The sequence below is a fragment of the Cynocephalus volans genome, chromosome 2 (assembly GCF_027409185.1).
Source record: "Cynocephalus volans isolate mCynVol1 chromosome 2, mCynVol1.pri, whole genome shotgun sequence".
In the NCBI taxonomy this organism is placed as follows: domain Eukaryota; kingdom Metazoa; phylum Chordata; class Mammalia; order Dermoptera; family Cynocephalidae; genus Cynocephalus; species Cynocephalus volans.
This window is the reverse complement of record NC_084461.1, coordinates 223657014-223801192: the sequence shown is the minus strand read 5'-3', so window position 1 is coordinate 223801192 and position 144179 is coordinate 223657014. Positions and strand designations below refer to the sequence as shown.

At 44.1% G+C, this 144179-nt stretch overlaps 4 protein-coding genes and 1 long non-coding RNA gene across 12 annotated transcripts; 3 read left to right on the top strand and 2 right to left on the bottom strand.

The window, feature by feature from the left end:
- The first annotated feature begins 10068 nt into the window (after positions 1-10068).
- Positions 10069-11025, top strand: LOC134366763 (olfactory receptor 6E1-like). Its single transcript, XM_063083169.1, has one exon. It carries the CDS (start codon positions 10069-10071, stop codon positions 11023-11025), a length of 957 nt encoding a protein of 318 aa, XP_062939239.1.
- A 19362-nt stretch (positions 11026-30387) lies between these two features.
- On the bottom strand, positions 30388-82184 carry ZNF22 (zinc finger protein 22). 5 transcript variants are annotated; one of them, XM_063086526.1, is made up of 6 exons: positions 82120-82167; positions 81399-81748; positions 79204-79853; positions 76885-76975; positions 72281-72480; positions 30388-30423 (listed from the first exon to the last, which is right to left on the bottom strand). In XM_063086526.1, the coding sequence occupies exons 3-6, from the start codon at positions 79762-79764 to the stop codon at positions 30403-30405; spliced, it is 873 nt and encodes a 290-aa protein (XP_062942596.1). In that variant the 5' UTR covers positions 79765-79853; positions 81399-81748; positions 82120-82167; the 3' UTR covers positions 30388-30402. The 5 variants fall into 5 exon arrangements, with proteins under 5 accessions (XP_062942596.1, XP_062942593.1, XP_062942594.1 ...); XM_063086523.1 differs by lacking the exon at positions 30388-30423 and having other exon boundaries at positions 72095-72480; XM_063086524.1 differs by lacking the exon at positions 30388-30423 and having other exon boundaries at positions 72095-72480; positions 81579-81748.
- Positions 82185-88274: 6090 nt separating this feature from the next.
- RASSF4 (Ras association domain family member 4) lies at positions 88275-120656 on the bottom strand. 4 transcript variants are annotated; one of them, XM_063085463.1, is made up of 12 exons: positions 120536-120656; positions 113375-113535; positions 111521-111617; positions 110459-110534; positions 99659-99801; positions 98235-98326; positions 97339-97496; positions 93628-93729; positions 93289-93340; positions 91935-92056; positions 91010-91107; positions 88275-89739 (listed from the first exon to the last, which is right to left on the bottom strand). In XM_063085463.1, the coding sequence occupies exons 3-12, from the start codon at positions 111580-111582 to the stop codon at positions 89679-89681; spliced, it is 966 nt and encodes a 321-aa protein (XP_062941533.1). In that variant the 5' UTR covers positions 111583-111617; positions 113375-113535; positions 120536-120656; the 3' UTR covers positions 88275-89678. The 4 variants fall into 4 exon arrangements, with proteins under 4 accessions (XP_062941533.1, XP_062941532.1, XP_062941535.1 ...); XM_063085462.1 differs by lacking the exon at positions 113375-113535; XM_063085465.1 differs by lacking the exons at positions 113375-113535; positions 120536-120656 and adding an exon at positions 111966-112050.
- On the top strand, positions 103306-105026 carry DEPP1 (DEPP autophagy regulator 1). Its single transcript, XM_063085466.1, has 2 exons — positions 103306-103479; positions 104035-105026. Exon 2 carries the CDS (start codon positions 104061-104063, stop codon positions 104697-104699), a length of 639 nt encoding a protein of 212 aa, XP_062941536.1. The 5' UTR covers positions 103306-103479; positions 104035-104060; the 3' UTR covers positions 104700-105026.
- A 29-nt stretch (positions 120657-120685) lies between the features above and the next one.
- LOC134369223 (uncharacterized) lies at positions 120686-135276 on the top strand. Its single transcript, XR_010022599.1, has 2 exons — positions 120686-120747; positions 134447-135276. It is a non-coding gene; the product is annotated as an uncharacterized LOC134369223 (long non-coding RNA).
- The last annotated feature ends 8903 nt before the right edge of the window (positions 135277-144179 follow it).

Here is a 144179-nt window from a genome sequence, read left to right as displayed (position 1 = left end):
TAGAAATGGTGTGCGGATGGCCATCACCAACAGTTTCATCCAGTGAGAATCGAGAGGCATATATTGGACCCATTTTCGTCCCTTACTTAATTGGAAAATGTATTATATCTTCAATAACTACATAAAAATGCTTGCATCTGCAATTTCTCAGCAATGAAAAGTGCTTCATTAATTGCAATTGATGGTCTCAGCGCTTTTACGTGGTGAAGACTCTTGGGCCTCTCAGCTGTAGATGAACAAGTGACGCTCTTAAAATTGATGATATCTTTCTCTGTGTGTGTGTTTTTGTGTGTGTCGGGGTCGAGGTGGGTGGGTAGGTAGAATCAGGTTACTGTGCAAGTTAAGTCTTTTATTTTCTTTTACCCATGGAAAATAAATATGTGCTATCACAACCCAAAGTAAAATTAAATACGACCAATTGGTAATGGTATCTTTTTCTTACACTTGAACACGTGTCCCTTATGAGAAAAGCACACAATTTGAGTTGCTTTTTACTGCTATGGAAATAGAATTTGGTTGTCTGTATGACTGAGGCCCTCACTTAACCTCCTACCTATACAATCCCAACATATACATCCCTCTTTATTGATTAGCCTGTAATCAATTTGGACATTGGGTCTATCTACCTGCAGAAAGTAAAACAGAAAATAGAGGTAATCTCCTGGCACTATTAAGTTAAAGATGTAACATTGCAATGGGCAACTCAGCACTCAGACTCACTAGGCATTTAGACCATTGGCCATGCTTGGCATGAGATTCACCTAGAAGGATGTAACAGGAACCATGGCTTGTGTGAAGGACGGTGTCACCCATTCTCCTTTAGGAGTAGTCCTTGCAGCAGTTCACGTAGCCATCCCTGAGCTATTATCTTTGGCTCACCAGTGACACTTCAGGTGTAAGGAGAGATTAGTGCTTGTGGCATACACCTTGGCTTAAAAGCCCCATGTCCCACGAAGGTCAATATCTCATGTAAAATCTCAGTAAGAATTTTTCACTGGGTTTAATAGTGTCCCCTCAGAATTTACATCCACCCTGAAACTTCAGAATGTGACCTTATTTGGAAATAAAGTCATTACAGATGTAATTTATTAAGGTGAGGTCACACTGGAGTAGCCCTTCATCTAATGCAACTGGTGTCCTTATAAGGAGAGAAGAGACACAGACACACAGGGCAGCGGCCATGTGAGGAGAGAGGCCAGATTGCAGCACTGCATCTACATGCCTTGGAACCCAAGGACTGCCAGCAACCACCACAAGCTAGAAGCAAGGACGGACCTTCCCTGGTGACTTCAGAGGAAGAATGGCCCCACCAACACCTTGATTTCAGACTTTTAGCGTCCAGAACTGTGAGAGAGTAAAATCTGTTTTAAGCCACCTGGTTTGTGGTAATTTGTTTTGGAAGCCCCAGGAAACTAATACAGATGGCTTCTGGTGGAAGGGAAGTCCCAAATTATGGCTTCTTATCCAGTATTAATAGTTCTTCATACCCAGATGCAATCAATCTCCCAGGAGTCTCTTTTGCCTAAGCATTGCTGCCTAGTGACACAATTGACTTTTGACATTTATCAGGTTTCTAGAGGAACAGAGGTATAAAGTAAACAGGAAGTCAAATCCTCATGCAGGGAGAAAAGGATTTTGGGTTGGCTGGTTATCTCGGATGCTTAGAGCACAGCCTTGTAACACCAAGATCAAGGGTTTGGGTCTCCTGCTGCAGAAAGAGAGGAGAGGATTTTGTTAACCCTTTACCCACAGAGAGGGAAAAAAATCGCTAATTGAAATACAAATTGCTTATAACCTCTTTTACACTCAGTGGAGTAAAAGTCTCACAATTATCATGGTTTTTGGTAATTTTTTTTTTGTAATGCTGCTGCACACCTCCCCACTGTACTTGGGGTAAGTACAGCTTATTGACTGGGCTCCCCTGGGCTCCACCGGGTTGGGTGGGCACTGCTGTGGTTGAAAGTTAGCTTCGGGTCTGTTCCACATGCCTTCTCATGCTGGCGCCTGTGGCCAACTGGGGCATGTTCTTCTCACAACTGATGGATGTAGTGGGAGAGACAAGCCAGAACAAGAAAATCCATTTAAAGCCTCTGCTGTATCACGTCCACTAACATTCTTCTGGTCAAATCAAGTCATGTGACTAAGCCCCACATCAATGGGATGGGGAATCATACTCTGCTTACTCTAGCAAAAAGCACTGCAATGTTGCATGGCAAAGGGCAAGGCTATATAATTATTACAGGAAAAGTGAAGAATTGGGAGCAATATTCCCATCTGCCACAATAATCCTCTTTGGGTTGTGAAGGGTGAATGCTTTCTCCTATCTTCTCTGCCTTTGCTACAAATGAAATCATGAAGAATGAGTGGACAAAGAATTCTTTGTCTAAGAAAATAACAGGAATTTGGTGCTTACTGGTGGATGGAAGACAGAGTCTTGGGGGAGCAAGTGAGAAAAGGGCTATAAAAAAGAAAGATAGATAGATGAGAGAGAGAGAGAGAGACAGAGAGAGACAGAGAGAGAGAGAGAGAGAGAGAGAGGGAGAGAGAGGGAGAGAATAGTACATGGTGGAAGTGACATGGCATGAAATCCAAGTCTGGGTGGAAAAGGCAACATAGCTTCTGCCTGGTTCGCTCTCTTGGGATAATTGCTTTGGAGCCCTGAACTGCCGTGTAAGACATCTAGCTACTCTAAAGCTGCCATGATGAGTGATCACCTAGAGAAACTGCACAGAAGCAGAGAGAGAGATGCTGGTGGAGCCACTGTTCTTTTGAATCTTTTTAGCCCAGACACCAGACGTGTGAATGAGGAAGCCTTTGAATAAATCCAGCACCAGTCATTGTTTGACAGCAACTGTATGAGAAACCGCGAGTGAAAACCACCGAGCTGAGCCCAGTCACTTTCAGAACCATGAGAAATGAAAGTAATAAGGAATCATTTTTATTTTATGCCATTAAAGTTTCAGTTGATTTGTCAGAGGCCAAAGATGCTAGCATATATTTTAGGAGGGTGATTTTTGGGCTTTTAAGATTATGAGCTATGCGTAATGAATTTACTTTTATGTCAGTATTAAAGAAAGGGCAGGAGGAATATGCAGCAAAATATGTAACAAATACATTACATAATTATAATTGCCATTTTTAAAAATTAAAATATTATTTTGAGGTAAATTTTGCATTTGTACATTAATATGCAATTGTAAGAAATAACGCAGAGGGATTCCATATACCCTTTATCTAGTTTCTCCAAAACAGTAACATCTTGCAAAATCACAGTACGATATCACAAGGATATTCACATTGATACAGTCAGAACATAGATTTCCATCACAAGGATCCTTGATGTTGCCCTTTTACAGCTATGCACATTCTCTTTCACTCCTACCTCCTTCTTAAACCCCTGGCATCCACAAATCTATTCTCCATTTGTATGATTTCTCTCATTTGAAGAATGTGATATAAATAGAATCCAGCAGTATATAACCTTCTGGGAATTTTTGTCAATCGGCATAATTCTCTGGGACTCGTGTGTGTGTATCAATAGTCTGCTCTTTTCCTTGCTGAGTAGTGTTCCGTGGTGTGGATGTGCCACAGCTTGTTTTAATATTCACCCAGTGAAGGGCATCTGGGTAGTTTCCAGTTTGGGTTGTTATAAATAGAGCTGCTGTAAACATTTGTGTACAAGTTTTTGTGGGAACATAGGTTTTCCTTTCTCTGGGGCAAATGCCAGGGAGGACAATTTCAGTTAGTGCGGTAGTTGCATATTTGGTTTGTAGTCTTAATTCCATTTTCCTAATGGCTAGTGATGTTCAGTTGAACATCTTTTCATGTGCTTATTTGACATCTGTACATCAAGTTTCCCTTCAGTGAAATGATTCATGTTTTTTTGCCCATTTTCTAATTAGATTGTTTACTTTTTACTGTTTAGTTTTGAGAATTCTTAATATATTCTAAATACTAATCCTTTGTTGGATGTCTAATTTCCAAATATTTTCTCCCAGACTGTAGCTTTTCTTTCAATCTTATTCACAGCATCTTTCATAGAGCAAAATTTCTTAATTCTGATAAAGTCCAATTTGTTTTATTAGTTGTTCTTTTACATTTTGTGATGCCGGTATCAAGTGTAAGAACTATTTGCCTAGCCTTGAATCCTGAAGATTTTCTCCTATTTTTTTTCTGAAAGCTTACAGTTTTATACTGTACATTTAAGTTCATGAGTCATTTTGAATTAATTTTTGCACAAAGTGTGAGACTTAGGTAGAGGTTAATTTTTTGTTGTTGCTTTTTTTTTGCCTATGGAAGTCCAATTGTTCCACTACCATTTGTTGAAAAGGCTATCTTTTGTCCATTGAATTACTTCTGCACCTTTGTCAAAAATCAGTTGGGCATATTTGTGTGGGCCTGTTACTGGGTTCTCTATTCTGTTCCATTGATCTGTGTGTCTATCCACCTGCCAATTCCGCAGTCTTAATTTCTGTATCTATATAGGAAATCTTAAAATGAAATCCTCCCACCTAATTCTTTTTCAAAATTATTTTTTATATTATGGTTCCTATGCCTTTCCATATAAATTTTAGAATAAGCTTGTATATATATTCACAGAAAAATTTGGTGGGGTTTTGGTGAGAACTGAACCTGCATTATCAATTTGGGAAGAATTGACATCTTTATTATGTTAAGTCTTTAAATACATGAACATGGTATATCTCTCCATTTACAATATTTAGATCTTTGATTTCTTTCATTAGCATTTTATAGTTTTCAGCATACAAGTTCTGTGCATGTTTTGTTAGATTCACACTGAAGTATTTCATTTTTATTTAGTGATTGTAGATAGTATTTTTAGTTTCAATGTTCCTATGTTAATTGTTAGTATACAGATATGCAATTGATATATCAATATTGATCTTGTATCCTGCAGCCTTACTGAACTCACTTATTAGTTCTAGGATTGCTAATATGTATTTTTTTTTAATTCCTTGGGATTTTCTAAGTAGACAATCATGTCATCTGCATGTAGGGATGGTATCATTTTTTTTTCTTTGGATATGTATGTCTTTTATTTCCTTTTCATGTCTTATTGTACTAGCTGGACTTCTAATACTATGTTGAATAAGAATAGTAACTGAACGTCCTAGCCTTGTTCCTGGTCATCGAGGGAAAGCATTGAGTGTTTCACTATTAAGTATGATGTTAGCTGTGGGTTTTTTGTAGATGCTTCTTAGCAAGTTGAGGAAGTTCCCTTCTATTCCTATTTTTCTGAGAGTTTTAATCTGTGTTGAAAGCACTTTCACAAGTGCTTTTCTGCGTTCAGTGATGTGATCATGTGAATTTTCTTCTTTAGTCTCTTAATATTGTGGATTACATTGAATTTTGAATATTGAACCAGCCATACATCCCTGGAATAAGCCTAACTGTCATGGTGCATAATTCTTTGTATATGAATATCACTGAATTCTATTTGCTACTTTTTTGTTAAGGATTTTTGCATCTATATTCATGAGGGACATTGGCCTCTAGTATGTTTTCGTACTGTCTTCATCTGGTTTTGGTGCCAAGGTAACATTAGCTTCATAAGATGAATTGTTTTGTGGCACAGGATATGATTGGTCTGTATTCTATGTACTATGGTCTGTGTGATTGGTATATGTATGGTAGCCACTTCAAAAGAACGTGAATTCTGCTGTTTTCGGATGGGCTGTTCCATAATAGTTAGTTAGAGATTGTTGATGGGTGGTGGTGTTGAGTTAGTCTATATCCTTGCTGATTTTCTGTCTAGTTGTTCTATCAATCGTTGAGAGACAGACGGTGACATCTCCAGCTATAATGGTGAATTTGTCTTTTCCTCCTTTCAGTTCTATCAGTTTTTGTTTCACATCTTTTGTAGTTCTGTTTGGGGCACACATTTAGGATTGCTATATCTTCTTGGTGGATTGACTCTTTCATCACTATATAATGTCTCTATCTGCGGCTGGTAATTTTCTTTGTTTTGAAGCCTGCTTATCTAATATTCATATAGCCTCTCCTGCTTTCCTTTTATAAACATTTGCATGAAAAATCTTTTCCCATACTTTTTCTTTCAGACTGTTTATATTTTTATATTCAAGGTGGGTGCTTGTAGACATAGCTGTGTTATGTTTCTTAATCTGATTCACCAATTTTTTTTAATTGATGTATCTAGACAATTCACATTTATTGTAATTGTGTACTTTTTACGTCTTAGGGTCTAAGTGTGCCTTTTTGTTTTTTGTTTTCTACTTTTTCCTCTGTATTTCACTTACCTATTTTCTTTTCCCTGCCTTCATGTGGGTTACTTGAACTTTTTTTTTTTTTTTTTTAGAATTCTGTTTTCATTTATCTGTAGTGGTTTTGAGTATATCTCTTTGTACAGCATTTTTAGTGCTTACTCTAGTTACTATTTCCTTTCTGTTTAGAGAACTTCCCTTGGCCATTCATTTATGATGGGTTTGCTGGTAACAACTTAGTTTTCCTTCATCTGAGAATGTCTTTATAGCCTGTAGAGGATTGAATTATTTCCCTCCAAAATTCACTGAAGCTTGAGTTGTATCCCCTAAGTTTTATGTATTAGAAGCTTGGTCCCCACTGTGACTGTTAAAAGGGTGGGAAATCCTATTATGGTGATTGAAAGGTGGAGCCTTGAAGAAGTGATTAGATTGTAGGATTGTGCAGTAGTGAATGGATTAAAAATGGTGGTCAGGGGCGTGGTTCTGAGGGCTTTAAAAGAAGAGAGAGGGGAGTCATCTCTCTCAGTTTCACCGTTTGATACCCTGCTGTCACCGTTGCCACCACCAAGGCCTTCACCAGCTGTGTTCCCTGGACTTTGGATTCTCAGCCTCATAAACTGTAAGCAATAAATTTTGTTTTCTTTATAAATCACCCAGTTTCAAGTATTTGTTATAAGCAACAGAAATGGACTAATACACTTCTTCATTTCTGAATATTTTCATTGAATATAGAATCCCGGAGATAGAATTCTATAAATAGACAGTTCTTTTTTTTCAGCACTTAAAAAATATTGTGCCACTTTTTTCTGGCCTCCATGGTTTCTGAGGAGAAACCCACTGTCCTTTGAATTGTTTTTTCCCCATAAGGTAGTGTGTTATTTCTCTCTTGTTACTTTCATAATGTTTATTTTTAATTACCAGAAATTTGACTAAGTGTGTCTTGCTGTGGGTATTTGGGTTTATCCTGCTTGAGATTCATCCAGCTTCGTGATTCTATAGGTTATGTCTTTTGCCAGATCTGGGAACAGCCCTGCCCTGTTTCTCCTCTTTTATAGTCTCCAATCTCATGAATATTAGATCTTTTGTTACAGCTCTACAGGTCCATGAGGCTCTATTTACTTTTTCTCAGTCTATTTTCTTTCTATTACTAAGACTGGGTAGTTTCTCTTGTCCCGTCTTCCAGTTTATTAATTGCTTTTCTCATTCCCTCCATTTTGCGGTTGAGCCCATCCACTGAGTTTTTAAACTTTCAGTTATTGTATTTTTCAGTTCCAAAATTTTCATTTGGTTCTCCTTTATGTCTTCGACTTCTTGGCCAAAACCTTTTTTTTTTTTTTTTTTGCTGACACATTCTCTTTTTTTTTTTAATTGAAACATAATTGATTATACATATTTGTGGGTGCAGAGTTGACTATTGGTATTTGTGTACGATATGTGATGATCAAATCAGGATAACTAGCATATTCAACACTGCAAAACATAATCATTCTTTGTGTCCATTAACCAGTTTCTCCCCAACCCCCCTCGTCCCACCTCTAGTATTCTCAAAATCTGTATCAAGCATGTTTGCTGCTGTAAACTCCTCGTCATATAATTCTAATATCTCTGTCATCTCAATTTTGGTGTCTGTTGGTTGACTTTTTAAATTCAAATTGAGATCTTTCTAGTTCTTGGTATGACAAGTGATTTTCAACTGAAACCTGGGCATTTTGGGTGTTATGCTACGAGACTCCGGCTCTTATTTAAACCTTGTATTTTATGTTTCTTTGGCTCTGCTCAGGCAGAGGAAGGGGATGCTCCACCTCCTTACTTCCAGATGGGGGTCCAAGTTCCCTGCTTGACCTTTCAGCCCCTTAGTAACATAATGCAATTTGGAACTTAATAAACCCTGGGGGAACTGTATGGGTGCCACTTTGAAAGATTTTCGTGGAAGAGAACTCAGACATTTGGGAGTCCATATATCTGCGTACATAACGAAAGAGTAACTGTGATGTTTGTGTGAGAATTTGCTATTTCCAACAGTGTCCAATTAGTAGCCACCAGGGACCCTAGAGGGACAGTGGTCTCTAGATGGCTTTGCTCTATTTGTAATGACATCTGGTGTGTCTAGGGTCTGTCCACTGGTCCTGTTGGACCCTGATTGGTGTCAAGAGACAGTCCAATGCTAAACATATGATGGGGCCAATTTATATCACTTTCAGTTCTGCTCCCAATGGAGAGACGGGGGAGTGGCAAGCGTGGTGCCCCGGAGTGCATCTCAGAGAAGCACTTTCTGCGTACAAGGGAGCAGTTTGAGTGAGGAGGCTGTCATCTCCCACACTGCCCTGGAGTATTTTCCCGGCAAGTAGGGTCTCTTGTTGGTGCTAGACGGTGCAGGATGGGGGTTTGGGGGACCCGGGGCCAGCAAGGAGGGTATGAAAGCTTTTTGGAATTCCAAGTGAACTCACTCCCAAGTTCTAGCAAAACACTGTGAAAGTATGTGCTCTCCTTTCTTTTCCAGAATTTTATCCAGCTATGTCCAGCTGACATGGAGCTATCTATCAGTTTGGTTTATTCCAGTTTTGGAAAGCTCTGGCTTCTCTAAAGAAGGATGCTTAACAGACAAAGCACAAGTTAAACTTTTCTCTGGGACAAATTAGGGACATCTCAAATGTAAGTGTCTATTTTCTTACATTTCTAACTGCCTAGATCAGCATCTTGTTTTTTTTTTTTTTTTTGGAAGAGTGAAAGAGCAGGAGATAAAGCTCTGGTTTCTGAGAGCTGCGTGTGGGTGAGTATGTGGCCTTACTGGGACTGGGTCATCTTGCCATTCATTTGCTGTGTACTGAGGCAGAGTCTGTTCTGCCACAAAGCTTACCTCACCCACTAAAAAAGTGGGAATATTGGGCTTGGCTAAATCAGACAAGTAGTTCAGAGATCTGAGATGAACACTAGTTGACCAGAGTGACAAATGCTCACATAAGAGAAGCTTATGGATTTAAAGGGTGAAAGAGAATATTTATTCTACCTAGGTAGACAATAGGAGGCAGAACGAATCAGAAAATAATCACTGGAGTCAAGCCATGCAACCTTTCTATCTTCTGGGAGGCATTCCTTAAATATATAGACTGGACGATCAGAAGATAGAAATTCTCCCCCGTACTGACCACTTAGCATGGGATGAAGGGAAAATGCTCCTCTTTTACTGACCCATCTCAGGCTCTAGATCAAAATGGCTGGGCTGTCTCTAACAATCCAATTAGACTTGATCTGTGACTCTTCTAATCTAACTCACTTCAGAGGGCTGCAGTTGGGGCTACAGAGAATTTTCCTACTAATGATGTTAGTGGAAACAGACCTCAAGATGTGATGAAGGAATATTTTTTGTGGGATGACAGACTTCCATGACCATAAGTTTTTTTCAAAGTTACAATTTTCCTTTTGCAATATTCATCTTGTGGCTGCATGATATGTAATCTTACCAGGAGTATGTTGCATAATCATTTACATAACTAAAAGAAAGTTTTTGTTTTTTTCTGCCTGGCAATAGACTGTATAGGAAAATGACTGATAATATTAAGATTACATTATCCTTTATGAAGACTGGTAGCTACATGCACAGTTCTTATTTATTTAGGATATTAGGCTGCATGCAGTATAAAGATATTCATAGATTAAAATAACTTATTTTTACTTAACGTCAGGCAAAAACTACATATAAAATATAACGTTTTAAGATAATAAGTCCAATTGCCACACCTAGGGTATTCACATGTTTAATAAAAGAAAATTTTCTGTTCTTCAGTCATGACACTGCAAGATATCTCAGTGAGCGCTGGCTGAAGAAATGGAACAGGTGAGGACGGGGGATGTAAGGAACAGGTCAGCAGTCCAGGAGTTCATCTTGGAGGGGTTTCCTGCTGTCCGGCACCTGGGCAGTGTCTTTTTCCTGGTGCACCTGCTGGCGTACCTGGCCTCCATCATGGGTAACACGCTCATCATCACCGTTACCTGGGCTGACCGACGCCTGCAGATACCTATGTACTCTTTCCTCAGCAGTTTCTCCTTCTGTGAATGCTGTTTTATTACCACAGTTATTCCTAAATTGCTGACCATCTTTCTGTCAGGGAGGCAAACGATTTCCTTTGCTGCCTGCTTCACACAAGCCTTTGTCTTCCTTTTCCTGGGGGCAGCTGTTTTCTTCCTAATGGCTGTATTATCCCTGGATCGCTACCTGGCCATTTGCAAACCTCTGCATTATCCGACCATCATGAACCCCAGGATGTGTTTCCTCCTGGTCACTGCCTGCTTAGCTTTGGGATTCCTCCTCATGGTAGTTCCAGTCATAATGCTTTCCCAGTCATCCTTCTGTGGCCCCAATGTCATCCCTCATTTCTTCTGTGATTTTGGGCCCTTGACTAATCTCTCCTGCTCTGACACCACATCTGTTGAAAGGTTGTTCTTTGGCCTGGCTTTCTTTGTCCTCTTTACATCCCTCATAATAACCATCATTGCATACAGCAACATAGTAGTCACAGTCGTGCATCTCCCGTCAGCCAAGGAGCGACAGAAAGCTTTCTCCACCTGCTCGTCACACCTCATTGTCCTCTCTCTGATGTATGGCAGCTGCGTCTTCATATATGTGAAACCAAAGCAAACGAACGGGCTGAACTCTAACAGAGAGGCTGCCCTTGTGAACACAGTGGTGACCCCGCTGTTGAACCCTGTCATCTACACTCTGCGGAACAAGCAAGTCCACCAGGCTCTGAGGGATGCTCTGTCCAAGGTGAAACTTCAGAAATAGGATGACAGAGCTTTGGAGGGCAAGGGAGCTTCTTGGTCATCTAGTTCAATTTCCCACCGTGGTGGAAATCTCCTCTACAGAATCGCTGCATAAGAAAATAGCTTATGCTATTTTCACCTAGATGGGTAACTACCTTACTTTGTAATTCAGTATCTTTCACTATTTGAAAACTCAAATTAATTTTCTATATTGTGCTGAAAAATATCTTCCTTGATTTTCTACTCACTGGTCTTACATGAATTCAATTCACACAACATTTATGGAAAGCCTAATTTACCTAAATCAAAGAATACAAAATCTCTAAGCTTAGAATAAAAAAGTTGCCAATCAGATTTAATAATTGCTGTTCACAATGCATTATTTTGTTTGAATTTTCTGATACCTGAGAAAAGATAGAGAGAAACCTTTCTTTACCACTTTACCTATTCAAGGCAAGTTTTTAAATTTTAGAAACAAGTTGTTTCTGAGAATTGAATAAAGTCATAATACAATAGCCTTATGAAAATGAATCAGCAGTGAGCTTACTGAGTTCTCTTTTTGGGTCTGCTGGTTTGGGAGATGTAAATGGCTTAGTGTGAATCCAGGTGGTTAGGATGGACACTTTCACTTTACCATCTTCCAGCTGTATCAAACTTTAGTAATAAAATTGTATTGACCCTTTCCTGGAACACAAACAAAATGAAAACCTCTTTAATTTGTGCATTTTTTCCTGTAATGGATGTTGCTGAGACCTGAACCCAACAGGTAGCTGAAAGGTGTATGGTCCCATACCAAATTCTCTCCTCCTGTGTAAGAGATATTTTCTCCTCATATGATTTTAGGTGTAGGAGCTGCCACTGTCTTCTGGTTACACTAAGATTGACATTTTTCAGCAAGAACCTACAGAACTCATAACTAGAAAAGTTTCCAAGGAAAATAGTGCATTAATAAGAAAAAATGGACTAAAATTGAGTCAGTTATTGTGTTTACAGGTTCATTGAAGAAGAGGCTCCCATCCAAAGGCCACTGTACTAGAAGGAAGGGGGTTCTGTCTCCTCTGATTCCCCACGTACATGCTGTGCACTTGATTTTTAGTGTGTCTGATTTAAATTTTCCTTTTCTGCTTGATTTGAAAATTTATTATATTTTAGACATAATCTGATTAGAAAGGATTTTAGACTTCCAAAGTGTGTTGGGTGATTCAGATTTTTATGTCTTGATTATAAGCTGTTTGGGGGGTTATGGTCTGCCAAGGACAGCTGTGTATGTGTCTCTCCATTTTCCAAAAAAGAGGTTAGATAGATACTTTCTGAACCTAACCTAAAGGCAGGGAACTCCTGGGAGTGCTGAAAACATGCACCTACGTCTCTGGGTGTCAGAACTCTGAACCGCATTCTAGTAAACACATAATCTGGCTGGAAGAAGTGACCATAAGAACCCAAAGAGAAGAGTCAGCTATTCTAGCAACAGCCTTTTATGCCTAGGACTTAGCTCGCTGTGTGCATTTACTATGAAAAAAGAAGATCTCTCTATTCTCACAATAAGTCCATGGGAAACCTGCACCCAGGCATCTCTCCGGGTCATGAAAACCACACTAAATTACATACTCCTCTGCAAAGTGTCTGGAAAGGCTGAATAGAATTCTGAGCCTAATCCATAGCCAATATCCCAGTGAACAAAGCTTGGCTCCTAGAGAGTGACCTTTCCTTAATTTGTCTTGCGGGGGGGAGAAGAAAAAAAGGCGAGCTCATTTTTTAAAAATTAAACTTCTTACTTGGAGATAATCATAGACTCAGATGTGGTTTTAAGAAATAATAGAGAGAGATCACATGTCCCCTTTACCCAGTTCCCCTCAATGGCAAGATCTTGCAAAATGTAATACAACATCACAGCCAGGATATTGACATGGATAAGGCCAAGACGCAGAGCATGTCCATCCCCACAGGGTCCTTCCTGCTAATCTTTTATAAACACACCCACTTTCCTCCTGCTGCAACTGCTAGTCTGTTCTCCATTTCTATGGCTTTTCCATTTTAAGAAATATACATACACTAAGGTACTTCAAAAAGTTTGTGGAAGAATAGATTTCAAAGATAATGTGAATCTTTCCATGAACCTTTTGAAGTGCCCTCATATATAATTATACAGGATGTAGCCTTTGGGACTGACTTTTTTCATTTAGCATACTTCTTCAGAGATTCATCCAAGTTGTTGCATGTATCAATAGCTCATTCCTTTTTATTGCTGAGTATTGTTCCATGGTATGTATGCACCACATTTTGTTTAACAATTTACACACTGAGGGATGTATGGGCTGTTTCTAGTTTTTAGGTATTACAAATAAAGCTTCTCTAAACATTCGTGTACAGGTTTTTGTATGAACATAAGGTTTCATTCCTCTGGGATAAATGCTTAAGAATGCAATTTCTGGCTGCATGGTAGTTGCATGTTTAGTTTTGAAAGAAACTGAGGCTCTGTTTTCCAGAGTGGCTGTACCATTTTACATTCCCACCAGCAATGCATAAGGGACTCAGTTTCTTCACTTTCTCACTTACTGCAATTAGAAATTAGACATCCATTTTTTATTAAGAAATGTAACACTTTCTCTGAAATATCATTACTTAAACCTCCCAAACTATTTTTTTCTTTATTTGAAATTCTTATGAAAATAATTGTAGATTCACATGCAGTTGTAAGAAACAGAGAGATCTATATACACTTTGCCCATTTCCCACCAATGATAACATTTTGCAAAGCTATAGTTTAATATCACAATCAGGATATGGACATTAATACAATCCACCCATCTTTTTTCAGGTTTCCCCAGTTTTATTTGTACTCAAGTGTGTTTACTTTATAATTTTATCACATGTTTAGGTTCATGTACCACCACCACAGTCAAGATAATGGACAGTTCCAACACTGAAAAGATCTCGCCTGTCACCTTTTTATAGGTGCACCCCGTAACCCCCAACCCCAAGCAATTACTATTCTGTCCTTCATTTTAAAAGTGTTCTCATTTCAACACTGTTATATAAATGGAATAATTTTGAGATTGGCTTTTTAAAAGGGATTTTCACAGAGAAAAAGTTCTTATTTTGATCAGGTCCAATTTACCAATTTTTCCTTTTAAGGATCATACTTTTAAAATTCACATGTGAAAGGACACATGGGCTGATTCCAGTTTTTGGCTATTACAGACAAAACCGCTATGAATGTTTGTGTTCACGTGCAGGTTTTTGTGTGAACGCTGGTTTTCATTTATTTGAGATAAATGCCCAAGAGTGCAATTGCTGGGTTGTATGGTAGTTGCATGTTTAATTTTATAAGAAACTGCTACACAGTTTTTGAGAGTGCCTGTATCATTTTACATTCCCACCAGCAATTTATGGGTGATCAAGTTTCTCTGCATCTTTAAAGGTACCTTGTGTTACCACTATTTGGTCAGCCATTCTGGTAAGTGGAGAGTGATATCTCATTGTTGTTTCCATTTTCAGTTCCTTGGTGAACGTTTTTCATTTCCTTGTGTGCCATCCACGTATCCTTTTAGGCGGAATGTCTGTCCATGTGGTTTGCACATATGCCAGTTGAATTTTTTTTTTTTTTACTGTTGAGTTCTGAGAGTTCTCATATTTTAGATATCAGTCTTTTTCAGATATGTGGTTTGCAAAAACATTCTCCCAATCTGTAGCGTGTCTTTTTTATCCTCTTTACATAGATTTTCACAGAGAAAAAGTTTTTAATTTCTAGAGGTCCAATTTACCAATTTTTCCTTTTAAGGATCATACTTTTAATGTCAAGTCTAAGAACTCTTTGCCTAGCATGGATTCTGAAGATTTTCTCTTACCTATTTTTCTAAAAATGTTATAGTTTTATGCTTTATGTTTAACTCTGTGATCCATTTTGAGTTAATTTTTGCATAAGATGTCAGACTTAGGTTGAGGTTCCTTTCTTTCTTTCTTTCCTTCTTTTTGCTTGTGGATGTCCATTTGCTCTAGCATTTCATGAAAAAAGTATCCTTCTTCTATTCAATGCTTTTGCTCCTCTGTCAGAAACCAGTTCAGCATATTTGTGTAAGTCTATTTCTAGTTTTTCTATTCTGTTCCGTTGATCTGTGTGTTTATCCCTCTGCCAGTACGACACTGTCTTGATTACTGTAGCTACATAATATAAAGTAGAGTCATTACTCCTGCTTTATTCTTCCTTTTTTAAAGATTATTTTAGCTACCATAGGGCCTATGCTTTTCCATATAAATTCTAGAATAAGCTTGTCTGTCTACAAAATCATGCTGGGATTTTGTAGAAGCTGCATTAAACCTGTAGATCAATTTGGAGAGAACTGACATTGCTACTGTTGAAACTTCCAATTTATAAACACAGGTTGTTTCCCCACTTATTTAGGCATCTTTGATTTCTTTCATCAGAGTTCCATAGTTTCCTACGTATAGATCCTGTACATACTTTGTTAAGTTTATGCTAAAGTATCTGGAGTGCTAGTAAGTGGTAGTGTGTTTTAAATATAGGTTTCCATGTATTTATAGTTGGTATATAGAAATGTGGTATATCTACACAATGGAATACTACTCAGCTATAAAAACGAATGAAATACTGCCATTTGCAACAACATGGATGGACCTTGAGAGAATTATATTAAGTGAAACAAGTCAGGCACAGAAAGAGAAATACCACGTGTTCTCACTTATTGGTGGGAGCTAAAAATAAATAAATAAATTCACACACACACACACACACACACACAAACCGGGGGGTAGGGGGGAAGAAAACATAACAACTACAATTCCTTGAAGTTGGTACCACAAGCAAACAGAAAGGACATAGTTGGGTGGGAGGGGGGAGAGGGAGGAGGGAGGGAGGTTTCGGTAATGGGCCACAATAATCAACCACATTGTATATCGACAAAATAAAATTAAGAAAAAAAAAAGATATTCTAAAAATAAAATAAAATAAAATAAATAAATAAATAAATAAATAAATAAATAAATAAAAGAAATGTGATTGGTTTTGCATGTTGATCCTGTATTCTGTGGCCTTGGTAAAATCACTTATTAGTTCTAGGAGGTTTTGTTTTTTGCAGATTTCTTGGGATTTCTTTGTAGATATTTCTATCATCTACATATAGGGACAGTTTTATTTCTTCCTTTCCAATCTGGATGCATTTTATTTCTTTTTCTTGCCTTACTGCAGTGGCTAGAACTTCCAGAATGGTGAGAGCAGATGTCCGAATTGTGTTCCCTATTGTAGAGGGAAAGCATTATCCAATCTTTTACTGTTATTACCTGTAGGTTTTTTATCAAGTCAAGGTAGTTCCCCTTTTTTCCTAGCTTGCTGGGAGGTATTTTGTTTTCATTGTGAATGAGTGTGGAAGATCAACTCTCTGCTCAGTTTGCTGAAACCATGGGAAGGGGGTATGGCTGGCTTTTCTGTTCAGGTTTGGCTGGAGTAGGGTGGGTATTATCAAATATTCTTCTGTTGTTAGGCCACTTTTCTCCTATTTCTGGCGAGGGAATAGGATTTTTTAAAGCTTTTCTCTTTTTTGTCTGTACTTGCTGGCCATTCTGAGTTGGAGGCTCCTGTGGCATCCTGTCCAGGACATACAGGAGGAAATAAGTAAACACAGGGAACTGCTGCCGCATCACTCCTCAAGTCCCACGGTCTGTAGGCAGCCTGCCACCTTTTTTCCACCTTTAGGAGTCTTCCTATGGTTCTTTATTATGTCCAGAGCATCATAATTTAAAGAGAAAGGACCTGAGAGAAGTGGAATTATTCCATCTTGATGCAAGAGGAAGTCCTTGGTGAACTCTTTTGAAATCAAAGTTTTCTTGGAGTGAAAGACTTTTCTTTGATAAAGGCATTCTTTGTGTGGAAGCCCATGAAAATTGAGGTAAAGGACTGATTCATGGAATCAGTCCTTTACCTTCATATTATTACCACTTATATAATATGTACAAAAGTTGTAAATTTCTAGAAAAATATACTAGTCAAAAAAAAAAAAATTCAATGTCTTGGTTTGAGAAGCAGGCCCTGAAGCAGGGATTAGAAAACAAGTAGTTTATTTGAGAGCCGATTCCATGAGATATAGATAGGGTGGAGGGAGGGTTACATCGTGAAAAGAATTGTGCATTATCAAGCCAGTTATCATTTTGGGAAGCTGGAGCTCAGTCTCACTGGGGAATTTTGGGTGATAATGTACAACACTCTTCAGAGTTATTGAAACCAATAGCCAAAGAAGATGGGGCATGTATCCACTAATTCTCCACTCATCATTGATTGAGGATTGCTTCTGGGAGCATTTTATTCTCCAGCATTTCTGGCTTGACTTGTGCATGGATAAAGGTACTCCCACAGCCAGAAAACTATGCTCTGGCAGGGTTTGCAGGTGTTTGCAGTAAGTAACCTACAGGTTGCCTGTCAAGGTGAATGCAAAGGAAGTATGAGCAGAGCACCAGCAGTGCTTCCTTCAATCCACCCATTACACAATCAGGTCCACTGGCCCACCAGCTAAAGTCCACCCTGTCCTGGTACTTATTCTTCAGTGGGGTGGTTAGTCACATTTTCTTTAAATTAGAAAAGCTGACTTGCAGCAGTAAGTGAGTAAACTACAGTTCCTGGTGCTGCAACTGGTTCCAAGGCCAAAGAGATAGTCACTATCATCCAGCCTAGATGTTCTTTCACTGTTGGCCAGCATATCTGCTGGCTTAGTTAGCTTCCCTCTGGAATAACAGAGAACTTCATACCTGAGGGGTCTGAGCCCCTGGTTAGCACGCCCTTAACATATCATAGTCATGGCTGCTGTGATTTCATTTCCAAAGTTAATACTACGAAAGCACCAAGAGGCACCCTAGTGAATCTCGTTAGTTTCAGACACTGGGAAATTTTATCCTAAATCCTCCTAATGGGTCCTAGGTGTCTTTGAGGTTTGCTCATAATCTCTTTTGCATCAACAGATGATAAACACATCATAAGGCCACTTGAGTTCCATTTCTGATCACAACGTGTGAGAATCTATTCCCTTTTGGACAGGGGAATAACTTTGACACCAGTACACTAAATCTCTCCTAATGAAACTGTGCTGACTGGGTGTCAGTAGACCAAAGGGGTCTCCTGTCTGAGTTTGTCTTAAGAGGGATGCACAGCAGAAAGGTTTGTTGCTGACCAAGTGTTCACAGTTGTCCTCTAGTCACCCTTACTTGCGACTGCCTTGACTTGACAAAACAGAAGTCAGGCTTCTCTCCTCCCCACAAGACCCTAAAACTTTGACTTGCTCATTAGTCTGAGCAGGTACTAAGGTGCAGAACATTCTCTCTTATTACCTCATTCTGAGAACTGGCCAATCACAGGAGAAATATTTCTGTTGAGGCATCTGATTCTGTCACCTGCTTACCCCCACCTTGAGCTCTTCTCCCCAACATAGTTTCTGCTAGCCCTGCTTAGTCTTCCCTATAAAAAAAGGCCTTATTTGATTTGATTTTGAGATAGTCTTCCCTATAAAAAAAAGGCCTTATTTGATTTGATTTTGAGATGCTTGCAGATCCCACAGTTGGAGCATTCTCCCTACTGCAATAAATAAATTTTGAATAAATTCTGTCCTTACCTAAGTCTAGATTTGTTTTTAGTTTACACTGCACATGTGGGCTGGTGCAAGCCAGAGCAGTAGATATGTTCTGGAGTTCCAAGGAATAACTTTAATGCATCATTATGGCCAGTTTGAACCATGTTTTCTGTTTGAAATTTATTAACCAAGACTTTCATAAGACTAAAATCTTGGTTTCCCCAAGTTTTTGAAAGCTCCAACCCCAGGCCAATGTCCTTGATGAACACAGAGGCAAAAATCTTCGACAAAATATTAGCAAACAGAATACAATGACACATCAAAAAGATTATACATCATGATCAAACGGGATACATCCCAGGGATGCAAGTATGGTTCAACATACTCAAGTCAATAAATGTGATAAATCACATCAACAAAATCAAGGACAAAAAGTCATATGATTATCTCAGTAGATGTAGAAAAAGCATTTGATAAAATTTAACATCTCTTCATCATAAGGACTCTCAATAAATTAGGTAAAGAAGGAAAGTACCTCAACACAATAAAAGCCATATATAACAAACCCACTGCCAATATCATCCTGAAGGGAAAAGATGAAAGCTCCTCCTTTAGGAACAGGAATGATACAAGGATGCCCACTCTCACTACTCCTATTTCACATAGTACTGGAAGTATTGGCCAGAGCAATCAGTCAAGAGGAAGAAATAAAAGGCATCCAAATTGGAAAAGATGAAGTCAAATTGTCCCTGTTTGTCAATGACACGATCCTATATATAGAAAAATCTACAGACTCTACCGAAAAACTGTCAGAGCTGATAAGTGATTTAAATAAAGTTGCAGGTTACAAAATCAACATGCAAAAATCAGTAGCATTTTTATACTCCAACAATGAACTAGCAGAAAAAGAAATTAGGAAAGGAAGCCTATTTACACTAGTCACCAAAAACAAACAAACAAACAAACAAACAAACAAACAAACAAAAAACCTAGGAATCAATTTAACCAAGTTGGTGAAAGATCTCTACGAGAACTACAAATCACTGCTGAAGGACATTAAGGAGAACATAATATGATGGAAAGACATTTTATGCTCTTGGATTGGAAGAATTAACACTGTTAAAATGTCCATACTACCCAAAGCAATCTACACATTCAGTGCAATTCCCGTCAAAATACCAATGATGTTCTTAACAGAAATAGAAAAAAAAAAATCCTACCATTCATGTGGAACAACAAAAGACTATGAAGAGCTAAAGCAATTCTGAGCAAATAAAATAAAATAAAATAAAATAAAATAAAGCTGGAAGCATTATGCTACCTGACTTCAAATTATACCACAAAGCTATAGTAACCAAAACAGCATGATACTGGCATAAAAGCAGACACATGGACCAATGGAATAGAACAGAGAACCAAGAAGTCAATCCATGTACTTATAGCCAACTGATCTTCAACAAAGGCACCAGGAACATACATTGGGGAAAAGACTGCCTCTTCAATAAATGGTGCTGGGTAAACTGGACATCCATGTATAAAAGAATGAAACTAGACCTGCACCTCTCGCCATATACCAAAATCAACTCAAAATGGATTAAAGACTTAATTTAAACATAAGACATGAAACTATAAAAAGGCTAGAAGAAAACACAGGGGAAACAAATACTTCAGGATGTAGGACTTGGCAGAGATTTTATGAATAAGACCTCAAAGGCACAGGTAACAAAAGAAAAAATAAACAGCATTATATCAAACTAAAAGGCTTCTATACAGCAAGAGAAACAATCAACAGAATGAAAAGACAACCTAAAGAATGGGAGAAAATATTTGCAAACTATGCATCCATCAAGGGATTAATATCCAGAATATACAAGGAACTCATAAAACTTAACAGTGAGAAAACAAAGTAACCCAATTAAATAATGGGCAAAGGAATTAAATTGACATTTCTCAAAGAAAGACATAAAAATAGCAAACAGGATCATGAGAAAATGCTCCACATCGCTAATTATCCAGGGAATGCAAACTGAAACCACACTGAGATATCATCTCACCCCAATTAGAAAGACTATTATTAAAAAGACAGAGAATAACAAATGCTGGTGAGGATGCAGAGAAAGAGGGAGCCCTTCCGCACTGTTGGTGGGACTGTAAATTAGTGCAGCCTTTATGGAAAACAGTATGGAAGTTCCTCAAACAACTATAGATAGAACTACCATATGATCCAGCAATCCCACTACTGGGTATATACCCAAGGGAATGGAAATTGTCATGTTGAAGGGATACCTGCACTTGTATGTTTATTGCAACTCTGTTAAAAACAGCCAAGAGTTGGAACCAGGAGTCCATCGACAGATAACTGGATAAGGAAAATATGTTATATATACACAATGGAACACTACTCAGCCATAAAAAGAATGAAATTCTGCCATACAAAGCAACATGGATGAGCTTAGAGAAAATTATGTTAAGTGAAATAAGCCAGACATAGAAAAAGATATACTGCATGTCCTCACTCATAAATGGGAGATTGAAAGAAAGAAAGAAAGAAAGAAAGAAAGAAAGAAAGAAAGAAAGAAAGAAAGAAAGAAAGAAAGAAAGAAAGAAAGAAAGAAAACAATTACAATAACATGTTAAACTTTCAGAAAGAGAGCAGAACTACTGTTGCTACAGGTGGGATGGGGGAGGTAGGTTAGGGAGAAATTGGTTAATGGACACAAAGAATGATTACATTTTGCCGTGATAAATATGCTAATTATCCTGATTTGATCGTAACATATTGCACAAAAATACCAACAGTCAACTCTATACCCTAGAAATATGTACAATCAATTTTTTTCCAATAAAAACAATTAATGAAATAGAGAAAACAAGCACATAGGACATCATGAGGGACTTCTTTTGGTTGTGGGCTGACAGAATTTGTCGACCTTATGTTGAAATGAAAAAAAATGATTTTTAAATATTCTAGAATATGTAGCACATGGAGTAATAATAAATGTTTACTTAACAGGGAAGTTAAATTCAGGTAACAAAAATATCACATAAAACTGTAAAAGACAAAGGTATTTCGTATCTATTTAATAATCGCCTAAATTAGACATCATCATTAATAATAACAAAAATTCACAAAATATAAATAGAAAATCTCCCAGATTAAAATGATAGTTAGGAAAACTGGAAGCCTCAGTTTCTCTAAAAGTGGTGGATATTGATTAAGGTCTTCCTCTTTCTTCAGGAGTCGTTCTTTATAACAGAGTTTAGACACAAATGGAAAAGTGTATTTCAGGGGAGGGAGGAATAATAATTGCTAAGAATTAAATCCAGAGGACTTCACTTGAAGTTCACTCTCCTCAGTTCTTAGTCTGGAACCTGTTTTGGCTTCTAGGCTCTAATGGTTAATTTTGTGTGTCCACTTTGCTAGGATATGGTGCCCAGTTGTTTGGTCAAACACCAGTCTAGGATTGCTGTGAAGGTATTTTTTAGATAATTAATATTTAAATCAGTAGACTCTGGGTAAGGCAGTTACCCTCCATAACACAGTGGGCCTCATCCAATAATTTGAAGGTGTTAAGAGGAAGGACTGAGGTCTCCTGAAGAAGAAATTCTGCCTCCACACGGCAACATAGAAACCCTGACTGAATTTCCAGTCCATAGATTTTGGACTCAAGACTGCAATGTCAATTCTCCCCTGAATCTCCAGTCTGTTGACTTTCTCTACAGATTTTGGACACGCTAGCTTACACAATTGCATAAGTCAATTCCTTAAAATAAGTCTATTTACACACATTGTATTGGTTCTGTTTTTATAGAGAAAACTCAACATTTAAAACAGAAAACTGTTTTTCTGAAGAACCCTGACAAATATATAGGTCCAATGAGCAAAGGGCAAGAGGGGTGACAATATACTGGCATAGATAAGACAACTGTCCAGGAGCTCACTCCTCCAGGGGATCCTGCTGTCCAGCTCCTGGGGCAGTTCCTCTTCCTGGTGCACTTGCTCAAGTACCTGGCTTCTGCAGCTCATAATCATCATCACCTGTGCTGACTACCACATTTCACTAAGCTATAATGATAGCACCCATTTTTGTGTATAGTTTATGAGTTTTGACAAATATAAACACCCTATGTAACCCCATAACCCCATTCAAGATATGTTAACATTTTCATCACCAAGAAAAGTTCTTTGGTTCCCTGTTGTAGTCAAACTCCACCTCCATGCCCTGCCTCTGGATGTCAATGCTATGTTTTCTATCACTATAGATTACTTTTGCTTTTCCTAGAATTTCATATAGATAAAACAGAATATGCACTCATTTGTGTCTTATTTTCCCCACTCCACATAATGTTACTTGAAACTCTGTTTGGTACCTTACCCTTGCCTCATTTCTAATAAATGTTTGTCTGGCTGTAACAGGCATTAAATAAGTAGTACAAAACTGTAGCTTTAGTTAGTGATCGTATTTTACCTGGACTCCACTGTGCATATATTACCTTGAGAGTTAAGTGAAAGGAGAATTTGTCCTGGCCAAGGTAGTATTCCTGACTTCCATGGCCATCAAAGAATATTTTAAAATAAAATGGCAATTTAAACATAGCCTGTAACAAATTATGTGTAGAATATTTAGAGTAATTGCTTATATATGACAAAATATTTTGCAAGCATGTAAGACAATCATGAAAGAATACAAAATTTTACAAAGTTAGCCCAAACTTCCTTCCTTTCCCTACCCTGATTATTCATATGATATCATGGTCAGTAAAAGAGACAATTCTGGGAGAACCTCACCAACATTCTCTAATTGGAAAGAAATGTGTCTCACAGCAAATATTTATATTTGACCATTTAAAACATGTTGGAATTAAAATTACCGAATAATAAAAGGGTGTAAACATAAGGAAATCTCAAAATCTTATATGAGCATGTAGTATTCTAAAACAGTAAGTCTTTGATAGATTTAGAATATACCAATAGCAGAACTGAATAATATATAGGCAACGACTACTTAATATCAGTAATCCAGTTCTGAAAATCAAATATGGCTAGTGAAAACACAAATTGGTACCCTACTTCCCATTATTTTAAATGGAGAAAACTATAATCTGTATTAAATCAGCCTTTCCAATGCTCTAAAACACAGTAAATAATAATCATCATGTTAGAGTATAAAATACTTAAAACTTTGCTTCATGATTTCCCCCCAAAACTGATGAGATTGTTGGCAAATTCTTGCTTTATCTGCATTAACATGGCCTTCCTTCCTTCCTTTCTTTTTATTTCTTTTTCAGTGGTGCTGCCTGTAGCTCTCATGCTAATATGAAAAAAATGATTTTTAAATATCCCCTGCATCACTGGATAAACCCAGACTGTTACATGCTATCTGAAATGTGGGGACTGCTGAGACACTACATGCCCCCTGAGACACAAGATGTTTCCCAGGGACTCAGCTGGATTCCATGGCTGTGGTCAAGGCCATGGGCTTCTCTAAGGCTGTCTACAACCCAGCTATGGAAGAGTCACCTGTCCTTCCACAGCTGCCCTGATTCTGCCTGCCTAGGCATTGAACTATATTTTCTAAGCTACCCTCCAAGATCACCCCATAATTCAGGAGATTAGGCTGGCAGCCACCCTCAAAGAGTCCTTACCAGCAGCCTCAGCTGCAGGCTTTGGGATGCCCCTGAATAGGACAGGGTCTATCAGAGCTGCCTTCAGCTTCTGAGGTTCCTGCATTCCGGCAGTCTTTCAGTGGGGGCTGCCCTCAGTTCCTGAGGTCTCCATGCCCATAATTACTTCCAATATAAATGAGTTAAACTTCCCAATCAAAAGACATAGAGTGGCTGGATAGATTTTTTAAAAAACAAAAACAACAAAATTCAACTATATATTGTCTACAAGTGATTCACTTCAGATTCAAGAACACACACATAGGCTGACAGTGATGGAAGAAGATATTACATGCAAATGGTAACCAAAAGAGAGCAGGGTTGGCAATATTTATATGTCACAAGAGACAAGAAAGACATTATATAATGATAAAAAGGTTGATTCACCAGGAAGATGCAACAATTATAAATATATATGCACCCAATACCACAGCATCTAAATATATAAAGGAAACATTGACAGAACTAAAAGAGGAAACACACAGCAATGCAAGATGAGTAGGAGACTGCAGTTGCTCACTCTCAATAATGGATAGAACATCTAGACAGAAAATCAGTAAGAAACAGAGGATTTGAAAAATATTAAAGACCAAATGAACCTAACAGACATATACAAAACATTCCACTCAAGAGCAGCACAATGCACATTCTTCTCAAACACACATGGAACATTATCCAGGACAGATCATATGTTAGGTCACAAAACAAGCCTTAACGAATTAAAGAAAACTGAAACCATGTCAGGTATCTTTTCTGACTATAGTGGTATAAAATTAGAAATTAATAGCAAAGGGAAAATTTGAACAATTAACAAATATATGGAAATTAAACAACATACTCTTGACCAGCAGGTCAAAGAAGAAACCAAAAGGGAAATTAGAAAATCTGAGACAAATGAAAATAAACAAACAACATACCAAACGTAGAAGATGTAGCAACAGCAGTACTAAGAGAAAAGTTTTTAGCAATAAACACCTACATTAAAAAAGTCAAACAACCTAATGTTACATACCTCAAGAAACTAGAAAAAGAAGCACAAACTAAGCCTGTTATCAGAAGGAAAGAAATAATAAAGACTACAGCATAAATAAATGAACAATAGAATAGAAAAACAAAGGAAAAATCAACAAATCTTAGAGTTGGTTTTTGAAAAGATAAAATTAACAAAGCTTTAGCTAGATTAAAAAGAGAGAGAGAGAGAGAACACACAAATAAACAAAATCAGAAATGAACAAGGAGACATTACAACTGATGCCACAAAAATAAAAAGGATTTGGGCCGAGCCCGTGGCGCACTCGGTAGAGTGCTGCGCTGGGGGCGCGGCAACGCTCCCGCCGCGGGTTCGGATCCTATATAAGAACGACCAGTGCACTCACTGGCTGAGTGCCGGTCACGGAAAAACGACAAAAAAAAAAAAAAAATAAAAAGGATTATATGAGACTACTATGAATAATTATACATACAAATTCAGTAACTTTGAAGAAATGGATAAGTTACTAAAAATATACAACTTGCCAAGACTAAATCATGAAGATCTAAAAAGTATGAACAGATCTATAACCAGTAAAAATATTAAATCAATAATCAAAAGCCTGCATATGAAGAAAAGTCCAGGACTAGATGGATTTACTGGAATTCTACCAAATGTTTCATTTACAGAATTAACATCAATCCTTCTCGGCTCTTCCAAAAAAATCGAAGAAGAGGGGACACCTCAAAACTTATTTTATGAGGCTAACATTACCCTTATACCAAATCTGGACAAAGACACTGCAAGAAAAGAAAACTACAGGCCAGTATCCTTGACATACCTATAAAAATACTAAACAAACAAACAAAAACTAGCAAACAAATTGAACAGCACATTAAAAGTATCATACACAATGATCAAGTAGAATTCATCTGTGGGATGAAAAGATAGTTCAACATATGAAAATCAATGTGATACACCATATTAACAAAATGAAGGATAAACATCACATGATCATCTCAACAGATGCAGAAAAAGCATTTGACAAAATTCAATACCTTGCCGGGCTAACACTCTTAGAAAACTAAAATAGAAGAAAATTACCTCAACATAATAGAGGCCATATATAAAAATCACAAGCTAATAACACATTTAATGGTTAAAAACCAAAAGTTCAGAAAAACCTCTAAGATCAGAAATAAGGCAACAATGCCCACTCTTGCTACTTCTACTCAACACAGTACTGGAAGTCCTATCCAGAGCAATTACGCAATTAAAAAAAAGAGAAAGAAATGTAAGCCATCCAGACCATCTCTCTTTGCAGATGACATGATCTTATACACAGAAAGCCCTAAACACTCCAGAAAAAAATGGTGAGAACTAATAAATGAATTTAGTAAGGTTTCAGGATATAAAATCAATATACAAAAGTCAATTGCATTTCTATACATTAACCACAAACTCTTCATAAAGGGAATTAAGAAAACAATCCCGTTTATAATAGCATCGAAAATAATAAAATACACAGAAAAACCTTTAAGCAAGAGGTGAAAGGCTTGTACACTGAACACTATAAATCATTGATGAAAAAAATTGAAAAAGACACAAATGAATGGAAAGACATCCCATGTTCATGGGTTGAAAAACTTAATATTGTTGAAATGTCCATACTACCCAAAGTGATCTACAGGTTTAATGCAATCTCCATCAAAATACCAATGGCATTTTAGAAAAACCAACCCTAAAAATCATATAGAACCCAAGAGGACCACAAACAGTCCAAATAATCATGAGAAAAAAGAATAAAGCTGGAGGCATCTCAATTCCTCATTTCAAAATATATTACAAAGCTATAATAATTTAAACAGTATGGTGCTGGAATAAAAGACAAACATATTGACCAATGGAACAGACAGAGAACCCAGAAATGGACCCATGCATATATAGTCAACTGTTTTTTCATAAGGGTTCATAGAATAAACAAGTGGAAAGGATAGACTCTTCAACAAATGGTATTGGTATAACTGGACATCCACATGCAAAAGTATAAAACTGGATCCTTATCTTATACCATACACAAAAATCAACCAAAAATGGATTAAATACTTAAATGTAAGACCTGAAACTGTAGAATTCCTAGAAGAAAAAATAGGGAGAAAATGTCATGACATTGGTTTTGGCAATGATTTTTTGGATATGGGACACAAAGCACAGGCAACAAAACAAAAAACAGACAAAATTGTACTACATCAGAATAAGAAGCTTTTGCACAGCAAAGGAAACAATGAACAGAGTGAGATGGCAATCTATGAATATGGAGAAAATATTTTCAAACTATATATCTGATAATGAGTTGTTATAAAAAAAATTATAAGGAACTCCTACAATTCACTAGCAAAGCCCCCCAAATAATCTGACTTTGAAAATGGGCAAAGGACTTGAATAGATGTTTACCCAAAGAAGACATGCAAATGGCAACAAATACATAAAAATATGCTCAACATCACTAATCATCAGGGATATGGAAATCAAAACCATAACAAGGTATCACTTCACACCTGTTAGGATGGCCATTATCAAAAAAGCAAAAAATAAGTGTTGGTAAGGATGTGGAAAAATTGGAATCCCTGTACACTGTTGGTGGGAATGTAAAAATTGTGCAGATGTTATGGAAAACACTACGGAGATTCTCAAAAGATTAGAACTACCATGTGATCCAGCAATCCCACTTCTGAGTATTCATCCAAAAGAACTGAAATCAGAACATCAGAGATTGTTCACTGCTGCCTTACTCACAATAGCCAAGATGTGGATACAACCCAAATGTCCATCGATGGGTGAATAGATAAAGAAAATGTGGTATATGCATACAATGGAATATTATTCAGCCATAAAAAAGAAGGAAATACTGCTATATGTGGCAATGTGGATGAACCTTGAGGGTATTATGCTAAGTGAAATAAGCCAGTCACAGAAGGACAAATTCTGTACAATTCTACTTATATGAGGTATCTAAAATCATCAAATTCACAGATGCAGAAGGTTGAATGGTGGTTGTCAGGGTCTGGGGGAGGGGGAAATGAAGAGTTGCTGTTCAACAGGTATCAAGTCTCAGTTATGCAAGATGAATAATTTCTAGAGATACGTACAACATTGTGCTTATAGTTAATAATACTATGATGAACACTTAAAATTTGTTAAGTGGCTAGATCTCACATTTATGATTTTAACACAACAAAAAAGGAAAAAAAAAAAAAAAAAAAACCAAGGAGAAAATCTGAAATTTTTAGCGTTGGGCAAAGAGATCTTAGATACATGATATTTATCTACTGACTCCCATTCCTTATTGGTTGAGGGCTGCTCCTTGGGGCTGTGGGGTGTGGTGTTAATCCCCAGCGATCTCATACAGCTCCTGCCTTTGGGATGAGCAGGCTATATTAACATCTGAGAAACATCTTGGGTAGAAAAAGGGGGAGATTCACATGCTTGAGGTGGAAAGCTGTCAGCATATATGAGAAATGTCCATTACAACCGAGGGTGAACTCAAAACTGGGATAGGATTCTCTGAGAGTAAACAGCAGAATGCAAAGTGGTGAGGGATGCAGCTAGAGAGTCAGGCCTATCTCTGCTCACCTGTATGAGCGTACGTCAGAAAGTTCATGAAAAGATTCGTATCATGTCTTAATTCTATTTTTCCACAAACTTTTAGAAGTACCCTTGTATTTCCTTCAGTGACTCTACTGCTATAAGGGTAGTTTTTATGGCCAGAGCCATAGGGTCCACAAACTATGGAGGATGACTATCTGAAAATGTTGTGAGAACCTTCTGAGTGTTCTTGCATCATTTGGGGGCTGGGTAGGGACTGCTGAGATTACTCATTGGAGGGAAGACCTCACACACAAATTTTCCCCTCTGTGTTCTACTATTGTCTACATAAGCAAGAGTAGATTCATTATGCAACATCTTTTCCTTTGCTCCTGGGTTCTCTTGCTGTTGATGTCTCAATTTATATCTCTAGATGTGACCTCTTCTTCAAGTTCCAGATTTACTAATCTAACTATTCACTTAGGTCTTTAGTGGGTTGTCTCACAGATTTCTTGGATTTACAGTGTATAAAGTGGGTATCTCATTTTTCTCTACCTCTTACACTCTGAGCTGCCTTCCCAAATGACACCACACATTTCTATTTCTCAGGCCAGGAACCGAGAGAGTGCAGACTCATCCACTATTCCTTATCTCGCCTTCTTTTGTTTCATTTATAGCACTTATAATTTTAAAGTATTTCATTGATTTGGTTGTTTACTTGCTTTTTCTGTTTGTCTATCTCGTCCATTATAAACAAGGTCCCTGAAGACAGGGACAACATTTGTCTTCTTCATCAATATAGTGTCATAGTGCCAAGCAAATAGCAGAACAAATAAATATATATAGACTCACAAGTCTACCATGGGCCACACTTGTCAGTAGATTTACTTAGAATCACATAGGCAGGAAGCACAGATTTACAGCAGGGCAGAAATCAGTCATTTCTCATCATTGGGAGGAGTCCTTGAAGCTGTCTAGGAGTTATTATTATTATTCTTTTTGCCCACCCAAATGATAGTACAGTGGATTATAAGCCTTATACCCCACAGAATGGAGGAGAAAGACGTATCTCTGGTAACAACTCTGCAGGCATAACTTCCAGAATCCCTGCTAGGGTCAGCCTAGTTATTAGAGTCATTGCACTCAGGGAAGCCCAAAGCTATGGTTTCCCAAAAGGTCTAGATGCAATTTACCAATTGGGGATCATGTTACCATAAGCAATGTTGCCTAGTAACATAGCTGATTCACCACTGAATTAGTTAGTCATCTATTGCTACATGACAAATTACCATGAATTTAGCAGCTTAAAACAACATACATTTATTATCTCACAATGTCTGTTGCATCTTGGCATGGCTTAGATGGATCCTCTGCACGAGGGTCTTTCATAAGGCTCCCATCATGCTGTCGGCCAGGACTGAATCTCATCTGAGGCTTATATGAGAAAGAATTTGCTCCCAAGCTCATACGGCTGCTGACAGCATTCACTGCCTTGCAGGTTGTCAGACGGAGGCTTCAGCTCCTTGCTGGCTGGAGGCTGCCCTCAGTTTCTTGCCACATGGGCTTCTCCATATGGCAGCTTACTTCATCAAACCAGCAAGGGGGGAAGTCAATGTAGAGAGTCTTCTACCTAAATGGAAGTTACAATCTTATGTCATCATGGAAGTGACATACCATCACCTTTCCTATATTCTAGAAGCGAGTTATAGGTCCTGCCCACACTCTGTGGCAGGGGATTACCCATGGGTGTAAATACCAAGAGGTGGGGATAATTGAGGGCCACCTGAGATCCTGTGTGCTATACTACCTTTATAAGATTTCCAGAGGAACAGAGATGAAGAGATGACCCAAGGTATATCTGCCCTTAGAGAAGGAGAAAGGATTTTATTAACTCTTGACTCAAAATGTTTAAGGAAAAAGTGAGTAACATTCTGTCCTTTCTCCTTCCAATCTCCCCCCACTCCACCCCTAGATTAGTAGTAGCCAATGTTAGTTTGTAGCCTTCCTTAATTTCTCTATGCTTTTATAGTCATAAGTTAAATATTTTAAGTTAAATATATTTGAAAGGTATTTTCTCTCCTTTATAAAAATTAGATCATCAATCACATTATTTTTACTTGCTTTAATCTCTTAAAAATGTTTTATTTAATTTTTCACTTTGAAATAATTTCAGACTTACAAAAAAAGTTGAAAAATTAGTACAAAGAATTTCCATATACCCTTCACAGCTTCCCCACATATTAACATCTTATATAACCACAGAACAATGATCAAAACCAGAAAATTAAGAGGCACAATATTATTAATGGATACACAGATCTTATTCAATTTTTTGCAATTGTCCCACTAAAGTCATTTTTCTGGTCTAAGATTCAGTCCAGGAGCATACAAATAGGCATGTAGTTTCTCGCTTCCTAGGCTTTCTCCAATCTGGGACAGTTCTTCTTTCATGGCTTTAATACTCTTGAAGAGTATTGTCTGTTATTTTATAAAATGTCCCTCATTTAGGGTTTGTCTGAAATTTCTTCATAATTAAAATTAGGCTATAGAATTTTGTCAAAAATAACACAGAGATGATGTCGTGCCTTTTTCAGATGACATCACTATGTCTAATTACCTGTAGTGTTTATTTCGATCACTTGGTTAAAGTGGTATCTTAGAGTTCTCTGTAAAGTTGCTATTTTTCCCTTTGTAATTAACTCTCTTATGGGAAGATGCTTTGAGACTGTGTAAACATTGTCATCATAATTTAGTACCCAGTGATGATTCTTACCTGAAGCAATTATTATTGTGGAATTTTTCAAATGCTGATACTCTATTTCCATCATTCCACCTACACATATTAACTATAAAAAAGTGGTTTTGTTTCTTCCTCCATTTATTTATTTATCCAATTCTTTATTCGTATGAGTATGTACTCATGGGTATGGCAGGAACACACTGAGAGAGTACTGGAGATGTTTGGTGAGTGCAGAAACTTGCGATAGTCACATAGAGAATAGAGAAATTCTTGGCCAACACTGCCCCATACCCCTCTAGAGTGGTGGGGACTCAGGACAAGTTTCTGACAGCAGGAAGGTGAGCAACCTGTGACCCAAACCACAGGGGAGTCTATGCTGTCTCTGTGGCTGTGCACTCCATGCTGGGAACTGCTGTGTGCATCAGTGCTGCGTTGGCCTGGGGAGGGACACATGCTCTCATCACCCAGGTCTCAGACAGCTGGGGTGAGCTTGGGACTGGCATTGGCCCTTGGCTTTGGCCCTGCACCCTGGGAACAGACAGTTCAGTGCAGTGAGGGTGCCACCCTAAGAATGGAGAGGGTTGGTGCATGCTCCCTGCAGATCCATAATGCACCTTATTTAGTCCTGTGCCATAGTTGGTGATGCCACCTACGATGGTGGGACACACATACAATACTTATAGCCATGAAGAGGGAGAGGAGAACCCACATGCCTATCTGAGGGGTAGCCTCTGCAGCCAGATTCCTGGTGGCTGGGAACTCCTGGTGGCACATACAACGGAATTGACCTGGGGAGGGCCATATGCTAAACTGCCCTCCCCCACCAGGCCCTAGAATTCCACAGTGGTTCCAGTTTTGAGATCAGCCTCAACACCCAAGATCATATTGCTCTGGCCCTGCAAAGGCCTCACTCCCCTGTAGCTGCATCATTACACTGGGATGCCCACACCTGTGGCCATGTGGTGTCCTGCACCCTGGTCCCAGGTAGCCCAGTGTAGCAAGGGTGCAACCCCCAGGATAGATGGGGTTGACGTGCACTCTATCCAGTCAGAAAACTGCCTAACCGGGACATCTAGTCACTGCTGGCAGCCCCACCGTCATGGGTGAAGCACCCTTGTGTTTCACGCAGCCATGAGGAGGTAGTGGAAGACTCATATGCCTGTCTCAAGCACAGACAAATGCCTGCAGTACTAGTGAGCCCACCTAGGGCTCCTGTCTTATCAAGAGGCTTCAGAGGGATCTAGCATCTATCTTGGGGGCATAGCAGCCCACCCAAGCCTCAGAAACCCCATGAAGGACAGCCCACCCCATCTGTGGAGATCCAGAGTGTCCCAGTAATGCTCTTAGGGTCACAGGGGTCTGTTTACAACCACAGTAGCCTTGCCCAGAGTGGCCACTCCAGCTGAACAGCTATAGAGGGTCCCAGCACCCCTCTTGGAGGTGAAGGATCCCATGCACAATTGCTGACACCTTGCCCAGAGTATCCCACTTCAAAAGTTGTGCTGCAGACCATCTTAGTGGCCATTCTGAGAATACAGGGCCCCACCCACAACTCCAGTGCCCACATTCAGTGTCACCCACTTGAACAGTGAAGCTACAGAATACCTCAATGTCTCCTCTGGGGATACAGGGTTCTGCTCAGAGCTACAGGGACACTGTTGAGTCACCTGCTCTAGCTGAGAGGCTGCTGAGCACATGATTATCCCCCTCAAAGCCTACATCCTAACCTGACCCCCAGGATCCCTGCCCAGGGTTGTCCCTTTAAGCTGAAGACCTTTAGCTCACTCCAGAGTACCTATCAGGATCATGGGTCACTAGCTGGGGTGCCAGCAAGTCTACTCAGGGTCACTCACCTTAGCCAAGGAGTAACAGAGCATTCAAACACTTCTCCCAAGAAGCCGAGATCTCACCCATGCCCTTGATGATCCAACCTAGTGACACTTCAGAAAAGAACTATGGAGTGCCCCAGTGACTAGGCCACAGAAGCACTCACAGACAACTCAGACATTGAAGAATGTCTAAGAAGTAACTGCACAGAGACTACATTACTGCATCTGTCCAGAACCAAAAGTAAAACACCCTACCCAATGGTCAATATAAAACACATTGACAGAAGGGAGTCTCTCTCCTCAAAAGCCACTCCTAAGTATTAGAAGAAGCAACTGCTCAACCAGATGCCCAGACATCAATGTAGGGATGCTAGAAATATGAAAAAGAAAACAAGAAAGAAAATATGACACCCCAAAGGAATATAATAATTATCCGGTATCAGACCCCAAACAACAGGAAGCCTATGAAATGACTAAAAAGGAATTCTGAGCAACAATCTTAAGGAAGAGAAGCAAGAAAACTCAGACAACACAACAAAATGAAAAAATAAATAAATAAAAAACAATTCAGGATACGAAGGAAGAACTTAATAAAGAGATAACCACCTTAGAAAAGAATATATCAAAACTCATGGGACTGAAGGATTCATTCAATGAAATAAAAATACAACTGAGAGCTTAAGCAATAGGCTAGAGCAAGTAGAAGAAAGAATTTTTGACCTTGAAGACAGGCTTTTTGAAAAAATCCATGTGGTAAAAAAAAAAAAAAAAGAAAAAAAGAAAAGAAGAAAATAATTTTTTTTAAAAAACCAAAGAAAATCTACAAGAGCTGTCAGAACCTACAGCATGCAAACGTCCAAATCATGAGTGTTCTAGAAGGGGAGGAGAAAAGGAAAAGCATTGAAAACCTATTCGACAAAATAATAGCAGAAAACTTCCCAGATATTGGACTTCCAGATCCATGAGGCTCAAAGATCCCCAATAAGATTCAATCCGAAAAGATCCTCTCAAAGACACATTACAATGAAACTGCCAAAAGGTAAAGATAGAGAGAATCCTAAACACAGCAAGGGAAAAGTTTCAAGTCACCCAACAATGGAGCACCCAAATATATAAAGCAAACACTATTAGACCTGAAGAGAGAAATAGACCTCACTACAATAATAGTTGGGGACTTCATACCCCTCTCTCAACATTGGACAGATAATCTAGGCAACAAATCAACACAGAAAGACAGGATTTAAACTACACTTTAGACCAATCAGACTTGGCAGACATCAACAGAACATTTCATACAACAACTACAGAATATACATGGAACATTCTCCAGGACTGACCAGCTGTCAGGTCACAAATGAAGTCTTAACAAATTTGAAACACTGAAATCATTTCAATATCTTTTCAGACCACAATGGTTAAAACTAGAAATCAATAACAAGTAGAATTCTGGGAACTGTACAAACACATGGAAATTGAACATGCTCCTGACCTACCTATGGGTCCAAGAAGAAATTAGACAGGAAATCAAAAAATTTCTTGAAACTAATGAAAGTAAAGAAACATCACGCCAAAACCTGAGGGATATTGCAAAAGCAGTAATAAGACAGAATTTTATTGCAATACTTGCTTATATCAAAAGAATAGAAAGATTTCAAATAAACTACCTAACACTACACCTTAAAGAACTAAAAAACAACCATCAACCCCCCAAATTAGTAGACAGAAAGAAATAATTAAGATCAGAGCAGAACTAAACAAAATAGAGACCAAAATAAATAAATAAATAAATAAATAAATGCAAAAGACCAACAAAATGAAAAGTTGGTTTTTTGAGAAGATAAAAAAATAGACAAACTATTCGCTAGTCTAACTAAAAAAAGGAGATCCAAATAACAAAAATCAGAAATGAAAAAGGAGACATTACAACCAATAACACTAAAATACAAAGAATCATTTGAGATTATTATGACAAACTTTATGCCAAAAAATTTGAAGACTTGGAAGAAATGAATAAATTACTCGATATATACAACTACCAAGACTGAGCCAAGAAGAAAAAGAAAACTTGAACAGACCAATAATGAGCAATGTGGTTGAAGCAGTAATCAGCAGTCTCCCAACAAAGAAGAGCCCAGAACTGGATGGCTTCACTGCTGAATTCTACCAAACCTTTAAAGAAGAAATAACACCAATCCTTTGTGAAGTACTCCAGAAAATTGAAACAGAGGCCATTATCCCAAATTCATTAAATGAGGCCAGCATCACCCTTATAGCAAAACCAGACAGAAAACAACAAAAAATGAAAACTATAGGCCAATGTCCTTGATGAACATAAATGGAAAAATCCTCAACAAGATATCAGCAAACAGAATACAATAGCACATCAAAAAGATTATACATACACTATGATCAAGTGGGATTCATCCCAGGGATGCAAGCATGGTTTAACATTCTCAGGTCAATAAATACAATATACCACATCAACAAAATCAAGGACAAAAACCATATCATTATCTCAATAGACGCAGAAAAAGCATTTGACAAATCAATATCCCTCCATCATAAGGAGTCTCAACAAAGCAGGTATAGAAGGAAAGTACCTGAACACAATAAAAGCCATTTATGACAAACCTACCACCAGCATCATCCTGAATGGGGAAAAGATGAAAGGTTTTCCTATAAGAACACGAATGATACAAGGATGCCCACTCTCACCATTCCTATTTCACATAGTACTGGAAGTATTAGCCAGAGCAATCAGTCAAGAGAAAGGCATCCAATTTGGAAAAGATAAAGTCAAATTGTCCCTGTTTGTCGATGACATGATCCTATATATAGAAAAACCTAAAGACTCTACCAAAAAAAACTTCTTAGACCTGATTAATGACTTCAGTAAATTTACAGGTTACAAATTCAACATGTAAAAACCAATAGTGTTTTATACTATAACAACGAACTAGCAGAAAAAGAAATCAAGAAAGCAAGCCCATTTACAATAGCCACCAAAATAAATAAATAAATAAATAAATACATAAAATAAATAGGAATCAATTTAACCAAGGAGGCAAAAGATCTCTACAATGAGAACTACAAATCACTGCTGAAAGAAATTAAAGAGGATAAAAAAAGATGAAGAGACATTCCATGTTCATGGATTGGAAGAATTAAAATTGTGAAAACGTCCATAATATCTAAAGCGATCTAAACATTCAATGCAATTACCATTAAAATACCAATGACATCTTCACAGAAATAGAAAAAACAATCCTAACATTCATATGGAACAACAAAAGACCCCAAATAGCCAAAGCAATCCTGAGTGGAAAAAATAGAGCTGGAGGCATAAAATTACTGGACTTCAAATTGTACCACAAAGTTATAGTAACCAAAACAGCATGGTAGTGGCATAAAAGCAGACACATAGACCAATGGAACAGAATAGTATACCCAGAAATCAATCCCTGTATTTAGACTAAACTGATCTTTGACAAAGGCAACAAAAATATACAATGGGGAAAAGACACCCTCTTCAATAAATGGTGCTGGAAAAAACTGGAAATCCATGTGTAGAAGAATGAAACTAGACCCCTACCCCTCACTATATACTAAAATTGACTCAAAATGCATTAATGACTTATATTTAAGACCTGAAACTAAAAAACTCCCAGAAGAAAACAGGGGAAACACTTCAGGATGTAAGAATGGGTAAAGACTTTATGAATAAGACCTGAAAAGCACAAGCCAGAAAAGAAAAAATAAACAAATGGAATTATATCAAAATAAAAAGCTTCTGCATAGCAAAGGAAATAGTCAGCAGAGTGAAAAGACAATCTACAGAATGGGAGAAAATATTTGCAAAGTATACATCCAATAAGGAATTAATATCCTGAATATACAAGTAACTCAAATAACAGTAAAAAAAAAAAAACAACAACAAAAAAACCGAAATAATCCAATTAAAAAATGGGAAAAGGACCTGAATAGATATTTCTCAAAGGAAGACATACAAATAGTAAACAGGTACATGAAAAAACACTCAACACGGCTAATCATCAGAGAAATGCAAATCAAAACCACATTGAGATATCATCTCACCCAAGTTAGACTGGCTATTATCAAAAAGAGAATAATACTGGTGAGAATGTGAAGAAAGGGGACCCTCCTATACTGTTGGTAGGACTGTAAATTGGTGCAGCCATTTTGGTAAATGGTATGCAGTTTCCTCAAGCAACTACAGACAGAACTTCCATGTGATTCAGCAACCTCACTGCTGGGTATATACCCAAAGGAATAGAAGTCATCATGTCAAAGGGATGCCTGCACTCTCATGTTTATCATAGCTGTATTTACAATAGCAAAGAGATGGAACCGACCTAAATGTCCATCACTGGATGACTGGACAAAGAAAATGTGGTATATTTATGCAATGGAATACTACTCTGCCATAAAAAGAATGAAATTCTGCCATTCACAGCAACATGGATGAACTTAAGAGAAAATTACGTTAAGTGAAATAAGCGAGGCACAGAAAGAGAAATACTGCACGTCCTCACTCATAAACTGGAGCTAAAAAATAAACAAATAAATAAAAAAAGAAAGAAAGATGCAACAATCACAACAGCACACTGAACTTTCAAAAGTAGAAAACAGAACTGAGGTTACCAGAGCTATGAAAGTGGGTGGAAGAGGTGGGTAAGGGAGGAATTGGCAAAAGGCCAGGAAAATCGATTATATTATATAATGTTGAATATACTAATTATCCTGATTTGACCATCACATATTGCATGCAGGTATTCATATTCAACTCTATACCCCACAGATATGTCTAATCAACTATGTTTCATAAAAAATAAACAAAACAAAAAAAGACAAAAAATTACAAGTGCTGCTGAGAATGTGGAAAAAGGGAACTCTTTATATGCTGTGGAAACGTAAACTAGTCCTGTCACTATGGAAACAGCATGCAGGTTCCTCAAAAAACTAAAAATAGAACTTCCATATGATCCAGCAATTACATTAGGGGGTATTTATCCAAAGGAAAGAAAATTACTATGTCAAAGAGATATCCGAACTCCCATATTTACTGCAGCACTATTCACAACAGCCAAGATATGGAATCAACATAAGTGTCCATCAACAGAAGAATGTACACTTAATGGTATATGAACACAATGGAATACAATTCAGCTATAAAAAATGAAATTCTATCATTTGTGGTGACATGGATGAACCTGGAGGACATTATGTTAAATGAAATAGGCCAGGTACAGAAAGACAAATATTGCATGATTTCACTCATATGTGGAATCTAAAAAGTTGATCTCACTAAAGTAGAGAGTAGAATAGTAATTACCATAGGCTGTAAAGAGTGCAGGGGTGGGAGGGGATGGAAAGAGGTTGGTTAATGGTTAATGTGTTGCAGTTACACAGGAGGAATTAGTTCCATTGTTCCACAGTAGGGTGACATTGCACAGTAAGTGTGACTATAGTTAAAAGTAACATATTGCATATGTCAAAATAGCTAGGAGAGAAGTTCTGAATGCTCTCACCAAAAAGAAATGATAAACATTTAAGGTGATAGTTATGCTAATTACCTTAATTCCATCATTTCACAGTGTATATGTATATGTATATGTATATGTATACTAAAACAACACAATGTACTCCATTAAAAAACAAACACAATATAGAGAGTCAATTCTCAGAAGAGGAAATGTGCATGTCAAGCACACCCGTAATCAAGAAAATGCAAATTAAAATAATAATAGTGAAATAACATTTTATCCATAATATTGGCCAACACTTAAAAGAAGTACAACAATCTCGCAAGCAAAAGATACAGGAAAAAAGACTCAATTCCTCTGCTGTGGGTGTGAATTGCTACAACCTTTGTGGAACAGAACCTGGCAATATCGAGTGACATTGAGAACGTGCATACTCTTTGATTCAGCAGTCACAACTAGGGGCATATTTCCCACAGAGCTTAAAGCCCCAGTACCTAAGCATCTATGTGCAAAGATGTGTATCTCAGACTCAGCCTCTACACTAGGAAATTTTCAACTGTGGCGTGTACTTCTTGAGGCCCTTGTGGGTATTAAAGTTAATATATAGCTTTAACGCATTTTTCAAATTACTTATCAATATTAAAACACATGGAAGCAAAGAAAGACTGTGATTTCCAAAAGAGGATCCCAGCTTTCCTACCCTGACTCCTCACACACCATCCTCCGCACCTAGTTTTTCCCACAGTGCAGCACTCAGAGGAGTTAATGAGGGAAATAGCAGAGACAGATGTGACAGTGCAGGAGAGAAGCTTGTGCTTCCTCAGAACAGAGCCACCCCAGAGGGCCACCTCCTGGTACTCTGATTAACTAGTCTATTGATGTTCCTCTAGAGTACTAATTACTCTCAGAAAGTTTGCGGTGAGGGTGAAAAGAAGCCCTGGCCATGCCTGTCTCTGTGGGCTTTGTTATCTCAAGGAGGCTGGCTGGAGAGTGGGTGATTCTGGGGAGCTCAGAAGCTCTGGGATGTTTTCAGGGATCACTTTTAGCCACCCATGACTCTGGGAGCCTTTGTTAAATCTCTCCTGATCAGGCTCAGATGGGTTCAGGGGAATTGTGATAACCGAGAAAAGTCTATAGGTTGGAGTAATGTGTGCCATGAGAAATAGAGGCTGCAGATGACCTTTTGCTTGGGGAATCTTACACCTTCATGCTAGTGATGCCCCAAGTTAGAAAACAGGCTTTAATGGAAGCCTGCAGGGTTAGGATGCTCGCCTTGATTAATGAGAGATGTGTAGTGTTTATAAGGCTTCCTCTCCCCTGCCTTCACCTACCATTTATCCCTTTTACCCCATCTCCCATTCCCTTTACCACCACCTCTCTGGCTTCAGGGTGGCATTGCTCTTTTTAAAGAATAAAATGCAGAAGAAAAGCTATTAGGTTAATGGAATGAGTCAGCTGGAGTTAATTCTACAAGACCCTGTGTCTGAACAGAGGCAGGAATGTGCAGTCAGACATCAGGACACCACTCTACCATTTGCCTGTCATGTGCGTGTCAGAAGTGACTTCACCTCTGAAATCTCTCTCTTGTGTAAAATGGCTCAAAACCACAGAGGAGCTAAGCATATATTAGTTCCCCTTACTTCTAAAATAAAGGCTGTGGTATCGAAAGTTTGTGGGATGGGCTTTATCACCTGGCTAAACAAAATCATCCTAATTTAATAGAACAGAAAAATAGGCTCCAAACAAAGTTTAGAATATTTAAAAAATGAATATGTGGAAAATATAGCTTCACAAATAAGTGCTGATATATGAAGAACAAACTATTTGCAAAAATAGATACTCACCTCATAATATACCATAAAATAAATTCTAGTTGAAATAGAGTTAAATATGAACAATGAAACCATGGAAAAGAATACCAAATATTTAACTCATCTCTTATGGCAAAAATTAAGCACAAAAGTGAAAAGGAAGGAGGAGGAGAATGAGAAGGAAGCAAAAGAGAGGAAAAAAGAACAAGAGAAGAGGAGAAGAGGAAGGAAGGAGAGGGAAAGGAGAAATAAGTAGAGATCAGATTTAACTACATAAAAATTTAAATTTCTGTATGCTGAAAAATATCTGGAATACATGAGGGAAAGAATCAATTTCTTAATATATAAAAAAGCTCATCCAAGTCAATAAGTAAAACATAAGCACTCTACTAAAAGAAATACCGTCAAAAGACAGGAATAGAAAATAACAAAAGAAGAATTTCAAGTGCTAATAAATGTGTGAAAAATCCAACTCACTATAAATCATTTAAGAGAGCAAGACCTAGATGTTTCCTGTAAAACGGCAAAGGCCAAGATGTTCATTCATGTTCAGTGTTGGTGACAGTGTGCACAAATGGGCCCTATCATGGACTGCTATGGGGCACACAAGCAACCCTGTGTAGAGGACCTGCCATTGAAGAAACAGAGAAGAACATGTGCTTCTCAGAGGAAGAGGAAAGGAAGGTATTGGGACATACCTGCTCAGTTTTACCCTCAAAATTCACCATAACATAGGTTGTCCTCCAACTCACTTCTTCCTGGGAGAGCAGTGACTGAGGCTGGAGGAAGGCAAAATGTGTTACAGCTAGAGGAGCTCTTTCTGCATGGAAAGAAGCCTCAGGGGTTGGGAAAAAGACCCTTGTTCCAACAGCAAGCACATTTCATTGTCTCCTCTCCACCCCGCCAATTGTTTAACTACTCATGTTACTTTTCTATTGCTGAGTAACACGTTGTCTCAAGTTTACCAGATTAAAACAACACACATTTAGTATCTAAGTTTCTGTGGGTCAGGAGTCTGGGCACGGCTCAGCTGGGTCCTCTGCAAGGCTGCAAATCAAGGTGTCTGTCAGGGCTAGGTTCTCATCTGGAGGCTCAACTGGTGATAGATCCACTTCCAAGCTCACTCAAGTTGTCGGCAGAATTCATTGAGTTTCCTTGTTGCTTAAGACTGAGAACCTCAGCTTCTTGCTGGCTACTGGCTGGAGTCCACCCTAAACTCCTAGAGGCTGCCTGCAGTTCCTTGACATGTGACCTTCTCCATAGGCCCTCTCATAACATGGCAGCTTGCTTCTTCAAAGCCAGCATGGGAGAAAGAGAGTGAAACACTGGCGAGATGGAGTCATGTGTAATGCGATGTAATCATGGGAGTGACATCCCATCATTTTTGCCATATTCTACTGATCAGAAGCAAGTCAGAGGTCTTGCCCACTCAAGGACAGATCACACAAGGGTCTGACTAGCAGGAGGTGAGGGGCATGGAAGCCATCTTAGAGTTTGTCCACGACACTATGCATAGCAGGGACAGCACGGCCACCGATGAAGAGATGCTCACTTTCCTCACTTCTCCTGTCCCCTCATATTTTATAATCCATCATTTACAACACTCTAATTCCAAGTATCAAATGTCTACATTAATCAGAACTACTGGTTCTAAAATGATATACACCCAAACCAAAACTAGTTTATAAGGAAGATAAATTTATTAACTCACAAATATAAGAAATGAAAGAATATTCCAACTATAAGAATGGTAAAACTGACCTCAAGAAAAACTAAAACTAGGACTTCAATTGCTATCAGAGCATTTTCTCCATTTCTCACAATTGCATCTCTTTGTGTGTTAGCTTCATTGTCTCTTATGGTGGTAAAATTTCTCAAAGCAGTGTTAAACATGGCTACTGACAGCCCTCAAGTTTTATATTTCACTGCTGCTGCAACAGGGAAGATATGAAACCATTTTCAATTTCAATGTTAAAAATACCACATGAGGGACTTTCACTTCTGTGCATCAGCTTTAACTACATAAAAATTTAAACTTTTGTATGCTGAAAAATATCTGAAATTTATTGGAATAGCTTATGGTAGAAAAAATAAAAAAAATCTTGATGAGCTCAACATGAAAAACAATATAAGTACATTGGGGAAAAGATGGCCTCTTCAATAAATGGTGCTGGGAAAACTGGATATCTATTTGTAGAAGAATGAAACTTGATCCATACCTTTTACCATATACCAAAATCAACTCAAAATGGACTAGAGACCTAAATATAAGGCCTGAAACTTTACAACTTCTGGAGGAAAACGTAGGGGAAATGCTCCAGGATTTAGGACTGGGCAATGACTTCATGAATAACACCCCCAAAGCACATGCAACAAAAGAAAAAATAAACAAATGGGATTATATCAAACTAAAAAGTTTCTGCACAGCAAAGGAAACAATCAATACAGTGAGAAGATATCCTACAGAATGGGAGAAAATATTTGCAAAAAATGCATTTGACAAGGGAAAATCCAGAATATACAAAGAGCTCAGACAACATTACAGCAAAAAGCCAAATAATCCAATTAAAAAATGAGCAAAGGAACTGAACAGACATTTCTCAAAAGAAGACATATAGATGGCCAACGGGTATATGAAAAAATGCTCAACATCACTAATCATCAGGGAAATGCAAATCAAAACCACTCTGAGATATCACCTCACCCCAGACTGGACACAAAGAATGATTGTGTATTGTAATGATGAATAAGCTAACTATACTGATCTAACCACCACAAATTCTACACAATTATTGAAAATCAACATTGTACCCCACATTTATGTATAATAATAAAAAAGAAAACAATATAAGGTATATTTTTAATTCATTTAAAGGCACTGGGGAGCTGTCAAATCACCAGTATTTCACAGAAATGAAAACCATGGACCGATTACATGATGTTCTGTAGTCACTTTGTTCCTAGAAGCATTTGCTGATTTCTAGCGCAGAGGAAAGAGGATAAGATTCTGGGCTTTGCTTAGGGAGAGTTCATTACTGGGGAAAAGAGAAACCAGCAGGAACTCTAGTAGTATTCTGGAGTTGAAGAAAAAAAATTAGAGACTTGAAGAGCCAAAATTTGATCTGGCTCTTTTCAAAAGGTTTTTATTCAAAATATTTTAACATTTACTTGTACATATTTGTGGAGTACTATGTTGTTTCAATACATGCATATACTGCACAATGATTCACTTAGTGTAGACAGCACAGTTTTGTACCTGTTAGTTCACTACTTTGTACCCCACCATCCCCCTCACCACTCACTCTCTGGTAAGCATTATTTCACTACTTTCTACTTCTATGAGAACCATTTTTTTTTTTGATTCCACATATAAGTGATATCATGCGGCATTTGCCTTTTTGTGCCTAACTTATTGAATAGTCAAAATTCAAATGAAAGGGGGGCTGGCTAGTTAGCTCAGTTGGTTAGAGCACAGCCTTGTAACCCCAAGGTTTGGATCCCCACACCAGCCAGCTGCCAAAAAAAAAAAAATGTAATGAAAAGAAAAGGAAAAAGAACTAAGCCAGACACATGGACAATTTCCCCCTTAAGACGTGCTGAATTCTGAAGCTTCACAGAAAAGATGGGGGAAGTGTCCAAAAAGTGGAGAAGCATGTTCAGCAAGCTTGACTAGTTGAGGAGGCAAGGTAGTTCAGGCACCTCCAATAAAAGGCCTCTGGTGAACACACTAGGCTCCTGGTTGGACTCACTGGAGAACTGTGCCCTAGAAACATGGATTAACCAGAGGTAGATGGAGCCTTTCTAAAGCTGCAATCACTTTGATGCAGCGCAGTTCCTGATCAGAATAAAGTGATCAGCCAACGTCTATCTGCCTAGATTAGTTTTAATTGGAACCTCTCCAATTATTTTACAGAATGTCTGGCATTTAATCAAGATTGCCTAGGACCAAATGACCAAAATCTAAAGGAAAAAGCCCGGACAATTTGAAAAGGCCCACTGGTGATTGAGATATTGGAGTTAGCAACAAAGACATTAAAGTGGGTGAATTAGAAGGATTAACATGTCCAAAATACAGAGGAGGAGATGAAGAAACAACGGAGAAGGGTCTCATCAGAGAATTAATTAATTAATTAATTTTTATTTTTATTGAATCAAAATTGATTATACATATTTTTGGGGTTCAACATTGAGATATGTTGATCAAATCAATATTACTAGCATATATATTGTTACAAATCATAATTATTCTTTATGCCCCTTGTCCAGTTCACCAGAGAATTTAAATTTAATAAAAAAGATCAAGTTGAAATCCTAGGACAGAAAAATATTCAAAATTTATAAGTGAAAGATGTAAAAAATCTCTATGAAGAGAACTACAAACCACTGTTGAGAGAAATTAAAGAGGACACAAGAAGATGGAAAGATATCCCATGCTCTTGGATTGGAAGAATTAACATTGTGAAAATGTCCATATTACCCAAAGTGATCTACAGTTTCAATGCAATCCCCATCAAAATTACAATGACATTTTTCTCTGAGATGGAAAAAGCTATCCAGATATTTATATGGAACAACAAAAGACCATACATAGCCAAAGCAATCCTGAGCAAAAAACCCAAAAAACAAAACCTGGAGGCATAACACTACCTGACTTTAAACTATATTACAAAGCTATAACCAAAACAGCACGGTACTGGCATAAAAATAAACACACATATCAATGGAATAGAATAGAGAACCCAGAAATCAGTCCACACACCTACAGCCATCTGATCTTTCACAAAGGCAGCAAATCTACATACTGGGGAAGAGACTGCCTTTTCAACAAGTGGTGCTGGGAAAACTGGATACTCATATGTAGGAGAATGAAACTAGAACCGTATCTTTCACCATATGCCAAAATCAACTCAAAATGGATTAAAGAATTAATTATATGTCCTAAAACAATAAAACTCCTTAAAGAAAACATAGGGGAAACACTCCAGGAAGTAGGAATGGGTACAGACTTCATGAATAGGACCCAAAAAGCACAGGCAACTAAAGGTAAAATAAACAAATGGGATTACATCAAATCAAAAAGCTTCTGCACAGCAAAAGAAACAATCAACAGAGTAAAAAAAAAAAACAACCAACAGAGTGGGAGAAAATATTTGCAAAATATACATCTGACAAAGGATTAATATCCAGAATATATAAGGACCTCAAACAACTTTACAGCAAAACCAAATAACCCAATTAAAAAATGGGCAAAGGAGCTGAACAGGCATTTCTCAAAGGAAGATATACGAATGGCCAACAGACACACGGAAAAATGCTCAATATCACTCAACATCCAGGAAATGCAAATCAAAACCACACTGAGAAACCATCTCAGTCCAGTTAGGATGGCTAATATCCAAAAGACTGAGATTGATAAATGCTGGCAAGGTTGCAGAGAAAAAGGAACTCTTGTTCACTGTTGGTGGGGCTGCAAAATGGTGCAGGCTTTATGGAAAATGATATGGAGGTTCCTCAAACAATTACAAATAGATCTACCATATGACCCAGCTATTCCACTGCGGGGAATATACCCAGAGGAATGGAAAACATCATGCTGAAGGGATACCTGTACTCCAATGTTTATTGCAGCTCTATATACAATAGCCAAGAGCTGGAACTAGCCCAGATGTCCATCATCTGATGAGTGGATAAGGAAACTGTGGTACATCTACACAATGGAGTACTACTTTGCTATAAAAAAGAATGAAATACTGCCATTAGCAACAACATGGATGGACTTAGAGAAAATTACATTAAGTGAAACAAGTCAGGCACAGAAAGAAAAAGACCACATGTTCTCACTTATTTATAGGAGCTAAAAATTAATAAATAAACACACAAACAAATAAAGGGTGGGGGGGGAGAAGACAGAATAACCACAAAAATTCCTTGAACTATTTAAGTCAAGTGCACAGATACAATGTGGGGGGTGGGGTGGGCATGGAGGGAGAGAGGAATGGGTAAAGGGGCATGAAAATCAAGTATGATGTATTTTGAGAAGTAAAATTAAATTAAATTAAATTTGAAAAAGGAAAGGGTTTACAAGCAGATTAGACAAAACAGAAGAAATAAGTTGAAAATTAGAAGATCAATAGAAAACATTCAAACTGAAGCACAGAAAAAAAATTTTTAAAAAACAGAAAAGAGCATAAGAGACATGAGGTACACACACATAAATAACTGTAGACATAAAAGGAAACAGAATGGGGTGGAAGAAATATTTGAAAAAATAATGGTCAGAAATTATCCAGAACTGATATAAAGACATCAACCCACAGATTCAAGAAGCTGTTAATGAAAAATAGGTTAAATACAATCAAAACCACACCTAAATACATTATAGTAAAACTTTGAAAATCAAAGAAAGAAAATCTTAAGAACAACAAGAAGAAAATTAACTTAAAGGGAGCAACAAGAAAACTGTAGTCATTCTCAATAGAGTATCTTTAAAATACTGACAGAAAATAACTGTCAACTTGGAATTATATACCTGGAAATATATCCTTCAAAAATAAAGACAAAATAAAGATACTTTCAAACCAACACACACTGAGAAACTCTATTGCCAAAGAGCTGCACTAAAAGAAACACTAAAGGGAGTTCTTTAGGCAGAGAAAAATGATGCTAGATGGAAATATAGAAATGCAGGCAGGGATAAAGGAAAATGTGAATAAATATAAATGAATATGGGCTGTACGAAACGATAGTAACAGTTTCTAATGCAATTCAAAATACACATAGAATTAAGACACATGCCAAACATAAGGCAAAAGGCATAGGATAGAAGAAGTGAAATTGTTCTAAGGTATGAATATTATCAGGGAAATAATAAAAGTAATAAGTTTTATTGGACTACAAAAATCTAAGAATATGCATTGTAATTGCTACGGTAACAACTAAAAAGGTAAATATTGTATAGCTAACAGGTTAAGAGAATATATATACAGGCGTCTTCAAAAAGTCCATGGATGAGGTCAAGGGTTCAGACCTTTGAACCAGCCAGCTGCCATAAATAAATAAATAAATAAATAAATAAATAAATAAATAACACCAAGGTCAGGGGAAAAAAAAAAAAGAGTTCATGGAAAGATTTGTATTATCTTTTAATTCTATTTTCCATAAACCTTTTGAAGTACCTTCATATACATATATATCAGATATTATCTAATTAAATACTGTGTGTGTAATGTATATATACACACACATACATAATTAAGCCTTTCCCCCCAAAAAGAGAGAAAATGAAAAGAAATATGTCAAATAGGAAAAAAATAGTAGATGGTAAATATAAACACAAATATATTTCTGTAATTATTTTAAATATAAAGTAATTGCTCCAATTAAAAGAATAAGACATCCAAACTGAATAAGAAAAGTAGAAAACTAATCCAAGTGTATGCTACTTACAAGCAAACAGCTTGTTAAAAACACAAAGTTTGAAAGCAAAATGGTAGGAAAAGGTATACTATAAAAACAGTGAAAAAGTAAAGCTGATGTAGAAACATATCAAAGTAGTCCTTAAGAAAAATTACCGGTGAAAAAGAGATAGTTCATAATGTTGAAGGGATCAAACCACCAGGTGGATATAGGACTCTCATAAAGAAGAGAAAAAGAAAACACAAATTACTAATATCAAGAAAGAAAAAAGGGACATCACTGCAAATGCTATAGATATTAGGTCAATTCATGTACCTCATTCTGTGGTCTCTGCCCTGGAAGGACTACATACACCCGTGGGAGTTCTTTGTTCTCTGGCTTCCGTTTGGGGTGCCCTGGCAGAGATTGGAGGTTGGGAGGGGAGCGAAGTCAAGGTATTTATTCCACCAGCTTTCTCCCTACTGTGTCATTTCTGGCTGGCCTCTATCAAATGTCCCAGCTCCTCTCAACAGTCACCCTCACCATACAACACTCCTCACTTATGACAATCATTCCCTCCCCACTCCTTCCCTCTTTAAGCTGAAGGATGGTCCCAGCCTCACTGCTACTAGCCCCAGGCTCCTGCACTGTGTCTTGTGGTTTCCCCACACCTGGCCCATAACTTTAATAGTTTTATCATAGTTCCTCTACTAAACTCTCTGCAAACCATCCTGATTGGAACATTACCATCTGTTTCCTTTGTTCCCAATCTTCTACTAACATATCACTTTATCTTACTTAGCAATGCCACATTTCAACTAGTTGTCCAAGCCAAAGGTGTGAAAATCGTTCTAGGGCCCCTCCCTTCTTTCCTCTCTCATACCTAGCCTCAGCTGAGTCCAGATGACTCCTGCTCTGAAATACCACTTCTGTCACTTTGCTCTTCTTATCATCACAGCTGCCAGCCTCAATAATCAGGCCCCTATCTTCTCCCTCAGAAACAACTGCTACACTGTTTCAAATGGCATCTATGTTGCTGCTTACCTTGCAGCAACACTCAACTAAAGGATGGGTGGGGTGCGGGGGAGCTGAAAACCTACCTCTCCTCTGTTCTACATGCTATGTGTCCTGCAGCAGGGTCCTGTTGACTTAGATGTAGGGAATTCTTCATTCATACAAAGACAATGAAACTAGTGGTGGTTTTAGCAACCTTCAATCCATGTACTATGGTCACCAACATGGTCCAGCCAACACAAAATCTAGTGACATTATCTGTTGCCCTGCTTCGCATAAAAAGCCCACAAAGATGTGATTCCTGCTTCAGCTCTTGCTAATTCCTGCTTCATATTGTGTTCTCCAACTATGCTAACCCCTGACAAGTCCGTACTCTGACATGCTAGCCCACATTTTTATACTTTCGCACAAACTGCTCTATCTCTGTCTGGAATACCCTTCCTTTGCCCTGGTGCTATGTGGGCTTCAAGATGGTCCCTAGAAAAACTCCGCACAGCGGATCCTAAGATGGCGGTGACTGTGGCGGTTGGCGCGGAGTAGCTGAGGTGGAAAAGGTGGCCACTGGGCCTTAGGCAGCCGGGAAACTTGTGGACCTTCCTCTTGCCGTCTCTTAAGGGAGGACCACTGCTGGTGCCCAGTTGTGGGGGCTGACTGCCACTTTGCCCTTGGCAGGAGAGGCTGCCTCATTTACAGGCAACAGCTTTGAAGTATGGAGCAGGAAAAGAACTGTTTCTTAGCTGCAAAAGTGAGTCTCTAAACAGGGAACACGGTGCCAGGGCTGCTGTGGATGCAGACAGGATCCTGGAGGCCGGGGCCGCGCTGAAGACGGCCAGCTGCCCTATTCAGGATTCAAGGTTTCGGGCCGGCATAAAAGAAGTTTCCTGGGAGCGCCCGAGCCGTGCCGCAGGACCGGGACCGAGTGAGCAGCCCGAGGCAGCAGCGGGTGAGAACGGGGATGGTCACAACGCAGAGGCAGACAGGGAGCAGCCCAACCCGGCACAGCCCTGTGAGTGACCCCCGGTCTGGCCCTGCTCGGGGGGCGGATGCCTACCTGGCTTCCGCCTGCCCCACTGGGCCACTCACCGGCCCTGGGGCTGCCTCAATTTTCTCAGGTGGTGGCGGCTCCGGCCTGGTTCGGCCAAGTCTGTCCTCCTTGCCTGGCTCAGCTCCTCACTGAGCCTCCCCACTTGCTTGCCCCAGCACGGGGCTTCCTGGGGCCTGCTGGCCAGCCTCCCCTCCCACTCCCTCTGTGGTTCTCTGGTGGGGCTGAAGGTGTGGGGCATCCCCGGCCAGCGTCGGGAGGGCAAGGAAGTACGGGCTGGGCCGACTGTCACTCCACCGCACCCTGGGCTCTGGCCCACGGTAAACTTCCTGTTACCGGGAGGCAGATACCATCTCAGCAGCCACCAGTTCAGAAAAACGCCTAACCGATTTCTGGTTAGGAATAGTGTGGTCGGAGACTTCCCGAGTTCACTTGAACCTGCCGGAGAGCTGACTGTGGGTGGGCACCCGACTCGGTCCACGCAGGGGGGATTCAAAGGTGAACTGTGTGCTGCAGGCTCCTCCCCTGAGGAGCTCACTCTCTGGTGTGGGAGATAAGACAAGTACACAAATAACCACGATACCAGGAGGAAGGTGATAAGTCCCGAGAAAGATCTACGCAGTGCTAAAAAGGCACCCAGAGTGACTGGTCATCTGCGCCTAGCAGAAACCTGGTACACTTCCTGGGCGAGGCGGTGCCAAGCAGGGTCTTGAAGGCCCAGCTGATAGATGAGGGCTGCAGAAGACACGTCCCAGCCCAGCCCAGTGCACACAGAGTGGGGAGACGTAGGGCTAGGGAGGCGGAGACTCGACAGAAACCACACACCATGTGGGGTCGCCACTATGTGATCCAACAGCCCAGGCCAGAGCACACGGAACAAGGAGAAGTCCTGCACGGGAAGTGGAAGCTCAGCAGAGACCACACACCCAGCGGTACCGCCCCATGATCCAGCAGCCCAGCAGAGTCCAAGCTGACCAGAGAGGTGGCTCCCCGGAGAGGCCCAAGACCCGAGGCAACCACACAAACAAGGCACTAGAGGCCAACTGAGCAGTCATGGAGGTAGCCATACCAAATTGGCAACCACAGCAACATCTTAGTTAGTCAATAGTCTCAAAACAGTGGACTGTGAAACCCCCTGCCACAATGAATAAACATAAAAAAAAAAGATACCAGAAATACAAAAAATTAAGAAAGTATACCACCAAAAGTTAATAAATCTCAAACTCTAGATCCTATAGAACAAGAAGCCCTTGAAATGACTGACAAGGAATTTCGAGTGATAATTCTAGGGAAACTGAATGAGATACAAGAAAACTCAGCTAGACATCATAATGAAATGAGGAAAAGTATACAGGACCTGAAAGAGGAAATGTACAAGGAAATCAATGTCCTGAAAAAAAATGTAGCAGAACTTGCCGAACTGAAGAGTTATTCAGCGAAATAAAAAACACAACGGAGAGTTTAACCAGCAGGCTTGTCGAAGTTGAAGAGAGAACCTCTGAACTTGAAGATGGGCTGTTTGAAATAACACAAGCAGACAAAAAAAAAAAAAAAAGAAAGAAAAAAGAATCAAAGACATTGAAGAAAATTTGAGAGAGATATCAGACAAACTTAAACGCTCAAATATCTTAGTCATGGGTATCCTAAAAGGGGAGGAAAATGGAGATTGCATTGAAAACATATTCAATAAAATAGTGGCAGAAAACTTCCCAGATATAGGAAAAATCACAGATCTTCAGATCGAGGAAGCTCAATGATCTCCAAATGTATTCAACCCAAAAAGGCCTTCTCCAAAACATGTTATAATCAAATTGACAAAACTCAGAGACAAAGAGAGAATCTTAAAAGCTGCAAGAGAGAAGCGTCAAATCACCTATAAGGGAGCCCCAATCAGTCTAACATCAGACTTTTCATCACAAACCCTAAAAGCTAGAAAGGAATGGGATGATATATTCAAAATACTAAAAGACAAAGATTGCCAGCCAAGAATACTCTACCCTGCAAGGCTATCCTTCCGAAATGAAGGGCAAATAGTATATATCTCAGACAAACAAAAACTCCGGGAGTTCACTACCACACGACCACCCTTACAAGAAATCCTCAAGGGAGTACTGGGTTTGGATCCTGAAAAATAACTTCCACTGCCATAAAAACCCAAGAAAAATCAAAACCCACTAGTATAATAAAAATAGTATTCATGAAGAGAAAAGAAACAAACAAGAATGCTATCTACAACCTAAGGAACCAAGAAACACAGTAACCAAACAGTAAATCAGAAAGCAAGGAACAAAAGACACCTAAGACAACCAAAGAACCAATAAAATGCTAGGAATAAATCAACACCTCTCAATAACAACTCTTAATGTAAAAGGCTTAAATTCCCCAATCAAAAGACACATACTGGCTGACTGGATTAAAAAGGAGGACCCAACTATATGCTGCCTTCAAGAGACGCACCTCACCCATAAAGATTCACATAGACTAAGAGTGAAAGGATGGAAAAAGATTTACCATGCAAAGAGAAAAGAAAAACAAGCTGGAGTAGCTATTCTTATATCTGACAAAATAGGCTTTAAACTAAAAACCATAAAAAGAGACAATGAGGCACACTACTTAATGATAAAAGGACTGATCCATCAAGAAGACATAACAATCATAAATATGTACGCACCCAATGTTGGAGCAGCCAGATTTATAAAACAAACTCTATTAGACCTAAAGAAGGAAATAGACACTAATACCATAATAGCAGGGGACCTGAACACCCCACTGTCAATATTAGACAGATCATCTAGGCAAAGAATCAGTAGAGAAAAACAAGATCTAAACAAGACTCTAGACCAATTGGAATTGGCAGATATCTACAGAACATTCCATCCAACAACCTCAGAATATTCATTCTTCTCATCAGCACATGGATCATTCTCCAGGATAGATCACATACTAGGTCACAAATCAAGTCTCAATAAATTCAAAAAAATTGGAATTATCCCATGTATCTTCTCAAACCACAATGGATTAAAACTAGAAATTAATAACAAACGAAACTCTGGAAACTATACAAACACATGGAAATTAAACAGCATTCTACTTAATGACATATGGGTCCAAGAAGAAATCAAGCAGGAAATCAAAAAATTTATTGAAACTAATGAAAACAATGATACATCATACCAAAACCTGTGGGATACTGCAAAAGCAGTATTAAGGGGGAAATTTATTGCATTAAATGCTCACTTCAGAAGAATGGAAAGATGGCAAGTGAACAACCTAACACTTCACCTTAAAGAACTAGAAAAACAAGAACAATCCAAACCTAAAGTTAGCAGACGGAAAGAAATCATTAAGATCAGAGCAGAACTAAATGAAATTGAAAACCAAAAAACAATTCAAAAGATCAACGAATCAAAAAGTTGGTTTTCTGAAAAGATAAATAAAATTGACAAACCATTAGCATGGCTAACAAAAAAAAAGAAGAGAGAAGACTCAAATAACAAAAATTAGAAATGAAAAAGGCAATATTACAACTGATTCATCTGAAATACAAGGAATCATTCGAGACTACTATAAACAACTATACGCCAACAAATTTGAAAATCTGGAGGAAATGGATAAATTTCTGGACACACACAAGCTCCCAAAACTGAACCATGAAGACGTAGAAAATTTGAACAGACCAATAACAATCAAGGAGATTGAAGCTGTTATCAGAAGGCTCCCAACAAAGAAAAGCCCAGGACCAGATGGATTCACAGCAGAATTTTACCAAACATTCAAAGAGGAATTGACACCGATTCTTTACAAACTATTCCAAAAGATTGAAACGGACGCAAATCTCCCAAACTCATTCTATGAAGCAAACATCATCCTGATACCCAAACCAGGTAAAGATATAACCAAAAAAGAAAACTACAGGCCGATATCCTTGATGAATATAGATGCAAAAATCCTCACTAAAATACTAGCAAACAGAATACAGCAACACATATGAAAAATTATTCATCACGATCAAATGGGATTCATCCCAGGGATGCAAGGTTGGTTCAACATACGCAAATCAATAAATGTGATACACCATATTAATAAAGTCAAACACAAGGACCATATGATCATCTCTATAGATGCTGAAAAAGCATTTGATAAAGTTCAGCACTCATTCATGACAAAGACCCTCTATAAGTTAGGTATAGAGGGAAAGTATCTCAACATAATTAAAGCCATATATGCCAAACCCACTGCCAATATCATCCTGAATGGGGAAAAGCCTAAAGCTTTTCCTTTAAGAACAGGCACTAGACAAGGATGCCCACTCTCACCACTCCTATTCAACATAGTGTTGGAAGTACTAGCCAGAGCAATCAGAGAAGAGAAGGAAATAAAGGGCATCCAGATTGGAAAAGATGAAGTCAAACTGTCCCTGTTTGCAGATGACATGATCCTATATATCGAACAGCCTAAAACCTCTACAAAAAAACTCTTGGAATTGATAAATGATTTCAGCACAGTCGCAGGATACAAAATCAACACACAAAAATCAGTAGCATTTCTTTTCTCCAATAGTGAACATGCAGAACGAGAAATCAAGAAAGCCTGCCCATTTACAATAGCCACCAAAAAAATAAAATACTTAGGAATTGAGTTAACCAAGGAGGTGAAAAATCTCTATAATGAGAACTAGAAACCACTGCTGAGAGAAATTAGAGAGGATATAAGAAGATGGAAAGATATCCCATGCTCTTGGATTGGAAGAATCAACATAGTGAAAATGTCCATACTACCCAAAGTGATATACAAATTCAATGCAATCCCCATCAAAATTCCAAAGACATTTTTCTCAGAAATGGAAAGAACTATCCAGACATTTATATGGAATACTAAAAGACCATGCGTAGCCAAAGCAATGCTGAGCAAAAAAAAATGAAGCTGGAGGCATAACACTACCTGACTTTAAGCTATACTCCAAAGCTATAATAACCAAAACAGTATGGCACTGGCATAAAAACAGACACACTGATCAATGGAATAGAATAGAGAATCCAGAAATCAACCCACACACTTACTGCCATCTGATCTTTGACAAAGGCATCAAGCCTATTCACTGGGGAAGGGACTGCCTCTTCAGCAAATGGTGCTGGGATAACTGGATATCCATATGCAGGAGAATGAAACTAGACCCATACCTCTCACCATATACTAAAGTCAACTCAAAATGGATTAAGGATTTAAATATACACCCTGAAACAATAAAACTTCTTAAAGAAAAGATAGGAGAAACACTTCAGGAAATAAGACTGGACACAGACTTCATGAATACGACGCCAAAAGCATGGGCAACCAAAGGAAAAATAAACAAATGGGATTATATCATACTAAAAAGCTTCTGCACAGCAAGAGAAACAATTAACAGAGTTAAAAGACAACGAACAGAGTGGGAGAAAATATTTGCAAAATATACATCTGACAAAGGATTAATATCCAGAATATATAAGGAACTCAAGCAACTTTACAAGAAAAAAACAAGCAACCCAATTAAAAAATGGGCAAAAGAGCTAAGTAGGCATTTCTCTAAGGAAGGTATACAAATGGCCAACAGACATATGAAAAAATGCTCAACATCACTCAGCATCTGGGAAATGCAAATCAAAACCACACTGAGATACCATCTCACCCCAGTTAGGATGGCTAAAATCCAAAAGACTCTGAACGATAAATGCTGGCGAGGCTGCGGAGAAAAAGGAACTCTCATACATTGTTGGTGGGACTGCAAAATGGGGCAGCCTCTATGGAAAATGGTATGGAGGTTCCTCAAAAATTGCAGATAGATCTACCTTAAGTGTTGGGGGGCCTGTGAGTTGATTCTAATAGAATCAACTAGAATGTATCAGGAGTGATGGGATATCAGTCCCATAATTATGTTACATAAAATTGTAACTTCTGTCTTGTTAGCAGATTGTCTCCTGCTGGCTTTAATGCAGCAAACTACTATATTGTGAGATGCTGTATGAAGAGGCCCACATGGCAAGGAACTAAGGGAAGCTTCTGGCCAACAGACAGCAAGTAATTAGGACCCTTATTTAATTTCTTAAAAAATTAAGAAATTAACCCACAAGGAACTGAATTCTTCCAATAATCATGTGAAGTGGATCCTACCTCAGTTGAGCCTTGAAATAAGATTGCAGCCCTAGCCAACATTTTGATTGCAGCCAAGTGGGGGACAGTAAAACAGAGGGCTCTAAGAAGCTGTTCCTGAACTCTTGACTCATAGAAACTGTGGTGAGGCAGTAAATGTGTGTTGTTCTAAGCTGCTAATTTTGTAGTGATTTATTATACCACAATAGATAACTAATACAGCCTCTGAATTCAGAAAACTTCTGGCAATCATGATTTGGGATGTTTCTTCCTCTTGATTCCAATACACCATGTGCATCCTTTATCATAGTAACCAGAGACCCATGAGCTGGAACTCTGTCCACCATGTTCATTCTCATTTGTATTTCCTTGTTCTTTTTCTCTACACTCTGGAAGTGTTTTTTGAGTGTTCATATCACTCTGTTGTCTAAAATATCTGTATTGGTCTCTGCGCCTTCAATTTTAGATTTCTTAAAACTTTCCTAATCCATCATTTTCTTATTGATTTTATTTTGTTTTTTTGCTTTCTGAGCTTGGGTTTCTTTCATATTTGTGAGAATGACAAGCATCCCTGAATTTCAGTAGATAATTTTTAGAAGTATTATATCGCATGTAGTGTTGAACTCCCACGCTCTCTGTCTCCCTTCAGATTGCAGCTGAGACTAAGGCAAACAGCTCAGTGTGGGCTTTGTCTCACCTCACACCAAGAGCATCTTGCCCCAAACATGCCCTGCATGGCTTTTACATTCGATTTCTGCCATCAGAGATCACAGCCCACCACCAAGCAGACAAGAACCATCATGATCTGGAAGTGTGTGTGTGTGAGGGGGGGAGGAGATTTAATGCCCTGGGCAGCAGCCATATCAGAGCCAATGTATAAAGACCTCTCCTTGTCAGTCCTTGGACAGACAACTGGGAGAGACACTCTGTAGGCTCCTTTGAAGGTCCTGATGGCATTAAGTTCCAGTTTCTCTCAGCCTTTCTTCCTTCCATCACTATCCCAGGGGCCTCCTTTCCCATCTCTGAGATTTCTTCCTGAGTAAATTACCTATAAACACAGTCTTGCTTAGGCTCTATTTTTGGTAGTATCCCAAGCCAAGATAAGTATATTTTCCCTTTTTTATTCCAGGATAAAATTTCCTTTCCATTACTCTGCAGTATATGCCAACAACCTAAATGACTCAAAGCATATTCTTGCCCAGAGCCTTCAGATAAGAACACAGCCTGGATAACAAAAGGAAAAACCCTGGCCCGAGCTCAAAATAAGACACACCAGGAGACAGGGACTCAACCAAAGTGTGTTAGGCAGGCAAAATGAACAAGCTGGCTGCCCTCTTGAAAGTGGGAGCAGCAGCAGGGAGAGTCAGGGTGGGCCTTTTATATCCAGTTAGGCTGAGCTGGACTGATCCTATTGGCTAAGAAGGAAGGGAAGGGGAGTGAGCGGGATTTAAGCTGAGCTGGGACTTTCTCATAGATGGGCAAAATTGCATGCACGGGAAGGTGACGTGGCAGCTAGAGGATTTTTCTGGGTGGAGGTTTTCCAGGGAACTTTCTCAGGTGCTATTTTGTGTATCTCAGTCTTTAATGCCATTTTACTTTTCTGGCGGAGGGTATATTAGCCAACATTCCTCCCTCTTTGGTCTTAGATTGGGAGAAGGGCGTCGAGATCATCTCTGGCTACTTCCTGCTGAGAAGGGGTGAAGAAGGGGAGGGGGCACTTGGGAAGCAAGAGAGGAAAGTTTGCTTAGTCTAATATGAGAGATAATAGACCATAAACCCAGGTGCTGAAGATGGTAATTTCTTCTGTTGAGAAGGTGAGGAATGTCCCTTGGAGCCAAAGGTCACTGAGGCCCTCAAATATGTCTTCTACTTGTTGGATGTTAGGGAGTAACCAACTGTCCTCCTGGAGGGTGTGGAGTAAAAATAGGAGATGTGTCCTCACCATCTGGTAGGGGCAGGTACTCTTGGAGGCTGTGGTGAGGAGAGCTACCTGGGCTATCGAGGTGATTTGGCATTGTAGAGAGGTCAGGGCCTCTGCTGAAGCCTCAACAGTCACCTGGAGTTTTGGGGATAGAACTCTAGTGGAGTTTACAGAATGGATAAGAGCCCCTGTGCCTAGTCCCATGGCCACTAGAGAGGAGGCTAGGGAGACCCCAATGACTAAGGGAAGAAAGACTGCATGCTTTTGGTTTTCTGGAGGGTTAATTAGGGCAATAATTTCTGCTTGGCTGTAACTGGTAAGTTGAGGGACCAGTGAAACAGGTAGACAGAGAACAGAACCAGAGGCATTAAGAGTTTGGGGAGGGTGCCATTGCACCAAAAGAAACCTCCAACAGGGGCATGGGTTGTACGACTGGTTGTCCGGGTCTCTGTCAAATAAAATCTCCACCTGAACCCTGGGTCAGGTGTGGCAGGGCTAAGAAGCAGAAGTAAAATCAGGAAGGGGATGAAGGTGTATGGATGTTGTTCACACATCCTTCATGGGGGTTACTCCCAATCAACCTCAATCTCACAAATGGGTGTGGCTATGGGCCAGGGCCAAGTAGGGAGTTCAAGCGGTTGCCACAGAAAAAGAAGAGAAAATGGGCCACACTCAAAAATCCAAATTTCCATGCAGTATGAGTGAGGAAGGGAAGAGTAGTAGTTACTCTGGAATTGGGGAGAGGGTGGGTACATGGGATATATGAAGCTTTAAAATGGAACAAGTGAGCTTGTGAGAACGACGGGAGTGGTGAGGCTCTGTTCTGCGGTCGGGCGACCTGGCTGGCTTTAACTTGGAGATATGAATCCACGAGGTTAATTTTCCTGGGACGTCTAACCAAGCAGCTGTAGGTGTAGAAAGAACAACTTTAAGAGGTCCCTCCCATTTTGGGGTTAAAGGGCCCTTATCAGGTGGAATAGAAAAATACACCCTATCGCTGGGGGACAAGGGAAATGAGGTGTGAGCCCTAGATAGGCTAGGTAAAAGGGTTTCTTGATGCTTCCACAGCTCTGAGTGGATAAAAGAAAGAAGGGGGTAAGAGAGATGTCCTGGCAGAGGACCAGGGGAAGGAATTAATCCAGGGGGTATGGCCACCCAGCCATACATGACCTCAAATGGAGATAGGGAAGAGGGCCACTTTGGGAAAACTCGGAGGCAGAACAAGGCTAAAGGGAGTAATGTTCCCCAATTAGTGTGGAGCTCAAGAGATAATTTAGTGAGGATATCTTTGAGGGTTCCGTTAGTGCGTTCAACCTTTCCTGATGATTGGGGGGTGATAAGGGATATGAAAATGCCATGGGATGTTGAGACCTCTTGCAACCCTTTGCGTAACCTGGGAAATGAATTCAGGACCATTGTCCGACTGGAAGGATGTGGGGACCCCGAATCGTGGGATGATATGTGAAAGGAGGAGGGAAGCCACTGTGGATGCTCTCTTATTAGATGTTGGGTATGCTTCTACCCATCCAGAAAATGTATCCACGAAAACAAGGAGATAAGAATGTTTATGTACTCTTGGCATGTGAGTGAAACCAACCTGCCAATCCGCTCCTGGGGTGTGCCCTCTAACCTGGTGGGTTGGAAAAGAAGTGGGCCACAATGGGGTATTGGGATTAGTTTTTTGGAAAATTTGACATTTTTTTGGTTAAATCTTGGAGAGAAATCTTATCTTCTGGGGTTAGAGAGAAGAAAGAAGCTAAGAATAATTTCAGGTTATGTACACTAGGGTGGAACAAAAAGTGTAAGATAAAAGTTGTTGTCTTCGTGGATCCTTTGAGGGGTTCTCTGAAGGGGTTGGGGGCGCTGTGACTATAACCAGTGGTGGATTGGAAGACATGGCTGCTTGCTTGGCAGCCTGATCTGCCCTAGAATTACCTATGGTGATGGGAGAGGAGTCAGATTGATGTGACCGGCAATGGACTATGCCTATTTTGGAAGGCAAAAGTGATGCTTGTAAAAGTCTAGTGATAAACTTTGAACTGGTAATTGTGACTCCTTTCGTGTTTAGAAGGCCCCTCTCCTTCCAAATTGCTGCATATGACCAAAGCATGTGGAACACATATTTAGAATGGGTGTACAATGTAAGGGATTGATGTGCAGATAGCTCACAAGCCCGGGTGATTGCCACGAGTTCTGCCTGTTGGTTGGTTGTGTTGGGTGGCAAAGGTCTGGCCTCAATGATACTAGTGGAGGATACGACGGCGTATCCCACCCTTCGTACTCCATTTTTTAAGGAAGAGCTACCATCTGTAAACCAGATGTTTGTGGGGTTGTCTAGTGGCCCTTCTGAGATGTGGGACGGGCAAGGGAGGAGGATTTCTAAAGCCTTGATAGATTGATGGAAGGGAGTTTTTTTAACTGCTAGGATTGAGAGTATTGTAGGGGGAGTTTGTGGGCCAAATGAAACCCTGCCTTAATAGCTCATTGATAATTGGTTGTAACCCTAGCAGGCTACTGATAGGAAGAGGGTACTGGGCCTGGCGAGGGAAATATTGGGGATCTCTGAGGGAGATTCAAACTGGTTGGCAATGGGCTAAAGATGGAGTTGAAGTATCCCAATTTTAGGGATTAACTTTGGATAGTGGTGGGGTGAGATTTGGTTCATCGGGAGGTTGGGCCGCTCTGGCGACCAGTAAGAGCAATGAAGGGTATGGTGGAAAGAGATGTAGGCCTGGAACCTGGCCAATATGTCTTGACCTAACAAGGGGGTTGGGCATTATGGCATCACAAGAAACTGATGAGCAAAGGAATGGTCCCCAAAGTGGCAAGTTGTCCAGGGAGTTTTTAGTGGAAAAATGGTTTTTGCCTCCTACCCCAACAATGCGCAGTGTGGAAGAGGAGGTAGGTCCCTAAAACTCCATTAATACTGAGAAAGTGGCACCGGTATCAAGGAGGAAAGAAATGGGGTGGCCCTCAACTGCGAGATGTACCCTGGGCTCCCTGGTGGTGGTGAGGGCTGTCGTAGGTAGAGGCTGCCCTGGACCCTGTCAGTCATCTCACACACCAGTCCTAGAAGGCTGGGTGTGGGGTTAGAGATAGGTCCAGTCTCCCTACAGAGGCTGGGGCAATCCACTCCCCAGTGACCTAGAGTGTGGCATTTCAGATGTGGCCTTGGTAGGGGCCTGGGGTTGGGCCATGATCATGCCCAATGTCCTTCCTTACCACACTTGAAGCAGGGACCCGGGGGTCCCTTTGGTGTGGTTGGGCCCCTTGAAAAGGCAGTCAGTGATGAGGGCATGGGCCCCTTTAAGGCCTGTGCCAGTAGTTGGTACTTTTGGCGTTTGGCCCTATAGTCTCAGCCATTATAAACCTTGAATGCGGCAGCCAGTACTTCATTTTGAGGACTGAGGGGCCCCCTTTCCAGTTTCTTTAATTTGCCCTTTATGTCAGGGGAACTCTGGTTAAAGAAATAGGTCATGAGAAGTTGTCTTCCCTCTGGGGTCTCTGGATCTATGTTAGTATATAGTAAAACAGCCTTAGTGAGGCGATCTAAGAAAGAAGAAGGATTTTCATTTTTATCTTGTATTATTTCTTGGATTTTTTCATAATTAACTGGTTTTTGTGCAGCCCATTTAAGCCCCGCCACTATGCAAGTAAGAAACTGATCACAGAGGGCCAATCTGGGGGGTGGGGTGGGGTGTTATAATCTCAATGAGGGTCAGTTTCTGGGACAGCTTGTGCCCTGGTTGGGTGAGCGGGCATGGTTTGATGGACTTCATCTCCGTGTGCCCTGGCCTTTAGCCAGACTTGTCTACGTTCTTCTGGCAATAAAGAATTTGTGAGGATAGTGTGGGTGTCATGGAAAGTTAAGCTATAGGCCTGGAAAAGGTATTGGAATTCCCTTGTGTAGACAACTGGGTTAGTTGTATAGGAACCCAAGCGTTTCTTGATTTGGGAAAGATCAGTCATTGAAAAAAGGACATGGACTCTAACGATACCCTCTGCTCCTGCCACCTCTCAGAGAGGAGCTAAAAGTGGAGTTTGGGCTGGAAGGGTGGGCCGGGTTTCATGGGCTCAGGATCGTGTATGAGTGGGGCTGGAAGGATGTGGTGGTGCGAGAGGGGCAGAAGGGGCAGGAAGAGCCTATGGCGTTTGGAGTGGGGTAGGAGCTCATCTCCAATATGGGGAGGGGGGCTCATCTGCTGGGTCAAAGTCAGGGGAAGGGGAGGAGGGGGCAGGCAGAGAAGGCTTAGAAGCTAATAAGACCTGTTTTGGGGCACAGGTGGTACATAATGCAGGGTTAGAACAGAGGTAAGAAAAAGCCTGGACAGGGAATTTCGGCCCATTTTCCTGATTGCTCGCAGAAGTTATATAAGTCCTGTAGAATGTCAGGGTTGAGGGACCCAAAGGGAGGCCACCTGTTTTGATTATCTAAATTATAGTTGGGCCATTCTTGGGTGGAAAGCCTAAAAGTTTGTCTTAATATCCGGAGTCAGACCCGAAGTGTGAAGATTAGTCAGGAGACATTTTAGAGAGGAGTTGGCTGGGAGAGGAGGCACCCCCATGAGAATGGAGGAGAAAGTACCGGACCTGAAGGGGCGTCCCTGCTTTAGTTGGGATACTGAGAGGTCTCAAACCACTGAAAGTGGTCATCAGTGGTTTCTGGTGGTTGAGGGACCCTAGAGGGCTGTAGAGCTTTGGGGCGCCTGGCACTGGGGCTTGTGAGTGCCTGGAGGGCAGAAACGAGAAACTCTGCAGAGAATGAGAGGGCAGGGAAAGGGTGGACCCTGCTTAACCCAGCTGAGTCCCAGAGAGAGGGGGGAGAGAGAGAGAGGGGAGAGAGGGGAGGAGAGAGAGAGGGAGGAAGGGGGAGAGGGAGGGGGAGAGGGAGAAAGGGGGGAGAGAGGGGGGAGAGGGAGGGGGAGAGGAGAGAGAGGGGAGAGAGGGAGAGGTAGAGAGGGAGGGAGGAGGGAGAGAGGAGGGAGGGGGAGAGAAGGGGGAGAGAGGGGGGAGAGAGAGGGGGGAGAGAGGGAGAGGGAGAGGAGAGGGAGGGGGAGAGAGGGAGAGGGAGGGGGAGAGAGGGAGAGGGAGAGAGGGAGGGAGGAGGGAGAGAGAGGGGAGGGAGAGAGGGAGGGAGGGAGAGAGGGAGGGAGGGAGAGAGGGAGGGAGGGAGAGAGGGAGGGAGGGAGAGAGGGAGGGAGGGAGAGAGGGAGGGAGGGGGGAGAGAAGGGGGAGAGAGGGGGGAGAGAGGGAGGGGGAGAGAAGGGGGAGAGAGGGGGGAGAGAGAGGGAGGCGGAGAGGGAAAGAGAGAGAGGAGAGAGGAGAGAGGCGAGAGAGAGAGAGAGAGAGAGAGAGAGAGAGAGAATTGAAAGTGGTAATCTGAAGACTCACTGATTAGAAGGCCAGTGTTGGATGTGTTGGTGGTGATCGGGAAGAAGGGCCAGGCTGAGTGTCATCACTGGTGTGGGCTCTGGGCCATGGGCAGAGAAACGCATGGAGTCCCACTAGGGGTGGGGAAACCCATCCAAGTCAGGGCACCAATGAGAGGAAAAACCCCGGCCTGAGCACAAAATGACACACCAGGAGACAGGGACTAAACTGAAGTGTGTTAGGCAGGCAAAATGAACAAGCATGCTGCCCTCTCGAAAGTGGGAGCAGCAGCAGGGAGAGTGGGGGTGGGCCTTTTATATCCAGTTAGGCTGAGCTGGACTGTTCCTATTGGCTAAGAAGGAAGGGGAGGGGAGCGAGTAGGGTTTAAGCTCAGCTGGGACTTTCTCATAGGCTGGCAAAATTGCACGTGTGGGAAGGTGACGTGGCAGCTAGGGGATTTTTCTTGGTGGTGGTTTTCTGGGAAACTTTCTCAGGTGCCATTTTGTGTATTTCAGTCTTTAACGCCATTTTACTTTTCTGGCGGAGGGTATATTAGCCAACAGATAACACTTTGATTTTGGTCTTATGAGACCCTAAGCAGAAAACCCAGTTGAGCTCGCCCAGACTTTTGACCAACAGAACTGTGCTGTTTTAAGCCACTTAGTTTGTGGTACCTGGTTTTCTCACTGATCTTGCGTCACAGAAGCAGGCCAAGAGATTGAATCTGTAACTGGGTTGGATGGTGTCTCCCCAAAACCATGTCCTTCCTGAACCTTAAAACATGAACTTATTTGGAAGTAAGGTCATTGAAAATGTAATTAGTTAAAATGAGGTTATATTGGAGTAAGGTGGGCCCTTAATTCATAACTGGTGACTTTCTGAGAAGATACACACACACCAAGACATACAGGGAGGAGGCCAAGTGAAGATGAAGGGAGAGTTTGGAGTGATGTGTCTACAAGCCATGGAATGTTAGAGATTGCTAGCAGCACCAGAACCTAAGAGACAGGCATGCAGTAGATTCTCCTCTACAGCCCTCAGGGATGGCCTTGTCAACACCTTGATTTCAGACTTCTAATTCCCAGGGGGAATAATAAATATCTGTTATTCAAAGCCACTGAGTTTGTTACTATGCTGTAGCAGCCCTAGCAAACTAACACAGGACCTAAGTGTCTTCCTGCTCCTTTTATGTTTTCATCAATCAAAGCCTGAGAATCTCATGTAACAAAGCCTGGGCTGTATCCTCAGTCTAGTCTCATTTGCTAATAGGTTGTCTATCATTCTGAGGTCTTGGTGAGATCATGGGTCTGTGTTTAGGGAGATTAAAAGAAGCTCTACTTGATAACACATAGAAGGACAAGACGTCCCCTGGGCTACCAAGCCAGAAATGGGGGAGGGCCAGGGGCCTCAGCAATGTCCCCTGACACCCTCAACCAGTCCTGAGTGTGGGGGACAAGGGCCTTGGCCACGCCCCCCCGACACCCGCAGCCAGCCCAGCGATGACCACCGAGTTGCATAAGAAGGGCCCTGGGTTCCTGAGCTGAGGTGGTGGGGGTGAGAGCTTATGCCACATCCCCCCCGACATCTGCACCTGCCCGGCAATGACCAAGCCACTGCTAGAAGTCCCCCAGTCTCCCCTGTGGGAAGGAGGGGGGTGCCACAGGCCTCAATTCCACCCCTCCTCCTATCACGTTTCCTTCCCCTTTCCCCCTCCCCTTCCCTCCCAAGTGCTCTGTAACAATATCCTAGAATGTAAAAAAATAATATTAATAAGATTACATTTTCTTTGAAAATAAATAAATAATAAATTAAAAAAAAAAAAGAAGCTCTACTTGAGACTGCTGTATTAGTCTGGGTTCCCCACAGAAACAGAACAAATGGGATATATATAGATACATAAAAGGAGATTTATTATGGGAACTGGCCACACAATTATGAATTACGGAGGCTAGTAAGTCCCATGATCCGCTGTCTGCAAGCTCAAGAACTAGGAAAGCTGGTGGTGTAACTCTCAGTCCAAGGTTGAAGGCCTGGAATGTAGGGGACCACTACTGTTAAGTCCTGGGGTTCAAAGGCCTGACAACCAGGAGCACCGATGTCTAAGGGCAAGAGAAGGTGGATGTCCTAGCTGCAGCAGAAAGAATAAATTCACCTTTTCTCTGACATTTTGTCCTATTCCAGCCCTCAAGGAATTAGATGATATCATCAACATTGGTGAGGGCAGATCTTCGTTGCTCAGTCTACAGGTTCAAACGCTAATCTCTTCTGGAAACACCCTCACATTCGCACTCAGAAATAATGTTTTACCAGCTATCTGGGTATCACTCAATGCAGTCAAATTGGCAAATAAAATTAACCACCACAACTGCCATGCAGCATGACCATTCTAACTATTGCTGTTGCTGCTACTGTAAAATTTTGAAACCTACCATAAATTTTTTTTCTGGAACCATTAAGACATTAATGGTTAATTAACGGTTAATCAATGGTGAGGCATTAATTAATTATCAAGATAATATGAAGGTACTTCAAAAAGTTCATGGAAAAATTAGTATTCTATTTTTTAATTTTATTTTTCCATGAACTTTTTGAAGTACCCTCGTAAATACTAGAAGATAAGCAAGTCCTTCAACCCATTGCATAAACTTTGCCTTTGCTATGGAGCTTTGGAAGTTTAAAAGGTCACCTCCAGAAAGGAAAGGCACAAACAAGTCAATTTCCCTTCAATCTCAGACAGCAAATAAAAAAAAACTTGTGATTGTCAAGTAGTGTCACTTGGAATAACACACTCTCAGCATCGGAAAGTGAATAAGAAGAGGAAATTAAAGAGAATCTATGAGAAATGAAATTGGCTATGTCCTTGAGACAGTTCTCTACATGGTTGCCAGAAATATTCATGAAAAATGCAAATCTGATTCTACCTTGCCCCTAAACCCCACCAGAATGATACCACAACACTGTCTTCAGGAACATCAGTCCATAGTTCTTAGCTGGTCATTTAAGTCCCTCCACGATTAGTCCCCTCCCTACCACTCCTCCCATCTCCTCCACTCCCCAGTACACACTCTAAGCAACAGCCACACTGGGCTATGCCCAACCCCCTGAATATTCCATGCTCCTTTGCCTGTCTGTGCCTTCACATGTGTTGTTCCTACATTGGAAGGCCTTCTCCTCTTCCACCCCTCTCCTGCTGTACTGGTAAGTCCTTCCCTGGCCCACCCAACCAGAGGTGGTCCTCTCTATCGTTGGTGCCTTGCTGTATCAGTACAGGTCTCAGTTCTGCACATATCCCCATCTCAGGCATGGCTTTGTTTCATGGCTGACTTTTCTACTACATAGGGAGCTCCTGTAGCAGGGCGTATGGCCCAGGGAGCCTCATACTGGCACTACTGGTACAATGCCCATCAGCGTTTGATGATTAAAAGATACAAAGTGGAGCTCTGACTGCCCTTCCAGAGTCACATCAGAAGTGAGCAGTAGCTTGGTGTCTACACGGTAGAAAGTCATGGAAGCAGATAAAACCTTAAATACATGTTGGGTATGACATGGCTACATAACTTTTTAAACTGAAAAAGAAAAGACAAACCAGTGTGAGCACACAGACTCAAAAAGCATGCCTTTGCCCACCCACAGTAACCAGGTTTGTATCTTCAATATTATTTTCCAGTAAAAGGAATCAGGACCCGTTGGAGGACGATTCCATGGCTCAGAAAAAATCCTAATAGGTCTGGACTTACTGGTAACAGAAAATGAAGCTGCTTTCAAGATGTCAGGGGAGGGGCCCCCACCAGTGAGGATCAAAACATAAAATAATAATTATATTTAACTAGAACAAGTTAAGTCAGTGAAAGGCCATGAGTTCATAAAATACTTAAAAGAAGGAAGTTATTATTATGTAATAAAACAGTAGCTGTAATATAAAAGATGAGTATAATAGGATTAAAAAGTTATGTATATTTCAAGAAATATCAGAATATTTATATAAAGGATTTTTTTTTCTCCTAATTACATGTTAGTAAAAAAGTTTATCTATATTTATCTATATAAGAATATACATATATGATGGAGTTTGGATGTGTTGCCCCCTCCAAAACTCATGTGGAAATTTGATCTCCAATGTGGCAGTGTTGGAAACTGATTGAGTCATGGGGGCAGATCCCTCATGAATGGATTAATGCTCTCCCTGGGGGAGGAGGGGTAGTGAGTGAGTTCTCGCTCTATTAGTTCCCTCGAGAGCTGATTGTTTAAAGGACCCTGGCACCTCCTCTCTCTCTCTTGCTTCCTCTCACCATGTGATCAGCTTGTACCTGCTGGCTGCTGCCACTTTCTGCCACGAGTAGAAGCAGCCAGAGGCCCGTGACAGATACAGCTGTCCCAGAATCATAAGCCAAATAGACCTCTCTTTTTTATAAATTACCCAGTTTCAGGTATTCAGTTATAGCAACACAAAACAGACTAAAAAAACATACGAATTTTTTATCTGGGTAAGCAGGAAAGAAAACAAAATAATGTGACCAGAGTATAATTATGTACTCTGAAGAGCAAAGTTAGAAGAACATGGCTTAATAATTCTGCCACAAAGAATAAAGTTTAAAGCCAGTATTTGAGCTAGCTTATTTTTTTTTTTTTTTTGAGGCTGGCATGTACAGAGATCTGAACCCTTGACCTTAGTGTTATAACACCATGGTCTAACCAACTGAGCTAACTGGCTAGCCCTAGCTTAAGATTTTTTTTAAAGGGAGAATAATCGCCTGTGAGAAACTTTTCTCAATTAAGTGTGAAGTAAAAAAATAACTTAAATAATTTTAGTTTTATTATTTCTGTGCAGATATGATTGATTTACTTGAAGTGCTTAGAAGACCTATTTCAATAAATATGAAAATTTAGTAGCATTTGTTCTGAGAATGGACATAAATATACTACAAACACACATACATGCAGAAAATTATTTTTTCTTTCAAAGTAGTCATATCAAAAAGTGATGTGTTCACTGCAATGCTACCATTACTCAAAGTATTGTTAGATCACTAATTTGGAAGTTGCCTCCATAGCTAATTTACAAGTTTCAAGAATATAAGTTCCATTCCTTTTCTGTTTTCTCTTTTCTCTCCTCCCTCCCTTCCTTTCTTTCCTTCTTTCTTAATGTTGGAAATGGCATTATTCCTCCCCTCCTCTGCAAAACACATGCATTAAAAACAGGAAGAAACCTTATCATCACAGCTATCAGGCAGATGGAACTGGACAGGAAGAAGCCCTGTCATCACAGCTATCAGGCAGATGGAACTAGACAGGAAGAAGCCCTGTCATCACAGCTACTGGCAGATGGTAACTAGAGCCGCAAACCTCTAATGGTAGTTCCTAAGAGCCCACCCACAATCCTGAGATTGCTGGGGCTATCCTGGCTCTCACCAACCCTAAGTCTGGTGATTCAACTCTTTTCAACCTTCTTTCTTTACTTCTCTTTATTTTGCTTTAGTTAGCCAAAGTTGGTTTCAGCAGCTTTCAGCCATAGAATCATAACTGAAATAGCCAGTTCAACTGCCAAATTTAGCTTCATTTGACACATGAAAGAACTTAGCAGCAAAGAGGAAAAATAATTTGCCTAAATTCACATGGATATTCCACAGCAGAACTAATCAGTCCATCTCTCTTATATAATACTGCCTCTTACATTCTACATCTCTGCTCCGGATGTACTCAAACACAGAACAAAAAGTTATTCACATGTGTAGGCTCTGTGATACAATTCAGCTTTTTGGAAGTCAGGGAGAAGAAAAGCACCAGGCAAATGATTAGGAGAATAAGTACCAGATTAGATGGCAAGTTTAAGAAATTCAATGCTACTTAAGACTTCTCATCTACCAGGCAAAGGTGGCAAAACACCTACTCATTGCTCTGGAACTCCCCAGGCTGTTCCCAATCTCTGTTTTGCTACTGAAATATAACTTTCTTTAAATTTATATTTTGATTGTAAATATAATGCATGCACATGATAAAAAGTTCAAACAGCTTTTAACTATGAAAAGTAAACTGTTCTCCTATCTCTAAAGCTCCTATGTCACTTTCTGTAACTGCATTCACTCCCTGAGGGTTCTGACCTTGCATTCTAGCCACCCTCTCAATAGCTGTGCCACTGTGATGCACAAATTGTCATGGAGAATCCTTAGAAAGAGTGTTTTTGATTAGAGTGGAGGATGAAAGCTTGATGGGAAAGGATTGAAGGGAGAACACCAGGTAAGGAAACAGGGAAGACAAACACAGACAAATCTTTCAGGGAGTTGGCTGTAGAGGAAAGCAAAAGACAGGAAAAGAGAAAATAAATAGCTATGATTTGTTCAGTGAACACCTCAGATGATTTTTCTTTTTCTATTAGGATAAGAAGTCACTTATCCCACTGTGCCTAATACGTTATTTAGCATCTAAGTTATAGCAGAGGGGCTAGTAGATTAGCTCAGTTGGTTACAGCTGGTGCCGATAATACTAAGGTCCAGGTTCCAATCCTGATCCCTGTACCAGCCAGCCACCCACCACCTCCCCCTCAACCCCCCCCACAAAGTTACAGTAGAAATGGAAGCGGCATTATGGTAATTTGACTAAAATGTGCTTATTTTAAATTATGCTTGCACCTTCAAAGACATGTTACTGACTCCTACTTGACTGTAAGGAGTGGCCTCAAGTTTTCAACATTTTGAATACAGTATTTTCAAATGAAAATACAAGTCTAATGTCGATATAGTGCAGGCTAGTTTCTATCATGTCTCCTTTGCTGCCATCTAGTGACAGTTTTATGTAATGTAAAATATAAGAAGCCCAGTGTCTTATACACAGGGTCTTCAAACAGTTCATGGAAAGATATCATCTTTTAATTCCATTTTTCTGCAAACTTTTTGAAGTACACTCGTATAACAATGAATACTTGATGTGGTTTTTACCTTTGCCTGTGCAGAGCCCTTATTGGGCTGGAGGTGTTTCTGATTGAGTCTGGGGTTTAAACTGCTGGTTTCCATCAATGGTGACATTTAATCTTCTCAAAAGCACTTACTAAACATGTCTCTGGGTCCTGTGCAAAGTGAGGAAAGCTGACCTCTGAAAATGACAAGTGCAGCCCAACTACAGCACAAACAAAAGGTCATGAGGGTATCACGAAAAGTAAACCCGTCAGTGAACAAATATATGATAAGTTTATATTGCTGCCAAATGTCTTACAGTGAGAAACAAGTCTTTTCTACAAAAATGTGCTGACATATGTGTATATTATTTTATATTTTTGGTACTGTATCTTTGGGAGCAATTCCTAGAAACATAATCTCTGGATCAATGAGTAAATACGTATACGTATTTGCTAGATATTGCTAAATCCCTCCTCGATAGGGATTGCAACATTCTATATTCCCACTGTCAATGTGTGAATTAAGCTGATTCTCCACAGCCTCACCAACAGAGCAGGTTTTACACTTTTGATCTGATACATATGAAATGGTAAGTTCTTGTAGTTTTAGCTTGTTTTTTTCACCGTTTCAGTCAGTGTCTAGACAGGGCAAGAGAAACCAGACCAATTATCTTAGTAGAGAAAATTGAATACTGAAAATAGGTTAAATAAGGACTGGTGGACTACACAGGCAAAAAGATAACATGGAGGTAACAGTAAGTCTAATTAGCTATATTAAAACTCTTCATACCTGGAATATAAAAGTGGCTCCATATTTATAACTGAACCCTAAGTTCTCTTCATGACTGTTTGCCCCCGAATCCTCATACTACCCACTCGTTGATTCACCTGGTCAAATTCTGACACTTAGCCTTCTAATCCCACTGAATAGAGAGGCTTCTTACATCCTAGGGAACCCATTTAGATTGCCCTTAACATAAGGATATGACCAGGGTGCTCTCTGGGACCTGAGGAGGATATTCATCTCAGAAGCCTCATTTAGGTCAGCATGCCTTTCCTGAATCCCTGAATTAAAAAAAAAATCTGTGCCTGAGAAGTCTCTTGACAAATTAGGAGGCAGAGTGACACATTACACAAGTCACTGGGTACTAGAATCTTGGTCCAGTTTCTGAAATGCTACATTTATGACAAAGATAACAGATAAAAAGAAATTTACACTGAAGTCAATCCATGTATGTTGATGTAAAAGCTCTACATAAAATACTGTCAGATATTATAACACTAAAATTATAAAATGCTGTTACTTAGTAGGACTACATCATAGAAGTAATTAATACATGGGCCAAAAAGGAGAAAGAAAATAAATGATCATCTCATAAAATAACTATGAAAGATTTAATATTGCTTATATTTAAAGAAATGCAACGATTCTAAGCAATAGTGCTATTTGTACTTGGTTTTACTACAAGAAATGCAACTACGAATTGTGTTACTGCAATTTTTGTCTCTTCTCATTATTTGGCAACAAAATTTATCTATTTCAAACTGGAGTGGATTACTGTGCACTTCTTCTAAACAAAAGAACCAGAAAACCAAACAGCAATTATTTTACCAGATAAGTCACAGTGCTTTATTGGAAAATGACAGAAAAGAATCTCTGGGTTATGAGTTTTATTACAGAACCCTGAATTTAAGAAACAGCCCATTATACAAAATCATATAAAATTAAAATAGATAGTGCCCAAGTCACCAGAGTGGTGAAAAATTCAGTCTCAATCCTATTTTGGAGTCCCCTCAACATCCCCAAGGTTACATGAAAACTTAGGGTCTCAACTTGTGGTACCTGGAAATTGGAGGAAGGTCCTCTGGCCTTCAGTTCATCATGACTGCAATTCAGATGTCCAACTGTCCAAGCTGGTTGGTCCATTTGAGTCAAGGTGGGGACAGCGATCTGTTCCTTGGAACCAAAGGCTTTTGCTCTTAGGGGTGAGTCCTCCTGGCACCTACTCCCCATCTTCTCACTGCTCCTGTCACACTCGGGCTCTGCATGGTGGAGTGACAGTCATTCCTTTCCACCATATCCGAAGAAAGCATATCAGTCTCAGGACTGATTTGTATATTCCAGGGGTGATGTCACAGACCATTCTGGCCCCTCTAGGTGAGTGGACTTTTACCCAGAGCCAGAGTCACAGGATACGAATAAAACAAACAAGTTTTAATGCTGCTTCTAAGGCCCGGTAAGGAAGGACCCCAGCTAAAAAAAAAAAAATTATCATTTCCTGCCACTCCAGGTGGGATTTGAAGTGGAAACAGGGAAGGAGGGTGAGGAAGGCAGTGTTTCTCAACTACGTGAATCAGCACAAAGCTGAGTCTCTACTCTTCAGGCCATTGAAAAAACAGACCCTCGGGACTGGGTGACTGGGTCCTAATAGGCACAAAAACAGCAGGATGGGTGTATTGCAGGTTGGGTTATGCTGGGGTACCAAATTCACTCTGAAATCTCAGTGGCTTAACTCAATAGAGTGTATTTCTAATGCTGTATGTCCAAAACAGGTTGGCAAGGGACTCAGGAACTATCTGGAATATCCCCTCCACTATGGCCTGGAAGTGGGAACATAGAGAATCACAGCTTTTGAAAGTGTCACTGTCAAATGGCCAGAACTAGTCTTGTTTCTCACCTAACTGCAAGGGTGCTGGGAAATGTGGGGAAGTACTTGGGTATTTGCTCACCAAACATTCCTTTCTTTCCCACTTCTTCCACAGAGAACACACTCATCTTTTCCAAGGAAGACACCCCCAAATCCCATAGAGTCACCACTACAATCTGAAAATCCAAGATCTCTGGGTAGTCTCCAGATCACTCCTGGCTCTATTTTCCATTGGTCCAGAGCCCTACGAACCAAAAAGATCCACTATCTGTGCCCTCTCCATACACTCCCAAACAGTGGAGGGAAAGAGTAATGCATCACCTTGCTCAATAGCAAAGAATAAGAATAAGAAACACAAGGGAAACCCTGATCTGTGGCAATTCTAGTGTTCTGAACGGCATGTGTCTTGAAAGCCCCCTCTTTGCGGGTGGGAGGGCTTAGGTGTTTAGGTGTTGACTTGTTTAGGTGTTGACTCTCCAGTTTGCCAGTGAATGAAAGTACAGTACTACACTTGAGTTAAAATAGAATATTTTTATTGTGATTAATTATACCTTCTAATTCTGCTCTACACACTTTTCTGATGAATCAACAACTCCTGGTCCAAATCTCATCATGTCAGAGAGCTTCTGCTGTAATCTCTCTCTGCTCTGTACTGTTTATAGCTTGTTATTACTCTTAATATCAAATATTCCTCATATTCCTAATATTTCTTTCCATTTGATCTTAGTTTAACTATATGTTCCTTGAAGGCAGGAACAGATCTTTTCTCATAGATCTGCAGCATCACTGCAGTGGCTAGCACTTATCAGCTCAATGTGTATGGGGCTGAGATGAAGGGCTTATCACTCCCTCAATTCTTTCCTGCAAATCTCTCCTCCCTTCGCATCTAAAACACACACTGTCAAGATTCTCTGACTCTTCTGATTGCTTCTTCTCTATTACAAATTCATTTCCTCAGTTGTAATCATTCCTTAATGTTTAATCCTCTAACAAATCCACTCTTCTCTACAATGTCTCAACTGGAAATATTATTTACCATAGGAGTGATATTCAAAGTGATTAACAACTAATATGGCAAAGGTCCTGTCCAATCACAAGGTGGACCCCTACGCTTTCAGACATTAACCCTTTAGTTACTGAAGGAGGCCTAGGGGTTCTGGGAAGGAGCCAGGGTGGCTGAGGGAGGTACAGGACTCTGGTGGTGGTAGCAGCAGAGTACTTGGGTTGCTGGGGGTATTAACCAATTAACATGCATGGAAATATCTCAAAATGTTAATAACTGGCTTGTCTGCACCAGGGTTTGCTGGCTTAACGCAGCCCTGCTTAGCCTTTAGTCTTCTTGTGGACAACTCAAAGTGAGGTGTGCACCCGATGGAGACCTTTACTTTAGTGCACACCTGAAAATTTTTACCTATCTAACCCCATCCTTCACAGAATCAGAAATGCTTGTTTCAGGATTTCACACTCTTCTCCTCCCACACAGCCTTGCCCTTTCCTTTCTCACCACGACACGCAGTTTTACCATTCACTGATAAGCTTTTCAGCATCAGAGAAAACAAGGGAGGGCTCACTGTATAAAACGAGGAAGGACCCACGTGCGTAATCCTGTCCTTCTGTTACTCCTTTAGCTCTGCGTGACTGTCTCCTGCTGGCTTGTGCGGAGGTGCAGCCACTAGCGGGCAGCAACTGTGATTTGTTTCGTGCTCAGCTCTTTCAGACCATATCAACACCAGACCCCAACAGTCTACTGGGCCTGCCAAAAATACTAGCCAACAGAAGACTTCACCACCATCCCCTCCCTGCCTGCCAGCAATTAGGGGCAGCCCTCTGCATAACACCAGGCAGTTCTGACTTCTCAAGAGAAACCATAAATCAAGACTTGTAAAATTGTCCTTGGAGTAGCCAACAACTAAGGTCCACATGTAAAAGAAAAACCTGGTAGAATAGGATAAATGTTTTTGTCCCCCCCCCGACATACCCCTCCAAATTCATGTGTTAAAACCTTAGCCTCCAATGTAATGGTATTAGGAGGTAGGGCCTTTGAGTGGTGATATCATGAGGGCAGACCCCTCAGGAATGGGATTAGTGCCCTTATAAAAAAAGGTCAGAGAACTATCTCGCTCTCTTCCTGCCACTGTGAGGATTCAGTGAGAAATCAGCTATCTATAATCAGAAAAGGGACCTCACAAGAACCTGACCATAAACTAGGACTTCCAGCCTCCAGAACTGTGACAAATAAATTTCTGTTGTTTATAAGTTAACCAGTCTATGTTGCTTTGTTATAGCAGCACAAATTCCCAGACACTTAGCTTTTGATGCCATTGGTTTTCAATGGACAAATAAATCCAGACTTGTGGACGGCTATGTAACCATGGCAGAAAAGGCCTAGCCAGGAGCCAGGAGAGCCAGACGCTGTGTGTACAACAAACGCTCATTCCTTTCATACCTATTCTGGCAAGTTTCCTCTTTCTTTAAGGTCAAGAAGGTTGGGGTTATTTTCAGTTTTTACAGCCATAAAGGTAGACTTATCTCACAGTATAGGATGGGTTAACAAGATTTTTAAAAGTGATGTTCAAAAGCCACGGACTGTTTTTGGTCCTGTTTGACCTTAAGTAAGTCACTTGATCTCTCTGTCTGTTTCCTTATCCAGAAAGTGGGAATAATATCTGTTATGGACTGAAGTGCCCAACACCCCCCACTCCCTGCCAATTCAAATGCTGAAGTCACCAATGTCTGGAGACAGGGCCTTCGAGATGGGAATTAAAGTTAAATGAGGTCCTAAGAGTGGGGCCCTAATCCAATAGGACTGTGTCCTTACAAGAAGAGTAAGAGATACCAGAGTGCTCTGTCTGCATGTGCACAGAGGTAAGGCCACATAGGACATGGTGAAAGGGCAACCACCTGCAAGTCAGGAAGAAAAGCCTCAACAGAAACCAACCCTGATGGAATGATCATCTTGGGCTTCTGACCTCCAGAATTGTGAGAAAGTAAATTTCTATTAATTAAGCCACCCAGTCTGTGGTATTTAATTATGGCAGTCCAAGCAAACTAATACAATTATCTAATGTATATGAAGCATCTTGCACATAATGGTGCAAAGATTTTCTGAAGGAATTTGTTTTTTATTTGAAATGTATTGATTGCACATATTTATAGAGTACAATTATATTTCAACACAAGTATACAATGTTTGATGGTCACATTACGGTAGTCAGCATATTAATCATCACAAAAATTTATCATTCCTTTGTGATGAGAACATTTGGGCTCCTCTCTTCTGTTTGAGAATATATAATAAATTACTGTTAATAATAGATGCCTAGTAGCACTGTACACCACTAGAACTTATTTTTCCTAACTGTAATTTTGTGTCTGGGGCAAATATTAACTTCTTCAACATCTACCACAATTCAGACATAGATATTTAATTTCCTGCTACACTTTTCCACCCAGATATTTCCACAAGCATCTCAAGATCAGTATTTTCTAAAACAAATTAATCATCTTCCCTGAAACCAGATCCTCCTAATCACGTAGGCTGGAAACTTCCATCATCAAATTTCCTCTCTTACTTGTATCTCAAATCTGATATATCTCCGTATCTGGCCACTCTATCACCACATCTACCTCTTACTCTGTTCCTGCTCTGCACTCCCCACTGCAGAACCCCATTCCAAATGTTTCTTCCTCCCAGACTGTTCTAAGAGTTCTGACTCTCAGTGATGCCAAGAGGTATCAACTCTTTACTTTTTGAACCATCTAGAAACAGGCTATGAACTTTCCAGAACTAACTTCTTACCTTTCTCCAACCTTCTTTCTGTACTTCCTTCTTGGCCTTTCTTCACTGAAACTTTATATTGAATGACTACCACAAGCCAGGAGCTCACAGTCTAGTGGGAGAGAGGGAGAATGAGAGATCGAAACACGGATCATTACAATTCATTTTAAAGAAAGAGCATCTAAGGAAACATCAAGGCTGACTTCCTGGAAGCCTCTTGGAGTAGGGATTGGTCAAAGCAGAATAAGCAAAGGTGCAGACCAGTTTGGAGTTGCTGCACATTAGTTACTCAATTTCTAGTAGTGGAACATTTAATTCATTAATTTAAGGCAACTGTGATTTTTCTATATCATAAAATGCTCATAAAAGGAGCATAAGGCTGCAGTACCACATCTTGGCTATCACAGAGGGCCACCATAAATGTCACTAATCCATTTGTTCCCAGTTTTAGGGCTCTAAGAAGGAATGCACACCAAGTCAAACTTGGAATACATTAAGATCTGGAGCATTTCCTTTACTTTTATAGAGAATATGTCTATTAAATATTAAGTTACTATTACAAAAATTTGCTGTCAAAATGGGTAAATTCATGAAATTTGAGAACGTGATGTTGGTCCTAGCCAGAAGCTATTCCTAACACAAAACTACTATAAATAATATTGATGGTAGATCCTCAAACGGGCCCCACAGCCACATCCCTGCTACAAGTGACTTGGCTGTACATGTCTATCAAAGATCAAGTGTTTTGTGGAAGACAACCACAATCACCTCATACTTACAAAACACTTTGGGATATCCTATTGGATGAAAGTTGTCAATAAGGCCATCTTCTATGACCCTGCACTCCAATGCAAGGCCAGGAGCAAGGCAAAGTTCAAGTTTGAGGAAATCAAAAACAGGCAAAACAAGTAATTCTTCCAAAAACTGTGATTTTACATCTATTGTTTAAATCATTAAAACATTTTCCCAGGAGAAAAATAAACAGAAGGTAGTAGTATGCAAAATATTTCACTTTTTATTTTTATGGATAATTGTCATTAATACAGCAGGAACTAACATGATTACAAAAGATACCAAAAAATCAGGTTAGCATTCAATAGAAAGTAAAACCTGAGCTGAAGTCTGATCAGAATGACACCTGGCACCATTCTGAAGGAAGTTAAGAAACATGTTTGCTAGACTTCTTAAACAATCCATGTAATGCAGATCAAAGGAGATACAACGCACTGACACATTAAGTGACTTTTCTTGTTGACAAACATTTAAGATAACCAGGGTTATCTAAAGCTCACAGTCTTGAAGGCAGAGAGGTGTGTAAATTGCAGATTTTTAGTTAGCAAGAAGCAAGCTAAGATTTTGTTGGTAAAATAGTTTGTTTATCCATGTAGATCTACAAAGCTGGCTCAGTTTTTCAGAGCACAAGAGAGTGCCAAAAGAGTTCAAGGGCATTGGGATGGATCAAAATAAATCCACCCCAACTTCTGGAAAACAAGTGATATAGCAGTAACACCATCACAAAGAACAGTATTAGTAGAAATAGGAGACTTGTGGTCTAATTCAGTTCTCACTTTGGATTCTATAGCATCTCTTACTAAGAATTTGGTGAAAAACAGGGAGATTCTTACTCCTTTAATAACTGTCCATAAGCAGAAGTGAAAAAACAAAAGAAAGCTAACATAATGTGATGGGCCTTGTTGATTAAAAATCAGTAAACGTGAATACATTTTAATATGCTGAATCTTGAGTTATACATATAAACCAATGATAATATTCTACAGAACTTTACAAACATAAAATCTCATCTGTTGCAGAACTTCAAAATTAATGGAATCAATTTCTTCTCCCTTTTAATTAATTATTCTTTCCATAGAAAGTCCTAAAACTGAGTAATCATTGGCATACCTATAATTTCACAAATGTCATCAAAACATGATGCTTTTTGTCAAAATGATATAGAAGCAATTTCAACTGAGGTCAAGAATCTTAAATTCTCTCAAAACATATTTTCAATTCTTTGTGCTCCATGTCACATAAAAAAGAAATGAGGGTAGTTGGACTCATGTAGTTTCTCTCAGCCAAATAATGTCATTAACCTTCCCAATGTCTCCATGCCAGAAAATCCAGTACTTAAGTGCTTTACTATAAAGCATCTCCAGTTCTAAAAGAAATAGCTTTTATTTTTTTACTTATTTTTTTTAAGAAGGCTGAGGCAGTGCCCTTTACTTAGCGAAGACCAGCCACTGACTTCCTTCCTGCACCAGCTTTCCAAGAGGACACTAAATGCCTTTTTGCCCTGATATTTTTACCACGGGTTTTACGGGGCTTCTCTTCTTTGTGTACCTTCACGTGCTGCCTCAGATGAGAGCTCTGGCTGAAGCATTTGCCACATTCACTGCACTGGTAGGGTTTTTCCCCTGTGTGGGTTCTCTGATGTTGAATAAGGTGGGAACTCTGGCTGAAACATCGGCCACATTCGTCACACTGATAGGGTTTTTCTCCAGTATGAATTCTCTGGTGCTGAATGAGATTTGAACTCTGTTTAAACCTTTCTCCACATTCATCACATTTATAGGGCTTTTCCCCAGTATGGATCCGTCGATGCTGAATGAGATTAGAACTCTGAAAGAAACTTTTCCCACAATCAGCACATTTATGGGATTTCTTTCCAGTATGAATCTTCTGGTGCTGAAAAAGAGTTGAACTCTGACTGAAACTCTTTTCACATTCAATACATTTGTAGGGTTTCTCATCCAAGCTTCTTCTCAGTCTACTCAAGCCTGAGTCGAATCGAACAGTCATTCCCCATTTCTGCCGCTGCCGGCCTGTTTTGCGCTTGTTCTCACAGGCTTTTCCTTGGCTTGAACTCCGAGTAACATCCCCTTTAGGCTTCCCTAATCTCATGGTGAATAGCCAAATGTATTCGCAAGAGAGTCTGCTGTCTTCTTCTGAACTAATGTCTCATTTTCTAGAACTACATAGCTCAGAATTTTCTGTATGCAAAACAAAACAAAAAACAAATTATAAATTAATTATTGAACTTTGATACCTCCTCAACCCATCAAAATCATATCCATGTTTAAATAAAAAATGTATTAAATACAAATAAAAACAAAGATAACTGTGGGGGAAAAATAAATGCAAAATAATTCCAATACTTTCAGAGTTTGCACTTAGTAAATCTCACCAAATTTCGATTGAATTTACCTTTGGACTTTTTGTCTGTTGGGACAGGACAAAAAAAAAATGGTAAGGTGCAATATAAACTTTTTAGACCTTATCAAATGTGTTTATCATTTTAAAGGATTAAAACATGGAGCCCAAATAAAATCTTAATGGGAACAGAATAACACCAAAGAGGATCAAAATTTGTGTAACAGAATATAATTATGCTTTAAGTTTAACTCCCTGTGTTAAATTTCTACTCACTTACTGGTAATTATCTAATTAAGGTATCCAAATTGAAAAGAAATGACAAATCATATGACTTTATGATATCTTTCTGTTTATCCTTATTTATTTAGCCATTCTAGTCTCACAGCTATAGATGACAAATGAGTTCTAATTCTGTAGCATAAACTGTTTTGAAAGTAGGAACTACTCTGTAAGGAGTAGTAGGTTTACTGTGAGTCTATTCAATAAATACCGAATGAGAAAAATCTCAAGGAAGAAATGTTTTACTATTACCTTTTCTAGATTGTAATGATCCAACAAAGAGGACAATTCTTTGAAAACTTGAAACAAGAGGAATGTTTTTAGAAAGAGAAATAAAAACTTCAAAAGAACTTTTATGAGATAGTGAATGAAACTGAGCAGCAAAAACATCCTAGGTAGAATACAAAAAATGGAGAAGGGGGAGGAAGTAAGTTTATATATAAATATAGGATGGAATTTTTAAAACACTAAATGCTACAAAATTCAAAATTTCAAATAAATTAATTTTATTTATTATAAGGTTGTGTTGAGACTATTTAACATAATAGCCAAAACAAAGAACCCACAAACTCCAAATAGGTGGCAATGTGGGAGAAGCTAGGACTGCAAAAGTAATAAAATTACTGAAACTATTTTCCATATCTCGTGTCAGGAAGTAGACTTTGAAATAGAAATAATTACTCTGGGTTTCTCTGCATACAAGCACATAGAGCAAATAAATGAAAACATAAATAACACTATTTTTCTTGCCTTTCTTTCATCTTACTGTATAATTGAGATTCCAGGACTTTATCTGGATATTTAATAACAATATCTGTTGTAATTACGTCAGTGTCAGAAAGAGCAAACTACATACAACACAAAGTTACACAGACACCATTACCCATTACTTAACTTTAGCAAATATTTATGGAACATTTACTACACAGGAGACATTGTTTTTAGTATACGGTGTTGGTGTTCCAAAAAATAGCTATAATAGTAATTATAAACTTTCTTAAAGCACATGTTTATGTAACACTGTATAAGTCAGATCTGGTGGGAAACTCAGAAACTATCAAAACCACCTACGGATGAGGAAATCATAAAACGAGGTAGCTTACGTGCCAGACCCTGTGCTGCTATCTTATTTCGTTCATGCCAGCTCTTTAATCCTCCTAGGAACTCTATGCAGTTATCTCCGTTTTAAGACAAGGAACCGCAGGGGTGTAGCTAGTTACTTCTTCAGCCAGGCTCCCACCCTAGCAGTCGTTCCCGTTAACAAGCCTGTAACGGGTCCGTACTCGTTAGAGGCAGAGCTGAGGTCCGCAGCCGCGTCGTCCAGGGCCGAGTCCAGCGCTCCGAACGGTGCTCAGCACGCTTCCCCAGCAGGTACGAGCGCTGGGTACACTCGGGAGCCACTCGTCGTGCGACCCCAGCCAACTGGAACGCGCCTGTTGTCTCATACGTGATACTGGGAGGATGGTAGTAATAAGTCATCATCAGGACGTTAACAGTGTAAATGGGCAACATACGTAAGCCACGCAGAACAGCCCTATACTGCTGTGTTCAACATATTTAGTCTTTAGGCGCGTCTACCGACGGAAGGATCAGGGACTGGGGCTCCCGGGCCCGAGCCCGGCCCCGTCCGCCTCCGGCCCCAACCCGCTGAGGCCCCTGAAGGCCTCTCCCCGCCGCCGCCTCCACCCGCCGCCGGCCAGCGCGGCCCTCCCGCCCCGCCCCCGTGAGGCCTAGAGGGCCAAAGGCCCGAGGCGGCCGCTACGCCGCTTCCCACGGCCGCAGCACCCCGACTCCCGCGTTCCCGCGCCCCCCAGGCCCACTCACCTCGCGGGCCGGCCGCCGCCCTCGCTCGCCGGCGCCTCTCGCGCCGCCGGAAGTGCGGGCGCGGGTTCGCCGCGCCGCCGCGGTCGCTCTAGGAACGTGGCGGAGCCGCCCTCTATGGTCCCGGCCCCCCTGAAAGAGCCGTGTTCGTTTCTTCCCGCTGCGGGTTCGTTTCCCGCGGGAGGGAGGCGTCCTGTGACCCCCGGGCCCGCGGACCTGTGGCGCCTCCTTTTGTGGTCGAGAGCGGCCTGCGGCAGGGATTTAGAAAACGGCCTGTCCAACCTGGAAAGCGCATTCTTTCTACAATACTGAGCACCTGTTACATAGAGAGCCTAAACTGTTCCTGGTTTTTTCACGAATCACCTTATGTGTCACCAAAAAGCTCCTGAAAGATGGGAATGATCATACTCAATTTACAGGAAAGGAAACCAACGCTCAGAGAAGACATTTGCTCAAGTTCCCACTGTGTAAGTGGAAGACCGGGATTAGAACGGCTTTTTTTGGCTCCAGGATTCCTGATTTTCAACACACCTCTCCTGTTTCTCTTTGGTAATGATCTCGCTTCTGCCTTCCATGCAGGTTCCTCCAGCTCAGCCAGCCTGGCCACACTCAGTTATCTGACCTCGCCTCTTCTGGGTGTCCCTCACTCTCCCGAGGAACTCCAGTCTGATGGCTTCAGGTGCCATCCTTACACGCTGAAGACCCCACACTGGCACTTCCAGTCTGAGGGCCTCAGGTGCCATCCCTACACGCTGAAGACCCCACACTGGTAACTCCAGTCTGATGGCTTCAGGTGCCATCCCTACACGCTGAAGACCCCACACTGGCACTTCCAGTCTGATGGCCTCAGGTGCCATCCCTACACGCTGAAGACCCCACACTGGCACTTCCAGTCTGATGGCCTCAGGTGCCATCCCTACACGCTGAAGACCCCACACTGGCACTTCCAGTCTGATGGCCTCAGGTGCCATCCCTACACGCTGAAGACCCCACACTGGTAACTCCAGTCTGATGGCCTCAGGTGCCATCCCTACACGCTGAAGACCCCACACTGGTAACTCCAGTCTGATGGCCTCAGGTGCCATCCCTACACGCTGAAGACCCCACACTGGCACTTCCAGTCTGATGGCCTCAGGTGCCATCCCTACACGCTGAAGACCCCACACTGGCACTTCCAGTCTGATGGCCTCAGGTGCCATCCCTACACGCTGAAGACCCCACACTGGCACTTCCAGTCTGATGGCCTCAGGTGCCATCCCTACACGCTGAAGACCCCACACTGGCACTTCCAGTCTGATGGCCTCAGGTGCCATCCCTACACGCTGAAGACCCCCACACTGGTAACTCCAGTCTGATGGCCTCAGGTGCCATCCCTACACACCGAAGACTCCACACTGGTAACTCCAGTCAGATGGCCTCAGGTGCCATCCCTATACCTGAAGACCCCACACTGGTAACTTCAGTCTGACCCTGCCATGCAGACATTATTGAACTCCAGACTTGTATATCAGATTGTTTACTCAGTAGCCCCATTTGCATGTGCAATGGACATTCCAAACCCAGAATACCCCAAATGAACTTCTTTCTATTACTCACTTTGCCTGTTCTTTCAGCAGCCTTCATCTCAGCAATTGATGGCAACTCCGTTTTTTCAGTTGCTCAAGCCAAACCCTTGATGTAATGGTTGTCTTTTTTTCCCACCCCAAACCCACATCCAATACATCTGCAAATTCTGTTTGCTCTATTTTTAGAATCTATTCAGAATCAAGCCACTTTCAACACCTCCACTGCTATACCCTCCCCCAAGCCACCATCATCTCCAGTCTGGATTGCTGTATTGGCCTCCTAACTGGTCTCCCTACAGTCTATTCACAGCCCCAGAGCTATCCTCTTAAAATCTACGTCAGATCATGTCATTCACTGGTTCAAAACCCTCCAAGGGCTTCCCATCTCGTTAGAGCAAAAGCCAACACACACAAACAGTGGCACACAAGCCTGTCACGATCTGCCTCTTCTGTTCTTTGTTTTGTCTGTAACGCTCAGAACCGGGCTCAGCAGGTAGCAGTCACTCGGTGCATGCTTGTTGAATGAATTTATAAGATGCCTCATTGTTTACGAAGTGCTTTTACATCTATCCTCTGGTAAAGATGATAGATGCCTCATTCATCTTTACTATATAGTCTCATGAAACAGGGATCATTATATCTGTCTTGCAGATCAGTAAAATGAGGCAAGAGAGGGAGACTTGCCTGAATTAATAGTGTGAGTGATAGGAGAGGCTAGACTAGATCAAAGGTTCATACTTTCAAGATGGGGCTTTCTGCTCTGCAGGGAGCTGCTTCTGCAGATGGCAAAGCATGGAGCTGAATGGGGTCTGGACAAGGAAGGTGAACTCAGTAATCCAGATAATATCTGGACTAGTGTAAAGATTAAATGAAGTAATATAAGGCACTTAGCACAATGCATAACACATAAGAAATGTGTTATTACTTTTATTATTAAATTATTAAAAGCTGTCAATGCTGGTGTTTAGAGGGGTTGGGGGTGAGGGGCAGTAGCCAGAGGTGCCAGAAACAGTTTAGGAAAAGTCTGGAAAGTTTCCAGAGCAAAAATGACTTGCTGGGACTGTTAGCTCTATGTATTGTACATTAAAATAATAATTTTTTTTTCAAAAACACTTTATTACTAAGACAGTCATGAATGAAAACTTTTTCCACATCCCACATAAAGGTGGATTATCCCTTTATCCTATACCTGAAAACAACTGGGCCAGCCACAGAAGGCCCAGAGATATCTAGATTAGAGCACTGGGTGAGGAATGATGAATTTTAAAAAGGAGAGAGATGAAAATCAGGCAATAAAGGGGTGTGGGTGGCCAAGAATGGACAGAGTAGGAGGTAAGGATGAGAGAGGCAAAAGCCAGAAATGGATATGGGGGCGGGGGAGTATTCAGGGGAGGGAGAATGAAAGGGAAAAGGAGAAAGGAGGGAAAACAGGCAGGTTTTTATACCCTCAATTTCCTTATTAGTATAATAATAGTTAACACGTACTGAATGCTTGTTATGTGCCAGGCACTGTTTGAAGCATTTGTAGTGTCTCATCTAACAGTCGGTGGTCTGATTGTTCCTGAGCACTTGCTCCACCCTTCTCTGCAACGGTATGACTTGCAGCGCCTCCTAGTGAGCAGCATGCCCACCCCGCGATGCTGACTTTACTGTGTGACTTGCTCGGGTGACTGCATGTGAGTGGATGCGAGTACACCACGTTCCAGAAGAAGCTTTGTCACTGAGTTTTTGTCAGCACTCTGCTCTTTCCCTCTGCCTCAAGAATGGCATGTCCCAAGTAAGCGCTGCTCTTTTAGTCTAGGACCCAGGATGAAAAGACACATGGAGCAGAGCCACATGAGCCCACCTGTAGCCACTACAGTCCCATGTAACAGTGAGAGAAATAAATGCTCTTGTTGTGGCACTGAGATTTTTGGTGTTGTTACTGCAGTAAAGCTGACTAATACACCTCCCAACAACCTTAAGAGATAGGAACTGTTATCCCCATTTTACAGAGGAGGAAACTGAGGCAAGTAACTTGCCCAGTTTCATACATTTATAAGTGGCAGAGCCAGGCTTTGAAGCTAGAGAGTCTGGCTCCAGAGCCTATGCTCTTAACCTCTAAATAACAGTGTACCCCTCAAATGGGATTCTAGGTTATTTTCAAGCAAATTAAATTATTGAAAATGGTCATGCATGATACTTATACAACACAAGGGAAGGGGGAGAGGATGGGGGTGACACACCGTCTGGGCATCTGTGTGTAAAAGCACACCTTTTTGGGGAATCTGAGTCAAGAGAAACCACATCCCTTAGTGGCTTGAGCTTCTCTGGGAAACTACCAGCAGGGGCCAGTGTGCCCCTGAACCTGGTGGTATTTGAAGGGTTCATTCTAGGGAGAACAGTCTTCTGGGCTGAGAGAAATTCTGGCAAGACAATTTTCTTTTCCTATGGCTTTGTCCCTTGCACCCCAACTCCCTTGCAAACACACAGACACACAGGCACTCACATGTATGTACACACGCACGCACACACACACTGTCTCAACAGGGAGCACTGCTGTCTTGGGTCTGTGTTTGACAACACTGATCCCTAGCCCAAGTGCAAGAAGGCCAGTCATATGTGTGGCCCGAGTGCAGTAGAGAGTGGTCCATCTCTTGTGAAGGCAACCCCTCAGCACAGGGACCCTGAACAATGGTTCTGTTCACCACGTCTGAGACTTTGCTTTCTGTTTCCTATGGCCTCTCTGGGAAAGGAAACCCTGGGAATTCCCATCCCTAGGTCTGCAGAAAACATCTTTGTTAAAGCCCAAATAGGAGGGCGCAGCACTCTACCCGTGCTCTGTGAGTCTCTGGGCACGTCAGTGGCTGGCTCACTCCCAGACAATTGCAGCTCATGGGGCCTAAATATAGTATGTGCATCTGGCTGATTTTACACTTGGAGCTGCTTGGCTCTGACTGACTGAGCTTCCTGCCTGATCACTGCTGAGGGACTGAGGGGCAGGGGGGCTGTTGCCCACTGCTGCACCTGACAAGGATATCCTGCTGCCCCATCTGCAGCTGCAGGCCCGTGTCCCACACACATGGGGCACATTTTGCTCTGCTGGTTCCTCCACAAATTATCTGGTCAGACTGGAGAAGCTTTGGGCCTCTTTTCCCTGACACTAAGGGGCCAGATGTATCCTGGGTGAACAGGATTATTTTGATAGTGGAAAGGTCTTTAATCCATTTTCTGGTAAACATTCCAAGCAGGTAGCATATGGTTATCGCTGTGGAAAAACAAGCTGTTTTTGATCCCTCTGGTAATTTGTTCTGGGCAAACAACCCTGTTTTTCCTGAGTCCAAGCCTTTTGTAATCATGTTGATTTAATCCTGTGCTGTTGATTTTCTCTCTGGTTCCTGAGGCGTGGCTGGGGAAGACAGTCCTGTTTTAGGAGACAACACTCTCTGACAGGGATTCTCCTTTTATCTTTGGATACCTTCATTACCTGAGAAACTAGTGAGACAAGGAGCATATGAGAAATACCATAAACTCCCTGGAGAAAGGAAGCTGGCGCTCCCCACAGAAACCATCAGGAAACCAGAACCCGGCCTCTAAAGTCTGAAATTGTGGTTTTGAAGTGAGCTGAACTAGATTGCCTCTGAAAAGCAAATATGATGTTGGTAAAAGATTTGTGAAACCCTCAGATGAATGCAGAAAAGAGTACATTTTCCTCTATTCTGTGCAACTTGCTGGTGATTTTTCTGAGCTACAATATTCAGAAATTAGCTTTGATAACGTCTATTTCAAAAGTGGCACTTACCTAAAAAGGTCTTTAATATTGTAATAACTTGCAAAAACAAACAAACAAACTAAACAGGCGGTGCCTACAGAGAGTATCCTGCTCCAGTGGCTTCCCTGCACCGGGCCCCTGTCCTGCTCTAGGCCTGCAATTCCACACACACTGTCTTAGCTATTCTGGCTCGGCCTCAGGCCTCCTTCCCAGGAGCTTCTGTGGCTCTCTGCCTGGCTGGTCTTCTGATATTCCCCAGCATCTGGCCTGCTTCTCCTGATGTGACCCCTGAACACAGGGTGGACTATGGCTCTGTCTTTGTCCCTCCAGGGCCTAGCACAGGCCTGTCACAAGGCAATCACTCAATTACTGCTAAACAATAAATGGGCAAGTGTCCTAGACCAGAGGTTGTGAATATGGGCTGGGAAAGTAAAAAAATTACTTGGCAACTCCTGTTTGATTCATTTTCTACCCTCTCCTAGGCCCTGCCTCTATCCCACCCGAGACCCTGCATCAAAAACTCATGAGGCCCTCCTGATGCCAAGATTCTGACATTCAGGGTTATCCATTTGCTGTTCAGGCCACCCGCAGGCCCCCACCAGTGACTCCACCTCTGTGTCCTATGGCAGCCTCTTCTCAGCCCTACACCCAGCCGCAGGACATGCACGGAAATGAAGGAGATGTGTCGATGTCAAGAGCAGCAGGCCATGGCACTTCTGCTTTGGCTCATCTGCCCGACACAGCCACAATGCCACAGGGTAAGAGTTTCACAGGTTGGAGCAGGGGATCAGAGTGGACACACTGGAGGAAAAAGAAGAGGAAAAAGAGAAGGTGATGCTTGCTTCTTCAGTTCAGTATGGCACACCTTTATTAAGCACCCAAGAAACCGTGTGGCCAAAGGAGAGCAGAGACGACAGAACTGCAGGCCACCCCCACATCTCTGGGCATCTCTGCAATGACGGGGCTGGGTCAGGGAAACCGGTGTCAAGTTCACCCTGGTGAGTGGCCCCACATGGCGTGGTCACTCCCATACTCTGCTGTTTATGGTGACTGAGAAGAGCTTCTGCATGCACTGGAGATGGAATGGCTCCTATCTTGACAAGCCTTTGTGGTTCTTCCCTTTAAATCCACTACCCAGAGACCCCAGAGGGAGAAGAATCTGATCTTCAGTTTGCTCTGTTTTGGACAAATGCTTCACATGTAAACTGTTGCATAGTTTCGCAAACACTTCCTCATTCATTCCAGAAATTCTTCAGCAGTGGACAAACACAAATTGTTCAGTATCTGGCCCCAGGGAATTCAAAGCCCTTTCTCCCCAAACAGACATTTCTCCTCATTGCCATGCTTTGATAAGAAGTACTGAGAGTCATCCCCTGTCCACTAGAGGAGAGGAACACAAACCCAGAGAAGAAAAGGGACACACAGGTGTGCACAGGGCAGGGGTAATGGGAGTGGCACTGCCTTCCGGCTGCTGCTGGGCAGCCCTGGACTCTCACCCACACAGGCAGCATCCTTTCAACGCCATGTGGATCACCTCCTCAACATGATCAAATTGACTGTTTCTTGCAGTGAGCTCCTTGTAAGAATTTGAGTCTTACTGATGAAGTTATTCTTGGTCTGACCTCTGCGTAGGGGTGCTGTGCTGTGCAAGGCTCACAGGGTGCTGTCGGAGGCTTGGAGGTCAGAGACATCGCAGTGAGGGGATGGCTGAGTGCAGGGCACATCCCATTCCTGCTGGGAGCCCCCGACTGTCCCAGCAGAGTTCCTGAGCAGCAGTGTGATGTGACGGCAGATGGGGATCTTGAGATTCACTTGGATGACAAAGACGGGCTTGTGGCCCTGCAGGGGCTCTGGGCCAGGCACCAGGCAAGTGGATGAAGCCCATGCCCCAGGGCCTGGGTCAGGTACTGCTTTCCCAAGCAGGAGAGGTGTGGTGTGAACAGGACTGGCCACACCATCCAGCCATATAATGTGGCTGGTGCCATAGTTTCAAGGCCACTCACTGCCCAGGCCAGCCTTGCACGCAGACCCCAGCAAGTTCCTGGCCCCTCAGCCTGGCTCTGGGCCCTGTGAGTGCTCACCTAGGGCTGTGGGACTCACGGTACTTAGGCTTCAGCCAGGAGGAAGCTCAGGCGCTAGGTTCCTCAGGTAGTGGCCATCAATCAGTGTGACCAGTTGGGGCCCGGCCACTGGGGCTCAGTGTGCACTTGCTGCTGGGGGCTTCAGAAGAGGCAGGGACTGGCCAGCTACTTGGCCTCCACAAGCTGCTCCAGGCGCTGCAGCATCGTTAGTCGCAGGGCTTGGAACCTGGAGGGAGACACAGCCAAGACGACTCACCAAGGCTGGAGGGGTCAGGGCGGTGGGAAGCAGAGCAAGGTAGCCCACAGATACCTGGTCCAGAAGACCACTGCTCCCAAATGGGAGATTGACAGCCTCTACCCAGGGGAGGAGAGCCCAGCCTGCTCCCTGGGAGGAGCAGTCCAACGGGGCTGCAGGCTGTGTAGAACTTCAAAGCAGAATATTGCTGTTTCTATTCCAAAGACTCTCCAGCACAGACCAGAGTGTGCTGGAGTGGACAGGGCAGTAGATCAGGGATGAGGAAGCCTGTGTTCCAGCTCAGGCTCTGCAATAACCTGTGCTACAACCTTCCTCATCTTGAGCCTCAGTTTCTTCTCTGTACACTGAATGGACTGACCAGGTGATCCCAGGTCCCTTCCTGCTCTAAAATCCTGCAGTGACACAACCAACTGCACAATGGATGCTTCCCTCTGCTTGGGTCTCCGCTGACTCCCAGTGGGACCTGACTGCACAGACAAAAGCTGGTGGGGCAATATGGCTTTCCAAGACTCATTCATCCAGAATCCAGAAACCAAACCAGTCCCTGACCGCAGGCCTTCGCAGTGAGCAACGTGGACAGCCTTCCTAAGCTGGACCCCACCTGGGCCCTCGCTGAATGCCCCCCATGTGTCCCGTCCAGGCTTTACCCTGATGGGTGAGAGACATAGCATCAAGGACCACAGCCTGACTAACCTCACACAGCCATGCCCTGCCAGAGCTTCCCCAGCAGCCACAGGTGACAACTGCTCCCCTTTCTATTTTCCTGGTCCCCTGCACCCGAAAACAACAGCTGGTGCTAGGAGTTCCAGCAACCACTGCTAGTACAAAAGGCATCAGACCAGGCTGAGTTTGCCCCTAGCAGGCCCTCTCTTCTGTTGCTTTTCCAGAACCATATCACCAGCAGAACCTGGAAACCTGACTGAGTGCCCACTGCGCTCCTGCCTCTGCCTCTCCTGCCCAGTTTTCTTCAGCTGTGCCCTGTGCTGTGGATGATGCTAAGGCTGGATGGGTGGTCTGGGCTGTGTCCCCGCCATTTTGGAGGCTGTCACCCCAGCTTGTTGTCAATACGAAGCAGGGGGCCAGAAGGCCATGCTGGGGAACCAGGGCTAGCAGGCCTCACAGACTGCCAGGGTGCCCAGTGCGTGGGAAGGAGAGAAGCCCCCAGCCGGCCCTGCTGCCATGCCTCGCAGAATCACCCTGCTGCTCGGGGCCCACGGCTGGCTGGTTAAGGGCTGCTTACTTCATGGTCAGTTTGATTATTTCTCTTTCCTCCTCTTCTTTTAATTTTTCAACAAAACTGTCCAGCACCGGCATTTCAAACTTAATGTACTGAGCGACCTAGAAAATCCAAGAACATTTTAATGTGCTGTAAATTAGAAGCCAAAAACGTGTTTTCTTTTCCTCGTGGCTTCCATAGTGGCCTATCCAGATGACATCTTGTATCCATGGAAGGAGCTGCCCTTGTCCCCACCCGATCCCAACACTGCTCTGTTGTGTACAAGGATGGGAGAACGGAGTCTGTTCTTATCTCAAAGGCTACTGTTAGCCCTGGGAGAAAACATTAAGCTGAGTATCAGGAAAAGCACTCAATACTGCAGCATTGTCACACTGGGTGTTCCCTGGGGTGGGGGTCGGGGGTCGGGGGAGCACTATTGTTTCTGACAATGAAATGAAATGCACCAGCCTGTGAACATCCTGAGAGAGCCACCGGGCCCTCTCCCTGGGGTCCAAGCCCCACGGGCCTCTTCTGTGCAGAAGAGTTAAGAAAAGTGCACACTGTCTGGCCAGGACTCAGACTGGCAGTAAGACTTAGATAGCTCCTTCCCTTCTATAGGCCCTAGTTAGGCCCTAGTTAAGGGTGGATCTTTAACATAAGTACAACAAAACACACTCCAGTGAAGGAAAAGGACGGGGCCCTTGACTCAACTTCTAGGACCAAGTTTCTAGGACCCAAGTTCTCTTTTTCCCTAAGCCAGCTGATGGAGCTGGTGGTCACTGACAGGAAGAAGGCGGCCTGAGTCATCACCGTGCTGGGCTCGGGCCCTTCAGGATGGCGATGGGCCAAGCTCACCTTCAGAGCCCTTTGGGAATCCTTTCTCTCTGACCTGTTGTCTCCCAGCCCCTCCCTCAGGAGCAGACCCCCCTGAGCCTCGGCCCCCACTCACATCGTGGGGGACTTCCTCGCCCAGGTCGGCTTCCATCAGGAACATCTTGGCGATCTTCTCACATGGACCGTGTAGGATTCTGGAAACCAGTGGGTACTCACAATCTTTTAATTTTGTCCGCTCTGAAAGGAAGGTGGTTTACAAAATTCATGGCACATTAGGATTGCCTCTCTCTGTTCCAGAATTGACAGAAAATGTGTTCTCTCCAGAACTGACAGAAAACGTGTTCTATCCAGAACAGATAGAAAATGTGTGTCTAGGGGTCTCGGGAACCTTCTCCAGAACTTGCTACGAACTCTGTCCTGAGAGACATGTGATCATACTGAAGGGCAGCAGAATCTGCCACCGCAAAACATGCCTCTTTGGCATAAGGATTATGTTGAGCTGAAGGTGACTGAAAAGCAGCAGAAAAAATAAAAGTTCTCTGCCCTCCCCCCAAAAGCAGTACATCGATTTGTCATGGTGTCCCCACTCTCCTCTCTACTAGGAAGGACAAAGGTTAATCACCAGAGACAACCCTAGACGCTCATGAACCCAGAAACTACACCAGAGAAGTCCAGATGACAAATCTTGCTGAAACTTGCCCTGTCTTCCCTTAGTCCCCCAAGCATTGACCTCACCATTTGCCACCCTAGAAGCTCAAAGCCCGTTTCCTTTGCCTTGCCACTCCTCTAAAAGTTTATTGTTCTTTTGTTAAGATACTGTATAAGCCCAAGTTCCAGCCACCCCATGAGCTACTTATCCCTGGGTGTTCCGGTGGGAGCACGATGCACACGTTAATCAACCTCTTTTTCTCCTGTTAATGTGTCTTTTGTCAGTATAATCTATAAGCCCCCAGCCAATGAACCTAGGATGGATAGAGGGAAAAGATTTTTTTCCTCCCCTACAGTATCATTTAGCCAAAGCCCAACTCTGAGAGAAATGGGAATTGTAGGGGTGAGAGAGGGGACAGGGAGATGGGGAGACCAGGGCCACTCGGTTTCCAGACTGTGCTGCACAGAGAGGGACCTGCAGGCTCTGCAGCTGCAGTTCCACCTCACAGTCCCCACATAGATCCCCCATCCCTCTTGACTGAGTAACAACCTAGACTCGTTCATTTTACTTAGAAGGGGTTGGGGCTTCCCACACAGTTTTGGTGGGATTCTGAGAGAGATGGTGAACGGGCCTGGGTTTGGGCTGGGGAGGAACATTTGTGATGGGAGGCACAGCATGTCCCAAGGTGAGGAGTACTGCCTGCCCCGAGCCCACCAGGAAGCGAGTCCAGGGCCCGTCAGGGAAGGAGCACAGGTGGAAGCTTGCTGGATGGACAGGGATGTTTTGTTTTTATGATCTGGGTGCCGAGGCAGACACTTACCTCCAGACTCGTGAACGATGTAGAGTGCAAACTCACTGGGGCTGTCTTCCACCTGCGCAGGCAGTCACAGGAAGTCAGACCGCGGCTTTTTGAGATGAGAGTGAACAGAGAGGGTCGCCTGGCAGTAACCACACCCCCAATGCTATGCACGGAGTCCCCAAGGGCCCTCCCCTCTTTCTGCCTAAACCCCAGAGTCACTAGCCAGCTCAGCAGAGGAATCTTGCAAGACCTTCTACCCAGGAGCCACGGTCTGCTTTCCCAGACATTCCAGTCCTTCCCCCACAACAAAACAGCAAGCCACCAGCATCCTGGGGCAAGGCTGCTCGTGGCTAGACTTACTCTGAACTTGTTCAGCAGCAGGGTGAGCACTTGCAGGGTAGTCATGGTGCTGTTGACCCTCACGTTGGTCACAGACCCATAGGCAGGAGTAAACACGGAGGTCTGTGGGGGCAGGGGGCCAATTCAGGGCAAGCCCAGAGCAGACATGAGGCTGACATCACACAGGCCAGCAGTGCTGGGTGGACTGAGCAGCAGGCGAGCCTGGGCTCTGGGAAGGCCTGTGTCTGTCCATTCACACAGACTCACACGCAAGCTGCTTGTTCCCAGACCCAGCGGACGCTCGGGGAAGCTTACACATCTTACAGAGGGTCCTAAGGAAGGCGCACACACACCGCTAGGGCCGGCTCTAGATACCCGGGAGCAGTGCCATAGAAGTAGTTCACAAGGAGTGGTGGGAACCTGTCTCTCCTTCACTCTTTCTGTCCATCAAATCGCCAAGTTTCTGCTGATTCTAAGGCTGGAAGTTCTCCAGTCCATCCCCTCCTCTCCATTCCCGCAGTGGTGCCTGAGCATCGGCCCTCAAGGCACACTGCATCTGCTTCCCAATGTGTCCCCTTCTACACTCGGCCCTTCCTATCTATTCTCCACACTGTTGTCCAAAGGCACAACCTTTTAAAAACCTTGCAACTCAAAGTGTGGTCTAGACTAGCTGCTTCGATGTAGAGTATTCAGTCCCCCTTCCTACTCTTACCCCCTGACCCCAGACCTCCTGAATCAGGGTTTGCATTTGGAGAACACCAGGCCATGCTCTCTGCACAGCATGTGAGAAGCACTGGTTTAAAGCACAGTTCTAAAAGTATCTGAAGGCTTCCCATGGCTATACAACACCATCAGCGGCTCCTCTCTGTTATGAACATACGACACCACAATCTCCTCACAAGCACTTGTGCTCCAGCTACACAGGCTTCTCCACAATTATATTCTTGTAGGTATCTTGCCCTTGCCCAAGAAACACAGTATGTGAAATCAATCAGGACAATGCCTGATGCATAATAGGTCCTCAATAAACAATAGCCAGATATTGAACCATGCAATCTTCAATTTGATCCTTACAATAGCCCTTTGAAGTACCTATAACTAGTCGCCTTTTCTTAGAAAGGAAACAAATCCTTGGGGAGGTTAAGTAGCTTGACAGGCCACTCATCGAAAAGGGCAGAACCATGACTCAAAGGATTCTGTGATGCCTATAACCCCATAGTTACCCCCTCGGTGCTTGTGCCTCCCGGCGAAGGTGATTCCTCTGCCCGTGAGCTCCTCCTTGCTTTCCAAAACCAAGTTTAAATTTGCATATTCCTCCTCTACAGTCCTAGCTCTGTTTTCTAGAGGAGGTAGCTGAGGCTCAGGGTGCCTAAAGGACTTGCTCAGTTTCCCTGGCTGGTCCCTACTCTGGAAAACCCCAGAATTAGACTCAAACGTGGGCCTGCTTCCTCCATAGCTGAGGCAGAGAGTGACTCTGGGTCATACAGAAAGCCAGAATCAGGCTTTCAGTTCCCAGCAAACATGAAACGGAGGAGTCAGGCCATTTTAAAAAGAGGAAAGGTCTTGTCAACAAGACATCGTTACTGTTTCTTCTGCACAAAGCCTTTTCTCAAGATGATACTAAGCAACTCCAAGTGGGGACTAAGGTCCCATGGCTGCTCTCTCATCTCTAGCCGCAAAAGGTTTCTCTCTAATAGAACACACCTGACTCCAACGGAGCGGGCAAAGCAGCGGGATCAGCTACAGGTTTTTACCCAGTCTGGAAACAAAACCAACATCACTGCGAGTCAGAACAGTTTTCGAAAATGACTGAGTGAAGTAACAGTGCACAGTTCTAAGAAAGAAAACCTGGAGCAACTGCCCCGGGGAGTCAGTGGTAGGAATTCTATTTTTAATTTTTAATTGTTGTCTGTGACTCAAGGAATTTGTACCCTAATTTCTAAGAACACTAATTCAGTGTGGATGCAGAGCAGGTAAGAAGGGCTTCTGTGTAGGGTTTCTCTTTGGGAGCCTGTACTCACCCAGGAGATGTGAACCAACTGTCCAAAATGCCTAAGACACTGTCCCATAGTTTAGAAAGCAGTGAATTTGCCCAGAGAACAGGATCCACATTCCACAGGCAATCTGCTCCTAGGAGGAAAAGCTGCCCTGACTGGGTTACAGGCTGAAGCCAGAGTGTCCGCCTGGCAGGCCAGTAGCTCTTCCTGCAGAGCCATTAGGTGGGAACGAAGGAACCCTCCCCGTTTACTGCCGTTCACGTCAAAGGTCACCAAGTGCCTGAGACATCTTGTTCCTGCAATGTTTGCAATGACTAAAATAAAGTTTATTGTGCCAGACACGCCTCTTAGAAATGAGTGAGATCCTTAGAGAACTGAATGTACCAAAGCGAAAACTCGCAATTCACTGTCTTGAGTCATGGAGCCAAAGACTCCCTTTTTTAGGAATATAGAACTGGAAAGAGCCTAAACCCATGGAAATGTTCTTTGAAATTTTTCGATCAATTCCTTAAAATGGCATATGAACATTTATTCAGATACCAACAACCGGTGCTTAACAATTCACAGACTAAACCCCTTTTGGAACAAGATTTAAAGAATACCCAAGTCATATGATGGGTCCTGTGGCTAACCTACACCACTCTTAACCTCTGCTTAACTTCATCCCGGGCCCCCCTTCACTTTCTCAGGAAACGCTACTTTTGGATAGTCCTGGATTTTCCTGAACGTGGCAAAGGTAACACCATCCTCATTCATTAACACTACAAACCCAGCAGGGGTTGGAGGGCAGGTTGCTTACTGAAAACATAGTGGGGTGAGGTGGTGGGCGGTGGAAGGGAGCTTGGGAGATTACAGCAGGGTCCTTTCAGCTTGCTGGGCTGAATTCGTCTTCATCCCAAAGTCCAGGGCACCCCAAGAGTGGCTTGAATGGCCCTTGGAAGACCTAACCTGGCCTTCTTTCTCTATCAGATCTGATCCCAAGACCTCCCTTTCCCAGCCATTCTCCCCCCCTCCCCCCGTCAGTCATACTCTGACAAGAAGGGCATGTGCTTACACTGGGAAGCTCTGCTTTCGTTTCCCAGTGCGGCAGGATGTGGCCTGTTACAGCACACTCCATGCGGGTCCTCACCCTCCCACCACCCCTTCCATTTATAGTACAATCAACTTCTCCTCTCACAGTTCAGTCTGTTTATGCACTGATGTCATCTGGGGAAGGCGATCTTTTCCTGAAGTCAGTACAATGAATGCATACTTGGACAAAAGGCAGAGTGCTGGGAACCAGGGGCCGTCCAGGTTCTCTGGGACAGACACTTGTGCCCTAGGGCACACCTCAGCTAGTGGCAGCTGGATACACCATGTCCCTGTGGAACAATCAATAGAGCTTGGATGGAACCTCATAGAAAGTGGCCTCATTAAAGATAAACTTGGCACTGCTTGGGCACCCACGGCTTACTTGCCAAAAATCCACGTGACTTGTGAGAATGGATTGCCAGTGACTGTGTGGCAGAAAAACATAGGTCATGAACAGGAAAGTTATGTTGCTGTGACCATGGGCAAGGTTGTCCTCTACCTGAGCCTTTTCTCATGGGGACATGGGAGGACAGCAGCCCCTCCCAGGGTCATGGTGAGGATTGACTGTAACATGACCGTCATGGGGCCTGCTGTGTCTGTGCTTGGTCTGGTTCCCACAATCTCAGCTTCAGAGCCCAGATGAGAGGCCAGGCTGGGACATCACCTTGTGATTGTAAAAGTGCCCATTGATGGAGAACCGGTGTTGCCGGATCCGCTGGGCCTCGCTGGGTGTGCGGCACTTGGGCCTCCTCTGGACCATACAGCTGGCATCGCTCTTGGTCCGCATCAGCTGTGGGGTCTTCTCGTCCTCCTCCAGGGGCCCTGCAGTGAGATATGGACGAGAGGGTGGCAGGGTGGAGTGATGGTGGCAGAGCGTCTGCTGCTGCCCCAGCAGTCAAGCCATCTGTAGGCTGGCTCCGAGGTGCCTTGTGGCCACACAGTACTGTTGCAGATGGTAACATTAGTGCTGCTCCTTTGTTGGAGGCTGGGGCGGAGCTTGGATGATTTGCAGTCTGCAGACAGGAAAAGTGACCCCAGACAGGGTAACCTGTGTCACAACGTCACAGGCCATTTGCCTCTTGGTCTCTGTCTCATGGCACCCAGGGAGGTCTTTGGCACCCCCCCATCCTCTGAGCACCCACACTGGGACAGGCCCTTCACTGAGTGCTGAGGGAAGCGACACAAAAAAGGACAGATGAGCAGTTACAGGTCGCAGAGCATGAGGACTTAGCCCTGGAGGCCTGGGGGCCAGAGGGGGAAGTGGCCTCTGCTGATGCTCTTTTTTGTGGTGCAGCACAGTGCAGGGGACTCAGGCCACTGACAAACCCACCCCGCAAGCCTTTGTTTCCTTTTCCACAAAGAGGAGTAGATGAGAATGTGGGCAGAGTGCCTCATGTTGAGTGGGTATTTAGCAGGTGTTTATCAGGGTAGCTGCCGAAGACAACTGAGGCTGCCCCCTGTGACTCCACAAAGCTGTTCCTCAGGGATTATGCTTGTGGGCCAAACTCCTCTTCTCTGACCCAGAGGACACAGTCCCGGCAGCCCATAGGCTCCACTTACCTGCACTGTCTCTGGAACTCACAACCTTGGGCACCAGCTGGGCCCCTGGCTCCTCAGTGGTGACCCCTTTTTCCTGGGGAGATAGCTCCTTTCTGAAAAGAGACAGTTGCAGTGATCAGACGGCTGCAGGCAGAGGAAGATAGTGCAGGCCAAAGAGAAGAGGCCACAGTCCTGAGGGCAGGACACCGAAGAGAAGCGAGGCAGGCTGAGTTGAGACATCCCACAGTATCTGCTGGAGGGACAGTGAGCCTGGCCTTGCAGGCCCCAGTAGTCTGGGCTGGGCTGCATCTCACTGACACATGGACATACCACATGTAACACAGCCAGTGTCCTGTGTCGAGCAGGCTTGGTGGGCTTCCCCAGGGCTTGGCAGGGAGTCAGGCAGCAGTAACCTTGAAGGAGCCAACCTCCAGGCCTCTTGGCAGGACAGACCCCAAGACGAGGCAGCCGGGGCCAGATGGAGAAGCAACAGTGGGCATGAAGGGCCACAGCCTGGTGTGCGGGGGAACAGGCGAGCAGGGGAGGAGCAGACAGAAGGAGCATCCTGGGTAGACACAGGCAGAGCCTGCGGCTGCTGCCTGTGACTGCACCTGTGATGGCTTTCACTTCAGGGAGTGGGACACAAGTCCCATTCGCAACCTTTCTGGTGTAATACTATAATTCTGCATGGCTCAAAACTCACTTTGAGTAACCAAGGACGCCTACGGATGTGCCAGGGTGTCAGTGAGCTCTCAGAGCATCAGCTTTATTTGCATATTTGAAGGCACAGTGTGGAATGTGTGCCTCCTAGAAGGAGCTGTCACAGGCAGAAGCTCGTAAAGCTGAGCTGCTAATGGCCCCTTCTGGGGGTGTGGTGTGGGAGGGGGACGTCATTAAACACAAAGACAGGCAGGAAACCATTTCTTCCAGATGGAGACATTCTTCTGATATTCAAATAAACCTGATCTTAAATTCTGACATTAAAACAAAGCAAAGTAGTTGGAGGCTACATTTGTGTGGGTTTTTAAGATACAAGAGGAGATGCTCTGAAATATTGAGTTTGCAGGGGGTGCTGAGAGCCCCCTGCCCCCTATCCCACTACAGCCCTCTCTTCTTGCCAACAAGGTACCTCCTGTGCATGTTTGAGACACATGAATGGAGGTGATAGGTGCCTGGAACATTCTCTAGGAAGGAGGTGGGGAGGAAGAAGGTGATATGGTTGTCATCTAGGAAGGCCACTTGGGTGAGCTGTGTGCTGGGGCCCTGTGGACTGAGGCAGTCGTGGGATGCTGGGGATGAGGCTGTATTATGCTCGTGGCCCATACGAGTGGGGCTTTCCCTCTGAGGCTGAGGAAAACCCCAATACATCCTACACAGTGGAATTTGGGTTGAACTCAGGTATCGTGGAGGCCCCCTAGCCCCGCCCTGCCTGGCTGGACACTCACAGGTGGCAGCTGGGCTGTCCAGTTGTCCACGAGGCTGCGGGGAGGTGCACTCGCTCCCGGTCATCCTGCATCTGGAGCCGGATGGGCCGCCGGAGTCCCCAGGAGATGTTGAGGAGCCCCTCGATGATCAGAGCCCCTTCTTCCTGTGGAGGTCCATGCAGGTCAGCTCCTTCCCAGAGCAGCCACCCTCCCTGTGCTCCTCAGACAGTGGACCCCTGGACACAGGCCCCCAAACACCCCCCTCCTCTGGAGAGTCCCCTCCTCCCCCACGGAAGGGCCACCAGCCTCTACGTGCTCCAGGGCATGAGGCTATGGGAGGAAGCCTGAGGCGTGCCTTCCAGTGCTTGGCCCATGCCTGGCCAGGGGCACAGCCCAGGATGGAGTGGCTGAGTCAGGTGTCCCACAGGAACCCAGCTGCTGTCTGGCAGGCACGTCCACACTGCGGCGAGAAAGCACGGCCTGGCTGCCTGCACCATGCAAGGTGCCTCTCTGCCCACACCAGGCCTGGGCAGTGGTTCCCATGGTCACCAGAGCAGAGGTGCCTGCACCTTGAGCAGGGTCTCAGCCTCACCCTTCTTCTCACACTATTTCTGACAACAGTAGCACCCACTTGCCTGGACTAAGCCCACCCCCATTTCCAAGCTGGCTTTTTCCTGACAGCCAGTCTTGCTTTCCTCATGACCTCTGGGACATCACCCACACCACATACCAACACCAGAATTTCTACAGCAGCCCTCATCCTGTGTCCCCAGCCAGCCTGTTTCCCTTCCCTAGATCTGCGAATGGCAGGACTCCTCTCCTGCCACCAAGCCTGAGGTCCTAATCCACTGAGTCCTCCACCAGCACCTTGGCCAGCCCTGGCTTGCACCCCGTGCCCTTGATTTTGTGTCTCTGACCTATTCCCGGCCCCTGTATCTGTGTGACAGTCCCAGGCTCTCTGTGCCCAGCTGATCACCCCACACCTGGGCCTGGCCAGACTGCTTTTTGCACCCTCAGAGCACCTGCAAGAAACCTTCTAGGCCACCCTCTCCACAGAGCTGCAGTGCTCCCAGCTACGTGCTCCTAATCTGCTTTGATGCTAGTCTTTTGGCAATTAACTTCAAACATCATTTTCCCATTACTATCTCAACCAGCAATTTATTTTATTATTTATTTATTTACTCATTATTGTGCTAAAAAACATTTCACATGAGACCCACCCTCTTAACAACAAAAATTTGTATGCACAATACAGTATTGTTCACTGCAGGCACTGGGTTTCCAGCAGATCTCCAGAACTGACTCATTCTGCATAACTGAAGCTTTACGCCCTTGAAACAACTCCACATTTCTCCCTCCTCCCAGCCCCTGGCAACCACCATTCTATGCTGTGCTTCTGAGAGTTTAAGTACTTTAAATTCCTCATGTAAGGGGAAGCATGCAGTACTTGTAGCCAACACTTTAAATATTCACAAATTCTGTTTCTCTCTCCTCGTTGGCATGGAAAGTTCCATGAGAACAGAGACCCGTGGAAACGTCTTCATGACCCTGGCAGCACTTGCAGAAGTGCCCTGCACAGTGAGAATCTTGTGGTTTGTTAGTAATACTTTCTATTTCAAACACCCCACCATCCCTGGACAAAACAGTGTACTCTAAGTTTATCTAAAACACACACAGCTTTCTGATATGACCTTGTACTATTTGCTAAAAAAGAAAACAAACAAGGAAAAACCAGAGCTATTCTTGATAACCCGCTGATGCGGCACAGGCACAGATGTGTGACCAGCCCTCCCTATCAAGGCAAGGCCAGCATTGCTGTAGGAGTTAAAGGTCCGTGGGGATAATGAGAAAACCCAAGGTGGGGTTCGGTTCTTCTTTCTTGGCCTCGGGTGCCTCTGTCATGGGAGAGAGCCCCTGCCCCACATGGAACATCTGAGCATGTAGGGATGGCTCATGCATGGAGACCCTCTGCCCTCCAGCTGCACCCTGGACCCTGAGAGGAGGGAGATGAAGCAGATGTGGCCTCGGCCATGAGGGGCTCTCATGTGAAAGCAGCGGGAGACACGAGGGAGCTTTGTGGAGAAGGTGATTGTGCATGGGCCCTGGAAGATGGTTAAAGGTGGGCAAACCAGATGGGTGAGCAGATGGTCCTGACAGCAGGCCCTGCCTGAGGGGCAGGAGAGCAGTGGCTGGGCAGTCTGAAGAAAGCCCGGGAGAGTGGAAAGAGCCAGTGGCCGGGGGGCTCCTGTGCTCACTGCTGTCCTGAGGAGAAGATGGCGGCTCCTGGGAGGTAGGGGGAATGAGATTAAGGGGCCCATGTGTGAGGCACAGCCGGAGGAGGAGACACACAGGAGGGGAACCCGTCCTGATCCAGGGTGAGGAGAAAGGGGAGTAGCTGGGCAGGGCAGGGGCTGGACACACTGAGGCTGGGCCTTCAGAGACCCCAGGGGCAGAAGACTCAGGGGACCATGCAGTGGAGGATGGGCAGTCCTCTGGGACTTGGGGGTGGGGAGTGCTGCTGCAGAGTGAGGGGCTGCCTCGAGGTTGGGAGGCCGGGCTGGCCCCACGTGACTCAGGCCAAGTGTGCCTGCCCCCAGCACACTCACCCACCAACACCCACCCTCCCCTCAGCCTGAATGGAGGGGGCCCTGTTAGCTTGCAGTTGTCTCCGATCAAACCAGGGATGGTGGGGCCACAGCAGAGACCACCAGGCTACTGGGCCGCCCTTGCCACATATGTGGGGAAGTGTGTGCTGGCAGAAACAGGTCGAGGGCCTGGGTCCCCTGCCCCAATTTTTTCAGATCTCTGCTCCGATGTCCCCTCTTAGGGAAGACACTCCCGGCTGTTCTAACTGCAGCGGCAGCCTGTCCCCTGTTCTGCCATGCTGCTGCACTGTTCTTTGCTGCTGTCCTCAGGACCCTGAAATCACAGCACCCATCCATCGATGGCTCAATTGTCTCCCTCACTAGCACTGGAGCTCTGGGGCAATGACTTTGTTCCCTGCTATATTCCCTGTGCCTAGAGCAGTCACTGGCATATGGTAGCACTATGCACCTGGCAAACAAATGAAAAAATTCTCCTTTGAAAACATCACATCTGAGATGTAGCAAGACCAGGGCCAGGCCCTGCAAGCTGCCCTTGGTCCCAGCCCAAGGTGGGCGTGCCTCGCGTGGAGCAGACTCAGTAGCCTGGCCTCAGCCGCTTCTGGGCTGGGGCCCTGCATGGCTGGTGTCTCATCAAGGTCGCCTGAGGACTGTCTCAGCCTCACAGGCGCAAGCCCAGGGCTCTGCAAGGACCAGCCAAAGGCTGAGGGTCCTGGGGTGCTGGGGGTGCTGGTGTGATGCATAGTGGGGAACACCTCGAGGCAGTGGTGGCAGACACTGGGCCAGCCTGTGGGAGCTGGGTGGAGCCCCCTGACTCTCCCAGCAGCCTTGAGGTGGCCAGGAGTGATGCCCCCCTCTCCCCACAGTGTAAACGTTCCCAAGTCTCCGACAGGCACAAACACAGCTCCAGGCTGGCAGCTGAGTCAGGCCCCGCCTGCAGGGCTGTTTTCCTCAGAGAGCCTTCCTGAGTGCTGCTATTTTTGGCCTTCATGACAGTAACTGATGACTGGTGGGAAGGTATAAAAGCAGCTGCCAGGCCTGAGGTTCTCCAGACAGCTCAGGGAGGAGCCTTCTGTGGTGGACGGTGGCCTCAGCACACCGTCCTCACTGTGCCCCACCTCTCAGCGATCCCACGCCAGATCCCTTGCCTTCTCCCTGAGCTTTCTGGGGTCTTCCTTTGGATTCATCTGTCCTTGCTCTTCCAGCCTCCCTGCCACCCCCAGACCCTTTCAGCTACAGGTAAGAGAAAGCAACTGTCCTCTGGTTTGAGACAAAACACAAGGGCTTTGCTTATCTTCGATGGCAGTTCTCAGACTGGACCTGCACAGACTTACTACGGGTTAGACACTAGGGACACGCAGTGATAATTGCAGCTTTCTGCAGAGGGCTTTGTATTTGCAGAGGAATTGAAGTGTCATTTAATTTGTTTCTCACAACATCCCTGCCAGGCGGGTATTTATAACCCTGTTTTATGGGTGAATAAATGGAGGCTTGGAGAGGTGACCTTGCTGAAGACCCCAAGGTCAGTGCATGGCAGATACTGGTTTTAAACCCTGGTTTCCTCTGTCTCCCTGTTTGTTAGGTTGGGTTCTCTTAATTGTGCACGTTCTTAATAATAAAGTCTTAGGCACATGGACTTAATGTTAGCAGGAGGGAAGAGCCCAGGAGCCCAAGCCCTGGTCTTGCTCTGCAACTTCAAACTACCCTCAAGGCAGCCTCAGATGAGTGAGGGGACACAGGAGGGGTCTGGATGTCCTGTCATGCCCTCATCACCTGTCTTCTGTTGACAAACAGGTTGCTGCTTCCCCTCGCCAGCAAGGATGAGGTCCCGGCTTTTGTTTTCCGTGGCTCATCTGCCCACAATTCGGGAGACCTCGGAGGAGATGCTGCCCGGGGGGCCTGGGCAGGAGCCCCCAGCCTCCCCCAGCCTGGATGACTATGTGAAGTCTATTTGTCAGCTGGCGCAGCCCACCTCTGTGCTGGACCAAGCTATAGCCCTGGGCCGACCCAGGCGACCCCACCGGCCAGCCCAGGCCTGCGAGAATAGCTGCACTGCGGCATCACTACAGGACATCACCACCCACTTCAGTGGCCAGCAGCCCACGCTGTCTGCACCTGGCACTGCTGACCCCCTGGGCTGGCTATTTGGGGAGTCCCAGGAAAAGCAGCCAAGTAGGAGAGACCTGCCAAAGAGGACTAGCCCCACTGCTGGCCCCTGGGGTTCACACAGACAGATGGACAGTGGCAAGATCAGGGGGACACCCAGAGGGAGGCTCTGTGAAGCTAGGGCGCCCGGGCTCTTTCTGGCAAGACTGTCATGGGATGGGTACCAGAGCTCCCACTTGCTTAGCTGGACTTCTGAGCAGCCTGGCCGGACCGTGGCCTCCCCCTGCAGCCCCTGCACCAGCAGCAACCTCAGAACTCTCTACTCGCACCTCCCGGTGATCCATGAACTCTGACCCCTCCCCCATAAAGGCATCTGTAAAGAGCATGCGAGGAACATGTCTCTCCCTCCCCTGTGGTGGGTGCTGCCCCTGGCAGGTCTCTGGGAGGGAAATGCTTTTCTGTAGGGGCTGCCTGCTTTAGCCATTCACAGTGAGACACTGCTCTGAAGAGCCGTAACAGCCTGTCTCACAGGAGACGTTACTGACCCATTTGCTCTGCTCCTTGCTGAAGCGAGTTACTTAATGTCTCTGTTCCTCAGTGTGCACATGGGTAAAATGGGGATGATGGATGGGACCTGCCTCCCTGGCTGATCTGCCCAGTAAATGCATGTAACCAGCCCATACACTGAGTAGCTCCTGCCATCACGGGTGGGGAAACCAGGGGTAGGGATACGGGACAGGGGATGGGTATTAGCCCCCCAGGGGGTTTCAGAGCAAGGCTCTGGGCACTCCAAGTCAGCTTCTTGGTCCCCACCTTCAGAGTCCATGTTCCATGAGGCTCGAGAGAAAACATAGGCCCTCAGCAAGTGCACCACTGTGTTCCAAGGGGGCCTGTCACCTGGGCACACCCAGGGCACCCCACTCATAAGTCCTGTTGTGGCATTAGGAGAGTTCCCCATGCGGAGGCCAAGACGGAATCTATACCACTCAGCCTGCAGGCTGCCAAAATCCTGGACCCAGTGGCCGGGTCCCCACCCGTCCATTCCCCTAACCACTGTCTCCACCCAGGGACCTCACTGCAAGGTCAGGCTCTCAGCTGTGGGCAAAGAGCAGGGTGTTTTCCAGCTGCCCCACACCAGGCAAGTCCAGATATTCTAAGGCCCAGGCCAGACTGGGCCAGCCCTGGGTCCCTGTGGCCTAGAGAACCCTAGTTCCTGGAGGCATCTGGCAAGCAAGGGGGTGAGGGTGGGGAATGGAGAGGGAGGATTTCCTTCCTCAGAGTGGCAGGTGTGGCCTCAGAGAACTTGAAACAATAAGCAAGGCCGGAGGACCCATCACCCCGCTCCCATGGGCCAGGCTGGAGCTGGCTGACCCTCTCAGGAGGGAAGGGGCAGAGAAAGGGGAGAGGAGGAGGAGGAGCTGGGGGCTGCAGCTGCGCTCACGGGGTCTGCTTGAGTCTGCTCCACTTCCTTGTTCTGTGAACTGTCCATCTGTTTTCTTTCTTTTTTGCAGCTATTTTAATTGCTTCGGACTTGTTCAATGTTTATTTGTCCTCTTATGTGTGTTTTCTGGGGAGACAGAATGTAAACCACACACTAAACAGACAAAGTTTCTGACAAGCAATTTACTCAGCGTCTTTACCTATAAAATGGGGACATCAGTGCCTGTTTTTCACACCCCACAGGGTTGGGGAAACTGGACAAATGACCTTGGAGATAGAGTTAGAAGAACCATAAACATATGTTTGTATCTATCACAGCCTGCTGGTCTCTTTGGTCGCCTCAAACCTGCGGGTCCCTGACCTTCTCTGGCATATATCTGTGGGGCAGCCTTTAGCCAGAAGATCCTTAGGAGCGATGGGCAGGGCTGGCTGACCAAGCAGGCACCTGGCTGGGGCTGGATGGGCCAGGCTTGCTGGGCCCAGCCTTGCTGCGGCTTCTCTTGCAAGGTGGCATGAAACCTAGGCCAGAGGGAGGTGTCTAGCAACTAGATGACACTTGCGGACTCCCCCCATGCTAAGGGAGGTCAGACAGGGTGAGGAGACCCCGGGCTCTGGGCTGCCCTGCTAAAATCCCCCTCATGTGAAAGAAGTTAATGGCACCTTCAGAAGGTGTTCCCCTCAAATAGAATAAAGGGCTGGGGGCAGGGGCTTCTGGTAGTGTCCAAACTCCTGAGGACAGTGCAGCCTAGCAGAATTCCTTTCCCTTCACAAGTCCTCCTACGCGGTGGGGTGGGGGGGTTCTACCAAGTGGTCACATTCTCCCCCACTCATGGGGCAGATCATGGGACACAGTAGATGTCCATGGGGCTCTGTCAGGTCTTAGGAGAGGGGGTGGGAAGCCCTCCCAGGAAAAGATCCTGGCTCTCTGCACTCCTGGGAGGAACAGAGACCCTGGCAGGGGAAGCTCCTATCGTTTCTCATGTTGCTCAGGGCCTGGGGCTGGGGAGTGGGGCTGGGTGTGGTGTGTGCTCATGGCCACCAGGGGGAGCCCCTGAGCTTGCTGACAACTGCATGCCAGGCGGTGGGGGTCTCACAGGTGCACGTCCAGGATGAGGGTCCTGCAGCCTCCTGCCCACACTGTTAGTTGAGAGCGATAGGTTTACACACCGGTATTTCCAGGTGTTCTGCTTTTTTTTTTTTGAGACACTAACTAGCCTTGTTAAAACCCTTTGCCGTCTTCAAAAGGCAGATTGCTCCCAGTTACTTATGCTTTCCATCATAATACAAGCAAAATTATCCCAAAGGCAAGGTTTATACAAAGGAAGCTGGAGCCTCAGCCTCCTGAGAGGGGAATCCTTTCCCCTAATCCTTAGAAATCTGGGGGAAGGTTCACAGAGAAACACTTGCCCCAGGACGTGGCCCCTGCCTACAGATGCACTTTGTCTCTCCAAGTTCTGCAGATGAGGCAGTGGAAGGGAACGAGCCCCAAACTGAGGTGCTCAGGCTGCAGTTGCTACAGGGGAGGCCCAGCGACCACACAGAAGGTTCTCTTCCAGGGCCCCACACAGCCCTGTGAGGATACACCAGGGTGGGCAGCCCCCAGCAGCCTGAAGACTGCGGATTGAGGGTGACAAACAGCTTCCTGTGTCCCTGAGATTTGTTCAGTGATACTCAATCAAGACCTTCAAAGACTTCCAAAGCTTAATGCTGGAAATGGCATCACTGCATTATAAACAGTTGTACTCAGACCTTGGAGCCATGCCGGCATCTTTCATTTACTGCACTGTGACCTTGTACTAAGGACTTAAACTCTGAGATCCCGAGTCTCTTTGCCTGGGAAGTGGTCACTACTACATTGCAAAGCTCTTGTATTACAATAAATAAAATAGAGGCCAAATGCCTGGTGCACTGGAGGATCCCAGTAGAATTGTCAGTCCCTCTATCTGCCCAGCTCTTGGGGCCTGGGGCACCCAACGAGAGCTGGCCTCAGATGGCTCTGCAGCAAGTACTGTGTAGGTCCCAGAGGCCCAGGAGGTCCTGGGTCTGCAATCTTTCGGATGGGTGGTGGTGGGTCACGTGCCCTTGCTGAGACCCTGAGGGGCGTGGTGCCCCAGGAACCAGCTGTGCTTATCAGCTTCAGAACTCTGTCTCCCAGGCCTACAGCCTAGTCTTTATGGTGGTTGTCACCATAAAAAGATGAACACTTCCTCAGACTGGCACCCCCTTGGCTGTCAGGGCTACAGAAGGTGCTTTCTGGCTACATGGAGATCATGTCAGATCCTCACATCCTCTTTAGGTTTAGGAACATGAAAATTCCCCAAGCGGGTTACCTTCCTACCACTGCAGGCTGTCGGGGACATCTCTTCCCTGATGCGGAGTCCCCCACTTCTCCACATGGACTGTCCCACACACATAAGCACAGGGTGCTGGCTTGGGGCTTCCCAGCCCTGCTCCCCACACAGCTGTTCTACAGAGAGGATTATCTTGGGGAATCCCAAGTGTCAAGATCAAGCTTTTACTAAAGGTTCTCAAACTTGACCTTTTGCTCAGAATGCCCTGAAGGGACTGTTACGGCACAGATGGGAGACTCAGAGCTCCTGATTCAGCAGGCCGTGGGGAGGGGGGTGGTAAGAATGTTCATTTCTAATCAGTTCCCAGGTGATGCTGAAACAGAACAGAGTCCCAGCCAGAACACCCTCCAACCATTCCCCATGCCTCTGCCAGGAAAACTGAAGTAGGTGCCAACTCCTCACTTGGCAACATAGATCAAAACCCCCCAGCTCTGTTTGCCTTGCCCCCTGCCCAGCACACAGGAGCTCAGGACTCAGGACTCATCCCAGCTTGCCCCAGGCCTGCACCTGCTGGTTAGTCATCCTATGACAACACACAGCTACCGCACTGCGCCTGGCTGGGGGGATGCAGAACCAGGCTGAGCCTGGGCCCAGTGTGGTGGGACTTACTGCTCAAGCGAGAAAAGAGACAGCAGAACCAGATGGCAAGGTGGGGTGGGGTGGGGTGGGGTGGGGCGGGGTGGGGCGGGGGGGCAGCTCAGAGCCATGAGAGAAGTGGTGAGGAACTGTGTTGGCATGGGGTGGGCGGGCTAGGGGCAGGCAGGATAAGAAAGTGTCAGAGAAAGCGGCTCCTGGCAGCAGGAGGGGTGGGGAACCAGGAGTCAGAGCCCATGTGGGGGTGGGCAGGCCAAGGGAAGGCGGAGTGTGAGGCAGGTGCCATTCCCGGTTGTCACGGGCAGCCCAGCACTGCCTGCCCCAGAAGCCAGAAGATGCCTCCCATCAAGGCCAAAGTGACCAGGGCTCCTGAGCGGTATGACCTCTGGCCTGGCTGATGAGATGGGGTGCCTCAGGTGGCTGACCGAGGCTGTCTGGCAGGTGGGTTCCAGCCGGCCCTCTGTCTTGCTACTAATCCCCCCCCAGCTGCCCAGAGCTGTGCGGACACAGAAGCTGACTCGCTGGTGTGGAAGGTGTAGAAGGATGTGTTTGAATCACTACAGAGAGAGAGGACTAGTGAGTGAGTGGCTCCACTCTGACCAGGTCTCTATGGGTCCCCCAGAGCTTGAACATTCCTGTGTTCAACAACAGAAGAGGGACTTGCGGTCCACTGGCCCTTGCCTGACACTGATGAACGGGGGAAGGTCCAGGAGCCAACCTGATTGCAACTGCAGAAACTTCCCAAATAGAATCTTACCATGCTAAGACTCACTATCAGGCTGTAAAAATACAATAAATATTAAATAAACTGAGATGGGGGCACAAAACCCCAACCAGGGTTCCCATGAAATGTCTGGAGGTCCTGCATGGTGGCAAGACCAGGGCTCTACTGGTCTGCCTGGTGCGTGGCTCCCTGGGCCTGGGCCCTGTTGGACACCCTTAGAGTCCAGCTAGTGCCTGAAAGGCTGTGTTTGGCCTCATACACACTCTGTTTAGCCCACATGATGTTTCAAGTTGGGAAATTCCTCACAAAATTCCAAATAGCTAGCATCTTCTAGAAAATGGAAAGGGGCTGGCTGTACTGGGCCCACATTCCCACACAGCAGTAGCGGGCTTGACCTGACGGGTGGCTGCCACCTTCAGTTGGGACCCACTCCTCACACTCGCCCCACCTGGCCTTGTGAGCATGTGAAATTATGACCCCTTCTGTAGCCCAACACTCCGCTTTATAGATGAGATCACTGAAGACCAAGGGACACAGGTGAGAACGTTCAGGATACCTGACCGGGTTGGTAGGGAACAGACAGGGACTGACTCTCAGTCCCCACCACCGAGTGGTGTGATGGGAAGAGGAAGGACTGGGCTACTCAGTCTCTAAGGTTTCAGACTCCAGTGTCCCAGCAACTTACCTGGAAAGGTCCAGGTGGAGGGAGAAGGCCACAAAGTGATTTCTACCTGCTCTGAACTCTTGCAGGGATGCTCTGACTCTCAGCACCTGTGCAGGGACCTCAAGGGAGATATACGTACTGGCTGCTGGTAACCTGGTCTCCAGCTCCGGGGGTGAGTGACAAGGGTGACCATATAATCATTATGCAAATTGGGACACTTCTGAGAGTGCAGGGCATAGCCTTCCTAACTACTCTGAAACAACAGGTGGAAGCCAGGGCTGTCTGCTGCAAACCAGGATAAATGGGGACCCTGGGAATACCAAGCGCGACGGGCCTCACCTCACGGTGTCTCAGCTGAAAGCTTCTGCCCTCATGGTAGCAGTTGTAGGTCTTCAGCAGGCTTAAGAGCTCCGATCTAAAAAGGTAAAGACACGCATGTACTCTTGGGGTGTGGAGGCGCTTCGGACAAGGTGTTTGACCTCACTGGCCTTGGTTTCCTCATCTGTAAAATGGGCATCATAGCACATGTCTTGCCAGCCACAGATAGTCATTCAGGAGGGTCTGGTGGGGCTGAAGACAGGCCCACATCACAACCAGGACATCCAGGGTGTCGGCACCTTTCACTATTACGGATCGGAGCCCCTGGCAGACTCCCTGTACTTCACCTCTGAGCCACTTCCTCAGAGTGAATCCCCTGCGCTTGGATTACTGGCATTTTAAAGACTTGCTTTCCCCTCTTTTTACTTCCCGGCAGGCCTGGCGTGGCTGCACTGTGGCGGTGCCTGCCTCTTCCCTGTCCTGACTTTCCAGAGGTGCAATCAGAGTTCAGGTGACAGCCCTGAGAGTAAGATCCTGAAGACCCCAGGGAGGCCACTTTGTCCAAATGCTTTCTCCCAGCATAAAGTCCTGGCTGGTGTGTGAGAGAGAGAAGGCCAGACAGTTCCCAGCACCCAAGCCAGACTCTGTGAGGCAGTGCCAGCCAAGAGACATGAGATGCGGGCCACACCGGTAATTTTCAATCTGCTAGTAGCCACATTAAAAGGGAAAACAGAACGGGTGAAATGAGTGTTAATAACACATTATACCAAAACTAATTATTATCCTGTCAACATGTGATCAATATAAAACTTACTAATGATACCTGCACACTCTTATTTTGTAAGAAATGTTTGCCATCTGGAGCGTATTTCATATCAGCCCCACAGCCCCATCCAAGGTCATGTGTGGCTCATGGCTCTCCTACTGGACAGGCTCCAAAAAGAAGCACCCCGTCCCTGTCCCCTAGGGCACCCCATCAGATCTATGAGAAAGTGTCCAGACCCCTCCACCCAAAGGCTCCCTTACAGGGGAATGGGCACAGGAGGTGGTGGGGTGAAGCCCCTCCCTACACACAGAGCTTACTTCAGAATGGACTTGCTGTCGCTGACAGGCACATAAGAGCTGGGCGGACAATCTTCCTTCATCTTCTCCTCCTCTCGTATGCTGACCTGGAAGTTACCTGCAGAGAACATGAGGAGGGCGCATGAGCAGGTAAGCCAGGAGGAGTGCTGGCCAGTGCAGTGCTCAGTGCCAGTGCCCGCAGTCCTGGTGCAGAGGCTAACGGCCTTGGCATCGTACCCGCCTGGGTGCAGGGTGCCCTCGGCTGAAAGGGTCAGGCCAGAGCACTTAATGGGGCCCCACACGTGCTAGCGTCAGCCAAGCTCCCCTTGCTTGGAAAAGGTTAGAACTGCCGAGCAAGTGGTACTGGTACTTTCAGCCTCCCACCCTGATCTCCATTATCCACAGGATTCCAGATCAATCTCCTAACCGTTCCAGACCACATGCTCTCTTCCCTTGGCCAGGACACCTGAATGATGATTTCTGCTTTGGCAGCTCCTCCAATCCTGTAAAGCCGCCCTCGGCCTCTCTCCTTCCTTCCCCCCGAGCCGGGGTAGTGGCCCCAGCACTGCTTTGGGAATCAGCTCCCTGGAGCCAGCTCTCCCAGTGGTAGGCGAATCAGTACTGAGTTCACTATGTGCTGGATACCGTCTCCCAGCTCTCCTAGTGGTAGGCGAATCAGTACTGAGTTCACTATGTGCTGGATACCGTCGAGCATGTTCTACGAGTTATCTCACCTAGTCCTTACGACAACATTGTGAGGGAAGCAGCATCGTGTTTCCATCTTATGGATGAAAAAATGGGGACAAAGGTTAAGCACTTTGCCCAAGACCTCGCAGCGAATAAGCAGCAAAGCCACTGTTGAAGCACAAGTGTGTGGACTCCTGACGCTGGTCTCTTAACCCCTTCTCTGTGTAGATCTTGGGCAGTGTCTCAAAGCCCCAAGCCTCCGTTTCCTCATCTGTGCAATGGGGTCATCTTTAGCCTACAGGATGGTTAGTGGATTCACACTTGAAACTGTCTGTATCTCCTTCCATCGCAAACTGGAAAGGCTTGAGGAGCTCCTCAGCCCTCCCCAGAATTCTTTCACGGAGGGTGAACCTACGAGAGCTTTCTCTAGCCCGCTGGCATCCTCTGCATGGTTCTGCTTCTCTCTCTCCATGTCATTCTGGCCGAGGACCTTCTCTTATCAAGGCCTTCTATATGCCAGGCAGTCAGGTAAAGCTTTGCACATACACACGTGTGCTCTCCAGTGCTGACCCTGCTTCTACCTCTCACCTCTCAAGTTGGAGCTGGGGTTTGAGGGGGTTAAGCCGCTTTGGGAGGTGACACAACCAGGGTGCACCCCATGTCCTTCCCACCACAGAGGTAAGTTCATTCACAAATCCCAGCCTCTGTTCACATGCATCTGGCTCATCATGTCTTCCCAACCCGTGTGTGTGCAAACGTTACCAGAGGCTCAAGGTCATGTTTATTAATGACCTCAGGGCCCCTCACAGCAGAGTGCTCCATCTCCTTGGGCACTGACCCTGACTAGTCCAGCACACTCTCTCCTTCCTTGCTTGACATCTCACAAACAGGATGAACCCGCCCTCTGTGCGATGTCAGCCCTGGGTGAGCAGGGGACACGTGGCTGGCATGGAGGAGGGAATGATTTGAGGGAGGTCAGCTTCCTGATGACCTCAGGATCACACTATGAACGCCTCCCCCTTGCGTTGCTCTACAGTGAGGTCAGGCCCCCAGCAGCAAGTCCCACCTGCACAGGGACATGGGCGGTGGCAACATCGGGGCCGGAGCAAGAGCCCCCTTGCTGCATCCTTCTTTGCCTGGCAACAGGGATTTCAAAACAGGGTTCAGTTCTTCAGCTCCTCAGCTCACCTGTGGAAAAAGTGACCTGCCCGCTCCTTCCCTGGGGAGTTCCTCAAACACTCAGAAGGCAGAAGCTGTCTTCAGCCCTGGGTAAGGCCATGTGACTGGGTTTCTTAGTCACCACTGTTTCTGTGGGTCTGTGGCACCACGATGTCTTGCTTCCAGCAAGCCTGTTATAGAAAGGGCTAGATTTACCCAGAAATAACAGGAGGTGGCTTTTTCTCTTGCCTTCCTCTGTATCCAGCTCCTATCCCAGATCCTTGCTGAGATGCCCACAGCTGCCCTGATGTTCTATGCTTTTTCCTCCCTTAGGGCTTTGAAGGGCTGTTCTTTGTTCAGAACATGGCCACCTCCTCTTCCCAAACTCCCAAGTTAGCTCTCCAAGGAAACCTCTGTCAGAGCAGCCCCTATTGGGTATGGGAGCAGCCCCTGTGCCGCAGCCCCTCCTCCTGGCTCCCCACCGTGCTGGGCCCTGCAGGGCTTGCCTCTCCTTTGACCCCCAAAAGGACAGGAGCATGGTGAGGTGGTGCTGCTGCCTTTCTGCCCCCCATCCCCACAAGCCTGGCAGATCACAGGAGGTCCATAACTGGGTGTGAAACTACTGAATGAATACAGGAAGCTTCACAGGCTCCTCCAAAAGTCAACTCTTTCAGAGTTGTGCATATACAGCAGGAATGAAAAATGTAAGTGTCCAGGGGCCAAGGACAGACTTGTCTGAGGGGCACTGGCCACGATGTCCACAGGGAGTTGGTGGACACATTCCTCCTCCAAAGGGACAGCTCTTCTGGTATTTCATAGGAAGCCAGAAATCTGGATTTTTGTGAACTATATTCCACTCCTTAAAGTTGGGTGACTGTGGCAGAGACAGTTACTGCCCCTGGAATGACCACGCGATCCTTCTCCTTCCCCAGCCCCCTACAGCTAGATGTAACTAATTCTGACCAGTGGGCTGCAAACAGAAATGCTGTGGGTCACTTCCAGGCCAGCTCATTTAAGAACCAGCATGTAACCCTCCAGCTCTCCTGTCCCCTGCTTTGGTGACCCAGCAAACCACATGTTCCAGTTGGCGCAGGTACTTGATGGTCAGCCTGGGCTCCTGAGTGACTCTGCCAGCCTGCACCGGGTATGGACTGGGAAAGAGAAAGGAGCCTCTGCCTTGATAAGCCACCGGTGTTCCAGGGATTTGTTACTGCAGCATAACGCATGCCATCCCGACTAATGCAATAAATAATTTGAATAAAACAATATATATTTAATTTAATATTTTATATATAAATATATTTAAAAATAAAATGTAGCCAGACTGAACAAACTTGCAAGACAGGCACACTCAGTGGAGCTCTAGTTTGTGACTTCAGACCTCCGACATAACTCAGTTTACAATACTTTCATCCTCCCACAGTACGTGGGGAATATGCCCATTTTGCTCTACGTAGTAGAAAGACCTATAAGTGGAATTCCCTATAATCTAAGCAGTGCTGGCTTACTAATAGATGACGCTTCCTAAAGAGCTCAGGGCCGGAGCTGCTGAGACCCATGTGGCTTCAGCTGCATGCCTTCTCCTCTCTGAGCCTTACTTTCCCCATCTGCACAATAAGAACATCGACCTCCAATGGGTTTGAAATTTTTTCAACTGTAGAACTCCTTGTTTAAGTGGGAAATTTATGCAAATCAGGTTAAAGGGGGCTGCTTTGGTTGACGGAAGGTGGGGGTGGGGAGCCTCATCTGTTAGGGCTTTGGGTCATACTACTTGCAAAGCACTGCCCTCCCTTGCCGGCCTTCAGCAGTGCCTTACCCCTGAGAGCCTGCTACGTAAAGGACATGACCAATGTGCTGAGGGTCTCCCTCTGTGGTTGGATGGCATCGGCCAGGAGAGGCTGCTCAGAGGAGGGAATGAGGAGGAGAGGAAAGGAGGGTCCTGGATTGCAGATGGCACAATGAAAGGAGGAAGGGGAAGGTGGGCTTGTAGGGTAGACAGCTAAGCTTGGCAGGGACATAGAATTGGCACACCATCCCAGCAGATGGCAGGGAGGTTGGAGCAAGGCTAGGGGAGGTAATGAAGGGCCCATTTCAGCCAAGCAGGGATCTTCCAACTTGCTGGCTGTAGCCCGAGCCTCATGGGGTGGGAACCTTGGCCCCATGGAAAGACAGTGTCTCCTTTGAAAGAACCAGACATTTTTGCATAGTCCTATGCTTGTCAGCTGCATGGGTTAAGCAAGTCCCTTGGTCTCTGGCTCTCACGTCCTTCCACCCCAAGTAGGCAATACGTAATCTCCTGGGCTCCAGCCCTGGGCTCTGGGATCCCTCACAGAATTCTGCACCAATTATGAACACTGTGTTTACGTCCTGTCTCCTTTACCAGACAAAGGTTGAGATGATTTTCCTTCATTGGGACATTCCCAGTGTCTTGCTGAGTTGTAAGAAGAGCTGCGTGTGTGCCTAAAAGGGGTGCCAAGCATAGAGCTACAAGAGAGCTCGCACACACCCCAACAAGAAGGCACAGGGAGACGTCTCTGTATTTAGAGCATTTTCGTGAAGCTGCCTATTGAACACTGAATCTTCTTGTGCACTGGGGGGGGCCTTCGCGAATCCCTAATGGACTGTTTTTCAACCTTTTATAAACAGCACAATCTTATCTTGAAATTAAATCCTAGGCAGAAGCTCAATACTGGAAGCAGGAGTCGGGGAGAGGATGGGACTGGGGCTGGTCTGTTGCCCAGGCACAGTCTGAAAACCACAGAGTGACAGATGCAGCTGGGACAGGCCGAGGCGGCCAGCAGTCCCCTCCCCCTCCCCTGAGCCCTGCTGCTTCTTTGTCCTGGCCTGCTCCCCTCCCCCCTGCCCCAGGGCACACAGCTCAGGCCTCCATGCTTGCTTCCCACGCTGGAGGACAAGCTGTCCCCAACCAGAGAGCTCAGCTGCAGCTAGGGCTCTCTGTCCCCCAGGGGAAGGGCCCCAGGGTGCTGTGCCAACCATGGCTCCCTGTCCCCAGTGAGCAAGCAGTGAGTTGTTTTCCCTTTCTACTTGAGCGGCTGTGCGGATGTGGCCACGCAGCCCTGCCCTCCCTAGGGAGGGACAAAGGCCACTAAGGCCTTCATAACTGCTAGGCTTGGGCCATCTTTCCTTTTCTGTGGTTGTGAGGCCAGTTATCACAGAAGAAGATGACTGATTTTTCAGGTCACCACTGGATCCCAATTCCAACCGAGCAATGGCAGAAGGAGGAAAAGCAGCCTCATGAGGTGGGGTTTTCACGAAGCTCAGCTGGGTGCACTCGAAAGCCTTTTAAGACTACGTGCTGCCTAATTTTTAGTCTTACCACGTCCCCTCTTGCATAAAATAAAGGCAAGCGTAGATAGTGGTGTCCTCAATCGGCAAAATGGAAAATGTATGGGCATCCACGTTAACGTTTTCTAAGGATGTCTGCGAAATCTGAGAGCTGGATAACCTCTGTTCTAGTGTTTCCTGAAATTACAACTCTTATTTTTTTTATTTAGTCATGATTTAAGTCAACTAGATCGTAAAGAAAGTGACTTGGGAAGCAAAAGAAAGGAGGGCAGAAGAGCGGCCGGCCGCGGAGGAGGCGGCAGGTGCAGGCGGTGCTGTCGCGCATTCCCGGCGGCGACTTTCCGATGCGTGCCGGGGGCAGCAGCGAGGCTGAAACAATGCAACTTTAAAAGGGCCTCCTGGCACCTGTCAGCCACAAATGGCGGGGGCTCGTCTAGGGAGAAGCCGGCTGCCTCTGGGAGGGGGTCTGGCTGGACCCGGGCCGCCCATCAGCAAGGGGTTCTTTTCAAGAAAGCCAGCCGTTGATGCGACCGGCAGCGCCCCTCCCGCCGCCTCTCGCACTGCGGTCCTCTCCCCACCCACCAGTTCCAATGCCTACCCGCCCCGCCACGGCCCGCTCCACCCCCGCCATCGCCCACCTCCGGCTTGGCCACACCCCTCCCAGCCCGGCTAGGAAGCCCTGGGAGGACACTGTGCACAGGACAGATGGAGGTGACGGGGGCCCAGGGAGCACACGAGGCTGGGCACAGAGCCACTCCCTATCCCCACTCCCTGCCTTGCCCTGGGCTGACCACACTGGCCCCAGCTCCCTTTACTGTAGCTCCGCCCCGTCCCAACCCCGCCCCCCTGCAGTCTGGGCTACCACTGACATTCCAGCACCCAGGCTCCTTGACATCGTTCCCCTCCTTCTGAAGAGGCTGGCCTTTGGCCCCATGCAGGCCTCAGGCTGCCCTTCCTCACAGAGCTTCCTGACAGCCCCAGCCCTGAGGCAGTGCGCCACCAGACCCCTGGGGGCGCATTAATGGCTTCTGCCTTTTCTCTCAATGCACAGCAATATGACAAGAACACTGCTTCCAATCCTCCTGCTCCCCCTTACAACTTAAATGCACATCCCTGGCCCTTCAGCCTCCCCCACCCCAACCCGGGATCACCTGCCTATGGACATAGGATCCTCCCATCCATGGTGTTTGGGCCAAACAGGTACTCAGAATGGCCACTGGCCAATATCCCCACTGCCTGGGGCTGGGGGCAGAGGGGCAGGCTCTTGAACATTCGGCACCAGCTGCTGCAGGGCTGCTCAGGGCATTCTGTACAGCTGCGGCTGCCTATGTTATCCACTGGCCCAGGCCAGCTGCTGGGGGTGGTTTGTGTGAGACACAGTGAGTCTCAGAATCTTTCAGGTCCTGGAGCCATTTGGAGTCTCTTGAAAGCTTAACACACTCCCCAGAAAAATGCACGTGTGCACGTGCATGAGTACATGCACGTGCACACACACACACTAAATCTGCATACCACTGCATGCAGGGGGATCAGGAAGCCCTTGCCCATGTGCCCCTATACCACCAGATCCCAGGTTGAGAACCTCTGCTGGAATGTGCCACACAAGAGGGAGGAGGCAGAGGGGAACCGAGGAGAGGTCTGGGTGTGATCTTTGCTGCGTGTGACCTCAGTATGTTGTGCCATCTGTAGTCTAGCGTGCCTTCGTGGCTCTTCCCAGCACTGTGGCCAAGGGATGTATGACACCCCGCTCAGCAGTACACGCTGGGGAAGAAGGTCAGACAGCCAGAAAAGGAGACCCAGGGAGCTGCAAGTTCCCCTTTAACAAGAATGAGAAAACTGCAGAAGTTTTGGGAAGTGCAGCCACTTCCTACTTATTTTAATATACTTTAAAACAATTGTAAAATGTTTTCTTCAGTGTGATCTGTGAGAGGATAAGCACCCAGGCTTTGCATGCCTCTGGGTTCAAAGCTCATGCTCTGTGTGACTTTAGGCCTTTCCCTCTCTGAACCTCAGGGTCCTCATCAGTTAAATAATTATAATCCTCAAAGACTTTTGTGAAGGCAAATGAAGAGACTTGGCAGAGAGCCTCCTACGGAGCTCCTCCATAATAAACTGTTTTTGTTGACATTGGGAGTCAGCAGCTCCAGAGTAACAGGAGGGCTCTGGAGATGGACATGGGACTCAAAGAAGATGAGAGGCTTCCCTGCAGGAGTCTCTATGAGTGAGGAAATATGCTGAGTTTATCCCACAACCCAGAACCCAGGTCCCCAGGGGCCCACTCTAGAGGGCTTTCTGGTAGACCCCTTAGTCAGTCCCCCCTCCAAGGCTTTGCATGTATAGGGTCTGAACCATGACACATGCCCACCATGCCCACATTCTGCTCATGTTCTCTGTTACCTCTCATGATCCAGTTGGCCCTGACCAGGGGGACCCTGGACCTTAATTCTGTTTTTGATCTCCAGTTGCCCACTGGAGTTTCATGGTGGAAATATGGCCCCATTTCCCGGGTTTCAGATGGACATCAATCTTACTTTCACTTCAAGGTTCCAGTCTTGAACCAACAGCACTACACAGAGCATTATGTCTAGAACTAATGAAAATAGACTAACGTGCACTGGCAAAGTGCTGAAACACACCCCAGGACAATTGCCAGGCAGCAATTTTTTGACCTGAGTTTAATGAGTTTCATTTTCTCCTCTTCTCTCCTTTCCTCTTCCTTCTCCACCCCCTCCCTCTGCCTAGCACCTCCAGCCCCTGTGGTGGTGGTAGCCCAGAAACTACAGGAAGGGAGAACAGGAGGCAGGACTATCCACTGCATTTACCTGTTAGTTCTACTTACAGCTTTTGGTTTGCTTGCTCGTTTTCATGGTCTCTGGAAACAACTCCTGACTGATGCCTTAGTGCTGTGGGCAGTTAAACTACAGCGACACCAGCAAGGGTCACTTCTGAGAGGCTTTGGAGTCTAACATGCTTGAGATCAAATTCCAGAATCCCAGCCCTTACCTGCTGTGTGACCTTATTTAATTCCTATGTGAAATAGGGTTACTGAAGCTCTCCTGCAGTGTTTTCAGAAAGCACTGGCAGTGGCCTGGCATGATCCTGGCGTGAGAGGAGTCCTCCCTCCCACAGGACTGTGCCAGATTAATGAAGACAATGAGGCATCTTTCGGAAGTGGGGAGTGCAGGACCACCAGTCGGAGCACAGGAAGAGCAGGGGAGGGTAGGATGAGGTCCGGAGTCAGGGGTGAAGTGCATGGGACTGGGAGGCACAGCAAGCCCTGGATTCAAATCCTGGCTCTACCAACGCATCCGGTGAAGGTGAACAATTCTATAACCCTTTAAGCCTCAATTTTCTTATCTGAAAATGGGGATAATGTAGGTCCAAATGTCACAGTGCTGTGAGGAGTAAGTGGCATATTGTGTTAAAGCCCTCAGCACAGGGCCTGGCACAAGGTAAACCCTCTATAACTAAAGACTGAGACAAGCCTGTCCTGCTGTTATCTTGGGTTGATTTTCCTCCTGTGAAATCAGAGGGTTGTGCCAGAGGCGCTTCGAGGCTTTCTCCCTAGCCTTAAAATCAGTGCTTCTGGGAGACTGGCTAAGGTAGACAGAGAAGAGGGCCAAGGTGTAGCCTGCGGCTGCGCTCACCTGCCCTGCTCGGGTTTTAGCCCCAACACTGCCTTCCCCTTGGGGTAGGAGTGGTGCGCATTCTCAGCTCTGGGCCCGAGTCCCGCAGTGCGCCAAGCTGGCAGGGGGAGGGGACCCCGCTCGCGGCGGCCGAAGGGCACAAGTGGCCAGGCTCCAGCGCCGCGGCCTGGTGACGGTGCCGGAGTGGGAAGGACGCTCCGTGGACGCCCACGAATTCTCCTGCCCGTGCATCGCTTACCGTCCAGTCATCGCGCCCTCCAGGAGTCACTGCCAGTGCGGTACCCTCGCCTGCACCCGAGCTGCGCCGGCAGCGCTCGAGGTCCCGGGCCTCTGAGGCTCGGGGCTCTGGACCGCCCCTCGCCCCGCCCCGGCCCCGCCCCTCGCCCCGCCCCGCCCCGGGCACACGGGTAGGGTGCGGGCGTCCGGCGGTGCCCGAGGGAATGCGGAGAGGTTCGTAGCGTCCCGCCTGCCGCTTGTCCCCGGGCCGCCTCCCAGCGCGCCGCGCGCCTCCTGAGTCCCCGGACTCCAGGGGACTTGCTCCCCGAAAGCCCCGGAGAAAGCAGCCCCGACTCGGCCCCGGAGGGAGGGTCGGGTCTGCGGGCGGAGGCCAGGAGCCCGGGTGACGCGACCCTGGGCTTTCCAGCAGAGGCCGCTGCGCAGGCGCCGTGGTCACCTGTGCGCCCGCGTCTGGCGCGGGGGTGGGAGGAGGCTGCTCTGTGGAGGCCGGAGCGTGCGTTTCTGTGGCCGTGGGCGTCCCGTGCGGTCGGCCGTGTGCTTGGCGTGGCCTCTCGGAACTCTCCGTCGTTTGGGAAATCCGACCCCGCGAGTAAAGAGAAGGGAGCCGCTCCCAGTACCGCGTCCTGCACGAGGTTTTGTCCGCGCGAGTGCGGGCAGGGAGGGCAGGGAAGCACAGGCCGCGTGGGGAACAGTTCAGTGTTTCTGGGGTGTGCGGGTGGCAGGGCCGGGAGGGGGGCGATGGAAACATTAGCAGTTTCTGTTTATCTCATCACCCCCGGTCCTGGACTTGTTCTCCCCCACGCCCAGTATAAATCGTTTTAGTTTCATTGTCTTCGTTTCCTCGTCTTCTTAGGGTCACATGGCCAGTTTCGAATCTGATACGGATTTTCAAGAAAAATGCAGGTTGTCTGTATGTGCAAAAATCAGCCCGGGATTTGAGTCTCTGGGCTCCGGGCATTGGTGTCATAGCTGCGGATTGGGGGTAAAGAGACTGAGCTGTGCCGTCTACTTGCTGTGTGACCTCGACTGTGTTGCAGCCCTTCTGGGCCTGTTTCCCCACCTGCAAAAAGTGAGGAGACTAAAGAAGACCAGTTCAGGTGCCCTCCCAGTTCTGCCTTTGCTTGAATTCTTGCAGAACGGCCACCTCAGGGTCACCTCTGCCACAGCAGGGTCCCCATGGTTGGTGACCTCCTTTTGTAACACATTTGCTCTTCCACAGCCCAAACATTAGATCTCATCAACGCTGAGACCAACTGGGTGCTCCTAAAAGGTTTTTAAAAACACTGGGGAAAATTCAACATATCTTTCGACCTCTGAGCATTAGATCCTAAGAATTCATTTACGCCCAACAGAAGTAGACAGCACCAGGGTGACACACAATGACCCTGGGCTCTCCAGCGCTTGAGTGTGAATCATTCTCTTTGACCCAGTTGATGCTTGTTCCAGGGCCACGACCAGCCTTGGGGGGATGATCATTTGGGGCAGAAACCTGAGGTGTCCTGTGCACCAATAGTATGTTAGACTCTGTGCCGGTGCTTTACATCAGAGATCCTGCAATTCCCTCAACACTGCTGGGCCGTGGGTGTTACATTTTATGTGCAATACAGGTTTCCATCGTCAGGGTCCTCAGTTCCTTCGGAAGGAGGGGTCACCTTTTCTTTTCGGTATTCAATAGAACTGCATTTGGCTTTTAGTTCACTTATGGTGGGGGCTGTGGATACTGTTAGTTGCCAACCCAATATCCATTCCCTTCTTCTGAAATATCCCAGGCAGTGGGGATATTGGCCAGTGGCTATTCTGAGCACCTGTTTGGCCCAAACACCATGGATGGGAGGGGAAAGAAAAAAAAAAAAAAAAAAAAAAAGAAGGAAGGAAGGAAGAAAAGGAAAGGAAAAGAAAGGAAAGGAGAGAAACCAGCTTGTTTGCTTGTTTGGAGCAAGCAGCAACATGCCAGCCCCAGTGATGACTTGTGTTTTTCACACTACACTTACAACCCAATAGTGGGTTGTGAAATTAATTTAATGGATGACATGATGAGTACTTTAAAAAGTAGAAGAGAAAATGCCAGTGTGCAGCACCCATAGTAAATGTAAGTTGTGTTTTATGAAGCTTTTGTTTGTATTATGTTTTAGCTATGTGTATTAGGCTGTGACATAAAATGTGTTTCTCACTGTGGGCCACAGTCAAAAAAGTGAAAACAGCTGGCTCAGTCAATCTTGACAGTCCTTTTCACGGCTTCCCCAGCTTTCTTTGACGTTAGAAGTGGCCATAAGATCCACTACTGGGCAACGAGACAGGAGAAAGATTGCTGGGGAAGGGGGGATTTGAGGAAGGGTGATGATAACTTTTGCTTTTCTGGTAGGACAAACAGATGTGCCTTTCTGTCTCAAATGTGGATAGCATGTGCAATGTCTGGTGCATTGTCAGCCATTTTGAGATCATGATACAACATGTTTACCTGCTAGGGCTGGTGGAGCGTAAATATAAAAGGAGTCGCAGTCTTTATTAATATCATGGAGCTCCCGTACCATGCCTGCACTGCCTACTCCAAACTCCTTACCAAGGAGAAGAAGATACCCCTATTTCTTTAAGACAGAGGTTGGGAAACTTTTTCTGTAAAGGGCTAGATGTAAATATTTTAGGCTTTGTGGGCTAAATGGTCTGTGTCACAACTGCTCAACTCTGCTCTTGTAGTTTGAAAGTAGCCATCGACAGTATGTAAACCAAAGACGTGGGTGCAGTCCTGATATAACCATTCTGGCTACATGTGGTCCATGGACCCTAGTTTGCCAGCTCCTTCCGTAGGTGATCTTGCCCCTGGGTTGCCTGTCTGGCCTCATCTCTTCGTGCCCCTCCCGTTCTCTGCTCTGGTCGGCTGTTTCTCCCACACTGTCGGGCCCCTGCCTCGGGGCTTCTGCACTTGCTGTTGCTCCCCTCACCTCCTCCAGGGCTGCACTCACAAGTCACCTTCTTTTTGCAGTCTTCCCTGGCCCTGCCTAAAGTGCCCCTCCCTGGCCCACACATTAGCATTCTCTGACATGCTGTGTGTTTCAAGTCTTTATCATGAGCTCTTTGAGGGAGGGACACCGTGTTTCTTTAAAAACAAACTCTGCCTGGAATGTCACGGTGTTTAATCAGTATTGGATGTATGATTGGTTCTTGCCTTTTTGTCAGATTCAGGTAAGAATACAGACTCAGGAGGCTCAATTCCCCATTCCAGGTGACACGTGAGGAAAGTGCTACAATGTGGAGGCCCTGTGTGGTTGTGTCTGTGCCACCAGGGAGTGGGGGTAGAACAACATCCACCTCTGATGGAACATCAGGTCTCAGGGGGGCTGAGGCCACAGCAAGTTTCTGCAAGACTCCTTGCTCTAGGGCTTTACCCCAGTAAAGGGGGCCTTTGGGAGTTCCTTAAGGGCGCAGGGCATCCACTCATCTTGGGCTGTTTCATTCTTTATAGCATTCCTACATCAGAAAGGCTTTAGAAAATGTCATTATTTTGTGAACAGTCCAGACTGACTTGTAAGATCCATAAAAAGCCAAATGGAAACACTCATGATCCAATGTTTTTAGTAAAGAGCCACAAAGAATGGATTTATGTTTGATTTGCAAGTGGGGAAGCTTAAAGGAGCCTAAGGGTCTGATAAAACACAGGTGAGTCTGTCTGTCAGGTCAGGGCATCTGCAGACAGGTCGCTGTGCTCAGGATTTGCTTTAGGCATCCTGCACCAGGTGCTGCTCTGAGAAGACTGAGGAGTTACCGTTGTCCCCTGTGCTTCCAGGGGCAAGTAGCAAAAATGCCAAGGTATAATCACATAGTTGTCGAGCTACAATTTAGATTTTTGAGTCTTAAGAATAGATTTGTATATTTTAATGTTAATGATCTTAATAATGAGAACCATTTTTGAGACCATTCCTTGAAACAGTAAATGGGATTCTGAATTAAAATTACTGATCAATTGCCTAAGGCCTTTTCTGAATGGCCTTGTATAATTTTTTTCCCTTCACCAGCTCCAATATAAGATTGAGAACAAATAACTTTTTCAAGAAGTTGGTGTGATTTCAAATGTATATTCCTTAGAAAACAATTGGATGATTGCACTTGATTGGCAGGAAGAGGCCACTTACAGAATGCTTCTTGCTCCCTTTGCTTTGGTGGAATCCTTGAGTAATGAGGTCACCCTACTGCATGATCTTAACATACAGAAGACTGTGAGGATTTGCCTTCAGTTTTCAGGTGACTTCTCAAAAACTCTGTGTGTCCTTCTTCTATATGAAATGGTTTTCATTAACTCCATTTGTTAGCATATAGATAATTTAAGGTTAATATAAGGAACTCTTCAACCCATAGCAGAGGCAGGCTGGATATCATAATTTTTTCCTCAAATGGACATAAATTTTAGTGATACATGCTGCATAAGCGCCTTCTCATTAAACACACATGGGCACGCATAAGCACACATGCATTTTATGTATTATTTTTCCTGTGTGGTTGCACTGTGGAAAAGCTTCTGTATCCTGCCCTGTAGAACTAAGTGCTTGAGCACAGGGTTTGCTAGGAGGAAGGGAGTTGGCTTTAAAAGGTGGTATCATCTCACCCCAGTTAGACTGGCTATAATCAAAAAGAACGAGGGTAACAAATGCTGGCGAGGATGCGGAGAGAAAGGAACACTCCTACACTGTTGATGGGACTGTAAATTAGTACAACCACTATGGAAAACAGTATGGATCCAGCAATCCCACTTCTGGGTATATACCCAAAGGAATGGAAATCAGCATGTTGAAGGGACATCTGCACTCCCATGTTCATTGCAGCTCTGTTTACAATAGCCAAGACATGGAACCAACCTAAATGTCCATTCATGGATGACTGGATAAGGAAACTGTGGTATATACACACCATGGAATACTACTCTGCCATAAAAATAATGGAATTCTCACATTTAACACAACATGGGTGAGCCTAGAAAAACTTGTGTTGAGTGAAATAAGCAAAGCACAGAGGGATAAATACCTTATGTACTCTCTCATATGTGGGAGCTAAGAAATAAAGAAGAAAGGAAAGAAATCCACAGTGGTGCGTTGGACTTGCAGAAGGAGGGAACATACCTAGGGATACAAAGTGGAGTGGGGAAAGGGGGATGGGGAGGGAGGTTGGGGATAATTGAGGGGTTAATTGGGTGGGGGAAACAGGGTATAATCACAATTTGTGGTAGTGGACATGATGCCAGTATGGATCTGGCCATCACATCTTAGGCGTGAGTGGTGACAATTGGCTTTGTACTACGTGAATATTCATAGCCTATAAAAAAAAAAAGGTGGCATTGCTAAAAATTGTTGCTGAGACTTCCTTCTGGGGAAAAATAACTGCTTGGCTCAAGCCCTTTTTCCACTGGGTCTCTGAGAAAGGGTGCTACTGTCTAATCCATGTCTGCTACAAAAACATAAGTGAGGACAAGGATGTCCCGGCCTTAGGCAGAGAGCATAAATAGGGTTGGACTGTTGGTGAGTCAAAAGCTCTTTTTCTTCACCCTCTCCTCCCTATATTCTTGATTCTGGAAATATAGAATTTTTTTTTTTTTTCAGTTTCTCCAGCAGTACAAGTTGGAAGGCTAGGGAAGGGATGTCTCTCTACTTCCTGAGGCTTCTCCTGCCTTCTGAAGCCTTTCTCTCATCCACACTTCACCCGTCCACCTTCTGCCTGGTCTGCACTTCTGGAAGGCGCAGACACTGTGGGGCTGCTAGAAAGCTGATTATTATTAACGAACATTGTAACCTCTGTGAGTTGATAACATCTTAGAAATATGATAATAATTATGGCAATGAAAGACTCCTGAACAAATTGCATTTTCAATATAATTATAATTTTAATCATGTCAGAAAGAGGCTTTATGTTGTTCAACATTTTGATTCATTTAAGAAACAGTAAGACTGCTGGACCCAGGGAGCTAGGCATGCAACAGCGCAAGGGCAGGCGGATTTACAGAACAGCGCTGCCCGAGGGGAAGTGTCTTTTTTCTTTTTCTTTTCTTTTTTTTTTTTTTATTCTTTGGGGGAGTGTCTTAAGAAGGGATTTTCCTCCACAAAGAGCCTGCTGTTGCTCAGGGGCCAGAGTTCCTGTGACTAGTAAGGTACTCACTGAGATGCAGGGCTGTGAGCTGGTCAGCCACCAGGACCTTCCCTCAAGCCAGGATATGAAGCAGCCAAAGGAAGTGGAGACCTCCCAGATGGAAAAGAAAAGGAACTTTGAGAGAGCACAGAACATCTGTACAAACGGGTCGACTGTCCAGCTCCTGCACTGTGTATTTCAAAACAGACTATCCACAGGGCACTTTGGGAAAAACCTCCACTGGAGAATGTGGCTGCTCCTGTGTCCTGGGGGGAAGCAGAGGCAGTCTCCTCTTCCCAGTATGCAGCTTCCAAGGAATGTAAAGCATTCCGCAAGGGGGAGGGGCAAACTGGCCCAGAGCTAGCCAGACTTGACCTGTTAACCCTGTGTTTAAAAGATGTTTCAGTTGAGATGACATCACCTCTGAGCCTGCCATGAAAGCCACCTCTGTTTAGCTCCCAGTTTGATGGGGCTGCCCGTCCCCAAATTGCCTTCCCAGTCTTTGTTACTGCGAACCAAGGACCTGTGTGTTTAAGGAAGGATAGAACCACATAATTGCTCTTGTCTCTGTTTGGAAATCTTCTGTATTAGTCATTTTCTGTTGCTTATAACAGAATACCCAAAACTGGGTAAGGTAGTATGTATAGAAAATGCAATTTATTTCTTACAGTTTTGGAGGCTAGGAAGTCCATGGTCCAGGGGGTGCATCTGGTGAGGTCAGGGTCCATGGTGACCAGAGTCTCTCATAGCAAGAATGGCAAGAGCTCTCTAACATGCTCAGTTGCTCTCCTTATAAAGCCACATGTGCCACTCCTGTGACAACCCACCAAACCATTCACCCATTACTTCATGAATGGATTAATCCATTCATGAGGGCATGGTTCTTACAATCCAATCACCTCTTAAAGGCTCCACCTTTCAAATACCATAGTCAGATTTCCCACCCTCTTGACACTGTTACAATGTTGATCAAGTTTCAAAGAATTTTGAGGGGATGTTCAATCCACAGCATTGTCTCTGTCTTTTCACCTTAAAAACTCTCTCTCAGGGGCTGGCCGGTTAGCTCAGTTGGTTATTAGAGCAGGGTACTGATAAGACCAAGGTCCAGGGTTCTATCCCTGTACTGGTCAGCCACCAAAACAAACAAACAAAGAAAAATAAGCTGTCTATGTTATAGTTGGAACAAAATTAGAATGACCAGTGTATTAGTTAGTGTTCTTTAGAAAAACGCACCAATAGGGCATTTTATGTATGTTTTATGCATATGTTGTATTATTGAGAGATAGAGACAGAGACAGAAATAGAGATAGAGAGAGATTTTAAGCAATAAATGGTGCACGTGACTGTGGGTTGGCAAGTCCAAAATCTGTTGCACAGGTCCCAGCAGGCTGCAATGTTGAGTCTGAAATCTGCAGACCAGCAGGCTGGAAACTCAGGCAAGGTTTCTGTGTTAATCTTGAGGCAGAATTGATGCTTTTTCAGGAAACTTAAATCTTTGCTCTTATAGCCTTCAGCTAATTGGATGAGGCCCACCCACATTTTGGAGGGTAATCTTCTAATTTATATGTTAATCTCAACTAAAAAATACCTTCACAGCGAAATCTGTGCTGGTGTTTGGTCAAGGAACTGGGCAGTGTAGGCTGGCCAGGCTGACTCGTAAAATCAGCCATCAAAAGCAGTAGCTGCAGAGAGCTTGACCAACTGCTCGTGTTCCCTGATGTCCTGTCAGGACAGACTCTGTGCACACGCCAGGGCATTGGAGACTCCTCAGGATGTAACAGGCCTCTTTTTCCTGGGATTTTATGTTTTAGCGTACCTATGTGGCCTGTAACAATTTTTGAGGAAGTTTTGCTTCTCCATTAGCCTAATGAGTCTACATTAGAGATTGGCAAACATTTCTGTAAAGGGCCAGATAGCAAATATTTTCATATTTGCAGGCCACACCATCTCTCTTGTGAAAGCAGCCATAGGTGATATGTAAATGAAAGAATGGGGATGTGTGCTAATAAAACTTTATGTGCAAAAACAAGCAGAGGGCCTGATTTGGTCCACGGGTAAAGGAAGACTTTGTGGTGTTATTGGACCTTTTCTCCCCACCAGCCCTGGCTACGGGAGTCGCTAAGCTACACTGTGGGTTGGGATGCTTTTAGCTATGAGGAATAAAAAACCAAAAGGGGATTTTATTACCTCACATAATAAAAAGGCCAGGAATGGGTAGTTCCAGAGTTGGTTAATTTGGTGTGTCAAAGTCATCTTCGGGAACCTAGGCTCTTTTCCTCTTTGCTCTCTGCCATCTTCAGCATGTTGGTTTAATTTCTCCTGGTATTTGCAAATGATTCCTATACTTCCCTGCAGACATGCCACAGTCAGCAGAAGAAGAGGAAGGGGGTGCTCCAGTAGGGCTCCTTTTAATATCGGGGAAACCTTTCCTAGAATTTTTGCGGTCATCTTCCTCACTTCCCATTGGGCCAGAATTAGGGTATGGGTGCCCTGCTGAGGATGGACCCATGTGACTGGCTGGGTGAAGTGCACGGCTGGCCAAAGGGAAGAAGGTAGATGAAGCACGGGAATTGTCTTGACCAGCAAGTGAGACATCAGTGGTGGCCCTGGGAGGAAGCCCGGCAGTGCCTGCTATAGCTCTGCAGAGTCCCCGCGGATGCAGTGGGTCCGTTCCAGGGGGCAAGGTCACTGCCTCTGATGAGTGAGCAGCGTCTAGAGGGGACAAGGAAGAAACAGGCTGGAGAGAGCAGTTTCTCTGCAGAGTGCCATGCGTGAGGAGTAAGGCTCCGGGTAGGTGGGAGAGGACGCTGGCTGGAGAGAGGTAGTGTGGCCAGGAGCACTGGGAGCCTCCAAGCCAGAGGAAGGGAACAGAAGATGCCCGTGGGGCAGTGAAGTGAAGAGCAGCTGGGCCCCGAGGCCAGAGAGGCCCTCCCCAGCTGCTGGGGGTGGGAGATGGGATATCATGAAATATATTTGGTCTCGACCCCGTTCCTGGCATACAACTCCTAAAATCTTTGGAGTCTCTAAACTAATATGTGTCTTTTTGTATGCTGATGAGTTGACTGATGGCAGGCCTCCTCTAGGCGGCTTCAGGATGGAAGCTGGTCATCAGAGAAAGCAAGGCAGAATTAGAGAGAAGCTGGAGGTTAACTTGACTGTCAATAGCCAATGAAGATGCCTCCATAAAACCCGCAAAGCTTGAGTTCAGAGGGCTCCGGGGTGGCTGAACACATGCAGGCTTCTGGAGGGCAGCTCCCCCTGCCCCCCACATACCTTGCACTGTCCTCTCTTCTTCTGGCTGCTTATTTGTATCCTTTAAAATATCCTTTGTAATAAACTGGTAAACATTAAGTGTTTCCCTGACATCTGTGAGCTGCTCGGAAAATTAATGGAATCCAGAAGGGGGTCATGAGAACCCCGATTTACAGCTGGTTGGTCAGAAGCACAGGCAAAACAACCTAGGCCTGTGACCTGCATGGGAAATGGGAGGCGGTCTTGTGGGACTGAGCCCTCCCCCCGTGGACTCTGACACCACTTCCAGGTAGAAAGTGTCAGAACTGAGTTGAAGTAGAGGACACCCAGCTGGTGTCTGCTGAGGAATTGACCGCTTGCTTGGTGTGTGGGGTCCTTCCCTGCTTTGGTCATAGAAGTCTTCTGTGATGATTGTTGTGATGTGAGAGCAGAGGAAACATAGTTTGTTTTTCTCCACCAGTGGAGTTAGCCAGTGAGCTGTGGGACCAGGGAGTAAGTGGCCCTGGGGAGGCTGGGTGTGGGCTGGGCTCTCTATGCTAACCTTCTCTGTAAGTCCTAGGCATTGGTGTGCAGCAGGCAGGAGCAGCATAAGACCTGGGCCCCTGGAAGGAAACTGAGGGGCAGGCTAGATATTATGCTGTGTAGATATTATGCTGTGTTTCTAAGTGTCAAGGTGACATTTTCTTAGCCATTTCTTACCTGCATGGGGAGACCCTGCTGAGGCTGGGATTCTTGTCCTGGGCTTTGGGCATGGCAGGGCCAGGCAGGAGGGCTTGGCACAGCTCCCAGGCTCTGCTGGGAGCTTCTGGAGGGGGGCACCCCTCCCCACCCAAGGGAACTCTGAAAGGTGCCAGGTCTTCAGGGTGAGAGCAGCACAGTGAGGACCACCCCGAGGGTGGCAGAGCCCAGGCTCCCTCTGGCTCTGTGTGTGCTGGGGTGTGGGTGGCTCAGTGCTCAGAATAGAAATGGCCCCAGGTACAGGTGCACAAAGGTGGAAATGAGGGTGTGGTTTGCCTTGTTCCACCTGCGTTAGTGCTCCTCATTCTCTAATTTCCTTTATCCTCTCTGTCAATCATCCTCTTTCCTCCTCCCCATCCACCACTCCCCCCAGAAAAATTAGAGTCACAGGTGACTTAGTGGGAAGGGACTTGTTATGGACTGAATGCCTGTGTCCCCCACAATTTATATGTGAAGCCCTGATCCCCAATGTGGTGGTATCAGGAGGTGGGGCCTTGTAGAGGGTTAAAAATCTTGATTCTCGTTTGATTTTTAGACAGGGCTCTTTAGCTAAAGCACTTATAGAACAAAAGTCCTTAGCTAGGGGGCAAGAGCCCACAGCTAGTGGGACAAAAGCCCATCTAATCAATTCTAATCAAGTAAATGTTGATTCTCAGTTGATTCTTAGAAGAGGGTTTTTAGGTAATGCATGTATGGGACAAAAGTCCTCGGTTAGGAGACAACAGTCTACAGCTAGGGGGCAATAGCCCATTGAATCAACTCTAATCACTGTTTAGGTATGGGATTTTATACTTTAATCATTTTAGAGCTAACAGGTGGTTATCATACTGATCTTGTTAAGAGATTTAAAAGAATTGCTGTAGGGAAAAATGTGAAAAAAATGTTTGCTAAGGGTAAGCTGTTTGCTGGTGGAAACTAGAGACAATTATACTTAGATTTAATCATAAGAATGTAACTTTTGCTTAAATTGTTTAAAGAGAGGTTATATTGTAAAATAGATAATGATCACAGTTTGATCAACTTAACTTTTCACGAAATGTACTTTGGAACATCATGCTGTTAGTTTTAATGATGTTATTGTGTTCCATTGTTTAAACTATACTTAGCCATGGATAACTTTCGTCATGTTGCCTATGTTTTTGTGTTCTTTTTAAATGATTAAATCAACTGATTTTTCTTGTGAAACTTCCTTGTCTTTACAATAAAAACCAGAAGCTGACTTTGAATTGGGGCTGTACCCAGTTTCTCCTACTAACAGAGGAGTTGCTGAGGTGCAGTCCCGTCGGGCTTCTCATTGCATTCATGTTGCTTTGCATGATCCTTTTTGTGTCAAGCATGAGAGTGACCATCTTTTTCCACCACGTGACAAAAAGCTGCTGTCTGTGAACCCAGAAGCAGACCCTCACCAGAACTGCCTATGCCAGCACCCTGGTTTTGAACTTCCAGCCTCCAGAACTGTGAGAAATAATGTTTGTTGTTTAAGCCACCCAGTCTATTTTGTTTGTTGTAGCAGCCTGAGCTGACTAAGACAGGGCCTTAGAGACACCTGGTCAGAACTGCCTTTGTTGAAAAGATGAGGGGAGAGAAGCCCAGAGGCAGGGGCCAAGGACATCAGGCAGGTGAGGTCTGCGGCCAGTCTCACGTTGGTCTCCTGATGTCATTAAGAACATCTTCCCTGGAGCCTAGAGTGAATATTTCTACCATTTTTAGCTGCATGCCAGTGTACAATTACTAAATTCCTCATGCTGTAGTTTCCCATCTGTAAAATGGGACTATAACAGACCTGGTGTCACAGGCCATGAGGATTAGAGGAGATAGAACATGCTCTATTAGTCTGTTTTCTGCTGCTTATAACAGAATACCTGAAGCAGGGTAGTTTATAAAGAAATGCAATTTATTTCTCACAGTTTTGGAGGCTGGGGAGTCCACAGTGTAGGGAGTGCATCTGGTGAGGGCCTTCTTCTGGGTGGGGACTTTCTACAGGGTCCTGTGGTGACCAGGCTATCACATGGCGAGAACGGGAAGAGCTCTTTAATGTGCTCACTTGCTCTTCTTATAAAGCTACACATGCCACTCCTGTGACAACCCACTAAACCGTTAACCCATTACATCAAAGTGGATTAATCCATTCAAGAGGGCACAGTCGTCATGATACAATCACCTCTTAAAAGCCCTACCTCTCAACACTGCTGCAGTCACATTTCCCTCCCTCTGACACTGTTATGAGGGGGATCAAGCTTCAGTGAGTTTTGGGGGAACATTTGATCCACAGCACATGCAAAGCTCTGGACACACTCGGGTCTCAGTTCTGCCAGTTGTTATTGTCATCATTGTTGATACAGCTCTTTGCTTTACGCTCTTTGTACTGCACAAAGACCTTCTTTGTTATGTGTGGAAAATGTGTCTGTCTGCTCAGACTCTGATGGACTTGTCCAAGCCTCCCTGATCCCAAGATAGACAATGATATGCCTGATAGGGTTCTGCTACTGCTTTTTTTTTTTTTTTTTTTGTCGTTTTCGTGACCGGTACTCAGCCAGTGAGTGCACCGGCCATTCCTATATAGGATCCGAACCCGCGGCGGGAGCGTCGCCGCACTCCTAGCGCCGCACTCTCCCGAGTGCGCCACAGGCTCGGCCCCTGCTACTGCTTTTGAAGCTCAACTAGATTTCCCTCTGCCTGAATTCATCTCTCATAGAGCACTGTGTGCAATTTTATTGTCACACCATGACTGCCTCATGTCAGCCATAGTTATGTGCCAGCTATGGGATCAGACAGCATGCTGGACTCACTCCTCCAGCCCCAGCACCTTGCGTAGATAGTATCTGGTCCACACAGTAGTGCTTAATAAATGCTGAGTTAAATTGTCCTTAGCAACCTATTCTCTAAGTTTATACTGGTGCTGCTGGTTTAAAAGAAGGAACCTGTTCCACTCTGGAAAGAGGAACCCAAGCCTCAAGACCTATAAATATCTCACCCAGTTTCCTGGAAGCTAGAAACTGAAGTGATAGGGGCTGGTGGCACCCTCCCTATGCCCAACCCCAACATATGCAACCTTAGACAGAAGCAGCTATTTAGGGACACATCAGTCATCAAAGGCACAACCCATTCTCTTTACTCATTATCTGCTCTTTAGAGGGAAATTTGATTTGAGACTCTCAGAGGCTCCCCTGTCTGTGAGGGGTAAGCATTCCCTCGGATGGGCTTCTGAACCTGTCCCAGTTTATTCCCAGTGCCACCTCCAGTTCTGATGTGGTTCTGATGCTCCCCACTTCCCTAGATTGCTGTCCTAAGAGACTATACACATTTCCTAAAAGCACATGCTGTAAAAAAAATTGCACACTGTATCTTTAGACTCAGGTTTGGATTTTCCTGGGGCTTACTCTGAAGTCTCGGTGAATGCTCCCTGTTAATGTGCAGTGCTGGACGTCTCTGAGGCTTGAAGCTGGAAAGACCCTTAAGGATGGCTTCATATCCTCAGGTTACATATGAGGAATAACCCAAGACCCCAGCTCTCAGCAGAGCCATGTGGGACCATGCTCCTGGCCTCCCACCTTTTGTCTCGGTGCTCTCTCTATGCAGCTGTTTCACCCTTGTCATAATGTGGAACTCAGGACATAACATCCCACTTAACCAAAACTCAGCTTCTTGAAATTATTCTTTCCTGTGCAAAGGTAATGACTTATTTCTCTCTTCTCTGGACAATGACAAGACATTCAGTCAGCCAGGCAGGTCCCATGGGAGAGCCCCATTCCAGCCAACAGGGACAGTCCCTCTTTATTTCCTAAGAATATTATATTTTTCCTTCCCTCTCCAGGTGGTCAAAGAGCTGACTGTCTACCAGCAAGCCAGCAGCTGAGCCCAGGACTTTGAGAGACATATGACAGCTGGATAACTGACCAGTGTGCAAAAAAGCTTGAAATTTTGTGCACATGGGATGAGCAAGAGGTTTTCCCATTTACACATACCAAAGGGTATGTTTTCTTTGAGGGAGAAGTGAGGAGTGAAATGGTGCAGAACCCCAGGAAAAGGGGATCAAGTTTACCTCCTGAACAAACCTGTCATTGACAAACCATTGGCTCCAGGTTGAGGTGAAAGCAGCCAGCAAGGCTTGATGAGAGTGACTTGCAGCCTGCAGAGACAGCTGCATCCCAGCAGAGCTGACCAAAGGATCCCAGAACAGCTGTAGGCACCCACGTCCCAGGAAAGGACCATGCAAGGGCCAGGAGGTCTTTGTAAGAACTTCCCTCATATTCAATCCTCAGTTATCCGTGGAAACACCTACTCCTTTTATCCCCTCTTGACAAATAGGGAGTTGGAGTTCCATAAGCTCTGACCAAATGGCTGGTGAAGAGCAGATATAGGGCTCAAGCCTAGTTCTTGTGCACTTGATGGTCAAAGTTCTCATCAATGCAGCTCATTTCTTCGTGGTCATGACAAACAAAAATTAGGAATTAGGAGCAGCACTTCTGGACTCAGATACCTCTTCCCAGCAAAACAAATATTTAACTGGAGAAAATTATGAATATCAGTCATTTGAATCTCCGGAAATTGTCCTAAGGACACACAGCAGGTGGGAAAATATTCATTCAAGAAAATGTACCAAATCTTGATAAGAATAATGAAGGAATGTCTATGGCTTTTGAAGTATGACCCACTCCCTTACCCCCACTCAGCTCCACCTTACAGAAACTGTACTCCAGGTGCTCTAAGCTGGGCAGGTGTGGCCAAAAACAGGGAGCTCCCTCTCCTGCCAGCTCCCGGTCTAGGCTGTGATTTCAGTCTGGGAGGAGCAAATTGCTGGTATCTCTCATTCCCCTTGGCCCTGTGTGCAGAAGCTTTATTCTAGGGAGGCCCAGCCCAGATGACTGAGACTCTCCTTTCCCCAACTGAGCCCCCACTCATACAGTGGAAGCTCTACTCCAGGCGCAGCAGGCTGAGAATACTGGGGCCTTGATGGCCCCAACTCAACTCACTCCTAGGGTAGAAGTTCCATGCTGGGAGGGGCAAGCTGAATACCAGGAGCTACTCCCCCAGCACCTACTTGTACAGTAGAGGTGTCACTCCAGGGAAATGGATTGCTCATCCCAACCCTAGATCCTGTGGAGTGCTACAGGTATTCTGCCCAGTGAGAAAGCAGACAGTAAGGATAAAGAGCTTTGTTTGGAACAGGATGTGAAGAAGTCCATGCATTGGGGAGTTATTGAAAACAATGGCGATCTTGGTGGAGAGTAACTAAAAGGGTGCTCATAATTCTATAATACTGGTAGCAACTAGCAAAAGGGCAGGACAACCAGAAAGTTAATAGAGAACTGGGCAAAGAGAGCCGAGAAGAGCCCTCTTGGGATCGCAGTCAACTCTGGGTGTTGGGAAGGCTGCATGTAAGTGCTAGGCTGTCCTCACTCAGGAGCAATCAGAGGAGGATGTGGGGCAGCCTTTGAAATATCCCCCAATCTGCACACAGATCCACCAACAAGGGGTAAATGCCCTGTTGGCTCAGGGGCTCACACACATCCTCTGACCAAATACTGGACTGGTGGCAACTCCTAGAAAGATAGGCTTAAAAACAAAATCACACACGTTCTTGGAGGTCTGGCACACAGTTTTGTATGCTCAAGGTTGTGTCCTTTCAGGAGCGATCAGAGAAGGTACAACCAAGCTATTGGTCCCTTGCTGAATGTGGGGACAAATGTAAACTCCTTGAACTGTGGTAGAGGCTTCCAAGGTTCCCCCTCCTGTAGTGGTAAAAAGTAAATATCTAACTGGTCAAGGGAGCTTAATCACAATTTTTCACCAACAAATGGCTTAAGCTGACCCAGGGAAAACTCCTAGGTAGCAAGGCTAAAGGATTAAAAACAAGGAACAAAATCTGAGTTGGGACATCAGAGGCTGAACACAGGAAAAATTGGTTGACTTCACAGAATCAGTCCAGCCAAGTCAGTAAACAAACAAATAAATAAACAAACAAGAAGAAGAGACTGGGTGGGGAAGGAGGAACAATGAGTATGGAGAATTGCTACTATATGTTATTTAAAATGTCCATATATTATCTAAAATTTGTTAACAAACATTTTTGAGATATGCAAAAAACAAAACAAAGCAAAACAAACAAACAAACAAACAAACAAAAAACCCCAAATAAGAAATCGTGATACATAGGGAAAAAAAGCAGGCAATAAATACAGCTTTTAAGGAACCCAGATGTTGGGCTTAGCTGACAAAAACTTCAAAGCAGCTGTTATAAATATGTTCAAGGAATGACGTCTTACCAAATACAGACTATCAATAAAGAGATAGAAATTATTAATAAAATGGACCAAATGGAAATTCCAGATTTGAAAAGTACAATAAATGAAATTAAAAATTCACTGGAGAGACTCAATAATAGATTTGAGACACCAAAGGAAAGAATCAGCAACTTGAAGATAAATGGATGGGGATTAAGCAATCTGAAGAACACAGAGAATGCAGAGAAAGAAGAACAAAGAACAATGAACACAGCTTCAGACTAATGTGGGACGCTACTAAGCACAGCACTGTGTGTGTAATGGGAGTATCAGAAGGAAAGGAGAGAGAAAAGGAGCAGAATAAATATTCTAAGAAATCATGCCTGAAAAATTTCAAAGTTTGATGGAAAATATTAATGTACACATCCAAGAAACTCAGAGAATTTCAAGTGAGATAAATACAGAGACCTACATCCGGACACATTATAGTAAAAATGTTGAAAGACAAAGACAAAGAGAAAATCTTGAAAGCAGTAAGAGAAAAATAACTCATCATCTGCATGGGGACCCAATAAGATTAACAGCTGACTTCTCATCAAAAACACCAGAGGCCGGAAGGCAGTGACAGGATATTCAAAGTGCTGAAGGTAAAACCAAAGACCAAAAACCAAAACTTTCACCAAGAATATTATACCCAGCACAACTGCCTTTCAACAACTAAGGTAAAATAATGATATTCCCAAGGAAAGAAAAGCTGAGAGAACTTGTTAGCAGGTATATCTGCCTAATAAGAAATAATAAAGGAAGTTCTTCAGGCAATGACAATAAAAGCACAAAGGAGACAGGTGGAAACAGAGCTCTATTACAGAAAGAAAATGACACCAGATGGTAGCCTGAACTCAAAGGAGGAAATGAAGAAAACCAGAAATGGTAAATGAGAAGGTTAATGTAACAATGATAAATATATACTTCTTTTTTTTTTTTTTTAGCTTCTTTACAAGACTTAAGATTGTAAAAAGTAATAATCATAACAATGTATTATTGGGTTTGTAACATTTATAGAGCTAATATATATATCAATAATAGTGCAAAAAGTGGAGATAAAATGGAGCTATATAAAAGTAAAGTTTCTATATTTCAATGAAATTAAGTTAATACCAATAAATCTAAAGTACATTTTGATGTGTTAAGATGTATATTGTGATTGCTAGAGCAATCGCTAAGAAAATAACTCAAAAATATAATTTTAAAAATTACAAAAGGAATTAAATTTTTAATTTAATTTAACACTAGAAAATATTTACTTATACAAAAGCAGGCAGTAAAGGAGGAAGAGAGAAATGCAAATGAATTCAACAATCTAATCAAAAGGTAGTGGTACCTGATTGGATAACAAAACAAGATTTAACTATATGTTGTTTACGGGAAACACATCTTAGTTCCAAAGATACAAATAGATTGAAAGTAAAAGATGAAAAATATATACCATGCAAATAGCAATCATAAGAGAGCTGAAGTGGCTACAGTGATGTAAGACAAAATGGACTTTAAAACAAAAAATAGTATTAAAACGAAAGGGGGACATTTCCTAATGATAAAAAGTCAATGCATCAAGAAGACATAAAATTGTAAACCTATATGCCTCTAACATTAGAGCTCCAAACGCTTACAAAAACCGACAGAGTTGAAGTGAAAAACAATTTAGCAATAACAGTTAGAGAATTCAATACCCCACTTTGAATAACAGATAGAACAATTAGTCATGATCAACAAGAACATGGAAGAACTGAACAATACTACAAACCTCATAGACTTAACAGACGTCCGTAGAACACTCCATCTGACAACAAGAGAGCACACATTCTACTTAAAAGCATGTAGAGCATTTTCCAAGGTAGACAGTAGATGAGCTAAGACCATAAAACAACCTCAATACATTTAAAAGGACTAAAATCATACCGTGTGTTCTCAAACCACAATGGAATTAAATTAGAGGATATGTAAATTAAACAACACACTCCTAAATAACCAATAGTTTAAAGAAAAAAATCACAAGGGAAACTAGAAGATACTTTGAGATGAATGAAAGCAAAAACACAGCATGCACCCAAATGTTTGGGATGCAGTTAGAGCTGTGTTTAGAGAGAAATTTATAGCTATAAATGTCTACATTAAAAAAGAAGAAATATCTGTCAATAATCTAACCTTCTACCTTAAGAAACTAGAAAAAAGAGTAAACTAAATGCAAAGTAAGTAGAAGGAAGAAAAGAATAAAAATTAGAACAGAAATAAATGAAGTATAAAGACTATAACAACAATAAAGAAAATCGATGAAACCATTTGGTTCTTTGAAAAGAGCAACAAAATTGACAAACCTTTATCTAGACTAACTGAGAAAATAAGAGAGAAGACTCACGTTATTAAAATTGGGAATAAAAAGAGGGGACACCACTACTGGTCTTATGGAAATAAAAGGATTATAAGGGAAAATTATGCCAACAAATTAGATGAAATGAACAAATTCCTAGAAAGACACAAACTACAGAAACTGATTCAAAGCAGTTTTTTTTTTCTTTTAAACTCTGAAGATCTATATCAAGTGAAGAGTTTGAATTAGGCTCAGGCCCAAATGGCTTTACTAGTGAATTCTACCAAAATGTAAGAAAGAATTGGTATCAGTTCTTCACAAACTCTTTCAAAAAATAGAAGAGGAGGAACTACTTCCTAACTCATTCTATGAGGTCAGTCTTACTCTATCAAAATAAGACAAAGACATTACAAGAATAGAAAACTACAGATCAATATACCTTATAAATAAAGACACAAAAAATCCTCAACAAAATTCATCAATATATAAAACATAATACAGCAACATATAAAAGGATTATACATTATGAGCAAGTGGGATTTATCCCATGAATAAAAGGTTGGTTAAACATCTGAAAATTAATGTTATAAACCACATCAACAGAATAAAGGATGAAAACCACACGATCATCTCAATAGATGCATAAAAAGCATTTGGCAAAATCCAATATAATTTTATGATAAAAGCACTCAATAGACTTGAAATAAAAGGAAACTTTCTCAACCGGATAAAACACATCTACAAAACAACAACAACAACAACAACAACAACAACAACAACAACAACAACAACAAAAACCCCATAGTTAAAATGTATTCAATGGTCAAAGATTAAATACTTTCCCCATGATCAGGAAAAAGACAAGGATGTCTGCTCTTGTTACTTCTATTCAACAATGTCCTGGAGGTTCTAGGCAGGGAAATTGGGTAAGAGAAAGAAATAAGAGGCTTCTGGATTAGAAAAAGAGAAGTAAAACTCTCTACATTTGCAGATGACATGATCCTATACGTAGATTATGATAACATGCATAAAAAACTGCTGTAACTAATAAATTAGTTCAGCAAGTTTGCAAAATACTTGATCAATACACAAAAACCAATTGTACTTCTGCATACTAGCATCTGAAAATGAAATTAAGAAAACAGTTTCATCTACAAGAGCATGAAAAATAATAAAATACTTAGGCATAGTTTTAACAAAATAAGTGTGAGACTTGCATATTGGAAGCGATGAAATATTGTTGAAATTAAAAAAGATTGCTTTAAATGGAAAGACACTGCATATTACTAGATTGGGAGACTCCAAATTTATCTACAGAGTCACAGAAATCCCTATCAAAATCCCACTTTGCTTTTTTGTAGAAATTGACCAACTGATCCTAAAATTCATATGGAAGTGCAAGAGACCCTGAATAGCCAAAACAATCTTGAAAAATAAGAACACAGTTGTGGTGGAGCCTCAGACTTCCTGTTTCAAAACTTAGTGTAAAGCTTCAGTAATTAAAACAGTGTGGTGATGACATAAGGACAGACATACAGGTCAATGGAATAGAATTGCAAATTTAGAAAAAACCCTTTCTTTATGGTCTATTAATTTTTGACAAAGATGACAAGATGATTCAATTCAACAAATGGTGCTGTAACAACTGGATATCTGCATGTAAAAGAATTAAATTAGATCCCCACCTCACACTATACACAAAAATTATCCCCCAGATCATCATAGATCTAAAGGTAGAGCTAAAACTATAAAACTCTTAGAAGAAAATATAGAAATAAATCTTCAAGACCATTGATTAGGCTACGGTTTCTTAGATTTGACCACAAAAGAACAAGCAACAATAGAAAAAAATCGGACTTCACAAAAATTAAATCTTATGTGCTTCAAAGGACACTACTAAGGAAGTGAAAGGGCAATTCACAGAATGGGAGAAAATATTTGCAAATCATGTATCTGATAAAGGTCTAGTATACAGAATATATTAAAAACTCTTACAACTCAAAACAAAAAGACAATCCAGTTAAAAAACAGGCAAAGCATTTGAATAGACACTTCTCAAAGAAGACATTAAAAGGCCAATAATTACACAAAAAGATGCTTAATGGCATAGCCACTAGGAAAATACAAATAAAACCACAATGGACAGATGACTCTAATAAAAAAGGTAGACAGTAACAAGTGTTGGTAAGGAGGTGGAGAAATCAACACCTTCCTACACTCTTAGTGGGGATGCAAAATAGTTCAGCTCCTTTGGAAAACAGTTTGTCAGTCCCTCAAGAAGTTAAGTGTAAAGTTACCATGTGACCCAGAAATTCCACCCCAGGCAAAAACTCAAGAGAAATGGAAAACTATGCCCACACAAACAGTTGTACGTGAATGCTCCACAGCAGCATTATTCATGGTAGGAAGAAAGTGGAAACAACCCCAATGTTCATCAACAGAGGAGTGGGTCACCACGAGGTGGTATATCCACACAATGGAAGATTATTCAGCCATGAAAAGAAATGAAATCAAGACACGTGCTACAACATGGATGAGCCTCAAAAATGTCATGCTGTGAACAAAGTTACAAAAGACCACTTCATTTATATCATTCCGTTTATGTAAAATGCCCAGAATAGGAAAATTTATAAAGACAGAAAGTAGATTAGCAGTTGCTTAGGGCAGGGGAGGTGGGGAGTGACTGACTGCTAACGGGTACACCAGGTTGGGTTTCATTTTGGGGTGATAAAATATTGTGAACTTAGATTATGAAAATACTAAAAACAATTTAACTGTATACTTTAAATTGGCGAATTTTATGGTATACAAATTATATCTCAATAAAGATTTTTAAGAAAACTAAAAAAAAAAATCAAACTTAGGGCTGATAGGAGAGAGAGAGGAACACACTGCGTGACCTCTGGGGCACGGCTCCTCAAGATTATGGGGTCCACTATGACTTTTTGTCTAAGTTGGGGGTGGCAGTTGTACCCATCCAGGCTCAAGCTCTGGAATACGGCATTGAGAAAGGAACTCTTGGACCTGCGTTGGCCGTGCCCTAGAAACAAGTAGGGTGGGGTTTCCCCAGTGCCTCCTCACTGTGAGCCCTCACCTCATGGTAATCGGGATGTGATGCATTCACATACTCGTGAGTTGTGGTCTGAAAAGCACTTTCCCTGTGTCTTCTCAAGTCACTGTTGTTACTCCTACTTAATAGGGGAGCCTGAACCAGAGATGAGAAGGGGCTTGGCAGCCCCTTCAGTCAGTGTGCTAGTGGCAGATTGGACGGTCCCCAGCCTGGTGCTCTTTCTACTTGCAATGGCTCTGTTCCACATCTACAGAGTGTCTGCTCTGGTCTCTGCTGAGAGAGAGAGGCAGGCCACAGTGGGGTCAGCCTTTCTAGTCCTTGCTTCGCAGCAAGGATGAGGGTCATTGCAATGCCTTCTTTGCAGGGATAGCAGTGGATAAGGACACGGTTGTAGAGATCTCAGGTGGAGACTCAAAGGGAGACTCGCGGTGCTCACCTGCTTAGGAGGAAGCACCATTTTCTTGCCTGGTCCACTGACAGAGATGGGAGTTCTGGTCTATTCATCCCATCCCAGCTTTTCTTTTTCTTTTTTTGTTAGCAGTAAGAGTGTTTGTGAGATTTACTCTGCCAACCTAGGTAAGATCATAATTGTCCTCTAATGCCACACACCCAGCAGACTCTCCCATGACTGATCACAGTCACCAGGAAGCCTAGATGTCTCAGAATCACATGCATTGGGTCACCTGGAACTCCTGCCACACACACCTCACCGCTAAGGCACATCCAAAACAATGCTCTAGCACTCAGGTTTACAGAAGCGTTTATTAAATGGGATTGGACAGCTCTGACATCATACTTTCGGATTTGCTTCTTGCAACCTGACCATTCGGTGCCAATGGCTCAGACTTTGGGATGAAGCTGCTCTAATGTGCAGGAGCATCTGGCTCCCCAGAGGCCTGCCATGCCTGTGCTGGGAGGGTGCCTGTGGCCATCACATTCTCCTCCCATACAAGATGGGAGCAAGACCCTGGCTCCTCTGCACTTAGGCTCCTGCTGTGCACAGGGGCCTACCCAGGACATCTGGCCCCTCAGGAATGGGGCACCATCCCAAGTACCCATACCCACATCCCATATTATTCACCCTTCCCTGACTGTGGACTGTCAGATCCTGAGATCCCTTCTCGCTGGCAAAAGAAACAGCTCTACTGCTCCTACCATCGGGAGCTTGCAGGAATGTGTTTATTTGTCATTTGACACTTGATTTCAAAGAAGAACTGGGTGACTGCAGGAAGAGCTCTGCTTATTTGGAACACTTGCTGCATTTAGGCACCAGACTGATACTAACTTCTGGTTGGCTGTTGTTTCCACCCATTTGCAAAATGATTTGCAGGGGGTGTTGAAAAGCATGCAAGAATGAGCACACACTTCTCACCTGCACCTTAAAGTGTGTGCTCTAAGGCCCCTCCATGGGCTGGGACGCGCTGGCTCATTCAGTGCCATTGCCTGTGAGGAGCAATGTCTGCTCCTCCTGGCACATCTCATGGACCAAAGGTTACTTTTTAGGAGTGAAAACTGTATTGCAAATCCTTGCTAGGAATATCTGACTCAAATTTCTCGTTCGTGCTGGGTTAGCTGTCACTGCTGGAGCCCCGGCAGAGGCCTGCTTGCCTGCCCGCTCTCATCTTCCCTCCCCCTTCCCACCTCCTCCCTCCCCTCTCCCATTTTGAGCAAACCATCTATCACCCCTTCTGCTCCGGGTGCCTAAGTGTGGCTGCGCCATTTGTCTGTGCATTGTGACTCTCCAGGGCAGCCTCTGGTCCGTGCACAGGGCAGGCTTCCTGAGCCCGGCATTCACTGCTGGAGACTGTCATCAGCTTTCAGCATCTTCTCGTCTGCATCATCTACTTGGAATCCTGGACAAGTCCGTGTGGTGGGGATGCAGGAG

Excerpts from the sequence above, each read along its gene's own strand:
- LOC134366763 (XM_063083169.1), top strand. The coding sequence starts at position 10,069 with ATGGAACAGGTGAGGACGGGGGATGTAAGGAACAGGTCAGCAGTCCAG.
- RASSF4 (XM_063085463.1), bottom strand. The coding sequence starts at position 111,582 with ATGAAGGAAGATTGTCCGCCCAGCTCTTATGTGCCTGTCAGCGACAGC. Across the intron at positions 93,730-97,338 it reads GGCACTTTTACAATCACAAG|ACCTCCGTGTTTACTCCTGC; the intron begins GTGATGTCCCAG and ends CTGCCCCCACAG. Across the intron at positions 91,108-91,934 it reads GCGAGGAAGTCCCCCACGAT|GTCGCTCAGTACATTAAGTT; the intron begins GTGAGTGGGGGC and ends TGGATTTTCTAG.
- DEPP1 (XM_063085466.1), top strand. The coding sequence starts at position 104,061 with ATGAGGTCCCGGCTTTTGTTTTCCGTGGCTCATCTGCCCACAATTCGG.
- ZNF22 (XM_063086525.1), bottom strand. The coding sequence starts at position 79,764 with ATGAGATTAGGGAAGCCTAAAGGGGATGTTACTCGGAGTTCAAGCCAA. Across the intron at positions 76,976-79,203 it reads ATCTGAGGCAGCACGTGAAG|ACTGTGAGCTCCTGGCTTGT; the intron begins GTACACAAAGAA and ends CTCTCCCACTAG. Across the intron at positions 72,481-76,884 it reads AGAAAGAAGGTTGGAGAAAG|AGCCCGAGTGTGACAGGAGC; the intron begins GTAAGAAGTTAG and ends TCCACCATGCAG.